The sequence below is a fragment of the Rissa tridactyla genome, chromosome 17, assembly GCF_028500815.1.
Source record: "Rissa tridactyla isolate bRisTri1 chromosome 17, bRisTri1.patW.cur.20221130, whole genome shotgun sequence".
Classification (NCBI taxonomy): domain Eukaryota; kingdom Metazoa; phylum Chordata; class Aves; order Charadriiformes; family Laridae; genus Rissa; species Rissa tridactyla.
The window spans coordinates 3914587-4058765 of NC_071482.1; the positions used below are offsets into that span (position 1 = coordinate 3914587).

The 144179-nt window shown below is 43.0% G+C and overlaps 1 long non-coding RNA gene across 13 annotated transcripts; it reads right to left on the reverse strand.

Annotated features, from left to right (window-relative positions):
- Positions 1-27127: 27127 nt before the first annotated feature.
- On the reverse strand, positions 27128-120356 carry LOC128918748 (uncharacterized). Of its 13 annotated transcripts, XR_008469696.1 has the most exons (12): positions 120279-120356; positions 119483-119594; positions 115330-115435; positions 106979-107101; positions 84608-84668; positions 73485-73516; positions 67490-67569; positions 65077-65282; positions 54031-54125; positions 41064-51313; positions 38992-40399; positions 27128-28392 (listed from the first exon to the last, which is right to left on the reverse strand). It is a non-coding gene; the product is annotated as an uncharacterized LOC128918748 (long non-coding RNA). The 13 variants fall into 13 exon arrangements; XR_008469694.1 differs by having other exon boundaries at positions 41064-54125; XR_008469693.1 differs by having other exon boundaries at positions 41064-54125; positions 54276-65282.
- Positions 120357-144179: the final 23823 nt, after the last annotated feature.

Here is a 144179-nt window from a genome sequence, read left to right on the forward strand (position 1 = left end):
TCTTCTGAAGTTCCCTTTCAGATCTAGGTTCATTCAAACCCAACCCTGAACTGGGAAATGAAACCCAGAAGAGGAGGTTCTGAACCTGCATCGAACTCCACCCACCTTCAGCCTAAACAACTGAACTTTCACATATCTTGTGCTAAAAAAAGGAGCAGATGATAGCAGTATCTGCAGGCACGGTTCCCACAGCTGAAGGTTTCCGAAAGGAAAGCGGTACCGGGCACAGGACAAGTGAAGCCAGATCCAAACCTCTGCAATGAAATCACACGGACAACTGGACTCATTTCACCCCCAAACTGAGTTTACAGGAAACGTTTCATTCCTGGGTGATTTCGTATGTGTTCATTCCTGCGCTGGTCCAGGGCACGAGTTTGTGTGCCTGAAAATGTGTTCTTTTTCATTTTGTTTTGCTCTTCAGCTCTGTGAAACAATGCAATAAAAAAAGACTGCTGGTCCCTATGAACCCTGACTCCCTTAGTAGCGTATAGCACTTTTTAAAATTCAGGATGTTCAAGTCTTTATGATAAACACATCTCTGCAGCCAAAGGGATTTTTAATCTCGCTTGATTTACAAGCATTTCATTGCATTTGAGTATAACGTATTTTAATAGCATGGTGGAAATTGCAGCAGGGGCTAATTAGAGCAACTAAGTTAGTTAGATTTCTGTGCATTTGGAAAGCAGGCTGCATCCTTTTAATAGGATAATCAAAACGGATCACATTGACTTACAGAGTTTCTCCGCAGATACCAGGAGTACTTCTGCGTGTAGTCTAAATGGAGGTAACTCCATTGAAGTTAACGGAGACAAAGATGATTTATCCTGTGAGTGTGCAGCCCATCTTTAGGGTTAGATCCTGCAAAGTGCTGGGCACCTTCACTTTCCACAGAAGGAGTGGGTGGTCTGCGGAGCCCAAAACCTGGTAGGATGGAGCCCTGAGGATAAAACCCTCTGCTTTCACTGCCGTGTTATTAGTAGATGCTCAACTTGCCAGCAAGACCTACTGTTTGGGATTTCTAAGACTCACGGTCATGGTCTTAAACTAAATTACAAACCATTCGGCCTCATCCAAATTTGACTTGCTTCAATACCATCAGGCTGGTTTGAATTTTTCTCAACTTGCAGTCATAGCCTACTACTAATTTGAAACACATTGTGAAGGTCAATAAACCTGTCCCTGGCTCTCCCTCTCGTCATTTCCCAAGGCCAGTTCTTTACTCTTAGACCTAGTCATCCTTGGTTCCTACTACAGTCAAAAGAGAGAAACAGCCATGTTTAGGGTACAACTCATCTACCCCATTTTGTACACACACTTTAGGATAAGATGAATTACGTCCTACAAGTAGCATTTGTTTCCTCTGCGGAGCACCAGTGAGTCTACACAAGCAGCTCAGATGCAGACACAACTAACAGAGTTTACTAGTTCGAGTTCTGCCTTGGTCTCTAATATCAGGTTACCTCCGAGTGACAGAAGCCTCATCAACAGGGACCTCAGCTTTATGCTTTATCCCAGGCTCAGCCAGGAAACCACCCCTCAGCAGCTCCACACTACATGAGAAGGCACGGTAGTCACAGCCATGGGGTACAAGACCTGCCACATCCACTCACTCCTGCAAGCGTCCATACAATGAGAACAGAGGAGGAAACACAGAGGAAATTAAATGTCAGTACAGGCTGATTATAAGTCGCAACCAACACCATTCTCTATCAATGACAGATGATGAATGTGTCATATCCAATGTCAGAAGGGTATTTCAAGCCGGTTAGGTTGGCTGGGATTTTCACGGGCATGCACTCCTGTGCAAGGAATTGGCCAAACACCGTTCCTCCTGCCCTCCGCCACTGTCCACGTAGTTGCACTGACCTTCCTAAGCCTCGGCGGACCTGATTCTCTTCTCGTTTGTATGAAGTAAATCATCTGACTGCCAACAGTTGCCTTGTTTAAGACAAAGAAGGAAAGGGAAAAATTATACCTGCTTTCTACAGAAGTGCTTTTCCAGACATTCCCTACCTTATCCTCATAACTAGGAAACGCTCTACCTGGGCTCAAGCAAAAGCTGGGGAGCATCTTTGATCCCCTTTGAAAATTCCACAGAAGGATTTCATTTAATTTTCCAGGCTTCTTTGCCTTTCTCATGTAATAATAGCTGATATCATTTAGTGCAAAGCACAACAGCCACCATTAAAAATGGTTATTAGTCTGGAACTGCTTTCTTAATAGGAAACACACATGCCACACTCTGGGAGTTCAATGTTTTTTTAATAGACTTCAAGGTAAATGCCACTGTGACCCTTATTTTTAAGGAGGGAGGGAGCGCGAGGAATACGTTTCTTGGGCTGCGGTTTTGCCCTTAGGCAGAGCCTTGGGCAAGAGGTGGAGCGGCTCCACCTCCCCGCCGCTCCTCCCCGCAGGAGGGACCCTGCCTCTGAAACGCTCCTCTGCGGATCTGCTCCTCTGCAGCCACTGGCTTCTGCTGGAGGGAAGGAAGTTGCATTAGCACTTCAGCATCCTTCCTCCCCGGCATCCAGCTGGTGCAGAAGAGCGTAGCCACGGCTCGGCATACTGACAGCCTTCTCCTCCCTCCGCTCGCCGTCTCCCCATTTTCTCCTTCCCACGGGCAGGAGAGCAGTGAGGTGCCCTTCAAGGTAACCCTGACAATCCTCAGACAGGCAAGGAATTTACACGTTCTTGAACGGTGGCATTAAGACTGATCGCAGTCTTGCCTTAATGCTCTCTGTGACTGGCCAAACGCCCCTTCTAGAGCAAGAGATACTAAAAATACCTGTCTTGGGGAAGCATAAAATCATATACACCAACCTTCAGCAGACTGAAACGTTTCAGTGTGATGTGGGACCACACATTTAGAAGTAACATTGGTACTTAAGATCAAGAGTTTCCTTTATTTACCTTCCCTTCTCCCACACCTGAACCTGGTGTTTAAAAGCAGAACCTGAGACCTCGGAAATGAAAATAGCAACAGCAGCGTACTGCAGAACAGCGACACAGGGAGCTGGAGGCTACTTGGCCTGATGGAGAGACTCTGAATCCACCACGTGTCCACCGTTTTCAGTTCTTTACCTTTGCTAATAAAAGACATCCCCCTTCCTTACAAGCCTGTTTCACTAATGGGGTATTTTATTTGCAGTGGCAGAGGATGTCTAATGCCTGTCTGAGGTTTGCAGTGGGGTTTGTTGTTGTTGGGTTTGCTCCTTTCATCACCTTATAAAGGCCACGTGATGGTTGCGTGACGTTGGGACTTTTGACAGATGTAACATATGTGCAACAATATTTATCATTTATTTAGCATGCGGGGTATAGCGGCTGGCAAGACGCTGCCATGCCTGACTTAAAGGCTGCTGGCATTTCCATTAGACAAAATCCCATCATGCAGGGGGTTAAGAATTCAGGCATTTCAAATCGCATCAGGCTGAATCACGATTCAAATCAGAAAAGCCAGTTTTTGGTTCACTAAGGGCTGACAAAGTGTGGATAGGGGGAGGGTCAGGAGGAGCAGGAATTGATGGCAGGTCACGAACATGTTCCTCTTTCTGAACGGATGACCAGGCAAACGCAGCACAGCTTATGTATTGTAATAATTGGGGAAGAGGGGGGTTCTGCACAATTCAGATGTGGCGCTCAGACACACAGTATTTCACGGTGGGATTTTCAAAGGCGCCCCTACCCTGGCCTAGCTGTCTTGCTGCTACAGACAATTTCGGTGGAAGCAGACATAAGCCAGTAGTCAGCCCCTTTGAAAATCCCACTGCAAAGTGTGTGACGGTTGCATTTTAAGGACCACATGCCTGCCAGACACAGAAAGCCTCCTGCTACCTACTGAGGTCCTGCGGCTCTCAAGAACAGAGAGAAACGTCTGTGCTGACCTACGCTGACGGCAAGATGCAGCAAGACCGAAACAGCCGGACCCCCAGGTCGAGCTCAGCATCCAAATCCTCTGTGCTGTCTCAGTGTGACAAACAAACATACGAATGCTTCAGACCCGTATTCGGCACTGGAAAGGTTAGCTCAGTGTCATCCTTAAGCCATCCTTATAAGATGTAGCTTATGGGTTTAGTGATCATTTCAATTTTCCTTTTTTTTTTGTTCTCAAGGAAAGAGAAATTAAAAAAAACAACCAAACAAACAAAAAAAAAGCAAGGACTGCCAGTTTACCCCGAACTCGGCTTGCCTGAGGAGCAATAAGAGTCCTTTAACTTCTGCCCAGTTGCAGCTCTCTCCGTTCTCATGGAGCAGCAACATACCACACATTTCATAATTGGGGCGAGAGTGAGAGATAAGGCCATCGGTCTGTGCACATGAAAGGAATGTGCTGGGTGTGGGGAGATGGTGCTGAAAGGACGAAGAGTTTTATACGGGCTGGAAAAGGCTCGGGAAGAGCAGGGTTGGAGAAGGGGGAGCTGCCTGGGTCAGTGGGAGAGTGCATGAGTGTCAGGAAAATGCGCGGTTTCTCTCCGAGTCTTGCCTTACAAGGATAAACAGAGGCTGGTAAAAATACTTGAGTTCAGATTCCTCCTCACTAGGTGTGAGCGCACACATTTGTGAGGGAGGTTTGGCATTCAGGTAAAAGGAACAAGTGCTTTGCTGCGCTTCTCCTCCCCAGGAGGGACACGGCTAGGGACAACCTCTGATGGCTGTGGGCACTGAGGTCCCGCAAACCCACCGCTTCCGGGCGAAGGGAAGGGGGTGCCCTTTTCCCCGGGACCATTCCGCACAAATCCACCTCAGGGCAATATTTACAAAGGCCCAGTCTGCGTTCTGGAGGGCTTTTGTGTTTGTTTGTTTTGAATAGCCTTGGGTTTGGCAGCAGAGTCTAGGAAACCGCACATTTTCACGAGCTTCCAAAGCAAAAAGAGACCTTAGCACTGAGCACAAAAGCATGCTACTGTGGCAGAGGTAGAAGACTTCATTATTTGCTGAATAAAACCAGAAAAAAGTCAGGAAATATGAAATTGCCGCAAAATACAGAACCTGCAAGTGCTGATATTTATGCTGGTCTCTGCTACCAATGAATTACGTGACCTTTGGCAAGTCACTTGATTTCTTTGTGCCGTTCTTGCCCCTCAGACCTTGGGTTTGTTTCCTCCGATTAAAACTCTGGGCTCCGAGCCCACAGCACTGGGCCCGCTGCACTTCTGACCTTTCTGGGGACTAACAGCTGCTTCTGAAAACACCAATAAATGCCCGTATGTGATATTTCACTTTCAGCCCATAACACTCACTGACCAAACAGGAGTCTGAGATACACCGCAACACCGGAGCCTGTTATCAGTCATGTTAAAATTCCTAGGTATTAGTAAATACGTATTAACTATCAGCCTAAAAACCTCCACGTGTGATTTTTTTTTTTGTCTTGTATTTAATATTAAAATCCAGGTCTTATCGAAGCGATATTTTTTTTGCTGTGCTGCTGCGAGAGAAGGCTGGCCCAGTGCGTCAGGTGCGGGAGCGTTGAGTAGCTCCTTTGTCTCGGATGAAAGAAACCATCCTGATTTACACCACTGCAGCATCCGAGGCTTTGTTCAAAAGGGCCTCACATAGATTTCTGTCAGTGATAAACCAGTAAATGACCTAAAAGTAGTCTGCTGTTCTTTTATTTTTAATATATATTTAAATGCTGTGTTTCTACCTGATAGCCATTCTTCTGGGTGTTTTCTCCTCTGGGCAATGCACTAGTGGAAGCAATACTTAAGCAGCAGGCTGACTACAAAGACGCTTGTACCAAAGCCTCGCATTTTCCTAACAAAAGCAGCACATGAACCCCCCCATATAAATGGTGTGGAGCATTTTCCTAAAATCAATCAGGCTCTATTATTCGGTTTAAGCCCAATCTCATTGTCTACTTCTTCCTCCGGAGGCCGATTTCTGCCAGGTAGAAAATTAAGTTTCCTTTACTTTTCTTCCCTACACAATTTTTCAGTGTTTCGGCACCGTTGTTCGGTGTGGGAAACCGACTTCCTGTCTCAATAAACAAGTGCACACAAGGCTTTTCTGGACACATAATGGGGTCTTTTTTTTTTTTTTTTTATTTTATACAAAAATCATTCCACACTTAACACATCAATGAAGCCACTTAAGCTCTACTGCATCTGAATTAAAGGGGGAATTGTGTGATCAAAGAGTGTGAAGGAACCACACATGGAGTTCTTCAGACACTTTACTTTTGTTACATTTGATACATAACAAACCCAATAAATATGCTTATCCCAGTACCCCGTTTCATTATCTCATATCCTTATGTTTAAGAGCATTTCCTTTAAGAGCTTTTCTTTTTCCTTTGTTCTACAGCATCGTAGTTTTGAGGCAGTTTATTTTAAATTAAGATGCTAAAAAGACAGAGAAAAGCATATTTTTTTTTTCATACATGCTCAAACAAGACCAAAAATCCCTCTACTCTCTGAGTTTTTCACTGTGTTTCAACTAAGCAGAATACACCTATTCCATGGCAGAATACAGATATACGTGCATTAACCTCCAAAAGGGGTTATTACAGACAAGACTTACACAGGGAAGAAGAGGAATGTTTCCTAAAATTCTTTGCATTAATTCTCTGCACATTCAGCATTCTTCCCTAAACTATAGATCAAATTGCTTAGAAAAATAAAGATTTCATGTACCTCCCGCAATGCTTTCGGCTCTGGGAGTAATTGCACATTTGCAGTTTAACAGTATTTCTCCAGAATTGCATCAAAATAATGAAGGTTAGAGGCTGCCCTCTTTTTTCCTGTTGTTTCACATGGAAGTGACCGCTTTCTCCAGCCAACAAAGAAGCCGCAAGGTCTGATTTTGGGGACGCGCTTATCATTCGTGTAGCCAAGAGTAATGTCTGGCTGGTCAAAGGGTCTGTGGCCAGAATAGCTCTGGCTGAGCCAAAGTGGGACCTTACTCTGTCCCTACCGTGAGCAGGAGGGTTTGGATTGACACCCACGCAGAATAGATGGCCAAATCCCCGGCTCCTGGGAGGAACCTGTATTTCCACAAGGAGTTTCAATGGGATTTCTGCTGGAAATCGTGCGTGCTCAGAACTGTGCATAATATGGTCTAGCGCAAATAACCATAGTAAAGCATCCACCAAACCTTCAAGATAACTTCTTTGGAAGTAAATGACAGGTGCTTTTAGCAGAGTTGCTCATTAAAAGGCATTTTAAAATGTAATTTTTAAAATTGCCTTTGTGTCTTTTTGTTTTTCCTGTCTTCCCCCCACTTTCCCCAAGGGGTCCTGACAGAGACGCTTGAGACAAGATCTTATATCCGTTGAAATACTGAGATCAGAAACCGCTTTGGTAAACCTGCTTTCTGCCACACAAGATTGGTTTCTTTTTTTCTAAAACTGGATGAGAAATTATCCTGCCCTAAAATCACAGATTGAATGAAATACATCTAAATGCTTCTCACGGACTTGTGTGCAGCAGAGGCAATGGGGGAAAACCACCTGAACTACCAGGAAAAAAAAAAAAAGTATTTTCTGCTCTGTTTAATTCCCATCATTAAATATCATGCTTTTGTAATGAGCACGGCCTGGTTATGGCTCCCTTTGTTTCGCCGAGCAGTGTTTATCTCTTGTCGCTTCCCAAATCAAAACAACTGAACAAAACAACCCCCTGCCAACAAGACAGGGTCTCAACTTCTAAGTAGGACACATCTTCATCTCGTCACTCCAGCTGAGCTCCCTCCGAAGTTGGTAGGGACAGCTAAGTACAGATGAGATAAGACTTGCAATATTTGACCCTGTGTCCCTCAACATCAATCCATAAATACGTTTTACAGCTCAGAGACATCTAACTGTCTGCTAACAGAGTTTTCCTGCCACCACGTTCTAACCACAAGTTTAACAACAATTTTACAGTGTTTGCCATGAAACATACCTCCTGAAATCATGGAAACCTGTGACAATAACAGTTTTCATTAAAAAGGGGCTAGAAAAAGGAAGATGCCTTTAACACTCATGGTTGAGGAAGAAGATCTTGTAAAACATAACCCAAAGAGAACCACAGATTTCAAAAGCTGGAAGGCAATGAGAGTAAGTCCCACATATTACTTTCCTAATCTCATCGGTTTAAGACTCATGATGTTAGGCACCTGACACTTGAGTCTTGAACGCTTCAGTTAGCAATACTACACCAACACCTCATTGCTACGAAGTGTAAAAAGAAAGTGCTTGGCAAGGAAGAAAAGGAGGATCAAAACCAGCAGCCTGGCTGATACTAAAAAGTAATGCTAAAATATCAACAGAAACAGCCATTCTCGCCCTTTGTTTGTGGTGTGTGGGGAAACATTTATTTATAGCAGTGGTATCCACACACACATTAAATTTTCCACATTTTTTCCTTCCTCCATTGCTTTTTTCTATGCAAATTCACGTTGGTCATTAAATCAAAATTTAAAAAGTATTTAGCAGCCAGCAGCTGGGTGGCAAAAGCCTGCTCTAACTCCTTTAAGCTCCTGCATCCCATTTATTGCTAGTGGAAAATATCTATCCTATGCATGTCCATGTTATCATGTCTAAAATGATGTAGTTGAAACAAATAGGGAGAAGAAGAACAATAGAGGCATTTTTATTCATTCAGGTTTTTCCACAATTGAAATCCTCATCCAATTTTTGGACTTTTGTCTCATTTTCTAAACAGAAGCTTTTTAAAGGCGACCGTACGGGGTGTGGTAATCCAGCAGCATTAGTGGTTCTAATCACCTTTTGCTTCTGAGAAGATATGCTTTGGGGGAAACTAATAGAGGAATAATCAGATACCAGCTTTTAAAACAGCCTGATTACAGGAATTTGAGGGAAAAGGTGGAAAGAGCTGTAAAATCTGGCTGAAGTCCTTGCCAAAACACTTAAACGATAATGAAACAAAGCAGCATTTAGTTTTTTACAGATTAAATTGAGAAAAGAGACCGCAAAGACCCACTGATGCCTCACTAAACTGCTGCAGATCTGCAGTCTGGCAACACACCGCACCTAATGATTAAACCAATTCCCCACTCAGAAATTTTTAATCTTGATCTAAATTGTGAACCAAATTTCAAAAAGAAAGAAGGGGATATTTGAATGGGGCCATTTGGTTTGTCCTCCTATAAGAAATAAAGTTTCCCTAGTTGTATTAATTCAATTAAGCTTAAAAATTGCCCTGGGGGGAATACGAAAAAATCAGAAAACCTGTCTTATCTTTATGTAAACTACGGTATTTCTGTGGATATAGCAAAACAAAACAAAACGCTACTGTCCACGACGTGGACAGAAATGATCTTTCATCGATGTGATACAGGAAAACTATTTAAAGATTTATTTCAGCTTTTACAGCTGTTTCTGACAGTATAAAAGTGTATGCAGAGCTTCGGAACTTCACATTTGCCATTCCCAGTTTACAACGGATCATTAAAATCCATAAGTCCAAAATCCTTAATTATGACCCTCAGCCATCGCTTCTTATGCAGGAAAAAGTACTACTACAATGCAGAATTATGGAAGAACCGCCTTCCGCTAGCACTTTCTAACTTCAGACATTTCAGGGGTAGTTTTAGGCAGGATCGCTTGCCCATGAGGTACATGTTAGTCCTAGAATCACCCCTGCAAGCAGAAAACAAATACCCTGATGGCAATTTGGTATCGGCTCGGCAGAAAGGGAATTCCAGCAGCCCCTTTACCCTCTTTTGCTCTAATATAGGAGCTGACAGGAAAACCCTCCCCACTAACCTCAGCCACCACGCAGGCACATGAAAAGTAAAGTTTCAAGCCAGAGAGGCCCAAGGAAAGTTGGATCCAGAGTCAATATATTGGTGTGAAGTGAGTAGAAATCAGCACAGCCCTTACGAGCATGGACAATGTCCCCCTCCACTAACAGAAAACTATATTCTCTACTAGATGTAGTTCTGTGGCGTACCCATCCCGTGGCAGAAGCTGAAAATCAGACCTAAAATCTGGAGGTCATAGTGTCAAAGACTAAAATGATAAGTTGCTCATCAGAGAGAAATACTGAAAATAGATAAAAATTAATGTTTCGTGCTCGATGGAAATAATCCCAACAAGATTCTGGATTGCCCAACAAACTACACTGCTCAGACGGTACCTCTGGGCTATTTTCATAACATTCAACAGAAGCCACTATCACAACACCGTCCTGCATATATGCCCCTCAACTCTCCAACTACATCTTTCACTTGCTTTTGCTCCATTTTAACTAATTTACCAAAAAAAAAAAAAAAGAGGAGGAAAAAAAAACCACCAACAACCAGAAAGCATTGTGTTTCAGTTCCTCCAGAATGGAAAAGAAGATCGCAGCTCTGACCTTTGGAACAGGACTTAGAAAAGCTGGCAGCTGAGTCCCTTCCTCACATCTAGATCTTAGATCTAAATCTTAACCTTCAGTGGAGCCACTGAAAACAGTGATTCTACGTGCAAGAATAGTACAGAAATGCATACACTTTATATACTCGTGGAGCAAGGAGACAAATAGTATGAGCCTTCCTCTCGCTGTCCCACAACTGCGTCTCACTTTGAGAAAAGCATCGGTCACCGCAAGGAAAGATTTGTAGCACAGGATATAACTCATCATGAGCAAAAGTGGGAATCTGAGCCATGACATTTTCATTTCAGACAGATCCAAAGGTAGGAGAGTCACTCTGTTCTGACTGAACTTTAGATAAGCACACGCTGTGCCATGGTTTTGGTCTACTCACAACATTCCTCAAATTTTCACTGCAGTAGGAGGAAAGAGAGAAAAAGAGAGAGGGGTGGGGAAAAAAAGAAAGAAAGGGGAAGAGAGAGAGAGAGAGAGTTTGGTTTACAGGAGGTGTTTTATTGTGTCGATACCCAAAGGCTGGATTCAATAAAACCTCCATCTGGCTCTCACACAGAGCAGCCTCCTCTAAGACCTCGCAGCAGCCCTCCTCACCTCCAGAGTCAATTTTTGGAGGCTTGTGAGCATTTGCATGGGCTTCCCTCCTCCCACAGCAGGACAGGGCTTTTTACGGAGTCAGACCCATAGAAAGCATCTCTCTGACTTACACTTATTTCGGAGGTGACTTCGAGCCCAGAGGATGTGCCAAGTGTGCTTTAAAAACTTGGCTTCAGAGAACCGACTATTCCCCCTGTGCCAGAGTACAAATAAAGCTAAAGTAGTTGCTGAAACACTGTGTGTAGAGTTTACTGAGCGAGGTTCCCCGGCTCCGCGTAGGGAGGGGCCCAGACAAGCTGTTTATGGGGGTCTCTTACGGCCTTGCCGTCTACAAATACATTTCCATCCACCCAACTGAAACTTCAGTCAACAACTTTTTGGGTGGCTGAATCAGAACATAGGGTTAAAAATGCTCGGAAGTACAAAAAGCTCTGTCCCACTACCCTTATTTTCTGATGTATCACATAGCCAGGTACCAGGAGTATAAGCACAAAATAAGGGCCTGAAAAGACAGAGAGATAAACGATACACACATCAGTAGACAGAACCAATTAATTAGACAGATCTGATAGACGTTTAGTCCTTTCTCAAGTAAAACAAATATCAACTACCAGGGACTTGGTTCTTTCCTTGTATTGTAAGATTAGATCAATAAATCTTTGTTTAAAAACTTTTATTTTAAATAAAATCATCAAGCAGCATTTTATTTTTTGAGTAGGTTAATTCCTGCTTTGTTAATTCCCACATAGCCTTTTCTCCTCTGGAAAGTTCATTTTCTAGCTGGCATTTTGGCTCCCATTTTGTTTCACAGCAAAGACACACAGACAGACAATAACAGAAAAACCTATTCCATTCTTAACAGATAACACTCGCGTCTTGTTACAGAATTTTCAGGCTGTAAATCAAGTTGAAAAGCTAATTTAAGGATATTCACTTGCACTATTCAGGGCTGTATAAACATTCCAAATTCCAATTTTTCATAAAGACATATGCGAACATTTAAAAGGGATTTAAAGAGCCATTTTGCAGTTAAGAAGATCTAGATTTTGCATTTTATTTTTCTTCAACGAGATTATCATGTAATATTAATACACAGAAAAAAATATTTCCAGTGCCTCTATGTATTTATGAGGTCCTAAGGGATGGCAGAATTCCTTTAGCCGAGAGGAAGGCTGGAAGAAACTACAAGAATAAGACCGACTGTCGAAACATCAAATACACGACAGAATCCGTTCATACACTGCAATTTCTGCGAAAGTGCTGTGGTGTTGGTTTTCACTGTATCTGCTGGTTTAATTGTTTCTGCCTGTTCATTTCTTTGTCCGCCGAAACCACTAGCCTAAGGGAGATTTAAAAAATCAAAAGGTAGGACCGAGGTTGAACAGGAAATGAACACTGGTGCTGCGGCGTTATTAAAGTAAAAAGTAAAAAGTTCAGAAGTGGCTCTAGGAACTGGCGTATTAGTACAGGGTTTAAGTGCCATCTCCCTCTCTCCCTGCTCTTTTTGTTGCTGGCTCGCCGCTACAAATAAAGCCCAAACCGGCGTGGCGAAGCGCCCTGGGTTTGTGCATCTGAAGTGGGAAGGATGTGTCCCTGGGAGCCTTTCCCAGCCCGCCCGCACCGAGGACCCCTCTAATGAAAAGATCTGCATTTGATTTGGTGCCATCGCAACCGCCTATTTTCCCCGTGTATCCCTTACCCATGTGGGAGTTTGTGTAGACAGAAAGCTCGAACGGAGAAAGAGCGCAACACGCGGCTTTCTATTTTTGGTGGGGGAGCGCAAAGTGAACTTCCAAAGTTCAGAGCCCCTCAGCCCTGCAGGCTGGGTATAATGCCAATGACACACTTAATGAAAATAAACAGAGCTGGCATTAGAATCTACGGGAGGAATTTCCCGCCCCCCCTCTTTTAAGTGCACTCTATCTTTCTCCTCCGCTATCTCTCTTTCCTTTTTTCTCTGATCTCCAGGACAAAAGATTCAACAATCAGAGATTCAAACCCCAAGCTAGAAGGATATGTACTTAAAATACCACATGGCCAATAAAACCTATTTTACAACATATCTCACCTTTAACAAGCAAATTGACCAATGTAAGCAAAAACTGACCTCAAATCCTTTTATAAAATAGCCAAAAAAGCCCAACCCTCAATTACAGCTATTTAAACAGCCATACAGTTATCAGAAAAATATTCAGATTTTTTAAAAAAATCACAACGCTAGGAGTTTCACCACATAAACATGCTCACTAACCAAAAGGTATGAGGCCACAGATTTCAGGAATTAATTTGGGTTAATTCAAATGGCAAAGATGAGGTAGGCAAAATAACAAGCAATTACCTTTTCCTGCCTTTGAAGAACAATGAATTTGGGACTGGCCCAACTTCAGAAAGAGTGATTACAGATTTTATGCTCAGACAAACCTCTACCTTTTAAATACATACAACTTATATATGTGTACACGCATGCTACATATGTACTTTTTATGTACATGCGCTTATCTGTATTCCATAACATTCTGCACTTGAAGGATTAATTAAAGATAAAATTCAATTATTTATTACGTACCCTGCTAATTATTTTTGAAGCTCTATAAAGAGAGCAGGAAAGCTAACCAACACAAGATATAATTAAGCAGAAAGGCAGCATTTGTGTGGTCACTTGGTGAATTCAACATGCAAAATGTTTATCATTTAACCATTTCCTTTATATTGTGCATCAGGGTGGAAGGGGTTGAAAGCAAGGCAGAATTACAAGTTTGACTTAAATATATTTTTCAGGAGGAAATATCTATTTCTATGAGTATCGACAATCACTTTAGTGGATAATAAGCAATGTTAAATAAAACATGTAGCTAAATAGGCATTAAAGGCCTTTTACATACTTGGAAGAAAAGAAAACAGTTTTTTTTTCTTTTTTTTCCCCTTTCTTTCTTTTTTTTTTTTATGCTGCAGACTGCAGGCATTTTGGTCTATCTCTGTCAAGTGCAATTCTTTCTTGATGAATGACAAGGTACGATAATAGGCTGCCGTTACCAGGGCAACCAGACAGCAGAGCTGTGTGCCTTGAATTTTGTCATCTGAAAATGAAACCAGAAGCAAAAGAAAAGCTGAGAATCTAGCGACAGATTAACTCGTGGGGGGGGAACCGGCGGGGGGAGAGAGCACAGGAGGAAGAAGGAGAGAACAAGGGGTGGGGGGAGAGGGGGCTACATTACAAGCAATTAAAATTACTGTAATATGTGGTATACGTGCAACTGCGTGTGTCTGTATCACAATTTCAGATATCATTTGTCAATAGACTTCTATCCCTGTTTTCCCCACCACTCTCTTTGTTCCAGAAACACATAGAAAGCTTTAAAAAGTACCTTTCAGAGAGGCCTCCCCACTGCAACCACCTTTACAATAGGTGTCTTCACAATGTTCTCTCCACCCTACTCCCAGCAGCACCCCTCCCAGTTCCTCCCAGTCCCACTCAGCCCCGAAGAGGCTGCAGCTGAGAGTGAGGGTGGGGAACCAGTACTCATTTCTGTAGTTAATGCTGGGCAGCTGGCGTGGGACCTCACCATGCATGGCCTTGTTCAACCCATGGCTAAATAATATACCCTCAACCCAAGGATTCCCTAAGGGTTCGTCCAACGCCTCCACCTTGGGCTGGGAAAGTCTCTGCCATGGTCCCTGTGAAGTCCTCCTGGGTCAGACCCAGCCACAGGTTTGGGTTCACGCTGAGGTTCACCGGTGCAAAATTAGGGCCCATTCAGCGAAAGGTTGAAAGCAGAAAGACTGAAGGAGGAGCCAGGTGCCAAACTCCACCCTATGATCAGCATTTAAACACCAGGATGTCTGGATCTGGACTTAGTTCAGGCTTGGACATTTTGGAGATGAGCTAAAAATGTTTCAGTCTGTCTTCTCATTTGAATAAAATAGAATCAAAACACACATAACTCTTGGGTTTAGAAAAAAATACCTAACCTGCAAAGCTCAAACTGTTGATGCACAGGGTAATGTAGCTACTGGCCTTCACAAACACCCAATAATATTCATAGCTGTGACAAAAACTCTGCCTGCTCAAGCCATATTAACTAAACCTGTAGCACATTTCCACAGCAACATAACCTGAAACCTCATAATATTCGTGTTTCAGAGCCACCATCTTCCATGCCCTCCATAGATTTTTACGGATGTCTTCTCTTACTAACTTCTTGGGTTACCAGATAAAACCTTGCTCCTACCATTTTGTCATTTCGTGGAAGAACTGCTGATAAAATAAGCCTTCTGTAATTTTTCTGCTGTCCCTCAGGCGAAACTCCCCGTGATCCTTGCACAGTCTGGGTGAATCATTAGGCTCCCATACCTAAGAAGCAGGCATTTCTGCCAACTTTAAAGATGAGGAAACCGACACAAAGAAAAGCTGCCTGAGTCCCTTTGAAGTCAATGGGAGTCTTTCGTTGTCCTTCAGCTGGTTTTGCACCAAGCTTTAACAACCTCCCACGGCACTGCGCGATAGGACCCCCTACTCCTGGCTCACAACTTCAGGCCCTCGATAAGCAAAATTTCTTCCCAACAAGCCTTCTCTCAACATACTGGTTTAAAATGTAGTTAATTCAATTAAAAAAGAATGCAAGGCAATAAATGTTGCTTAACCAAAATTACTCCACCTTTGCACAGGACAATTATACTCTAAGCATGTCAGTTGTAAAGATGACATGTTCTTGAAATAAAAATTCATAACCTATGCATGTCTTTACATGGGGAAATCGGTTACCTGATTTTTAAGGTATCTAAAGGAAGATCATCCCTAATGTTTCTCCACAGACACACAATATAATGGATTATAGAAGAATGACTTAATTTTTTGGCATCTTGACTGCCTTTGAATATTTTCCATGGAAAAATGAAGTGATTTTTCTCAATATCATCACTTGCGTGATTGACTTTTTTGCCACGACAAGTCCGGGACATTTCAGTTATCCTGATTTATTTTTGCTTGACTACTATCCTATGACTGTGTCTACATGGCAATGAGGAGAGGAACCCCTGCTAGCTCTGGCATCAGCAGCAGTCTAGTTGCATCAGCAGCTTCGCTCCACATGGACTAATTAGCTTCGGTTTTCAGGCAAGAGTGTTGCATTAAATACAGTTATGCTAAGTTTTGAGCCAGATTAATATAATCTCCATGTTACACATGTCTTTAGCTGACATCCTGCACAGGTACCAGGAAGCCAGCATCTTTTTTCAGGCTAAAGGAGTAATCTGGCTACTTCGTTTGCCAGTCTCTGTTCAAGCAAGCGGTCACTAGGGCAATTACAAACTTGTCTTTATTGCAAATTGCTCTCCAAACCTTTCATCTGAAAGCTGCTTGTTCCTCCTGCACATCTTTTCTATTCAGTTTTCAAGAGGTAACAGGAATTTGTCTGTTACCAAGTGGACATATAAAATGTGAAGTTCTTACTCTTGATGATGTTATCTGGTAACTCACAAATCGATTTTGTCCAATGCCAAAAGCAGTATTTAGATTTTTAAATTTCCTACTTTTTCCATGCTTTCTGCATTCTCCTGTTTCTGCATGGTGAGAAAGGAAGAAAGTTCTGCTTTATCAGACTCACAAATTCCCCAAAAATCATGAGATTTGGAGAATACAGCAAAATACAGCACTTCTCCAGCTACTACATGTCAATTTTATTTCTCCCTATCACATGCCTTCACGTAGCATAGCTGTCTTTTGCCCTTTGGGAGATCCCACAGCTGAATGGCAGAACCACGAAAAACAAACTTTGGGAAACGCTCCTTTAAGCCTTGGGCGCTCCTTATACCTGCCTTGGCCAAATGGAAAAGCAATCATGTTAAAAGAAAATATCTACATAGTAGTCATATCGACTAACTCTAAACTGCTTTTGCTAGCTCTGCCTAAGCCCACAGTTGGGCAAGGTAGCATAGAGTACAGCCATCATGACTAGGTATTATTTTAAAGATGAAAATTGAATTAAGGCCTCCCTAGTTTCAGAGCGACGTCTCGACCACTAGACTGCTGCTTTACAATCTTCCTTCTGCGCACCTCTGTGTTAACTCAAGCTGAAGCTGAATTATGGCTCTTCTTATCCCTGATAAGCCGAGGGAGCTGTGGAAGAGCAAGCTGGAGTTTACTCGGCCTCGTGCATCCATCAGCAACATGTCAGCTAGTTTCCAGTTGTGGAATCCTTATTAGCAGTGATGATGGAAGAGGCACATGGACAAGGGCGGGGTTCTCAAACCCCTCCATTGAGCGCGGAGAGGTGACAGCTCAACAAATCACCTTTAGATTTGTGAACTCAGCAGATTGTTTCTGGAAGTTGTTGAGAGAAAATAAATATGGAAAACCACAATGTCATTTCTGAGAGTCACTTTTCAGAGCCTGACCACATTTTAAGTATCTGTTAAGTGATGTCCTTTCTCCTACCATGCTTCTCGCCAAAACCAATCTCCTGACAAAGACAAGTTTAACGTTGGGATTCCAGACACCAAAACAAATAATACCACCTACAGCCCTCGTGAGTCACAGAACTCATGTGATTTAAAGAAAGAAAAAAAAAAAAAAACCAACCCAAAACCTAATTCTTAGCGTAAGAGGCTCAAAAAAGGAAATAACTCAGTTAGCAAGGCTTTCCCCTTTGTGAATGATCTTGTGTTTGAAGGAGAGAGAATGATTTAAAAATATCCTGGAATAACACAAAGAACACATCTTTATATAACTAATGTATTTCGTATCTGGACCCAAAACTACCCTGCATGGTTTGACCTCATGGACAGCCTCTGGGAGAACTACCTGCTTATGGCAAGGTGCAGATCTTCCTTTAATTTCCATGGAGTTTAATGATCCTGCATTCCTACACTGTGGATGTGAACCAGCTCCAGCCCTAGCTTATATATCCTAATACGTTAACATGGCTGCATGGCTTCCAGACCACAGTCAGCTTGGTTTGGCCAGCTCTGGACACAGGCAAGAGAAGCTTTGGTCTCTTTGCACCTGCCTGTGTAGATGAATCCTCCTCTGCTGCTTGCTGTTTGTGGAGAGACAGCTCAGGTACATCCCTTGGCTAGGCAGGCCCTCAGCGAGCTTCTCCAAACCTCCTTCCTGAAATTATCTCAGGGACAAATGCAGCATTTATAAAAGACGACTGGGGAAAACGGTTCTTTTGGAGAGACACGATGCTACGCTTACATACATGGCATCTGGATACTCTGGTTATGGGGACATTAAAATGTATTTAAATGCTGGTATTAAATGAGAGCCTTCCTAGTGCTTCTTACTCAGAGTGCAGTTGTCCAATAAATTATTTTGCAAATCGCTTAAGACTTTTGCAATAATAGGTTTTTGGCAGGCAACAGGACTCTTAAAAGAACCACTTTATCATTATGAGAAGATCATAAATGAGAGTTAACTCGTAGATATGGTCATTTGCTAACCATCAGAGGTAATAACAAAATATGAGCCACTTTTAAATGGACTGCCAAGGAGGAAGCTTGGGGAAAAGAAAACCTGTCACCAATCCTCAGTAGACCAACAAATGCAGGCAAAAGGTATTACACCCTGCAGTCCAGCAGATCCTCTTTCTGTCAGATTGTATTGGCACAATATATTTTCTCTTTGGGAAGAATCAAAGAACTGTCTTGTGGGCCTCATCTCCAGTGGACATGCAGAACAATGTATTCCCTTCTCTGCTTCTTTCTTTTATGTGTTTGAAGGCAGTTTTCAAGTTTCACTTTCAGCCTTCTCTTCTCTCAAATAAAAAGCCCCAATTCTCTCAGATTTTTGTTTCCCCAAAAAAAAGTCATTACTCATAAACCTCTAACCACTCTTGCTGTTTTTCCTACAGAGTGATTGCTTCATGTCATTACTGAAGCACAGACCCAAGAGAAGATATTGTCCTACGCCCAAGTCCCTGCTTGGTCAAGGGGCCTGTTTATTACTCATACACAACATCCCAATATGATGACATTGCTGACTCATGCTGACACAGCCGGTCTTAAGAACATAGTAATTGTTATTCTTCGCACATGATAAGGTGGCCCTTCAAGAATACAGCAATGTCCAGCAAATGGTGAGCAAAAATGAATCAGTTGTTCATGCAAACAGGCAACTCTACAAAAAAAAAACCTCTCAGATGCTACGGAGACGGGGACTATATTGATTGAGAATTGAGGGACTTGAGATGTAGTGACAAAGGAGCCCAAATATTTGGAGTATGACAAGAAACAGCCTAGTCAATTGATTTATCTGTTCTCATAACAGTTGGAGAGTCTCCTACATCTACATTGGCAAGTGGGTGGGGGGTTAAGATAGCTGTCACACTCTGATAAGTAGGCCACTCAGTTATGAAAGATTAAGGACAGAGATGTGGATGCAGCTGAGTGTAAATGAGACTCCCAAGAGTGAAGATCAAAGTTTGTAGGAAAACCATAGTAAAGCATGAAAACCAAACTTCCTACCAGGAATTTAAGCGTGAAAGGGCCACGGTAACATTCAGCTTCAAGGCCAGAGGCTGAAGACCTCATTGAAAACTGTTGGAGGGCCTCTGTGCCAAGCTCAGACAGTCCTCACTGAAAACAGACAGGAAAAGAGGGCTTTTTTCGTGCCCAATAAAAAGAGTCAACTTTGCAGGCTGGGGAATCGTGCTAACAAACTAAGACAAGATACAGCTTTGATATTTCTTGGCATTTTTCTCCTATAAATATGAAGACCGCAAGACATTAAAAAAAGCCCAGAGGGTTCTTGTCTGTTTGTAGTCATGTAAACCGCTGCTCATCAGAGAGTCTTTCTGGCCAAAGAACTAAAGCCGTTTCCTTCCTGGCCCCATTTGTTAAAGATTTTGTCTCTGCTGCTTCACTACATTACAACTGGCTGGGACTTTGCAGGATGTAAGAGGTATTGGAAATCTCTTCCACAGCAAGATGATATTTATGCACTCTCATCTGGTGTAGCAGAACAAGGTGCACCAGTCTAAGTTTCGTATTCTCTTTATTGCAGGAACTCTGCACGCTCGCTACCCGACTGTTAGAGCCTAGAGCTACCTGATGAAGTCCTGGCAGTTTTTTCACTGCTGTCAATATAGCCATGTTATTACCTCAGCAATTTCCCTCACTCTGTGAATGACTTAAAGTGAAATTTGGGGTAAGTAATTCAGTTTTCCTATGCCTGTAAAATGGGAGGTTTAATAATTACTGTATTTACCCTACAAACTGTAATACAGCCATTAGATCCATCTTATCTGAACATCTGACAATCTATTGCTCATTACCACATTGTAACCATTAAGTTTGTGGAAATATGGTATGTAAGTAGTAGGAATGAGGTCTGCGCTGATGTTCTGGTCAGAGGGAACAATAAAGAGAACGCTGAAGAGCTGGTTTGGCAATGGTACTTCTCACTTTTCAAATCCCAGCCTCCTTTAATTAACTTTTATAAAGCACGCAAAGAAAGGAGAGCGGGACATAAGCTCTGCTCATGGATGCTCTGGTTGCAGCAGAGCTTCTCTCAAAGGCTATTTCCAGCAGCTTTCGGTGGAGGGGGAACAGAGGAGGTATCTCCCACTAGAAATGCCAGCACCATTGCATGCACTATTACTTCTTAATCTTGCTTTAAAACTCCCATTTAAAAAAAGACAACTTGATGTGCAGCAGAGCATTTTGAGCAGTCTAAGGGAAGGCATGGCTGCACCCTGTGCAGTGCTGGCAGGGGAAGGTGTGGTGGAGGTACCGTGCCTCAGCTGGAGGTAAGGGTGACAAATTCTGCCTTCATTGTAGCAGCACTACAGTGACTTCTTCTATCCCCATGGACACTTCACGGTGGGGGCACTTCAAGTACTTCATCAGTGACACCGAGCTGTGAGAGTGCGCTCCACACTATGTGCTCATGTTGTCCAGCACCTTCCCTTTCACCACTGGGGTCAGAATTTATAGGGGGAGACATAGCCCTTGCTGGTTTACTTTCCACCTTTCCCACGTTTTTCTCCTCTGGTTTCCCATTTCGTCCTCATCTTTCTTATCAAGTCACTACCTCTTTTGATCTCCTATTATATCTCTCTTATTTTGTGGAAAGTGAGTCAGATGTAATATTCCCCCCTTCTTACACACCATCTCTATCCACTGCAAATGTATACCAACCTCACCCCACCAGGGGTTTCAGTTTTGTTATTGTAACTCTGCAGCAATAAATTCAGCAGAACAAGACAGGGGCTTAAGTGTGACTGCAATTGAGGGTAGGACGCGTAGCTAGGCCTGACCGAACTAGCCTCAGAAACATTTCAGCCAAAACATGTAGCATGCACTTCACCGTGATCCAGCTCATTAAGGGCTCTGCATACTTTTTCAGGTACCTACATCGGTCTAATTTCTGTGCCGTTGGATTTCCACCCCACCGTTACCTGTTAGCAGTAACACTAGTTCTGGTGGCCCAAGCCATAATGTCCTCACACCTTCACCTCTGGCAGCCCAGCCAAACTCTGGGATGAATTTCCAGGACACTGGGCATCCACAGACACCATCACAGGTAGCACAGGTTTGCTCCCACCAGTTTTATTCAACGCTCTCCCTGCTCCCCCTCCTGCAGAAAGCGACCCTTAACTGATGAACAGAAAGATTTCATCAGCAACTTCCAGGAGAGCTGGGATGATTTACATCAGCTGGGGACTGAACCAGGTTATGTTTAGCTTTAGTCCCCTATTTCAGAAACAACAATGTTATGAATAATCCTTTTACATTCATACATCTTGTATAAATATCTGAAACATGTATAAAACCAAGGAGAGGAGGGAATTCATTAAGGTGATACAGGGGAATATTACTCTGAGAAATAAGGGACTGCTTAGGAGAGTTAAAACCATTTTATCCCATTACTTTTACTTAAGAAAGGGGGCAAGGGGGGGAAACTAAATATAAGGAAAATTTTCCAAACAACAGTAGGTATATTTTGTGGAGGCATCTTCCTGAAGAACTCATGGGAGCATTAGCGTGTTAGTCCAGCTGTCCTAAAAAAATGTACTATACTGATTCTTCCGTATTTTACTGCAAAATTCCCAATAGGCCAGGTCCAAAGTCTGGAATCAATAGTAATCTTTCAATAGAGCTCAATGGACTTTAGGGCAGGCCCTCTGTGTTCATTATTTAAAGTAAATACAGGGGAGAAATAGTGAGTAAAAATGTGACACTAGCAGTGATTTTAAAAAAAATCCCCCTAATTTTTAAGAGACACATTTAAACCAACTTTTAAAGATAAAACAGTGCATGCATTGAATTTTCAGTTCAATTACATCATGTCACACTGATTTCATCTGGTTACCGCATGTTATTGGTGGGAATGTAACTTGATGCAGCTCAATACAGCCTGTGGCATACTGTGATTTATTACAATTTAAATGATAAAGCACCCAAGAATGTTCAGGCAATTGGATTACTCCATTGACTGAATGTTCAGACATCTATTTTTAGAAAAGAGATGTCAGTTTGTGCAATATTAGATGGACTGATCCATTGTTACAGAAGGGGCAGGGGAATTTCCCTTATCACCTAGTACTGCTTAATGTTACCTCCGCATTTTATTCTTTTTAAGTGGTTTCTGTAGACCTGGATGTGACAGGATTCTATTCATCAAAGGTGGGACCAAGTTCTCAACACGCTTTCCTGGGTCTCCTTCTGAAGGAAAGAATGACTGACCGGCAGGATAAATCAAGTCCAAGTCCGAATTTTGCCTGCAGTTTAAGGAGACTCAGGACATAGGTTCTGGTTTTGCTACATTTTTCTAGAGATGGGTCAGTAATGATCATTCCTGGGGAACAGGAACGGGACTACAACTTGCCTAGAACACACGCAAGTCCATGGATGCCAAGTTCTTGGTTCATGCCATCCCGCGCTCTCATAAATTATCAGCTAGATTCTCAAAGCTGGAAACTGTTTGGACCCACAGCTTTAGACAGACAGACAGGAAGTGGAAAAAACGATGTTCCTCTCTTTTGTTTTACAAATATTTTAAAACAGGCTATATGCCAAAACAAAAATAACCATGAAACTGGAATAAGTCATGAATAACATGGCACAACAATAAAAGGTTGGGCATTACTGCAGTGGATTCTTTAATTCAGCCAAGAAGAGAAAGTGCTAAAATCAACACAAAGGGATCCCATTAGACCATTAGTAGATGAAAGGCTGGTTCCAATCACTTTGGTTTACTCAGCTGGATCTCTTTAGGAACACTGAATGGTGAGGTGGGGCCTAATTCTCCATTTTTTGTGTGCCTAAGTATGGAACAGGGGCTGTGGGTGTGTGAAGGTAGGAAAGGAATTTGATGTGTGTGTTTGGAAAGACAGTAGTAACTATTATGGCCATCATCTATCAAATTAGTCCATCTCTTTGATACACCAGTCAGAGAAAGTCTTGCAATGGCTCCAAAAATTTGTTCCTGTCATGACAACAAACCCATTTTACATGAAAGCATCAGCAACTTCTGGGAAATAGATTAAATCTAGTTCCAAACTTCCTCTTGATACGGATAAAAAATGTCCAGGAGAATGGGCTTGACTAATCTCAGCAGGAATAAGACCTCCTGCTGATGAGCTCTTGGTTCAGTGTTTTAACATCTGATCTTGCTGTCTCTGGGTCAAAATTCTGCCTGGTGCAATTTTGACAATAACATTAGAATCAGCTACAGAAAGAATTTCTCCCATTTCATGTATGGTTTCTGCATCAACCAAAGTCCAGCTCTTAGGAAAGAGGCAAGGCTCTGAAGGTAGCAGATACAGAGAAAAAGCCAAAATTCATAAATAAGCTCATTAAAAGAAAAAAAAGTCATGTTTAAGTGCTCATTCTTTTAAACATCTCTACTTTTGCATCTCCTCTAGCAGCAAAAATGTTTGGTTTTATAGCAGAAACATAGATCCAACAACAATGCTGGAGATGTCAAGAATTAATTGCCTAGATATAGTCAGGAGGAGGGTCGCTAGAAAGCCTATTACCTTTGCCTTCAGTTTTAGCAGCAAGCATGGAAAAGCTGAAGTCCCATGAAAGGATATTCTGGCCCAGGCGATGTATAAAATAGAGGCAGGCTTCTACCAATATCAAAATGTCTGTTCCCTTGTGGAACGCCCCTCCCACTTAATCACCAACCACAGCTTCCAACCCTCTCTGGGCTGTGCTACTTGGGACCACATGGTAAGATTTGCATTAATGTCGCTCTGCAGCCACTCCATTGACTCCAGTAGAACCAGAGCTAATGAAGTGCGAGGGATCCTAGCATCCCATCTAAGTCAATGCTTCACACAGCAAAACCCATACTTTATTTTTCTTAGCTATTACTTAGGTAGGGTATTCCCTAATCCACACACTTCCCACAGATTTACTTCGTTGTTGTTACATTTATCTAAAAAGAGGTCTGGCTATCACTCTACCCTGTAAGGCAAAATGCAGTGCTAGAAGAGAATACGTGCAGAGTCAGTGAGGGTTTTATCATGATCTATTTAAAAAAATAAAATAAAAATAAGCAGGATTTCCCATGTATGCAGATGGCAACTTTTGAGTCTTGAGGTCAAAGCAAGCTTAGCATCTGAAGTAGTTAAAAGTCTTGATTTAGGAAAGATTTGTATGTATGTGCACCGTTTTTGTGTGACTCGTCTTATTCAGGCTAATGTGAGTTAACCCGGGAACTTATTTTTTGCAGAATCATAACCTCAGATACTGCCCATATAATTGGAGCTAATTGGCATTGCAAAACCATCCGAACCCGGCACTTGGTTCAGTTCACAAGCTTAAACCCAGCTTGAGCTCAGATGCCGAAGGTGGTGCAGAGGGAGCCTGCAGAGGTTGTCTCAGAGGCTGCGGGTCCCCATCCCGCACCTGAACTTCTCACTGTGGAGAACAAACTTCTTTGTCCCAAGGCTCAAGCTAAAGAGCAAGCAAATGGTGCAGATGAATTAGGGAGTTTGTGCTGAAATTAGCCTAACGTGACCCAATAAATGCAAGAGAATAGCTTCCCTGATTAGGATGTAAAATCCTTACAGGTGTAAAAGCCATTCAAGCTGCCAGATGTAGCACACTCAACATCCAAAACTGCTTTATGGAGAGAGATAATGCTGGGTAGGAGTCAACAAGCCACAGTGCTCTGCGCTAAGAGCTATCGAAGGCAGAGCTTTATCCCTCCACTGCCACATTACCTATATTCGAGGTGTCTTCATAGGCACAGATGGAAAAGGCTGTAAAGGAAACATTTTAAAACTAAGGGTGCATTAGACAAGTGATTGCAGGCACTGTGATTTATAGCTGCTGTAATGGACTGGATCTCAGAAAACTGAAATCCAATTATCAGCTCTGCCATCTCAGGCAAAATGCTTAAGCCAAACTTTCTAATCAGTGCTTTTAGGTTGGGTTGATTTTCAGAGGTGCTCCCCACCCCACAAGCTCCACGTAGAATAACACGTCCCCAGCCTTCTGAAAAGCAAACCCTCGGGATTGAACCCCAGGGATCTCCCCTCCCCTGCCCCAGAGAAAAGAAAAAAAAAAAAAAAGAAAAAAAGAAAAAAAGAAAAAAAGAAAAAAAAATCAGATTATATTTGATTCTTCAGTGCTTGATATATTTTTTCAATAGCTGGGCTGAAAAATGGAAAGTCTTACTCCATGCTATCGGGAAAATGAAAGTGTGGAGAAGAGGACGCAGAGATTAAAAATCTTGACAATAAGGGACTTGATTCTCTGCCTGCGTTTCCCCCCCGTGTGAATGAGGAACAGGAACATTTCCATACCCACCTCACAAAGGGACTTGTGAGAGTTAATTCAGGTCTCTGCAGAAAGTGCCTTGAGATCCACAGATGGAACTTGCTGTAGAAATGATGCATTATACTAAATAATGAGGTACCATCATATGTGAACAAAACACACTCATACATTGTTCCGTATGTTTTGTAACATTAAGCCCCGTGTTGTTTTCCAACCGACAGATACATTCCAACCTGGAGAGGACCAAACACATCCCAGAATATTTTGTCTTTTTATTGCTGAGGTGAGGAGATAGTTCCAACAACAACTGTTGTCTCTTTTTGGGTGTTGAAACCAAAATAGGAAATTTTAATTATTTTTTTTTGAAGAGGAGGGAAAAAAAAAAAGAGGGAAAAGTTTCACACAGCGTGTGCCAAAGGAACAGAACTCCTCCCTGGACATCTGTCCCTGAACAACAGAGGAGACCTTGGGCTTTATATCTCAACTGAGAAGATAAATGTGGAAACACGCCTCCCCCACCACCCCGCTGCAGTTTCATGTATGGACTTGGAGAGATCCCTCTGAGGAAATATTCATCTAAGCTTTGGTTCTGCCACCGGAGCCTCCTTTCGCCTATCTCCAGCTCCCAGTGGATCCGCACCAACTCCACGTGCTTGAACATAGAGGCCTCCATACAAGCACACCAGACAGAGGCTTGTGCTTTTTGCGTCTGGAATTTGGGGAAAGTTCTTCCTAAAATTGGGAGAGAGGAAAAGGCTGGAGCAATTTTATTTGCCTTCGCAATGCCAGTTTGTATGCCATGACTGTAGGAAAAAGAAGCATTTGGCTGCCTGAGGAATATGGGGACTTGAGATTCTTATTGAATACTTTTGGCAATTGTACCAAAATGTCATGTTTTTACTGGGTTTTGATCGCTATTTTTAACTCTTCTATTCATATATTCCAAAAGGAACTGAATGCTGACGTAAAGACAGCAACCAGAATACCACTAATTCAAAACCAGGGCTTCCCTCCTCCTCCAATTATGTTTCAGCATCTTTCAAAATCCACGTTATACCCCAAAACTACACATGGGATGTTAGGTCACCTGAAAAAGATCAGAGGGGGATGAAGCAGAACAGGAATTATGCCAAAGCTGTATGGTTATTTCTGAATTACCTATGAAACAGGAGAGAGAGATAGAGATTTCATGAGTTTTTAGTGTATTTGGGCCCTCAACAGTGAGATGCAACACATCTTTTCAATCCCCTTACCCTGCCAGATATTCACGACGTGAAAACACAACTAAACAAAAGATCCAAAGGCAAGTTTCGATCAACCTGTGTGTGAGGTGCTCCATGAGCCCACCAACCCCCTTCCCGAGATGGTATCCTCCCCCCGTCCGAGCCCCGGGAAGAACCCAGCCCCAGCCACTCCATCCTCTCCTCGCGGGGAACGAGGTGCTCTAAAAGCCAGGGGATACCCTGGGGGAAAGGGGGGATCAAATGAGACAAACACACTTTAAGTAACTGATTTACAGATTCGCCATTTACTGGATTCCTTGTGAATAACCAAGTATACTCTTTGCAAGTTCAGACATGATACAAGCACGCATGCACAGGAAAACCAAAGTCCACCAATTGGTTTTTTTTTTGATCCTTTCCACTTTTTGTCCTTTCCGGAGAAGCTGGAATCCAGGTGAGTCTCAGACTTTATCCAGAAATGAGTCCATAGACCGAGCGAGGACTCTTCCCCCGGTCCTCGGGTCTGATGCTTCACAGCATTTCTTGCATAATTCATCTTAAAATATTCATCTTAAAAGTGGAGTTACCAGCAGGGCAGTCAAGTGAGAAGTATATAATGGCCTGCGATCATCAGACACGGCTTCCAGGGAACAGAAGCCATCGGTTCAGCTTCTTGTAGTAGCCAGAGGGAGCTGTTTGGCGACTTCTCTCAGGAGCTGACTTATCCTCCTCTTTGCCATACAGGACACCAAAGGGCACCCATCTTCCAAAGGTACGTATACAACAGCAAATAGCACCAAGTTGCGGTCAGCACGTTGGCTGTTTGACATGAGTAGCCACGCTCTGAGAGTCGGCAGCAAGAAATAAATTCTGCCAGAGCAAATCTACACTTTGTATCTCGGAAGCCCGAGCCATCCTTCAACAGTTGCTGCTGGAGACTACCCCTTACTTAAAGGACAGCAGAAGCACACGTTGCACAGAAAACCTGTGTTCATCCTTTTATCCCCCCCTCCACTCCTTAGAGAACACACCATTTATACCCACTGCACCATCAGCCCACTGTTAAGACACTGCTGTAGGTGGAGCTCTGTGAGCACGACACAGGTACAAGGGCCAGCAAATAAATGATTCTGTAAGTGCCAGACATTTCAGTCCAGGAGATTAGACATTCATTGACCACCCTGTGGGAAGAGGTGTTAAATAAAAACAATTGCAGTAGCCTCAGCCTTCCACAGTCACTTTGACTACCATGAAAATCAAAGACTCGTCTTTCATCTTGAAAAATATCTTTCTTTTTTTTTTAATTGGTTGTCATGCCCTCATGTATCAAATGCAGTTGCCAGAGCATTGGGTGAACGACACAAAAACAAGAGAGGAAAAAATGCATGACTTGCTCACAGAAGTAACATATTCTTTCATGATCACATCTGGGGGTGCAGGAGAGCCTCCCCTGGCACATCAGTAACCTTAGTCACAACCTGGAGAGTTCCACGGAGGAAGGATGTACACTATTAAGTACAGCCGCCCTGTAAACCAGGAGACGTGAATTATTGCTTTGCTAATGACGTGCTGTGCTCCCTTGGGCAAATCACTTGTAGGTGCCTTTCCCCCTCACGTTCTACCCCGTATAAATAAGCCTCCGTCTCTTTTCGAGGGGGGAGAAGTCTTTTTCCCTGTAGCAGGGACACTGCTATTGTAGGCACTGTGCAATTTCAGGGGCAGCCTGTGAGTTCTACCTTACATGCATAACAAATAACGACAAACCACAGCGCCTTACCCCACAGCATTTGTCTGGGCAGCCCATGGAGCCAACGCGCACCATAACTGTAACACAGGACTCCAGTTCAGTTTGGGCCCAGACTAAAAGCACGAACTAGGGCTGTATCTAAAAGACTGATGCACGTCCCCTTCCACTATTTAAAGGGTGAGCTGCACGCTGACATTTTACTTAACGCGGGAGATGTTCAACTGACTGGCAAAGTCAAATTTTCAGACATGCCTTTGTTTGGCAGAGGAAAAAGTAACCTTGAATACATCAAATATAGAGGCAGCAAATTACAGTTTGTAAATGCATCACATGAACTTGTGGATACATTTAGATCAAGGGAGTATAATGAGATATTCTGCATAATACAATGAGATATTGTGAGCAATATTTGATGCACCTAATTACTGAGAACGTGCCTAACAGAGTTTTCCAGCAGCAGTATCAGCGCCCTGCAGGTACTTGTCCGTGCAGCCTGATCCTCTATAGGACCTGTAGATTGCCGACCTGGAACATATTGTCACTGATTCCAGCTAAAAAACTCATGCATCTAGAGAAAAAAGCGTTTGCATGGCATGATAGTTGTAGTTGTCCTACTGAAGACCGAAACCAACCCCACTGGTGAGAATGGAGTTCCTCCCAGTTTGTACCACTGGCAAATGAGACAAGGCTCTGGCCTTGAAATTAGAGCCCACATTAAACCAGAGGTCCCAGACCTCTCCTAGACTCTGCCAGGCATTTCTCAATGTCGAGAAGAGCTGAAAACAGGCAGTCTAGGTCCCCAATTAACTCTATAAATAAAGATCTCGGACTCCAGCATTCACTCACCAACTCCAAATCCAAATGAGTCAGCCCCATCACAATCAACCCAAGAATGGCTCCTGGCTGATAATTTAATCTTTTTAATGCATCACTTATAATAGAGCTGGCTTTTCCGAAGCTATGATCTTTTTCTCTATTATTGACTAATATTGAAAATTCCAGCTACACATATTCACTTTCTCTAAAGACCTGAGCACCTTATGCAGAAAATATTATCTTGAGAAACAGCCCAATTAAATGTGCAACTATTTGTAACCTTTTGTGTTACTGTATCAGGTGGTGAAGCAGCAGCAACATTGGAAAATACAGGACCTTTGGGAAATGTAGCATATTATTAGATTTGATGAGATCCATTTTCTTGATGGCTTCTGAAAGATCTTTGTGCTAATTAGCTAAGAATACCGCTGAATTAATTAATTATCTCTACTTTTGTGCAATAAAATATGTTGTCATATCACACACTCTATCTCGCTGTTGCTGTTCATACTTAATGATGCCTTTATAGTTAGCGATTTCCTTTGTTCTCCCTCTGTAAGTGGTTTTTGGTGGTGCTGGAGAAAGGGGGAGAGCGGAGAGGGAAGGCAAAGGAAGAATATCAATTTTAAAATAAATTTTTACGTGTGGGCAAATCTTGACGTGTTTAGCTCTGGTTCCCTATGCAATATGCGAAACGGGTTTCCATGCTACAGCAGACCCATATACTTACTGCTAATGCAACAAGAACTGCTTTCCAGAGGAAGAGGAAAGAAACTACCGCTTCAAAAAAATTTTAAATCAACAAGGAATGTTTTTAACAAGGAAGAGGTAAATTATGATAATTACTCTGACTGGTAGGGTCCTTAAGCATTACTAATTAGCATTTATTGCCCGGATTATTGAAACAATGTGTGTGTTCCCAAGAGTGAAGAAGAACTGGGATGCTCTTTCCTTCTGAGCCCTGGGAAAAAGGCAGGGCAGGAGGAATGCGGGGCAGTTGGCAGAGGGGCCCTCCTCCCGAGCATCGCGAGCACCAGCCTCGCGCGGGGCTGCACAACGACACTGGGGAACTTGTCCCTTTCGCAAGCTTCCAACTTCTTAACTGCCTTCCACCTTGCTCGCAGGAAAGTGAACAAAATAAGGGCAGCACAAGAGGAAAGTGGCCATTGAAACAGCCAAAAATGTTTCACTAAGGTTAGAGGTGCAGATTAACATTTCCCATATACTCTGGGTAACACAGTGCCTTCTATTATTATTGGGGTTGTGCACAAATGTACTACGAATAAACATTTCATTAAAGTACTGAAGTATGGCCAAAGACTTCACTACAGAGAAATTAAAGGGTTAACAAAATTCAACAAAAAAGAGCTACATTATGCCATTTTCAACTAGCTTTTTGACTGGGCTGATATTACTTCGTCTGTGAAGAGGCTGCAATCAGATTTCAACGCGAGCTGCATTTTAGTATCAAGGATTTATAATGTGAATGAAGTTCTGAATTAGAAATCTATTAGAAATTAATCAATCACCTAATCAGCACTAGCCACTACGCAGTATCTCAACCATTATTTGGTATCTGGCCCATAAGTCCTTAAGTACTTCAGAAATGATGCAGGAGAGAAAGACAGTAAAAGTATTCTCTGTTTTTTGAGCTGTACTACTATGCAACTTTAGGTACTGTTAAGATCCTTGAAATAAAAGAGCAACAATGGAAAACTGCAGAATGCCTTGGACCTTTTTTACCTTTTGCTGCCACCAAACCCCATGCCTTTCAACTTGGGAAAGCAAGTTCCAACTAAGCTACAACGGGGTCAAAGTCACAGAGCTCAATGCTGCAGTTGCTGCTCAGACAAAACTCCCAGATGCCAGTCTGGCAAAATTTGCGTTATTTTTTTTTTAAAAAAAGCAGTATTTTTTAAAAAAATATGCCTCGCTTTCTTTATCTTTCCCCTTTTTAATTAATCGTATCACATATTGCACAGAATACTTGGGAATGTGTTATATTAAATGTCATGACAGCATATTAGGCATACTTTTAATTGAAACTAGTCCCAGTCTGTTGTGGGGTTTTTTTCGTGCTGAATAAGATCTTCAGTCCTTACTAAGCCTGACTTACTTAGTCTATTTGTCAATTAAATTAATGTCTAATATTAATTTTCTCTTCCATTTTCCTCTTAAGATAAAAAATTGTCTTTCTGTCCACAGCCTCCTTTTATTCCAGCGAAAATGTAAAACTACAGAGGCTGGTTAAATTATCACTGAAGGAACTGTGTAACGCTAAGACAGGAAAGTCTTACAAGCTGTACGTATAAAGCAAAAATAAAACCAAAACGCAATATCCCTTCTTTTGTCTGCAGAAGGGAAAAAAATGCTGCAGGAGTAGTTCTAGATTGATTTACATTTGCTTACGAAGAAGTGATTCCGACTGGATATTTATAATGCAATTAAGTTTCAATAAGGCTGACATTTCTTCAGCTCACACGCACAAATCTGGCTGCGAAACCCCACTGAACCCGCACGCCCTGCGCACTGAATCAGGGAGCTGGTGCTGCCAGGCTGGGGGGGGGGGAACGCGTTAGATTTCAGTCATTCCCTCTTCTCCTTCTTGCAAGAATCTCGCCTTTTCCACGAGAAAAAGGAGGGGGGGGAGCCCTGTTTTTGCTCTTCCTCCTTATTTTAATTCCTCGCCCATTGCTTTTTTTCCCCGCGTTTCGCCCGCCGCGCTGTCCCTTTAAACCGCCAGCCCCTCTAATTGATGTGTCTGGGCGAGTCTAGACTGGTAGTGATTGAACCAGCTCCCAATTATCTGCTGCGCTGCGCCGGAGCGGAGCGGCGCGGAGGGCTGCGCGCCCGCGGGGCGGGGGCCCGCCCCCGCCCCCCCTCCAGCCGCAGGGTTCCCCCCCCCGGCCATTGTTTTGCCGCAGCCCCGCGCAATTCCCGCCCCCCCCCCCCCCCCCCCCCATCCTCCTGGCTCCGCACCGCGGAGACAAAGCGGTTCCGCAGCCCGCGGGGGTTCCGCGGCCGCGCTGGGGTCCCCCCATACGCCCTCCCAGCCGATATGGGTGCGGGGGTGGGGGGGTCAGGGGGAAAGGTACCGCGGCGAGACCCTCGCAGACAAAAGCCCTTCTCATGGAGGGGGGGGGAACTGCGATTAAAAGCAGATTCAGGAGGAAAAAAATTCCTACTTTTTTGCCTGTCTCCGAGGTGGAGATAAGAATTGGACAAAGGTGGCTGGGCTCTAGCATGCCGTATTCTGACTGATAATGCCAAACAGGTAACAGGGAATAAATTCAACTCGGCATAAGTTTCTCGCTTTGAAATTAGAGGGCGTTCGGGATAATATACAAATTCGGAAGTAAAAGGCTTTGTTGGCAGTTTTTTCCATGGAGGTAAAACAGTCAATGAAATTACAGTGTCAATAAAAAGAAGCTAAAAAAAAATAAATTAAAACAAGCAACCTTTTCCAGTTCAATAACTATTAAACAACAGGAACCATCAAACATATCCTACACTATTAAATACTAAAATGTTACACCATCGATTAATTTTTGGTGCATTGTGGTTTAAGTTAAAGTATTTGCATTCAAATATCAAACAGTAATTCGGTGCCATAACAAGGTACAGTAACTTCATTATAAATTGCCTTGCAGAACAGAAATAAGAAATACAGTTCCAACCATAATGAATTTTACAGCAATATAAAAATCTAATAAACAAAAACAGCAGCAGGAAACATTTTTAACATTTCTGATCTGTCATTTACATATAATTTTGACTGGAAAAGCAGGAAAGTTTTAAGTTCTTGAAAAGGACTAAAACAGAACTTCAGCATTTGCTCAGAATTTCTTTTTAGTAGCTTCCAACCATTGGTACATGCAACCATTTTATTCTTTAGCTTATTTTTGAGCTAGCGACCCATAAGATCCAACCCGTCTCCTGGCTTTTTCATATTTTTTTTTTCTCTCCCTTTTTTTTTTTTTTGGTGGATGTGTGTGTCCATAGAGCACATTTCTAAGATTAATCGTTCAGTTTTAAACTTGGAAGCATGAGGCATGCTGGGATTTCAGCTGAGGTCAAGCACCAATGTACCGAGCTGTTACTGTTACGCTCTCAGGGTACTCTGTGTTGCTCTCAAGAAGGGGGGGAAAGGAAAAAAAAAAAGAGAGATGGTATATGCAGTGGCCTGCAGCAAGGCAAATCTCTCTCTCAGTATGAAAACACAGGCATGTATATTAATATACCTACATATGTAAATACATATACATATCTAGGGTTTTATTTACCTACATACATATTCATACACACGTATCATCCATATGTGTATCTATACACACACCTCAATAACCGTATTTACATGCATCCGTATCGTGTATCTTATCTACACACGCATATATAATAATCACTATATGTGTACACACATACACCCCCATATCTGTATCAGCTGTAAAATTATCTCTTGAATATACACACAGAAAAAAAAAATATCTCTCTGTCATACAAACACTAGTTTTAATTTGAGATGAGAATTTTACAGTAAATGGCCATAACCACCGCCCTACTGTTAGCGATCAACCCTCAGGAGGAGAGATACACTTTTTTCCCTTAAAAGGTCTACTAAACACTATTGTATGTGTGTGTATACGTCTATATATACACACGCGCACACACATATACATATATATATAGGAGATATTTATAAAATAAAATAAAGATGTCAAAGCACAACTCACAGCTCCCAAGAGCCTAACCCGTGGATTTAAAAGCTAAACATCACAAGTTAGGGTCTCAGGGATTGAGAGGGGCGCAACAAACTATTTCTTGCAAAAAACAGGGATCAAAAATAAAAGATAAAAAGGAGAAAGAGGAAAAGAATAGCAGGCAAGTTCAATTCATGGCTCAAGATTACAAAACAGGACACACAGGTGGAAGGAAAGAGCTTCTCTAAGGACCCTCTGTTGAGAGAATACATTCCATTTTTAATCGTTTATAGAAAAATGACAAGGCGCGGCAGGTTCCTTACAGCTTCCAACAAGGTCGCTTGCGACAAACGCATGAAAGTCTCCGCATTTAAATAACGAAAAGGAAGAAAGAAAGGGAAGTTTGGGGCAGTGACGGAATTATTTTCATTGTTTCAACGAAAAGGAATGCAGAAATAAGAGCAGGAATATGCAGGCTCTCTCTCCAGCCGCCTGGCACAAAGCATGCAGCAGCATAAAGGCGCTGCCTCCCCGCCCCCTCCGCCAGCCCCGCGGCCGGCGGGGATGGAGAAGAAAAAAAAAAAAAAAAAAAAAAGGAAAGAAAAAAAACCCGAGTTGCGAGAAAATCAGGTAGAAACTCACCATTTGGAAGCGGGGGAGGCTCCGATCTTCAGCGCCAAGAGCAGGGGGGAAAAGCCCGGCGGTGGAGAGGCGGGGGGGGGGGGGGGGGGGGGGGGAGAAGCGGGCGGGACCCCCGGGCGGGCTCGGGGCAGGGGCTGGGGCAGGGACAGGGACGGGGGCAGTGCCCGGACCAGGCTGGGTGCCCGGCGGGTTTTGACACCCGAGCGGGAGCGGGCGAGCGAGCGAGTGCGAGCGTGCGGTGTGCGCAAGCCGGGGGAGGGAGGCGAGGGTGGGTGTGTGCAGCTGGGCAAGCCGCTTGCATTTTTAAAACATCTTTTTTTTTTTTTTTTTTTTTTTTAAAAAAAAGAAGGGAATATATCAAGGAAAAGAAAAGGGGGGAAAAGGAAAAGGAACCGAATTCCTCCGCAGCTCCTCGCCTGCCGCCCTCCTCCCTCCGCGCTCCCACCAATGCTGCTGTTGTTATTATTATTATTAAGAGACGGGGCTGGTGGGGGGGTGTGCAAGCTGCGGCCCGCTCCTAACTCCTGCATCAGCTGGGGGCGGCTGGAGCCGGGGCCAGCCCGATGCCAGAGCAAGCTCCAGACTGTCAGCGGGGAGGGAGCCCCGGCCGCCCTCCCTCCCCTGCCAGCCGCCGGCCGGGGCTTCAAAAGGAAAAACCTGGAGAAAAACCCGCTTCCCCGGGAGAGGAGGGTCCCCGAGCACCCTGCACACACACGTACACACACACACACGTACACACAAAAGGGACTCCATCCTGCACCGACTCTCCGAGCACCTTGTGCAACCCCAGCCAATGGAAATTTACGCCGGCCATAACCGAGAGCAGGATTTCGTCCCCAGCTTGCCACCTCCTTCTCCGCTCTTCTCCCCTTCCCTCCCTCCCTTTCCTCTCTCTCCCCCCCCCCCCCCCCAAATAAATAATATGGATCTGCACCCTCCACCCATCTCTGATACCGCTTTAGGCCCAGCGGCATAAGCGGGGAGAAGCCGAAACGTACCGGAGGGCCCGAGTTGAAAAATGCAAAATATCCGCCGCTCCTCGCCCGGCGCTGCCGACAGCAGGTCCCCCCCCGGCCCCGGCGGCCAGCCCGGCTCCGCGCCCCGCCGCCGCTCGGCCGGGGGCAGCCGTAACAGGCACCATTACGGAATCATCATCATCATCCGCTCCGTCCTTTTCTCACCTCAGGAGTCTGAGCCCATTCACCAAAGTCCTTCCTCGTCCAGGATCTCAAATCTTTTTTTTTTTTTTTTTTTCTCCTTCTGGATCAGCCAGTCCCGACATCATTAAACTATAGTCCTCCTCTTCCTCCTCCTTCCTTCTCCCCCTCTCTGTCTCCCCCTCTCTTTTTTTTTTTTTATTTCAAAAAGGGGGAGTGGGGGGGTAGCTGGGGGGGGGAGTAGACATAGCTGCATGAAGTGGCTGCCTTTTAGAAAGCACATTTAATCTTTACTGGCTCCCCTAGGCTTCGATGAAGTAGAAGGGAAAGGAAAGGAGAGGAGAGGGGGAAAGAAAAAATACAGGCAAGGGAGGCTGTTGAGGGACAGCAAGCATCAGGCTCAAATCAACGACCAGATGAAAATGTACTAGACCACACTGCCCCCTCTCTTCCTCTCGCTCTGTCTCCGTCTCTCTCACACACTCTCACTCCTGGAAAGCTTCAGTGTCTGGTTACAGACTCTTTTGGATCCTTCCCCCCCTCCCCACCCTCGCCCTTTGCCAACTATCCTAGAGATTCCTTGCATGCCTACTTAAATCTTTAACAGAATAAGGACTCGGCTCCCCCCGCCGCCGCCAGCCTCGCACACACACACACAGAGACACACACACACACACACCAGCCCCACTCACCCCTCCCCAATAATCTCTTAAGCTCCCGGGAGAAGCCCGTCGCCGCGGCCGCATCCCCGCCGCGGCTGCCCGCTCCCTCCCGCCGCCGCCGGGCAGCCCCAGCCCGCGGCCACCGGCCCCGGGACCCTCCCGGCCAGGCGGGCACCCGCCCCACGCCGCCTTCCTCGGGGGGGCTGAGAGGGAAGGGGAGGAGGACGGGGTGGGGGGGACCACTGCAGCCCTTCGCCTAGCATCCCTCTGGCTGGAGCTGGATTTTAAAACAATAAAATCCACCGCTGCCGCTATCTCGGTTTCCCCCCCGCACCCCCCCGCCACACTGCAGCCCGCAGCCGCCCGTGGAAATCGCACGCCCCACGTCTGCATTGAGGCAGGCAGACTGCCTGGCTCATGCCCGTGATGACTTTAGAGCTGACAATCTCCTCTCCTCGACCCCCCCCCCGCCCCTCCACACCCACCCCTCTGCTCAATGGCAGCACTGCTGCCTCTCGCACCAGACTATATTTGCAATATGTGCTAATTTACCAGCTATATGCCCTTGGATTTTAAAATGAACTCATCAGTCAACGTTTCTAGTACCGATGCTCCCTCTCTCTCCCTCACACACGCCCTCCGCTGCAGACATGTTACTCATTCTCCAAGCATTTCCTCTCTGAATGTCCGTCAGACGCATATACACTTCATTGATCAAACCAAATCCCTTGATAACAATAAATAATAATACAGACAGTTAACATCAGCGGGGAGCAGAGCGGGGAGGGGGGGAGAGACAAAGATGACGACTAAATCTGCATTGTGCTTTATGAGGCTGATCCCTGCATTTTTCCAGAGGTGCGCTGCACAATGCGGAGCACAGGTACACACCTGGCCATGGGGGGGGCCTCACGTGAGACCCCACGGTCTCCCCAAAAATGGGGCTGGGAGGTGGGGTTGTTCATGCTCAATACCTGAACTCCCCATCGGCTTCAAAAGGTGCTCATGGGAACAGAAGGTGCTACTTGCTATAAAGGAGAGGAGGCACCTAATGCCAAATACAGAAATAAACGAAAGCGTCGGTTTCTTTGTTACGTTGTGCACTGCACAGGTGCTGAGGACCTAAAGGTATCTGGGTACCCAAAGACCCTGACGGATGCACAGTGGGAATTTCAGAAGCACCGTCTTAGCTCCCACTGAAATCCGTTTCCTTTGTACTGAAGACAGAGAGCACCTATGCCAGAAACCAGGTTGGGAGGGTGCTCCATTAGATATCCCTCTGCTACGCGTGCCGGGTATATTTTGAGGGCTTTGGCTTTAGGGCTTCTGTGGCTTTATTTCCTAGTTTTCTGGGGCTAAAATGGGGGAGGCAGGAGATGCTGCCTCCTGGGATTTAGGCTAGTTAGACATCTTGTGTGGGTCTGGCAAAGGGAAAGTGACTGCAGTGTAAGTGTTCGGGAAGTTGGGGAGGGTGGGGCTATCTAGAAATCTTTGACTCACTGGGGTAACTCCCTGAACACAGGAATTAAATTCTTACTCAAAGCAAGCTACATTTTATGAGCAGCAGCCTTAGAATGAAATTCTGCATGCATACAGAGTTTGAAACAACTAAAATAAACATATGGAAATAAATATACAATACATAATTAAATTATTGGGTGCAATGCAGAAGTCCCTGGATGATAGAAGAGGTGGGATTATGCAGTGAAGTCAGTCCAGGAATCCATGGATACAAATTTTCTTATTTATACCAACATAATCCTGATTGACATCAGCCTAGATAGGGGAAGAATCAAACCCTGTGTACTGAAGGATCTAATCTTTGGGAAAAGTAGACTGGATTAGAGAGACTGTATCTGCCAACCATCCTTTCACTCCCCATACAGATTCCCTCACCATCACAGCAGTGAGCAAGATTTTGCCATCGCACAGAACAATTTACATCCATTGCCTTTTTTGCGTTCCCTTATCTTCCTTACAAAAAAAAAATGTTTGATTTTTTTTTTAAAGTTTTGCTGCAAACACATAATTTCTTTATACAATTTAACCAAGTCTTTGGAGGATACTTATTTCAAGCAGTTAACACCTGACCCCAATTTTTGTGGGTAATTAGTGAGCTAGATAACCACACAAAGTGGGTAATTATTTAGTACCCAAGGGTACTGTACAAGAGGGTAGAGGCTGGCAATGTTAACAAAAAAGCACATCTCTAATTATTGTATCTATACTGGTGATGTTTTAAGAATAGTTACTCCATCTAATGATCCATGATAAATCAGTAAACTATTTTGCTTCCCTTAGCAGATCTGCGTGGTCTGACCAAGGACAGTGTGTGAGGGCAAAGCAAATGGAAGCCCCAACTTTGGAAGATGCACAGGCCCCACGAGAGGGGAGAGGCACCCACCTGGAGAAGGCAGGACGACTGGAAGCGTCTGCTCTAGAAGAGCAGCGGCAGAGCCTAATAACCATCCCCAACAGGTTGGTTGAGACGCCTGGAAAAGCCACGTAGGAAGAAGCTTGTAGAGCATGCCTCAGGGTCTGCGTCTTGCTTAGGTAACGTGGCTGGGCTGATGGATCTTTGTAGACAACAATAACCCTAATCATGTTTTAACTGAGTTCAGTCTTATTGAAAATCGCTTTGAAAGCTGTACAAATGAGGCGTTTTGTGTTTGTGGAAGGTCAGAGCCAAAATGCAGGAGAGTAGCACTGAGGGGAAAAAAAAAAATCGTATTTGATGAATTTCAATTATCTGCTATCTCCAATATTTATGTTGAAAAAACCCCACATTTCTCCCATGGAAAATACTGAATCCTCAGTAGATTTTTTTTTTTTCCCCAATTTAAGAAGGAAGAGATGGGAACTATTTTTAAATAGAAACTCAATTAAGAAAAATTCAACTACCAAAAAAATGTTTCTGATCACCAGAACCATGTTTTCACATGTTAAAGGAAGTGTTAATGCTGGAAACAGATCCGTAATCTTAAACACAGAGGTCACTATCCACGGACCACTATTTGCTGCATTACACACACACTTGAGGACATCTTCAAACCAAGACGTTACGCTCAGCGGAAAAGCACTTTCCTTTTTTAATTGCTTTTATGAATCATCACTAACATCCGGACGCTTCATTTATTAGAGTCCAGTAACCTTGTTTTTCAAAGACTCAAATTCCAAAACCTAAGGGCCTCCAGGCTGGCACAAAAGAAAAAAAAAATAGAGGCGTCATTTTCTTTTGATCATAGCCATGTATTTAACTCAGCTTGCTGCTTTGGGATCATTCAAGCCAGGCACTACAGAAGAAAACACAAATGGCAACATCCCCAGGCACTGTGACCACCAGGAATTTGAAATTTAAGCAGAGAAAGTTTGAGGGGTTTCCACAACTCCTCATATTTCCATTTTGCTCTGTTGGTTGGGGTTTTTTGAATGAAATAAACGCAACTGGAAGAGGCCTGGAAACTGTGCTGATATTTAAAAAGGGGACAAGTCTCTGCAGTCTGTTTAGTTCTGAGCTGTGAATGTAATACCAATGCAAACAGGTTAAGAAAGAATAAAAACACCTGAATGCCAGAACTGGGGCTGAGCAGCTGTGCGGTAGACACTTGTCTGCTCTGAACTGCACCAGAAGACTGAAGCTTCTTTCATGTGCTACAGGCCATTTAACAATCCAGCAGCTTACAATATTTGGCTGCTACCACGCTGAGGTGGGTATAAATAAATTGGTGCCCCCTTCACTAATCCTCTTAGGGACCTGGTTTGCAGGAAAAGTTCTTGCAGAAAAGGACTGAGAGGAAGTTTGCAGGGAGAAGCTGGAAAACAGAAAGGAAGAATGAATTTAATCATGGAGACAGGTTCAAAGGAAGAAGAGACCTTGGTAGGTGCACAGTTACAGCTGAAAGCACAGTAAAGACAAACTATTTTTTCTGAGACCAATTAGTGATTCAAAGGAGAAGACACAAAGGAGAAGGGATACTCAGCCACAGAGGGTGCTTTAGGGACTGAAGCATTAACTTTAAAACCTTAAGGCCTTTTTAAGACAAGTCAGTAACTTCACTCTATTCAAACTATACAGAGATCATTTAGGAAATATCTTCAAAATAGCAGTTCTACCTCAGCTATATGAACAGCATACATGGTAATATATGAGAATAGTTTACAAATGAATAAAATGTCTTCAGTGGAGAAAACAGTATTTACTAACACCAATGATGAATTCCAACGATGTGAGGAGAGGTACAAACTCATAGTGTGGGGCACATCCATGGAAAGCAAAGTTGGGCAAAGGTGTTGTGATTTGGGCATCACCAGAGCAGCACTCTTATCAAGTGAGGAGTTCAACACCCAAAAGTCACTAATTTGAACCTCACTGTTTTGTACACCACTGCCCAATTCCACGTCAAGTCAGTGATAAAATCACTCCACCTCTTCCTACCCTGCTTCCCCATAATATAGAACCATCATGACAATGCTTACCATGTCCTTGGAGTGTTTTGAGGTCCTTGGAAGGAAGCTGCTATGTCCAGATTACTTTTGTTATCCTCATCTGATAACCTGTTAGTCAACAGAGAGGGTGGAGTGGGGTTGAAGGTCATGAAAATGCCCTTTCATCACCAACAATTCCTTTTAACCTGACTCACCCACCAACTTTCACTTCCAAACCCAATACCAAAGGAAGAGCATGAGAAGTGGGAACGCAGTACGTAGACTTATGTGTGTTTTGTCTACAGGGAGTTAGTCTGCCCTTATCCGTGAGTTCTCCTATACAAACCGGATTTAACCAAACTCTGAAACTTGAATTTATGTGGATGAAGTCACACAAAAAACTATTATATCCACTCTCGTATGATTTGCCATTTCCATATCACATAAAGCACCTGAAAACCCTCATATTTCACATGGTTTCAGGTCAACCAAAAGTTTCAAATAAGGCTCAATTCACTTAAAACATGACAAAAGCTCCAAGAACCTCACTGAAATTTCAGATAAATCTAACCTGTTTTGAGCTGGTGACACAATTTCTTAAGATCTGAGGCTTTACATTGAAAGTCTGACAAATTTTGAAATATGTAGTTACTGAACGATGGAACTATGATAATATGTTAACCTACAAGGTTGCTACAAAAACTTTCTGTCTTAAAATTTACTTGAAATTTCAACAGAATCGTTGCATGAAAGAGATAGTGTCCCTAAATCAACTCTTCTTTTTTTCTGAAAAAGCCAGTAAAAGTAATACATGTTGAGGCTGTTCAATTAGAATCTAAACTGCTGAACCTAGATTCAACTTCAGAAACACACATCGAGTTTAGGGACATTTTGGGAATCTGACCTGGCACGAAAAGTAGAAAATTCAACTAAAATTAGAAATCCACAAGCAGAGCCGGACTGAATTGTATTTCAATAGGCAAGAAGTGCTCGGGTGACTCGATAAAAGATTGTAATTCCGTGAGAGGAAGGCAGAGCCTGCTGCCTGCAGTCCACAGATCTACCCCCATCTCCGCCGTGAATTCACTGTGCACCTTCAGTCCTGCAGTCGATTCCCAATTCTTCCCGACATAAAAACAACACAAATAGGTAACACAACTATTGCATATAAGAAAGGAGTTGTGACTCTGAGCCTTAATTAATGTTTGTAAAGAGCCCTGAGAGATTACAGGGACCTGAAGAACCTTGAAGCAGAGTCAACCTTAAATATCCCCCAGACCCCCTGTCAGACTTTTAGCCCTTTTCACCAGCTCTGACTTCCTTTTTAAAGAGAGGGTGGAATTATTTAAAAGACTAACAAAGAAATGTTTTTCAGGTTTTCTAGTACTCCAGCTACAGCCTGCAGGTGACAGAATTTGGGGAAAAAATTAAACAATACACAAAAGTATATTTCTGTCAAGAAAAAAACACTTGTCTCAGCCACTGCTTAAGAAGTAAACCAAAAGACAGGACACCAAATTTTTTCTACAGCTGGTTGGTGAGCCCAAGCCACCGATCCCTGCGTGGGGACAGGGCAGAAGCTGGCACAGAACCAGCCGGAGGAATCCCGAATCAGTGGTGATGACAGTGGCGAGGATTCAAAAGACCTGTTCTTATTCCCAGTCCTGCCGCTCAACGTGCTAAGTGGCTCGGGCAAGTCTCTCCATCTCTTTGAGTTTCCTCTTCTGCCTGCCTTATCTATTTAGACTGCAAGCTCCTGGGGACAGGGAGTCTCTTCTCACAGGGTATCTACAGGATGCCAAGCCATTCAGGTAGTGCTGTCAAAGAAATAACAGGCCTGGGCGCTTTAATACAGGGAAAGTCTGAACACAAGTCTGGTCGCCCTTCCCTCTTGTGAAACCAGACACAGAGGTCTGAACATGCAGTAACGTGGCTTCAGTTGCTTCACTGGTGTTGAGAGCGTATTAAAAATGAGAAAGCCACGTATCGAGAGGCATGTGACAGACAGCATGAATGTCAGAATGCAAGGAAGACGCGGCAACCTCTGAGGACTTACGTTTGGCCCGTCAGGCACCGCTCAGGCTCTGCATGCCAGAAATAGCAGCGGGACGCAAGCGCAGCAGACAGTCTCCCCAGTCCTGGTGCCAGTCCTCACTTCTGCATCACTTAACGTTGCGGTGCAGCCTCTAGTACACCCTAAACTTAAATTTAGTTGCTTTCATAATGCAAAAAGACAGTGTAAAGTCTTTTTATGTAAAAAAAAAAAAGACATTTTTATGAGATACAAAATGAAAACAAACAAGACAATCTGAATATCAGATTACTTACTACAATAATAAATCACATCTTTTAATTAGAATTTTTGAAGTGTCATAATAACCTTTTCAAGTTGATTTTGTTTGTATAAAAGTAGTATTAGACTACAAATATTGTCAATTTTAACTCTGTGCAGCTAATGAATGTCTATGTCAGCATGGAGATAGGCCACAGGAAACATTTCTTCATAGAGATATACAGCATGCTCACTTGCAATTCCAATATGACATACAACATGACTGTCTCTGAACAATTCACATATGATCAGTTCCTCTTTACAATACTCCTTAGGAGGAACACGGACCTCTACTTTATAGACAGTGAATAAACCCCCAAAAAAATAAGCGACTCATCCAAGATGCCATAGGGAGTCTGTAGCAGAACTTCAGGGTCTGCACCAATGTCTTAATAAAAAAAAAATAAATTGTTCCACTGTAACAGTACAGGCTGTGCACAGTCTTCACCCCATTAATAATAAAACAAGACAGGCCCCATGAGCTGAATACAAACAAGAATCCCTCACAGTGGAGACAATTTTAAAATTACAAAGGTTATTTACCTGGCATCTCAGAGAAATCTGAACTCGTGTTTCCCAGGAACAACTCCTGCCAGTCACGACAGTAAACACCTATTCCCTGTGTGCCTGTGACCACAGAGAACCATGGTTCTGACCTCGGTGCACAGAGAAACCCCTCCCCAACCAGGCTATACCTGGGATGATTCAATAGCAGCACTTAATTCCTACAATTTGACCCACAAAGGTGGCCTCATGCTGGAACTGGCTGTCCACATGGAACCAACTACAGCAGCAGGTCCCAAGTCATTATTTGATCACTTTCCTGCTTAATTGCCCTTTTTAATTGCTTGCATGGAAACAACAAAAAGTCAATCCAGCAACGGAAATCCATTCTTTGAGCAACTTCTGCCTTTTTTCTTAGATGCAAACTATTGCTATATAAGCCATTCCTGATTAATATGGGGCCCTCATGGGAAAGCCACTGCCTGTCTACTGATTTAATTTCCTATGTCGTCTCTTCTTCAACTGACAATTCAAGTCCCTAAAAAGTAAGGGCAAAAGATCCCTTATTTTATCATTACAAGATGACAGTGTTTTTTCCCTTGCTGTTTTCTTTCAGGAAGATATATTAGCACTACATTTGCTCCTCCATGCAGTGGGATTTCTTAAATAAAAACGTATGTTATATACGTACGGACTTGGAACCAGAGCTGCATTAGCCTATTAACTATCCACATTTGCTTCAGACTTGGCCAGCCACCTAGAAAACCTGCCAAGACCTTTCTGGCAGCCTTTTCCCAACAGTTCCAGGAAAACATGGAATATTCAAAGAATTTTAGGGCCTCCCAGCTTCGTTTGTCACCACTCTCCTTGCCCACTTAAAACCAAATCACAGGCAAATTGCTCTAATGCCCTATTAAAGATTTTAAAATGGCCTTCTCCACAGTAGGGTATCTGAGGACAAATCTGCGTTAATATATAATGTAAAGCCTGCGTTAACATGTAATGCAATGTGGCGTGAGGCAGACCAAGGGCTTCGCAACAAGTAAGGGAGCTGCTTTACAAACTTTGAGCTTCCCAAGTGAATTCCACGCTGTTTGGAGTTTTTGAACCGCCCCCAGACACCCAGGCAAAGGAGAGGTTCGTTTTGTCCTCATTGTTACTCTAGCAAATCACCGTTGAGGTTTCAGGCCTGTGTCATCCAAGGAGCAAACACAAATGTGAATTCACTGCCTCTATGGGTCTCAAGGCACTGCTCGAGCAATGATGTTGAAGATATGCCTGAGTCCCACTGCCTAGAGCTTGTCGGTAAGCTAACTTACAGGCTTCAAGATGACCAAATGACCTGATTTTATACCTGAGATTCAGAGTAGGATTCATGCAAATGGCAACTGGAAGCATTTTCTTTGCAACCTAAACCAGGATCTAACTCCTTTTAAAGCCACGGCAGGAAAAAGAGACAAATCCTGCTGTCCTTTGCATGAACTAAGTTATCACTAACCAAGACCAAAAACTGGCCCATCTCACTTGCACAGCTTCCCCCAGTTTTAAAATGCAAGAGAAGCATGCTTTAAATAATTTGAAGAGGCTTTTTTATTACACGGAAAAAGCCTCCCTGCGATTTCAGATGTCAAGTAGTCTTTCTTAATTCCTAGCACTAATTTATGGATGAAACGTTTAACCCTTGACTTCAATATGGATTGAGAGTTCCTTGTTCCTGAAAGCTGACAGAACTGCGCACTCCCACAGCCCTGCACTCGTGGCCCCACTGGACCGCTCCTACGCGTCCCTCGGAACCTCTTGGCTCAGGTTTGGTGCAGGACTGACTCACTGCACACAGGCTTTCACCTTGCATCCTCTTAGTCCAAGAAGTTATCACACACTTCTCTTTGCTCCAGATAACCTTTTCTGGCTCTTCAACTCATTAGTCACTGTTGGTTTGCAACTTGCTGCTTTGCAGGCATCTGACAAACATATATACAAATATATACATATACATGTTAGCACCAAGACATATATAAATATATACACATAAATGTTAGCACCAAGACAGAGATCCTCACTTCTAAAATACACAGCAGTGAGCTGGTGCGCATACCTCCTGAGATGGTGTATGCACCATGAAATGAGATTGTGGATACGTATTTTGCAATTAAAAATTGCCCCTCTATTGAAATATAAATAAAACAGAGCATCGTAGAACCCCTTGCACTAGCAATTCCACCAGCAGAGTATGGATATCTTCCTCTTTTACTGAAGAAGGAAGAGACTTCAGTTCTTTAATTCTGACACCAAGTTCCAAGTAGTCACTTTATGAAATGCAGCAACCAACACAGGGGCCTTATGGATTTATTACAGCACCATGGTTATAGATGGCTGACCAGTGACTTCTATCCTGGAACCCTACAAACAGACATGGTTCAGCAGTCAAATTACATCACTAACACAGTAAGCAGCGGACACTGATTTTACTTTTTCCACTACAGTGTTTAACTTCTCATGCAATAACTATTCTCACATACAAATGAAGGGAAACACGTGACTGAAATATCTTAAGGCTCTTGTAAAATAAGTTCTCCTTTCACGTTTCAAAAGCTATTGGAAGGGCAATTTCCAAAACCATCTCTAACCACAAGACCTGTAGCAGAGAGCAGTCCTATCTTGCCTTCTTCCCTTCCCATTTCCTTCCTGGTTTTCTTTCTCTTCCTCATTCTTTTTTTAAAATCCTGTCCTCCAGATCTAACAACCTCATTTATGAAAGGAAATGGAAAGCCAAAGGGAAGCTGTGGCATCTGACAGACTGCAAACACCACTATTGCAAACCACTCTCTGATGCCACAACTGCTATTCCTTGTCAGAAGAGATGAGACGCCACTTCAAACACAAGAAATATAAACTTTTAAAATAAACCCACATCAGTGGCATTAGTCCCGGAATGGGTTTGACCCGCCATTTACAACAATTCCTTAAATATCACTTAAGCTAAGGAATACAAAGGGTCTGCCTACACTCTTCACGGGACTGACTGTAGTGACCCCAAATCTAGCACCAACCTGAGCTGCTGCAACCACAGATCTCCAGCCAGCACCGTATGGAAGTGCCAGCTCAGGCCCTTTGGGCTGTCGCTAGTGCAGCATCACACCTCAGCCCCTCACATCCCACAGCAGGCACTGACAGCTTGAGCGTATCTGTATGACACACTCTCGCATGGTGAAGACCTGCTCTACTTTCATACTGAAAAGCGGGTGTGAAAGCAGAACCAGGTGTAACCCTCCCTCCCCACTGTTTCTGAAGCTTTTATTACGTCTGGTAACACCGGGGTTCCAAAAAACATATTTAATGAGGAAGAAAAAGGTCACAACATATGTTTGAATGCAGATCTGCAATCCAACTGACCTGACTTTTGTACACAGCCCCTCCAGTGATGTGCTGCCTGGCCTTGGACAAGTCATTCACCTTCCTCTGCCTTCCCTTCCGGACAGTGGTCATGCAGCCCTGCCCCACCGCACATGGTAACTGCAAGGAACTGGAGTTGGACCGTGCCATTGGGTAATTAATACCACTGTGCTGCAGGTACTCAATATGCGAGCCCAACTGAAGACCAAACATCTACCAACCCTTCACTTCTATTTATCCGTGGCAAATTCTGTGCTCAATCCTTTGCAGGAGCCAGATAGAGACTGGGTCAGAATCCAGAGTTCTCTAACATACCTTCTCCAATAGCGACAAATATTAGCAGCTTTAGACAACCAGGAGCTGTCCTTCCCACTGGTTCTTCCCTGGTCATGAATTGCTGTCTTGAAAGACTTCACCCTAAACCTTGAAAAATGAAGTCTAAACTCCGTTCTAAAGTTATTATAATGAATTACCATAATTCTATGTATGGTTATTAAAAACGTAAGTATCTAATCTGTTCTAGACTTGCAAACTTCCCATTAACTTCTAAAAGCAATCACGTTCATTTTTTAATTAAATACTGGTGGGAAAGAATTGCTTTTTAAAACATTTTCAATTTGTCACCATTTAATTTCACTGCATGTCTCCTTGTATTCACTTTGTGAAACTATGAGAATTTCTCAGTCTACCTCCTCATTCTTTCTTTTTTTTCATTATAACATCGGTGTGTTTTTCCTTTCTAACGGAAATGGTTCCAGTATATCAATTTCAGATATCTCCCTGCTTGGGACAATTTTTGCTGGCAACTTCTTGAGCCACTCTTCTCTCCTCAGATTTGCTAATACAGCTCCTACACTGCACACCTTACTGTCTTTGCTCCCCAAACTACAGGCAGTGCTTATGCGAATTCCACATCAGTATTGTGCAGGGGTTTATCCACTCCACATTTATAATAGGATCAAGCCCTAAAATGTTCATAAAGTCTCCATTCATGGCTTGAGTTTTATATCTGCAATGGATCTAGGAACAACAGGCAACAAGGTCTAGTTGCCTATCAAGAATTCAATGAGGAGTAAACAAAAGACCAAAAAAATATCTGTCTTTGCCTGACTGGTTATGGCTTTCTTGGACACTGAGAGTTGCATGTGTAAAAAATGGCCCATTCACAAAAATACTCTTACACTACAATTGTTAGACATGACATTTACATGTCAGTGTTAATTATAAATGACTTGATCCTGACATTTCGTTAATACATTATGAAAGCCATAATGAAACCCTATGAGCTGTGTGTCACACCTGTAACAAAGACAAGCTTAAAGAAATCACAGTCTTGTCATCAGACCTTGGCAAAGGGCGTAGGGAAAAATGGCAGCAGGGTGACTCACACTTGAAGCGGACTTATCCTCCATGACCCGAGAGGGGCCAGGGAGAACCCTGCACCACAACATTTGCTCCTCTGTGGCACAACGCAGTAGTCTGGCTACCTGAACGCGGGAACCTACAAGAACATAGATGAAAACAGAAATCAAAGACTCTATATTGGCTATACCTACACTGGTCTTAAACAGCACTCTTAGAAGGGGTCTTGAGTGCGGGGGGACTTTTTCTTAAAAAAGAAAAAGTGGTTGTACATCGAAAGGCGGGTGGTAGGAGCCAGGGAGCAGCTCCAGCAGGTATCCTGCAGCCAGCGGTAAGGTCCCCACCCACGGGCTGACAGCTCTTTCCCTGTAGGTAAGTGACTTCATCCATAGCAGCAGCAGCTCCCTCCTACTTTTTAAGAAAATAATTGCCTGGAATATTTCTAGCCAGTGGCATTTCATTTGGAGTACACCTCAGACAATCTTGGATCACCTAACTGGAGCGGAAATTCTACGAATTTGAGAAGGAAGCAGGGAGAGGTGGTGGGAAGGAGGAGCCGCTGCATATAACACGGAATGCAGAATTTCAATTTCTTTCTCTATCTGCCCCAGAAACCTGATTCTTGAACTTATTTAACCAAGAAACAGGGCCATGACATTGCACAAAGAGGCTAATTTCACCCTATTGCATGTAAAAAATTATTTGCTCAGGGAGAGTACATTTCATGTTTTGAATATATAAATCTAAATATATGCAACTGGGGCTGCCTGGAGCATCAGTGGAGATAGGGCAACTAGAAGTTTTGTCTTGTTTAAAAAAGAAAGGAAAAAAAAGGGGGGGGTGTTACCAAATAAAATATTTTGGATCTTCGTCTGCTATGGGAAATTTCCAAATGTCAGATTTCCTTTCTGCTCCAGTTTAGACTGGAAGCTTTTATCGCAAGGTTAAATCTTGGTAGCCCAACACCACAGTTTGTCTCGGACTGAAGTCTGAACGGATATAGACCATATCTCCAAAACTCATGCTGGAAATGTTGAACTTCACCTGGTTTCATATCTGAGCCACCAAGCTATGAAAAGGGAAAAGTAAGAACGAGAAGGAAAAAGTTAGTCAAAAAGAGATGTGTGTTCAGATCTCTGCTCTGGCCTCAGACTGCTCATTTCCAATAGAAGAGTTCCAAATATTGAGCTGGTCTATACCAGCTAATTCTTTTATTTTCCTATTGCACTGTGCAGTATCTACATCTAATTGAAAGGACATCTGTTTCCCTTATAGGTTATAGTTTTTGACTCTAACACACACAAAAAGAACTTCCTTCTTCAGTAATTTACAATTTCAAAAGGAAAGAGTAGCAGCATTTCTGAGGTCTGGGCTTTGAATCTGTTTAATGGAATTGTCTTATTTTTAACTGTCTGAGCAGCTTTCAAGCAGAAGTGTGTTAGAATTCATATTAATTCGTGCAGTACCCTATCATCATCATAATTTAGCTCGCAAGGTTGCTGTGCTTGGAATTCCAGTTATGACATGAATTCTATACATTTTATACAGATTTATAAATGGCATCAATAGAACACTTAGGGCCTTATTCATTAAACAATGAGTCATTCTGGCATTCCATTCTATTTCATCCCAGTTCTTACAAAACTTTTATGTACAAATTTGACTGTACTTAACGCATCTGATTTAGCAGCCGAAGTGTTGCAGCATAGTTTCAGTTGGGTGTGGAAATAGATGAAAGGCATCGTTTCATTAAAAAAAATAAAAATCCCTCTAACGGTGAAAGTTTCTGAGTTTCAGCTTAGGAGGTCACAAGTGGTTGGGTACCGACTTTGTGGATAAGCAGAGCTCCTCCTCCTTCAGGACTGTTAGGCTGCCATCTTCCACAAGTCCCACAGCCATGTGAAAACACAGAAGCAGAAGAAAAATTTGCAATAGTGCGTTATTGCAAGTATTTTCTTGCTGCCCAGCACACCAGAAAAAAAAACAGATTTCTGAATACAACACTTTAGTAGTGATTCTTGACAGATAATTTCAGTGGTACACTACAAGAGGCTTAAAGGCTTCCCTTAGTGTGCAGTTTACGACTGTGGCACCAGCAAACTAATGATGGTGCAGGACCACAACAAGAATTTTTCAAAATAACTTCCCTCATGACCTAGAGCTTCCAGATGGACTGGTTATATTGTGTGTGTGTGTGCGTGTTTTAAATGAAAATTGTGTTGAAAATAAAAAGATAAAGCCAAAATAAGACCTGTCACCTATCTTTTGGGAATGCATCTGTAACACAAACAGTGGCTAGCAGTATGCCTACATAGCAAAATATAGGCCCATTGTTTGGTAAATTCTACCTTAATCTAGGCAGAGCACATAAAACTGGCAGTGAAGTCATGGTGGTATGGGTTTTAGCATGCTCTAGCAACTAGAGTGCAAAGTCCTCAGGGACACGCTGGTTACTAGCCAGTGGGAATCTGTCTGAACTGTTCTCATTACTTCATTCAATCCAGTTAATCCAGGTAAACTGGCATACGCTACAAACTGCTCTCCATTTCATAGTTTGGACACCTCAGCACATAGGACTCTATTTTACCTTCTCTTTGTCCTTTCAACCTTCTTCCTGACTGCTGGGTATATGGCTGTGATTTCTGTAATTTCTGTAAAGCTTGCTAGAGCAGAATAGCCTCGGACATCACCGCTCCTCTATCAAATCTGACTGGGATTAGAAAAAAAGGGTCTCAGAAGTTGCTGGGAAGAAAGAAGGCAGAGATACACAAATGTACATAAGGCAAACAAGCACACTGGCTGTCTTTTCATTGCAAACCATTCCAAGACCTCATCATTCCTCGGATGCTTGCAGTTTTCTTCATTACGTATATAAGCATCAGTGCCTATTTTTGGACTTTATCCTTAATAAGTCACAGTAAATTTGGAATCCATTTCACCACATATTCTTGTACATTAGGATACTATCTACCAAGCAATCATCATGCCAAGAAAAGCACAATACTATCTGTGCCCATTGTCCATAAGGGAGAACAGGGATGCGTGCTGAAGTAAAGCAAACCATCTCATGTTCATTAATTCTCTCCCCACGATAATTCTAGTGCTTCACTCTACGTTACAGACTTAAAGGGACAAAAACAAGATCAAAGTTTACATTTCATTATCGTAGGACAAACAATTTTCTGGGAGGTGGATTGTTTCTTTTTCATTTTACATTCCAGTGGAAACGTTCTCTGAAAAAACAGTTGCTATCTCTCCGACTATTCACAGGCTTAACTGAATAAAAACTGGGAATGGAACAGTAACGGGAAACAAGGAAAATAGGACACTTTTATCCGTTCATTGCCCAAGCTGAGAGAAACAAAACTGGCAATTAAAGGAACTCTTCAGGGCGAGCCACCTTCCTTTTGCTTCCTCCTTTTTTAATCTACAGCTCATGAGTTGTTCCTTTACTCATTGCAAAAGGTCCGTAATTGTAACACTGCCATATTCTCCTGGAAATCTATTTAAATGGCATATGATAGAAGCCATATGATAGAAGCTTAATTACATAGAGGGCATATGGAAGGCATATGACATAAGGACATATGGAAGGCATATGATAGAAGGGCATCCGAGGACATATGATGGAAGTCTAATTAATTGACAATACAGTCCTCTCATCAGGGGGAGAGCTGGAATGCTATTTTGTTCAGAAGAAAAATATGCACATTGAATTGCGTTTATTGTTAACTTCAATGTACCACTGACCATTCTCCTTTCTAATTAGTATTCCTTGTTCTCTGGAGAAAAATAGATCATTTGATTTACATATATGATTAACACACTAAACATAAAGTTAAGTTTGATAGCCACAAATGTGTGTGTTAATACAAATATCCACTATTTTTGAACCTTATGAAGATCCCTTATATCTGTGCAAAGCAGATCTGAAATCCTACCACCAAAAAAGAGATGAGAATGTTCTTATTAGGGACTTATTACCACCCATTTGTAAAGCTATTCCTAGAGAAGTACCAAACCGAGGGGGGGAGCAGAATCAAACCTTATGGACCAGCTCAGCACTGGCTGTGAGTCAATGCAGCTTGTGGATTTACAGCTGAAAATTTGCACTTAAATCTGCAAAAAGATGGTGTGGGGGGGAAATAAGGTACTACCTAAAATGTGCCAAAAAGACCCCTCTTTTTTAACTACCTGCATTTAATGCCTTTGCCTTCAAGAAACACAGAAGCAGCGTTGTGTTAGCCCTGATACTTGCCTTGTCCTAAGGAATCACGGAGTTAAAACCATGGCAGTGATATCTATAACCTCCTTGAAAACAAGATGAAATAAAATCCCGCTAATCCACTCTTTGAACAACGAACAGTTGAGCACTGGGTAACACTCAAGAAACCAACAACTTCTCTTTGCATTCAGTAAACAAGAATTTGCAGATATTAAAGTTTTTAAATGCCATTTTACCAGAAAAACATTTTTCTGCGTTATTTAGATACTTTGACATATTGTTACCATTGTCACACTTTTTGATTAGACTAATGAAATGAACCCTGTGCCTACCCCTAACTTTTACTTGCTAACTTAGAAAGTTTACCCACTAGCAAACAGACTCTCTTATTTCTGGCAACTCAAAAACTCTTGCCAGAATTAGTCATATATACAGCCAAAAGATGCAACATAGCTCATGTTTGGGGCCCTGATCAGGCGTAATGATGAGCCACCATCTTCATCCAGGCAGCCAGGGGACACTGAACCCTGAACAAAGCCACCACGAAGACCTTGACTTATGTTCAAACTTTACTAGATAAACGAAACCAGAGTTTCAGAAGTTTTTTTAAGCCTCAAATAGTTAGGCAAATTAAACTGTAGATATCAATATCAGCTGGGTATATCAGGTATATTCCCTGCATTTCAGACACGTAAGATACATGAGAAATGTGGTCTTCTGCCCAGGATGGCAGGCTCACCACATGCCCATTCTCCGCACAGCTTCTCTACAAAATCTGGGGTGGCTCCACAGCTCCTGAATCCAAACTGCTGTGAGGGAAAAGCAAATCACCTCTACTGGAGGTGTCCAGGAGCATCAGCCTTGGAAACACCTAATTTAACTGTACAAGCCTGGGAAAAAAACCTTAAGAATCGCCATTTTAGCTGGCCATAATCACTAACAGATACTCCCTAAGAACAGCTCTCCTGAGGACTGTGTAGATTTAGGTACTTTCACAAAAACCCTTACAGGCTTTATCTGGAAGCATCAGCACCAGCCTCCTACGCTTCCTGAGAGACAATGAGCGTGCCAGGTCTCATACAGGGCACAGCCTTGTTTAACTCCTGGCATAGAACTAAATGAGCCAGTCAAAGACTAACGGCAAGGGAAACCTGCTCACACATCTCAATAACAGACACAATACAGGATGCTTTTCATGTTACCTTTGTAGACTTCTGATTGCTGACCGCGAAGGCAATAACACTGATATGTTGCCATGGTGCTTTTTAGGAATGTTACACATTGCGCTGCTCGAACGCTAATAAAGGAAGACAAGCATTACTAGTCCACTGAATTTACTAAAAAATCAATAATGTAGCACCAATAGGTAAAAAAATGCCAAGAGAATGAACATTTCTGAGGTTCTAGAGAGGGAGAAGAAAATAAAAGGTTTTCCAGCTCATCTTACCTGCTCTTTCCTGTTCCATGTGTCCAGAGCAAACATTGCTGAGGAATTATGGTCGCTCATCACGCCGTTCTGTGCAAGACCCAAGGAAAGCTAGGAGGTTGTACAGTTATCTCCCTTGGTGTAATTCTAAACTATACAACCTACTACCTCAACCTGGATGCATGCAGTCAAAAATGCTGAAAGCTACCCACCACTTCACAGCCGACATAATGTCAGGGTTTCTAGTTAAAAAAAGTCCTCAAAATTCTCAGTGCACTAATTTAGAAGTAATAAATATTTTGCTGGTGAAAAGACACCAAACCCAAATGCAGCTTCCCACACTGCATATGTTAATAGGTAAGACGCGATAAGCCATGGTTATTCCTGCTAAACATAGACAAGATCATGGTCACTTTTCACGCAAGAAGGAATTTTGTCCCTGGCCAAAAAAATAACTTTTCCCCCTCCACAGCAGATGCATCTGCACTACAGCACAGAACATATACATACATTATTTAAAGCACTTAAAGAAGGCTTAGGACGAAATTTGTCCTAACATGTCTTTTCCTTTTTGAACACATATCATGTTGTTGACCTTGGAACATGCAGCTTGGCTCCTGAATGTTTAAAGGATGATTGCAGAAGAAGGATTAGGAGCAGAACTGCAAAAAGGGCAGAAAGTTTTAAGTAAATTTTAGCCTTGCATCAATGCCTTATTAAGATTAACGATCTTAGAAATGCAACACTGAGCCTCTCTCAGCAGTCAGAACAAGACGGCGTTCCCTTAACAAGGAACACATTACATTTTTAACTTGTATTAGTGCACAGTCAAACAACCAGGATGTTATCATTGTGACTCATTCCCATTACCCACCAAGGTATTACTTAAAGCAGTAGGCTGCCTATTTATTATGGCTTACAAACAGGGATTAGCATCTTAAAATATGCTAGTGCAGACAGTGGAACTGAATCAGCCCCGAGATCCTGCCTCTCAGGTGAATGCATCCTCAGGCACAGCAGCTCTGTGCTGGAAGGGGATTACAAGGGAATCAAACCCTAGGCACGAACGCTGAGCTGTGCTGAATAGATGGCATCTTGGTTGTTTCTATTTTCTGAGGATAAAGTAGCATTGCTGATTATGAAAAAGCCAGTGCCCTACCTTTACATTCAAAGCCTGACTAGAAATAAAGGAGGAAGGTGAGAAATAATACCACTCTTCAGGATTCAGCTTGCAACAGCAGAAAAATATTTGAAAAAAACCAGTCTGCAAGGTTTAAACATACATGATGTTGATAGTATCAGTGGAATTCCTAACGACTCCATATTCGGTAAAGTTTACTTTGACCTGATAGGCTCTGTGGAAATACAACACATTATTTTAGTTAACAGGACAGTACAGTATCCCAACAGCAGAGTCACTGTTAACCATTTTATTAGTTAGAACACTGACCCAACCACAAATCTGGATAAGGAAACCATGGCGCTCTGGCCCTGTACTGACCCGGAGCTTTATCGCTGTCTAAAAGCACACTGAAACCGTCCCAGCTCCTTGATGCAAAATCATCATTTTTGCTCACTGAACATCTGTCCTTTGACATGAAATCAAATGATGTAACTAATGTAGCTCTATGGAAGCCAATGAACCCGTGTCTTCATTTAAGGTGATGGAAGATCTCAAATCCCACCCAATTTCTATGTAACTCCCCTTTAGACTTTCAAAAACGTCCTATTTCATATTCTGCAGCTATAAACTAAACCATTTCAGTATCGTATGGCTAGGTTACTGATTTTTTCTACAAATTAACCCTTGCGAGTATTTTCCCATATCTCAATCTTGTCATGAATGTTAGATATTACACAATTCAAAGCATTTAAAAATTATTATCTATATCTGATCAGTTTAATTAAGGAAAGTACTGCTAACATCACCATTGCACTGAGACTAACACAGGCATATCTTGCAGATCAGGCAGTTATAAGCAGAGCTGAGCAAAAAACTCTCCAATAATTTGATCTAAAATAGAAGGTGGAGAAAAAGTGTTTTGTTCCATTTGTACCCTCAACTCAGTAAAGGTCCTTTCATAGATACATCACAATAGAAAATTCCTTAGGAAAAAATTCCTTACTCTCAACTTGCGCCTAAATAACCTAAATTTTTCTCAGGTTGGCAAATGCCGCTTTTGTTCATGACTCGCCACCTCTCCTTGCTGCTCTTCCATCGCAACTTCAGCTTCCTGTTCATCACCGCATTTACAAATCCTTGAGCTGTCAAGCTCCGTGCTGGCACTTATTCAAAGAGCATTCTCGCTCCCTCCCCCGTCGCTATATTGAGCTGGGGAGCTGTGTCCCGCTCGGCACACGTGCCTTTGCTGCCAGTACCAAGACCTGCTCTAAGGTGCCATGGCAGTGTCCAAGCACGAACTGCCGGGAGAGGGTCCTCACTGAGAAAATATTCTCGTCCAAGTTCCCACATATGCCAACACGTCTCAGCACAAATGTGATAGAAATAAGCAAGTCTTTCTGCGGACCTGTATGCAACCTATGCTCACTTTACAGAGCCATACAACGAGACTTCAAGATAAAGTCTAAACACCAAAGCAGTTTCCGTCCCAGGGTCTGATACCTAACTCATCCTCTGGTCAATTTTCAGACACCTCTGCAGCCTGCTGCACAGATTATCCTGGCAAATTTTCCCCATTTATAAGAGCTTCCTTCAGAATTACAGATATTTTGTTCCCATCTCTTTAAGCTCAGATGAAGCTTGGACAGATGAAAGTGTATTTGCATCCCAGAGGAACTGTAGTTTCAAGCAGAAAAAAGTGTCACGCATCTAGTCATTCTGTCAATTAGAATATCTGCTGCTATTACTGACATGAAGAATTGAGATCAAATATTAAAACAGAAGTCATCTAATTACCATTACCTCTGCACCTTCACAACATCTATCAACGCCTGGCTCTTCCTATGTACTATCAACATTCTTTTTCTGGGAGGAGAGCAAGAGAGATTCACAGCTCTAGTGCCTATTAAGACACTTTCTTTTGGTGGCATGAATCTCCATGTTTGTTTTCTGGTGATTTTTGTCAATTATGTCTTTACCCAATTAGCACAATCATACCTCATTATGTAATTAGGGTAAATATGTAATTTAATGACAATGTTCAATTACGATACGTATCGATGTCATGAAAGTTCCTATTATATATTGTGGCAGGGAGAAGCGCATTACGTGTAGAGCTGTGCATTCCTATATAAGTTCGTGTGCCCCAGCGCCTATTGTTCGTGAACCCTTTTAGGCCTCTTGCTTTTTCAGAATCACAGAAATGATTTCACACTTCTGTGGACAAAAGGAAATCTCTGTCCCAGCCCAGCTAGTTTTATTTTAAAGCAACAGTGTAATCAAAAAATTGCGTCCTTTTACTTAGCATAACCCTCTGATTTCTGAAATACAGCAGTTGAAGTAAATGTGGAAAAGACTGCTCTTTGGAATACTTATTTCCAAATGGAGAGGAAATGTCATTGTAGCAGCTCTTCCGAGAGAGATCAAGGGTTTCTACCTCTGAAGTTAACAACAGCCCATGCCACTGACCTCAGAAGACGTTAGATCAAGGTGCAAACTTTACTCTGGACTAGGAAGTTACACAGAAGCATCGCTCATTTTACCGCCTGTTCCCTTCATGGACTTCAGGTGAGGGAAGAATTCAGAAACCTGCTTCCCCTACATGTAGTGTAGACCCTACATGAACTTGAATTTTAAATTTCATTTCCCCAAGAAGGAGGAGATAATTCAAATCCAGAACTGATTTTTTGAGGATCGATTGGCTGGAATATTCCATGCTTTTAAAACATGCTTCAATGCAAAGCAGCAGTTTAGTCATGATCCACAGAAGGGCAGGGTTTCAGAGGGCAGAATATTCCCAAATAACGACACAGAAATCAGTGCATGTATTAACCCCCTGCAGCTGTACTACACTTTGTGTGCACTCACAGACCACTCCTATTGACTTTACAGGTATGAACAAGACAGTGAGTATACCAGCCATGGAAATTCAGTACAGATGTGTTGAAGAAAGCTGAATTCTATTTTGTTATTATCATCAGCAGAGATTTGGCTTTGAATCTTCATGGATGTGAATGATGCAGAAGGAGGATGAACCCACCTTCACTTGCAGATCCCAGGCAGGCTACTGCAGGGCTGGCCAAGGGGAGGGTGGCAAGCAGAAAATACTCATGAAGCAAACATATTTCCTTAAGTCGCTGAGAAAAAAAAATAATACCCAAACCCACAAACGATATTGTTCCAGTTTGGGGTCTGAAATCTTGTTTGCTAAATTTCAGCCTGGAGGGATCTTTTTTACAGCTACTTTCAAAAACCTCAGACAGAAGACATTTTACAGCAGAAATGATTCCTACTGGTCATCTCTCCCATTCAGCTTTACTTGATGAAACTTTGTGATTAGAACTTGGTTGTGATGAGGAACCTCAAGAGGTCCAAAGGTTTACTCTATCTCACAGAGCTCTCCTAGAAGTCTGGCCAACACGCTAAACAGGGCTGGAACTTCAAGTGTCTGCAAAATAAAGAAAGAAGTCTCATCTGCGCTCAGCTGAAATCCAGAGCAAGTAAATATTTTGAAAGCTATCCAAAATTTTTCAACACATTACAAAAATGGTCTCTGCCTCAACTTTTAGCAAGAGTTACGGCAATCTGAAGATTTACTCAATATTACATTTCAATATCTGTTACTTTCTAGGGGAAGGGTAGCCACGCTCTCACTCGGAGCCATATATAGCTTTTTGTCAGCAGCTGGAGTGCAGCATCAGCCCTGGGTCAGACAACACATGACACAGATGCTCTGTGCTGGGTCTAAGGCTGGATATCGGGGATGCTGGTGGGCAAGGTGGCACAAGGTAGCAAGGGCTGCAAGGCTGATGACTCTAAATGACCCCAAAGCCTAGGTGGTTTTTTTTGCTTAGCCCAGGCCTGCTTTATGATCGAGCTGTTCCCTGTGTTGTTGGTGTGAAGCTCAGAGACCCCAGGTTGAATGCTCTTGTTCGAGATTCTGCAGAGCATGATAAGGACCCAGAGCCAAGGCTGGTTCTACACACACGCTGAAACGTAAAGGAACTCATAGGTGATTGCTAGGAAGCTCTACCGAAACTGCCACTTCCAGGGTGGCACAGTGAGGCTGCATCTCGTCATGATACTGCACATCTACAACCCAAGTCTCCACAGCCCAGCCGGGAGCACATCTCCTCTTCTCCTTCACATCGCTGTGGCTAATGGTACTTATGCGATGCTCCTAAGTCATGGAGACTTCCTGGCTCAAGGGCAGGTGTCTGTCTTAGTCTTGGATTCCTCCCCTAAGAACATCCTCGCCTTATTTTCTCCCTTACTGATTAAAAGGAAATAAACAAAGAGAGGAAAAAAATCAGATTACTGAAACAGTTAGTTATCTGCCTTTTAAGAGTTTAACCAGATTTGACTATCTGAATAAGAGTATTTGGATATGGTTCAAATTCCAGGGTACACAATTACATTCTGCTTACCATGAATCCCATTTGCCACTGCATATGGTTATTCTAATTACCCGAATGCTATTGTGTGCTCCTCTGCTGACAAGGGCTCACTGTGCTCCACACCAGACCAGACTGGGAAAAGAGGGAGCACACAAATGTAGTAATTTTTGTACCCCAGTGGATACCATGCAACATGCTCGTCTGCGAGGGACCTTACAGGTGCTTTCAGTGAAAGATGTCAGTAACAAAAATGAGAAATGGCCTTGTTATTTTGAGGGAGAAAGACACGATTTACCAAATCTGAAAAAAAGTAAAAAAGAGGAGTTTGCTTTGGAAAAGCTTTGGTTTGCTCTTGCAGACAAGAACTACTGCTTCTGGTTTAAACTGTAACTCCGGCCAAATGAAACACAATTGTAGTAAAGCCTCCCCAGATGCAGATACAGCCACGTAGTTTCACAGGAGGCATTTTTTTTCCTCTTGGGAGGTACTAAAGCAAAGACTCTGCCTATTGCTAGCGAAAAGGACCGCATTAATTAAGGTACCAATTTTTGGAGAGGATATTGGGACTTTTTCATTTCCCCAAGGCCTTCCTGGTACTTGCTACGTGCAGGTGCTCTGGTTTGTTTCCAGCTACAGTAACTGCCTGCTATTGCTTTAAGTTCCCCTGCAACATCAAACTGGGTGAAGTATTCAGTACTTCCTGCCCTTAGCAATTCTGCAGCGCGTCTGTGCACTGTTAGGCAGTCGCTGTGCCTCAGTGACAGATGAAGAGATCTCTGTGCACTCTGTATGGCACTTGGATCAAAGCCGCTGCATAAATGTGAGCTCCTTATCAACTCAGTGAGGGGAAAAAACAATTCATAAGAAACGTACAGGTAGAAGCTCCGCAGACTCCAATTAGTTTTCTCCATCCTAAAGGGAAGATGCATTTCAAGGTTCTTCCCATCATTTTGTCAGACTCCAGTTTCACTCTAAAACTTAATGAAGTGCAGTGAAATACAACCAACAGAAAAGAAATACAAATTAACGCTGAAAACACAATACAGTTCTTTTCAAAAGGCAGAGCTGAAAAACAAAGGGGCGGGGGAGACTATTGGAGGCTACAGTTGAAAAGAACAGGGGGTAGCTTAACAAGAAACAAACTAAAACGAATTTTAAAATTTAGTAAAATGTAAAAGGAGAAGGAGGGGAGGGGAAAGGCACATGAGCTAGCGGCAGGAAGGCAGAAGTTGGAGCCAGGCCATCCCAAGTACTAACTTTGTCTTAGCAATGTCAGGCAAACAGGTACAGCGAGAGAGCACTGCGGTACAAAGACCCAAACTTCAGGTAGCATCGTGGCAGGCTCCACGGCTACGCTGTGCTCAGAGAAGCAACGCTGGTACTGCTGACAGAAGGGTTGACTCTACCTCTGCCCGCCTCGGCGTCCCCTCCGCAGCCACCACTGCACCCCTTCCTGCAGAAGACACCAGTGTTCAAGACACTTCCTTGGGCACCTCCACCCTGTCCCATAAAGCAGAGGCCACAGCATCTGCAAAGCTCACGTCAGGCTGAGCTGACGCGTGCCCAGGCAGTGGCACAGCCACTCCTTTTCTTTGCCAAGCACCAGAAAACCAGAAGCAACCAGAAAACATGCTTAGCCTCAGAATATAATGCGATGGTTCCCCTCACGGCAGCACAGGGCCGGCATCTTAGCCCCATTTCTCATGGCACATTTCTAAAGTTTGCTTTCTAAGCATCCAGCCGTGTTTGGATCAAGTCTCTCACCAAAAGGAAGAAAAAAAAAATGTTGGATATTGATTAGCGGGTCCCAACATAGTCAGTGAGAAACTACACTAAAATATTTTACAAAAAAATCTGTTTCCTCCTTCCACTTCTTTGACTCAAATATTGATTTTCTAATCCAAAAATATGCTTTCAAACCCAACTGTGGTAGCTCATTTTGCAACACATCTGCCCAATTCCCCTGCCATGGGCTTTTGGCACTCTCAAAGCAATGTCACCTGAAGTGCCAGCCTCTAGAAACATCAGTGACAAATTCCAGGCTTTTCTCAGCATATTCTGCCAGAAGCCTGATGTCTCCAAATGGCTTTACAGAGGAGAGACCACCATGCAGAAATACATATTATATTGGGAACTGGGTTTGACCAGCTCATTTCTCTTTGGAGGTTAGACTGAATGAGCCAATACTTCCTTTATAGCCATAAACACAGAAATTTAATGCAGTGAATATTCACAGCATTTAAAAAAAAAAAAAGAGACAACATCAAAACTACACAGAATATTAACAGCCCCTCTGGGAAAAACAATTTTTACTGTCACAACTAGATGCAACCTCATCCTGCTTCTATCACAGCCCATGATGATACCCGACTCATTCCACTACGGGTGAAACAACGTCCAAAGTGGAGGCAGGAACCAGCACCACCTCCCAAAGGAGAACTTGACCCAAGGTCCATATTCTGGGTGGTATCCCACAACTAGGCTTCAATATGCCCTCACCTGAAAGAGATGTATCCTTCCCCCTCCTCAGTCCCCTCTGTCTGTTTTTTGCAGAGCCAAAACATTCCTCATGGACACCTACGTAGCTGAGACGGGAAGGGTGATGCCCCACGTTCATGCTGTGTGTAGATGTAAGCACACACCTGAAAACCAGCTGCGCCACAGAGACAGAGACAGCCCAGCACCCAAAGTTCTTCTGGAAGCCACCCACCCACCGCAGGGCAGCTTTTAGACCTTAATTTCCTATACGTGCGGGAGGGGCACATTGACCCTGTGCCCAAATGCACGGTCACATAAAAAGCCAAACTGTGCATTTTATTTTCTTTTTTAAAAGCTAGTTTCAATTTGCAGGGAGAAAGAAGAGTAGTTAGACCAAAATTTTATTAGCAGAAGCCTTCTTTGACATCATTTTATGCTTCTATAGTAAACAGAAAACACATAGAAAACCCTGGAAATTCAGCAAGGAAGAAAAAAACCCACTTTCTTGGATTGCAGCAGTGTGCGTTAAACCAGCCAAGTTCAAAAACAGAGAAATTTAAAAGTGGAAACGCAGACCAAATCTTTGGGAGAATTAACACTGAAAGCTGCTGGAAAGAAACAGTCAGACGTTATTTTGAGTTTACAGTCTAATTATTTTCATATAGAATCTGTATATTGGGGTTTTAAAAAATGACTTCTTAAAAAAATAATTGTTCCACTTCCACGACTCAAAAAGGTTATTTTTATGCAGCAGGTTTTATACTGCCTGCTTACATGGTGGGGTTTTTTCCTGCTCTACCATTTACAGCATGATTATTTTCCCTTTAAAACTATTTTAAAAGACGTAAATACCATGAAATTGGAAGGAATCGGATTGTACAATAAACTAATTTTTGAGAGAGAATAGGAGTCAGAGGGCCAATACCCTCCTCTGTTAGAGAGCTGGGAGCCTGCAGTATATCCAGGGACTCAAAGTTACTTGATATAAAGGCGAACAGAAGCGTCTATTGCTCTCACAAACAAATTGCCGCCACTAAACAAAGAAAGAATGGATCCACGTTACTTTCTAAACGCAACAATTTTATCTACTTCTCAACAACCTCAGAATTAAACAACGTAAGAAGACTCCCTACCACGTCCCATAGCCAGAGCCAGGCATAACGTATCTGAGATTTAATTTCTTCAGTCTGATGTCAAATAACTCTCCCAGCTCATTTCACTCAGGCACAAATGAGTTGCTGGTTTGCATGAGTGTATTTTAACACTCACCAAAGCTGGAAAGCGATATGATAATTGCAGAACGAGATTTGCAGCTCCCATTTTATATTTCTTAAAACAAAAGAAGGGAGGAGGGAAGAAGGCATTAGAAGGAAGATACAAACAGCGAAGTTGAACGTTGTCAGTTTAAATGCATAAACACACCACTTTGTGCGCTCGCCAGACAGACACATACCTATAGATACAAGCTTGTGTGGAATATGACCACAAGTTCGGATCTACGGGTTTGTGGCAACAGGCAGGGATCTCTTCTGTAATTTGCTAGGTTTGGGGTTTGGGTTTGTTTTTAAAGAGGAAAACCATTTCTGCAAATGAAATTTCAGAGCTGTTAGTAAAGAGCAGCCTTCATTCTCCTCAGCACCTTAAAACCCCTCCTTTGGAGGAGGGGGGGGAGAGTTGCTGATTGACTTTGCTATAACATTAACTCTGTTGCTACAGTTCCCTTCACTCCCATGTAACCCTTTGGAAAAAAAAAGCAGCAAAATAAAACAGATTTTAAAATAAACACAATTAAGCAGATCTGTGTTTCTTTCTCTTACGTACTTTGCTGGACAGAATTACCGAGGATTACACAGCACTGAAGAATTACCAGCCAAGGTTGGAGGTATATCGCCAACGGTGTACAAATGATCAAACAGCAAAGTTTTCGTATGTAGACAGAGTTGCCATACACATGCATCCCCCCACCCCACAAAAAGCTGTCTTGTTTCCATTCTGGCAGCCTGGTTAAAATAGACCGAAGAAACAACTGCGTAAGAGTTGTTTTAACTTTCAGAGAAGTCATTACTGGTCTGGGGTTCTATTTTAATTCTATTTTTAAAGAAAAAAAAAATCCTTTCACTCTGCTTAACCAATCTAGAAATTTACCCTAACTCCAGCTCTCTGCTGTCTCACTGCATTTCCTCCTAAAATGAGAAAGACAAATATAAAACTTCTTTAGGATCTTTCTAATAAGTTCTGAAAAACAGACAGGGAGCGAAGTTTTGCCACTGCAAGCAAGAAGCATCCCCTCCTTCCCACGAAGTTTCCAAGTTTTCTTTCCTGCATAACTAACATTTCCCATTAATGAAATTTTATTGGGTGCGCAACTGGTGGGGAATTAGGCGGAAAAGCAGTCGGGCTGTGAGCTCCACATAGAACTGGTGAACAAAATCAGTCAGATTAATTATTGCTTAAAGGGTCACAAAATTTTCACTTTCTACCTCTTCTCTTTCTTCAGAAGATAAACTATATTAATGCAAGCCAATATGATTCTCTACAAAATGAAACAGTCAACACTTGGAAAATAATTTTTGCTATTTGGATGCTTTTAGAAAGTTCCCTCACTTCTTGTGTAGGTTCTTAAAATAAATCACTTCAACCTTTCCAGCCTGGTAAGTACGCAATTAAAACATACAATTTTCCTTTATTGGAATTACTGCTTGGGCTGGGTTACAAGAAACTCCTGTTCCATCCAGCAATAGAGATGTTAAACTTTCACCGTCTGTCCAAAGGTTATCTAAATTGATCTTCTAAATTTAGATCCCTACGCTTATACTCCGATACCTACCTTAAAAGCGTCCAGCTTTTCCAAGGTTTTCAGCACCCAAAATTCCTACCAAGAAGCGTAGCCGCAGGGGTTCAGCATCTTTGAAAAATCAGGACAACTTTTATGTTGGATCCTGACTGCAATTTCGGAGCACCCAGAATTCAGAAAGCTCTGGCCCTGCAATAATTGTGCAGCGGTCAAGGCAATGGGTCAGGGAGCACGTGGTCCTGCAGACAGAACAGAGTCACATCATGCACAAATACACGTATTGTGCACTTCTTTGGAACAGAACTGCAAACGGAATATAACAAATGTTACCCTACCAAAAATAACCGAAGCCCTCCAACTACAAAGCTCATTTATTTCGGGGAACCTAAGATCAAAATTCATATTGTCTTTTGACCCTTCTAATAGAGCCTAATAGGCACAATATTAGGAGCCAGTAACATTGCTGCTGCATGTACCAGTATTTCTTACAATGGCAAGGAATTTTTCCATCAGACTTTTGCATGTCACTCCATGCTACAATGCGTAGAAAAGAGTATTTTCTTTATGAGTATATTCATTTTGACCCTAATATTCTTTACATTAATGCATGTATATGAAGGTAAGCTAATTTGCATGTCTGTGCTGGCAAAGAAACACCTTATTTTTTCATATGAGAGGCAAAAAGTAATGATCTCGCTGGAGTACACATCCTAAGTGGAGGTTAAATTTTTATTAGGTTCTAAAACTCTTTTTTTCCCCCTTAATAGCTCACAATCTCATTTTCTAACCACTGGGATAGTTCAAGTCCTTGAAGGAAACCAAGATGTAACATATGGGTGGCCTGTACATACCTCCTTGTGGTACAGGACATGTGTCCTCAATTCTGACTGGTCTGAATGGAAGTTGCGGGCACCCAACGCACTTCAGCAACTGCTCTTTATTACTGAATTATCGCAGCTCTTCTCAGAGAGAGAACCCAGCCAGACCTTCTAAAAGCCCATCGCGTGTTTGTCAGGGCAGCTGTTAGGTGTTGACCCACGCAGAAAATACGCCCTTTATTTAGTTGCCTGAGCTAGGGCTGATCCCTGCCGCCGTTCTGGCCAACGACCTCCTCCTCCCTTGCTACCTGATTGGCTTTTACAAAACAAAAGGCAAGAAGGAGTGTTAGGATCCAGCGCCATAGCTTCAGTTGTTAAAAAAGGAAAGAGAGAAAAGGAGAGAGCAGCAATAGCTATCTCTAGAAAAGCACCTGCGTACGCCAAATAAATCACTCGAGCAGGTCCCCACTATAAATCTGATCGACCACTTCTGCATTCCTGCGAGCCCCGGAGAAAGGCAGCTCGGTGGCACAGGGATTTCAGTTAGTGGCACCTGTATGCTGTAAATTACCAGTATCCAGGAACCAACCGACCCCTTTTCATACATTTGGGAAAACAAACTCATGGACAATTTTTGAGACAGTAAACCGATAAAGGCAGCAGCAAATGAACACCGTTTTGTTTTGGGGTTTTTTTTGAAAGATATGGATTTTTTTTTTTTTTGAATGAGCACTGCTCTTTTAAAAGCGAATTTCACTTACATGAAATATATTCAGGGAGCTTAAGTGAGAGCCATAGATTATACAAGATCTGGCTTTTGAAACATTTCCCTACATTGATTAATCATACAGCTATTGTACCTTTTGAAAACCTGATGAATATATACACAGTGGCAGAAAATCCATGATAGGCAAGCAAATCAATCATCTTCACACTGTATTTGTCTAGAATGCTGAGATTATAAATAAAAACTTTCAACCCATACATTAAGGATCAGATTATTTATATTAAGGATTGTGATATCCTTATACTAAGGATACGTTGCTTCACTATTAAATTTATAATACGTCAATGATCACAGGATCAACAAGGCTTTGGCACTAGAACCTGGGACAGCCAAAAAAGTAATACACTTTCATTAGTATTAACCCAGCATAAGACTGGCATTTTATAGATTTATAGCCAAAGGAATATGGAAGGAAACATGGAGAAATAAAGTCTCTAAAGACATAACATTGGTTTTGGTCTGTGGGTGGTATTCTTGCAAACCACAAAGCACAAATGCCCTGTCCAGGAAAATCGATCATTATGGAATGCATTGTGTGCCTGAGTAAAAAGCTGTTTGCAGCCATTTCATACTTCTACCACGAAAATAAGACAAATAAGAAACACGACTGCTAAATAATTCCCATTCTTTTCCCCTACCCCTTCCTCCCAATTTTAATCCCAATCCATTTAGGCCTATAAATATATATACATATATATAATTATTTATATATATATACACACATAAATTCTCTCTTAGGTTTAAAGACCCGTATCAATAGATTTCTGTACTTCAAATAATTTTAAGAAATTATAAGGAAAAGGAAGGTACTAACTGGAGAATATATGAGAAACCAAATTACCTCAGTAGCAGCATTTTACAAGATTTCTTATCGAAAGTGTGCTGCCATATTGCTAGGCCCAACTCTTCAAGGAACGTATTCTGGAAGACAAAATATTTATGGATATTTTCATGGCATATTTTCAAGAAATGGATTCTACCTTTATATATCCAGAGGCTACAGCTTTAGAAGCAAAAGGACAGACAAGGTCCTAAGAGAGAAATTACTCCCCCATCCTGATATCCCAATTCTTAAATATATTTTTTTGAAGATTATTTTCCATGTTACACCTTGGACCAATCCACTCCTGCCCTCCCCCACACAATGAGTTAAATCTGTGGAAATAAAACATTTCTTGTAACACAAACATTTAAGAAGTTTGCCAATTCTATTACCATCAAAGCCATTAAGAAAAATACAGCAACGTGGAGGTTGCAACAGCAAACGCATTCCCTGCTAGTTAGTAACACGCATCAACTTCTTAAACTGATTAGTTATCATATATAGATCCTTATCCAATTAAAGTTTGATAAAACAGAATCAAATAGGAGGATCGTTACCTGCTTTTGAGAAGGTTCACCAAGCAAGCATTTTAAGCTTTTTGACTCTTTTAACACTGATACAAGGAATAATTATTTCTCTCTGCCGATGCGATTGTTAAAAGAAGAGAAACCCCGGATTGTGGTGGCTTCGTGGATGCTATTCTTTTTGCACCACAGCAGGATTCTTGGCTGCCAGTCCAAGCTGCTTTCACTTGCCAAGTTTTAAGATGCCGGTTTTGCCTTTCATTTTATTGTTCCTTTCGCAACGTTAAAGACCGACTTAAAAAACCATGCACAGCTGCTATCGGGAAGGGGGGGGAATTATTTGAATTTTGCACAAGAATGGAGATGAGGAAGGAGCGCGCTGTGATGTAACCACAACGACACCCACAGAAATATTTCCAATACTGGGGGGGGGGACGGACTCCCGCTCAGAATCCTGGCATTTTCCTACAACACAGTTGGGATCTAGTGTAAGAGAAGGAAATAATAAAAACGTCCAGACCTACGATCAACCGTAGTCACATTAGAGGTGGAGGCTGATACTTCTCGCCCCCCCCTTCCCCCCCCTATTTTTTAAATCCACTTTCTGCAGCTTAAGACTATTCTTTCTCCTGGAGGATTTCTTCCGGGGGGCGCAGGGAAGCGGAGGCTGGGGAGCGGGCTAACAAAAGGATTCCCCCCGCACCCGGACTCCTACCCCACCCTTTGCCTGCTTCCCTCTGATAGGAGTTCACCCATCCCCAAACATCCCGGCCTTTCATTTGACGCAATGCCACCGGGAAGAGACTCGGCATCACGGCGCAAAAGCTTCCATCAAAATTCAGTACGGGGCTGCGAATTCTTTCATCAAACACATTCATTTATCGTAAGCAACTTTTTTTTTTTTTACTTTTTTTTTTTTTTTAGAGAGCTTGCGTAAAAGGAAGGTGGGAATAGATTCTTAAAAATCCCCAACTTCTCTGTACATGAGTTGATTTATTTTATTTTGCTTGATGTAGCAACAGAATTATTGGGACTGGTTCCAAGGCTGAAAGGAGTTTAAACGAACAAACAGCAACAAAAAGTTGCTTGTGATCCTTCTCGGACTTTAACTAGCTATTAAAAGTGTTACAGTGGCTTATGCTCAATACACATTATAAAGTACAGAAGGATACCACTCTTCCATCAGACACACATGGAGTCGGTCTGAACAACTGCTTCTTGATACAGATGTTGGAGGGACATAGACTGTGTAAAGAAAATTCCCACTCGGACAGGGTTCTTGCAGCCCAAGCTACGTGCAGGCGGAACACACGCGGGGCAGGCAGAATGGCTGGAGACGACTATTTTTCACAGCACTGAGGTGCCTGTTTATCCAGCCTGCACGCCAGAAAATGGAAGCTGTTTCAAACGTACAATAATCGAGGGTGAAAACAGCTCTGACACCAGCTGTTCTACGTGCAGAGGTTTACGGCTGACTTTACAGCAGAACCGACTGCAACCAGCAGAAGGTGAATACACCCCCGTATTTCATATTTTAAGAGAAAAAGAGGCAGACTACAGACAACTTAAAGTTTCTATGAAAACCAACAGTCTCAAACAAAAGCGGCGTGAATTAATAAGGGGGAAAGAAAAACAGAAGCTTTGTTCTAAAGTGGAAGCATAAGATGGGAAATTTCAAAATCAGATGGCTTGGTCTGTGATTTCTTTCATTTAAATGAATTGATCTGTTGCTAAACTGCTGCTCTTGTGCCAAGAAACTTTTAACTCCTTCGGCTCAAAACTCCCCGTGTTTTGCTATTTTCTCTGTCCTCCCAAGCATACTATGATTAAATCGGAAAGCAGAAATTAAAAACGAAGTGGGAAATAAAAAAGAAGATCATAAAAAGAACGGGGGAATTAAACCCACAAGCACATGCAGAACACAAAAGAGCCACGATATGGAGCGTATCGGTGCTTCGTTAGAACTTCTACTGTATAAACAACATGATTCTTGTTCTTACAACGTCGCTAAAACTTGGAAAGGAGACAGAAAGGCCTTCAACCTTCACAATTCCACGTACAGCAAGAACTCCGGGGCAAACCCAACAGAAACAGGGCTAGCAGCAAGAAAAACAACAGAATCCCTGACCTAATTCATTGCAAACATTCACTTACCGAGAATGCCTTAAGCATTTCCAATAGAACCCCCTTTCCTACACATGTTCGCCTATGTGAAAAAGAACAAAAAAGCAAACTGAAAAGCTCTCAAAAACAACCCAAAAGATAGCTGCTTTGGTAAAATTTGGGAGCAAGTTCCTAGTGCTTTTCCATTTTGTTTGGTATTTGTTTTGCCCACTTAAAAAAAAAAAAAAAAGAATTAAAAAAAAATGAAAATAGACATGTAATTAGAGATAATTCCAGGGGAAAAATATATATGTGTAGAACACAAAAAAAAAATTTTAAAAAAAATTATATATCTATATATCTCCCACTTTCCAGTTCTGCTGCAGTTCCCCCTAAACTGCTGCTGCTTGCTCCAATCTGCTGCCTGCTTAACAACGGAATGACAGGCAACATCTGTTTGTATAGAAGCCAAGATCGAGCCTTCAAAATTTTTTTTTTTGGCTCGGTTTCTTTTTTTCTTTTTTTTTCCCCTGCCCCCTCCCCCCGGAAAGCTTTAAAAAAAATAGAAGTAAAAGAAAAAGTAAAAGCACACAGCAAGATTTTGAAAGCAACTCAAGTGAGGCAGCAACTGTTTTCCCTTGAGTTATTTCAAGGTACACAGTACTTTGAGGATAACTCTTTCCTCTCTCTCCACCCGCCGTCACCTCCTCCCCTCCTCTCCCCACCCTACATCCTCTCTTCTTGCCCCATTGCTATTAATAAAGTATCACACAAACTGGGGAAAAAAAAAAAAGATCCAACGTACCTTGATCACTAAAAGGCCACTCCCTCCTATGGGGAGGGAGGGGGTTTCTTCAGTAGGCAACTAAAATAAGATTGTGCGGGGAGGGGAATACTGGGACGGTTCGGGGGACAGTCTTGCCACAATCCTCTCACCCTCTTTTTTTTTTTTTTTTTTTTCCTCCTTTCCTCCATTTTACAGACTCTAAAATATATCATGCATATTTTGAAAATAAAACAAATTGTTTTGAAATAAATATGAAAAAAAATATAAATCAGCCCAGACCCAAATACAATTCAAATGACTAACAATGTCAGTCCACTGCCAATTCTGTGGCAAATCGGGAGAAAGCACAATAATTCCACATGCTGAGATGTGAACAACTGGAAAGAAACCAACTCTCTAGAAGTCACAATGAAAACTATTACGGTGCCCCCACCCCCAGCTCCACTGCCACCCCTTTCTGAGTCTCCCCCTGTACCCTCCTCCCACCAGGGGGGAAAAAAAAAAATTAAGCCACTAATTTAACAAAAGGAAAAGGAGAAGGCAAAACAACAACAAGACCATCAACCGAAGCTATTTAAAAACTACGGGAACGTTTTATTCACTGGTGATTTGGGACAACGCTCCTGCACCCGCACCGCCCCCCCCACCTCCCCCTAAAATAAATAAATAAATAAATCAGACAAGTTGCTAAGGAGACTTGTGTAAACTCAGAATACAGGCACATTTCTGGCCTTTCCCCCTATATTCCATCTCGTATTCCGATCACGCACCACTGCGGCACGATTGCACCAATGCACTGCATTAATCTTGGCCTTAAACGGGCTGACTGGCAAAGCAAACTGTGTGTATATATCATCTTTCAAACTTAACAAGTTAAAGGGAGAGAGGGTGCCGGTGGGAGGGGAGGGTTGGGGGGGGGGGAGGCGGGAACCTTCGTGCTGAATATAAAATATAGGAGCCGAGCTTAGTAAGGGAATTTTAAAGAGGAAGTGTTATGCAGGCATATATATATAAAGCCGCAAGGCTCCCTGAGCTTTCTTGCGTCTCTCTGCCTGTGTCTCTCTCGCTCCTCACTCGCTCTCGCTCCCACTTCTCCCAGCAAAATCCCCCGTCCCCTGGCAGATGTCTGAAACCCTGCCAGATCTAACAATGTCCGACCCACTTGCTGCCACCAGGCATTCGGGGCCGCAGACTACCTCATTCTCTCAGCACAGTGGGGTCATATATACATATTAAACAACCGTTTATTTATTTTTCTTTTCAGTCCCTGATGTGCGTGTTCCTCAACCATACATTTAAAGATAATATTTTTGCCTTCTGCTTTTAGGAAGGGGGAGATTAAATCAAAGCCTGAACTGTTCGCGGAAGGTGACAGCACAATCCATTCCTCAGTAACTGACAATGCACCAGCCCCTGGCTGAGATAAAATTAAACTTGGGGTTTTTTTCTGTTCCTTGTTATTTGAATGCAGGAAATACATCTCTCTCTTTTTTTTTCCCTCCTTCCATCTCTCACAATCTCGAATCCTCCCCCCCCAGCGGACAGCTCGGTACAATCATTCAACACCTGCCTTTTGCTTGTTTTGTGCACTGCATTTCACAAGACAAGGATTTCCATCCTCACGTGAGGAATCCAGCAATCTACAAATTCAACAGCAGCATGTACAGGAGAAGCCAATATCATGGTCTGTGCCTTGGAGCTGGTCCTAGAGCCTTACCCCGCTCTCAGGTCCGACTGAGGGCTTTTATGGAAGGCAGCATATTCCAGACAGGGAACCCAAACCGCCCTAACGAGCATCATCATCGCTTTATACCCGGGCCAGCAAAAGCAAAGGAGAGGTGAGCCCATTTGCTCAGCCTCGGAGGGTTTCCATACCAGAGCGGAGAGTGGTCCCTGCCTTCATTTCAGCACACTCGGTGTCACGCCAGGATGCCACCCCATGCAGGAGAAGCATCAGAGTGCGTTGGGCATTCCCTGCCCCAGCCCTTGCTATTCACACAAGGGAGTCCAAGCCCAGGCTACAGCAGGGGTGAGGGTGCGGAGCAGCCACACGTCCCATGGGCTTTGTTTCAGCTGCAACGTAAGATGCAAATGGATAACTGTGACTAATGCTCTTGACAAGGCATAAAGGAGGGACAATATGGAAATCTGAAAGAAAAAGTAAAGTTGGACTCAAGAGCATCATGTGGAGAAAGGAGAGGCTGGCCATCAAGAACAACTCTACTGGTATCTTCCACTTAATCTAATGACAGTCTCACTCATAAGACTATTATTATGGCACCCAGTGGGGCCAATTCTGGCAGCGTGCTTTCCTTTCAGCTCCAAATGACAGCGTGAGGGCATTGCTAACCGAGGAGAAAATTATAAAGTTCTAATCACTAAATTTGGGCTCCAAAGCAAATGAATCTGTGGCACTACACCAAAGTTAGAGAATTAAATATGTATTTTAAAAATGCCTCTCAGTGAGTTAGTGCTCAGATGACTACAGAGCCACCCTGATCCTCAGTCCCTGAAATTCAGAGGTGTCTAGCACTACCCCCACTCATCATTTCTCTTTCCTCTTCCATAGATCTACTGGAAAGTGGAACATTTGACTCACCTGGCTGCTTATCTTTGTTTGGGAAGAACCACCTGAAACAAAAATACCAAATGAAGAAGTTAAAACTATTCATTTGAGAATATTTTTTGCCCTAGCAGGTAAGAAAAAGGTTGGAATCATCATAAAAATACTATTTCTCACATACTAGTGTTTTTCAGAGTTAAGCAAAAGCACACAAAATAAACATTTCCCTTTCCCCAGCTTGCCCAGTCCCTTTGAACATATAGATGCTCCAAGCTCACCAATGCCTGCAGGACACCAAGTGTTCAGGCCCCCACATTTACGAAGGGCTGAAAGGAGGTTTAAGATGTGAGGTTATCACTTCTACAGCAGAGCCAGGAGAAGGGACCATGCCACAGCTTCTTCTGTCACTGAAAAATCAGTCATTTTAACTTAAAACCAGCAAAGGAGATCGTATAGACCTAACCAGGCACTGCTCTGGTGGCAGCAACTGCTCACACACTTCTTCGCCCTGGGAGAGCTGCAGCGGGAACTGCCTGCAGACATTCGGACCTTCAGCCAGTCCAGCTGAGCTGGGAAGAGGATGTTTGCCTTCGCCTCTAGTGAGCCACCTGTAATTCGCCTTTGAAAACCTTGTACTGCAAAGCAGACATACCCAGCTCTGCTGAGGCTGATCCCATCTTCCACCACGCAGGCAGATAACCGAGCCCCAGCAGCGCTGCCTAAAGGAATGGACTCGACACTGGGTGAAGATCCGAGGAGACTAACTGCACCTACACCTCTCCTGACCGCAGGGTAGACAATCACGTGTGCACAGCCTGGACACAACTTGAGCATTTTTCCAAGGAAAACAGAATCCATAGGTCTCAGACCACTAGACAGCTATTAAATAAGCCATCAGGCCCAATAAGGCAGGGTATTTGCAAGGCACCAATACGGATACAAAATTAAGAAGTAGTAAGGCAAGGTAGAAGAGGCAAAAAATATGCTAAAACCATTGCAGATACAGTACCAGGTACTTTTCCTGCTTTGCCAGTTCTGGGCACTAAGGTTTTCGGAGGAATTTCTAGTGCTGAGGTTGACTAAGTGGGGCTACATTTTTGTTTTGGTTGCAAATTGGAAGCCACTATTTTTATCCACAAGTCCCCCAAAGCATCTGCTTCTCTCTTGCTATTTAAGACTTCCTTTTATAAAACCTAGTTAGAGGTATATCATTATTTTTAAATGTTACTCTCTGCAGTCACACATTTTATCATCATTACATGTGTCATTATCTATGTGTTTGAACTATGTAATTTGAAGATGAGGAGATAAAATCCTTGCAGGGGGTCTGATAGTTAGTTACTTCCCCTTGAGCAAATATTTTGGGATAATACCTACCATTTGGTACAAGCTAGCGCATCCCCAATGAAAGGAAAAGCAATCCTTTTACAGGTCACGCTTTAAAGTCACCTAGAGAAAGAGACTGTTTGGAAGCATCCAAAGAGTAGGCTAAATCCCCAGCAGAGAAGGAGAATACCCCACTTTTTCCTTGCTTGTAGACAAGGCACAGCCATCTAGAAAAATCTGTACAAATATCGTTTGCTTTCACGGGAAACACTGTATTCACAGCGAGATCTATTTCTCCCAAGGAGTAAAAGATGGGGATGTATCAAACTGTTTCGTGGTTGGACTGTAAGACAGAAGACAGTATGTCTTATTTAATGAGCTACATGGAGTCACAATTACAACAGGCCTGACAGAGCAGTAGTTGTGGACCAATTAAAGGTTCATATAATGGGATGTAAATGCAACTCAGGTCATTTAATTTAGGAGGCCACTTTCCGTTTGCTGTTTCTGTAACTGATCTACCTTGCTGCTACTAATGGCTATGGGGATTTTTTATTGCCTCATCACCGCCGTCCCCAAGTGACAGGCAGGTAAATGAGATCTACTCCAATCTCTTCCTATAGCTGGCCAAACACACCCTCTGGTTACTCAACGGATTAGGTATCTCTTCAGGTTCCAGAAGGCACCAGTAGTGGGATAGTTCCACAACACAGGCAAAGCAACAAGAAACCAAAAGTCTCAACCTCTGGGTCTAATCCGAGAGACAGACGCACACAGGAGCGATGTCTAAAACTGCATTTCCAAGGGAACAGTCAGATGTGTCATGCAACCAGCAACAAGACATGTAGAATTTCAGTTCCTGACAAGCAACAGCCCCAATCTGACCTAAGACTGAGTTTGACTTGATACTGTACTTGGATTAAAAGCTGCTACACTGCCCAAGAGCGGGTCAAGTGCACAAAGTAGTGAGCAGAGTCACACATGTAATGAATGGTTTGGGTTACGTTTCACACCTGTCAAGGACTTCTAGCAAGAAATTTTGTCCTCTATGTACCCTACCCTAGAAATCCTAAAGAGAAAAAAATCTACCTTCTTCCACCCTGAAGTCAAAGCTGTAACGAAGAGAGCAAGATAAGCAAAGGCAAATTTTAGAGAGAAAAGCAATGTCAGAAACAACCTGACACAGTTTGTAGGTAAGCAAAACATGGGGGGGACAGTAGATCTTTCCTTCAATTGCTACTATCCAAACCCGGTTCACAGCTGCTTATTCAAAAAGCAGCTGCCACGTGAAAGTTCAATAAGGGAAAACCAGGTCGTGTTCTAAGCTGTATAACGCACCCAAGGAATTGCAATTTTGCGTTCATTACCACAGTCCCACATGGACAACCATCTTCATTCGGACTCAGCCCACCCTGGCTTACATCGGGAAGGTGCTGAGACCACGGCGGGTGCACGTGCAGCTCACCCGGGCTGCCCAGCCCTACCGGAGCTGCCACTGCCTGCCACATGCCCCCCGGGGAGAACGTGTGCGCACACCTACGCATTCCTTCTGCATTATTCCATGGGAGGTTCGTTCCTTTGGCCACCGATTCACTGAGCTCCAAGCAAAGCAGCTCTCTGAGAGTCAGCGCAAAGACAAAAAGCTTGACTGGCATGTCAACAGATTTGAAAGAGGTTTCCTGAAACACTGCCGTCATGTATATATGACTCCAACCCTTCAAACAAGAAACACTACCCCCCAAAACAGGAGAATTGACTCTGTATATTATTCTAGACACACAAACGTACAAGTACCTACAAATGAATTTAGTATGAAAGAGACATTGACACACCTGACAGAAGTCTCCAGCAACTGCCTTTCCCTCTTCCCTTCCCTCCTAACAGAAAGTTGGCAAGTGTCCATATCAGGTACCTGGGAGACAAACCTTCATCCCCGTCTTCTCCATCAGATTGTGACTGTCATTTGCGAAGTCATTCTCCAAGTAAGTGGATTACAATAATCAGAACTGCTGCATTTAACACTTATTAAAATACAGCTATGTAGGCATGCAAAATTGATTCTTCTTGGCCAGCCTTTTAGCATTGCTCATGGACATTCATTCCTTGGGCATCTAATTGATCCCAGAGGAAAAATACAGCCTACCTTCATTTCCCAGCATTGCTACCCCTCAACCACTCTGAACCAGGCTCTTTCTCACTGTCATCAGGTTTAGTAAATAACATTAATCATTGTGCCCTTCAAACTTGTCAGAGCTTTTCTGCCCTTACTTTTAAATTTTAAACGGTTTCCCCCCTTGTAAGTGCATGGGGCTAGAGCAATATTTTAAGCCTAAAATTAAGGCTTTCAAAAAATTACCTGTGTCATCGACCAAGAGCTTTCAGTATTGCAAGTTCACTACTGAAATCATGAGAGCAGAACGTGACGTTTTACGGGCAGCGAATGGAAGCGCGGAGAGAAGAAGCGATGTTCAGAAGCTGACAGAGGAAGTGCACAACAGAGCCTGGAATTTATCTCACATCTCTTGGTTCCAGTCCAAATGCTTAAACCACAAGATCATCCTTCAGGCCCAGGACACCAGCAAGATCTTTAACTCTCGTGTTGTAAGATCCTGAAGCATTATCAGTAATTGTTTTGTAGCAGAGGTGGCCTCCAGCCTAGGACAGGATCCTGATCTGACTGCCCAGTGTTCGAAGACAGAGAGACAGAGTTTGGGACCTGTCTGCTGGAAGACATCCCAGACAGTTTTTAATATCTGATTTGGGCATTTCACACCCCGGACGTGACGTAGCACTCCACATATTTCTGCCTCAGATGGGCTAATGAGAGTTTGCTGGGATCTGAAAATGGTGAATGAGATTTTTCCAGACGCAGTATCTTACTGAGACAGTGTACCTCGCCGCTCCTTCCCTGTACAACCTCAAAGGGGAAAACAATGAAATAATCAGAACTTCAGGAAAATACTCTGAAGTAGTGAGTAGGATTTTGAAATAATTTGGAAAGAAAATAGTCAGGCACAAACCAAGAAGTTTTCTTGGAGAAGATTTGTGGGGAGGAAGAAGAGAGGTCTTCTACTGTCCAATACATTGCTTTACAGCAAGTATAAAAATACTGTAACCTCATTTCTGTTCAACACAAAGCCAGACAGAAAATAAAGTGAAGCATGCTGATTATCACAGCAAGAGTGATGGATAGGGAGGGAAAGACGGAGGAGTAAGAGACATGTGTCTACATGCTCAATACCAAAGCAAGAAGGGTTGAAGCACAGCAGATGTATCTCTGAAAGCAGCCAGTATTATTGGGGAGGGTGGGAACCCTCATGGCGAGGAGATGGGCAAGCTCTTTGGCCTGAGACTAGAGAAAGGACAAGTGAAACAAAAGGGGTCACAGCTCAACACATATCATAGAGCCACCGAATGGGGAAAAAATTGCCTCTTTCAGCCCAAACGACTTAAAGAGAAATTGTTCCACCACTTCAGCTTTTTGGCTGCATGTCCCCTTAGAACAGAGTGCAGTGAGCATTTCATCTCATCGCCGTTTTCTAAATCTAGGTCACCTCAACCCATGGCTGTGCTGCTAGTGATACCTCTATGATTTGCCACAGCCCTGGCTTGAAGTAAGTCAGCAGCAACTTAGGGAATGCTAAACAGCAGGAAGCACCTAACTAGCAAATGGAGGGGCTTCTTATAACCCAGTCTGTGCACAGTCACTGAAGGACATGGATTACCTACCTTCAGTGATGGCTCACTTATGGAGAAAAACCTTTGGGCTCACAATCAAAAGCCAAGAAAATTCACCTCTTCAGCTGCTGGACACAGCAACAGGAGAATGCATCATTCATTACCACCGTGCTATTCCAGAATGGCTACAAAGCTTGCCCCTGGTAAGAGCAAAGAGGGACGGAACAGACTGAGAAAGCGGTTCACACCCTGTTGACCAGCTTTCTAGAGATAATCCCGATGTCTCTGAGATACTTGCAGATCTAAGACCAGCGTAATTGAAGTAAAAAAGTGAAATCTGAAACCAGCCCTCACAGTTCAAGAAGTGTAGCCCTTTCCCTTTCCTTGCTCGTGTGGGATCGTCCCTTTAAAAGGCCTAAAGGAAGAATATGTAGAAGATGGTCTCATTTGTCATAGCAACGTCTATTACTGCAAACTGGAAGACGGAGAAGTGCTTCAGACCTGGTTTAGATTAGGAAGAGACAGGAGAAATAAAAAGAGCATCTGACACCAAAATAAAACTATTTTGGTCACTGCCATCTCCCTTATTCTAAATGAAGCAATTGTGGGCTACGTTTGTTTTGCATTCATAATTAGCAGACAGAACAGATGGCAAAGGCGTCACTTAAAGCCACACGTCCGACAAAATAACCCAGGCTGCCAGTGCAATTTTTCACTAGGAACAAGGAATACTTTCCCCTCTTCTTCCCATTGAAACGTATCCCAAAGAAATGAGGCCAGCGAATGTTTGCATCAAGTAGGGGATTCACCGCAAAAAGGAATCCATTGTGTTTTGGAGTGTGTTGATTACTGGCTGAGTGAGGAAGAAAAGGGCAATAGCAAATGGATTGCTAAGAGAACAAAAAATAGGAATGGAAACTAGCGATACATTGCCAGCAATATAACCAGGGGCTCAAATAAACATATATACTCTCTCCTTCCTTTAGTCTTGTGGTTCAGGCATAGGCTGGAACTCAGGGCATCTGCGTTTCATTTAAAAGACAGCTGAATAGGAGAATCTTTATCAGTGAAGGTATCTGTTGTCCCACGCCCACACCTGACTCCTCCTGTATTAAATGCCCTTAGCCTCTCAATTCGTATCTCATTTAAGGATACTGGAAAACTCATCGACAAGTAAGCAAGGCACAAAGTTTAATACGGACAGTTCATAACCATGGCCAAGAGAGACCTATTTCACTAGAAATCTGGAGTGTGAAACATGTGCGTGGCACTCCCGTCCTATTTCCTCTGCCACAAGCACAGGCAAGGAATGAGATAAAAACAACCCAAACCAGATACTACTTGCTGAAAACATTAAAGCCCTGTTCCTTGGTCTATTGGATAGTACTGTACTGTGTTTGGTTTGTGACACCCAGAATACAGGTATGCGAACATCTCAGAGGAAGAACTTCTTGCGAGAATCTCTCCCGACAGCCCATCTTGTGTGATAAAGTCCCTTTGTTAAGTTCTTAACCTCCTACAAAGCTCCAGCAATTTAATCACAGTGAATATCTCTGCCTGTTGGAAAGAAAAAGTGGGGACAGATACTAATATAGTTTTGTTCCTTTTATAGCCTTGTGAGGTCCTCCAACAGCCTTGCTGATGGACTACAAGAGGATTTTGGCATACCGTTCTCTGAGCACTATGGATAAGCTGTTCCTAGCATGCATGACTGAGCAGTGTCAGGACACAGACTGACGGGCAATATAATAAACATCATGAGCCTTGCCTCACTCATACTGCAAACGTGCTAGCAATTGTGAGCTTCCATAGCTCTTACAGTCTCGAAACCTCCTCTCTGATACTATTAAGATGCTAATAACTGTGAGTCTTGTCCAGCTATTGCAGCCACAGGCCCCTTCTCTCAGATTCTGCAAATGTGCTAATAATTGTGTGCCTCAACAGCTATTGCAGCGTAGAACTCTGCTCTCTCTGATGCTGTAAACACACTAATACTAATGAGGCTCAGAACTACAGAGGCTACAGAGCCTGCTCAGCTGATCCTCAGCAAAAGAACAATGCCTAGAGAAAGAGCACAGATCTCTAGGAAAGAGCAGAGGCTTAGGGAAAAAGGATAGGTATCTAGGAAAGAGTGTAGACCTACAGAAAGAGTCCCTACAAGAGAGTCAAGTCCCTAGGAAAGCATGTAGACCCAGGACAGACCTCAGCAGGACCCAAAGCTACTATTTCCACCTCCTCCCCCTGATCAAAGACCCTTCTGAGAAAGAAAGCCTCTCTGGGGAGGAATACATTGACTAAACCCCATCAATCTGCCAGGCATCTCCAGTAGGAGCGGGATGGACAGGCTGCCTTAACACTCACCCTTCCAGTGAGGCTCATGGCGTCCTGATGATTCTTTGAACAAACCCCTTAGCAGTTCTCCCTCAGGCCTTCCCTTCCCTGATTAACTCCCCGTTCCCCCTAAAAGCATGCCTCAAACTGCTGTGAATTAGAAACATCCAAATAATGTCAGCACAGAGGCACTGCTATTCATGCAACAGGACTAACGCACGCTAACAGACATGTCTCTTCCTACAAGGCAGCACAGTAACTTTCTTGGGCAATCACAGTGGGAAACCTCTCCCAAGCATTGCTACTCCACTCACCATCTACTGGTGTAGGAAAAGGCTCAGAAGTTTCAGCAAGTTGCACAATATTTTCACATATAGTATTAAGAACATTCAACTTAAAACAGAGAAAGCACAGTCACAGTATCTTATGGGTGAAAGGACTTAATACAAAGCAGATATATTAATGCAAGATACAGCTAATTCATCTTCCTAAACCAGATGGTCCTAACATTTTTGGACACCTTGTTCCTATTTCCTCTCTGTTGTATAGTGGAGACTTGACTTTGTTTTTACTTCTTTCCACAGTTATCTGATCATGCATAAGCAGAGAGCATTGTGCAAGAAACAGGCTCATCCAAAACATCATTGTGGCTTCCCCTCAGCTTCAGCCTCAAATGACATTTGCTTTTTGTTACCTCCACTAGCTCTAAGCCGCAAAATCCCCCTGCTTTTGCCAGCTGCTCGAGAATCCAAGAGAAAGACCCCTATATGCTAAGCCATCAGGACCCACAGCCCAGAGGCACAGCGTAACACCCTCCAAATTTAGAGCTGGACATTGGTCCACTGGCACAACTTTTAAACATTCAGCAACTCCTCTAAATTAGGAAACCTCTCCACAAATACTCCTAGAGCTGTTTTGCATCTACTGGGAATTCCCTTTAGATTTGTAAAAGAGGGAATAGTTGCTACCAGTATAACGCCCCCACCATATCTGTGGCTTGCAAAGAGGCCCATGAGAACTGCACAGGGGCTTCGACTCTCGCAGGTAAAATTCCCACTGCAAGAAATCTGCCCCAATGGTCTCAGGCTCATTCCACAAAATGACTCAGATCCTTGCACTGAAATATGGGCATATGAGGTGCCCAAGAGAGAGATTCTCAAAATATCAGACTCAAGCCTTAGCTGCCCAGTTTGCTGCCATGCTGCAATGACCACGGCCAACTACAGGCAAAGCCCTGAAAGCAGATCACACCATCCTCCATTTCTGCAGAAGACCAGTGGTGAGAAGACCAAGGAAACAGAGAAGACCGCGTCGCCCATCTAGGCTCTCCAAACCTTAGAGGTCAGTGCCTTGACCAGCTGGCTGTCAGCTGCTTTCTAGTGTCACTGCACTTCCTGCTGAAGTTGTGGAAAAAAGATGGAAAGACTAAGCGCACTGAAAGATGGATCACAGCTCCCCGACGTGCTGCCTGCGGCACTCACCTGGCAAAGGGGAAACCTGGGCTCCCATCCCTGCTTCAAGGACTGTGTATACGTTCTGCATTAAATAGGCAGCAATTAAAATGCACAAACAGTCCTCAAAGCCATAATCTCAATGTAAATAGTCACCAAAATAAAACATTTCACTAGTCAAATCATTAGTACAACCACTGGAGGAGGCAGGAAGGTGAATACCCGCCTTAAGACCTTGCTTCTGTCAATAGTTATTCATGCAAAGTGGAACAGCCTTAACATAGGCTGGAGTTCAGCACACATTCCTGCGAGCTGGATGTGGTTCAAATTTCCTAAAGGTAAGGGAGGTAATCGAACCGGGGCGTCCCACATCTGAGGCAACCGCACTAACTCCTGAGATGTTGATGGAAAGAAGATGCTACCATGACTGCTGCTGCTGCCTACCACTCTTCTTTCATCTTGCCAAATCCTTCAAAGCTCTGCATTTTGCTTTGTGAAAGCTCAAGGCAAACCTATTTTGTTAAGCATCAGGAGAAAATGGTGTGGGGGTAAAAGTTTCCCTTTTGGAGGGGTGGGAAATGTAGACTTTCCTCCCTTAACTTCCTGACTCTGCCACTGATCTCCCTTACTCCCTCCCCCCTAAAAATAGCCCATTATTCACATAATCCAGGAACAGATTAATCCCACCGAAGTCAAGGGTAGTTATAAGACTTCTGAAAACTCGGTACACTTCTAAATTAGGCGCCAATGAATTCAGCAGATTAACAGGTGTCAACATATTCACGCACAGGGCTTAATAAAAGCAAAAGGCATTTGAGCCCACAATTCAAGAGTAGCAGAACAAAGCTGGTATGCTTATTATATTATATTATATTATATTATATTATATTATATTATTCATCAGCTTGCAAGCCATATTATCCTGCTATCTACACCCATATGTGTTACTCGCTATGTTACACAGTGGGCATATGTGCATTCAATATTTAATCTGCAATAGCACTTGGGGACATCAATTAGATATGTGTTATATCTTTTAGAACATACATAAGTAGAGAAATAGAGAGAGATGAATCTCAATGCCATGAGAGGTATTTCAAATCTCCAAAGGTGAAGCCCTTTGCAAATGGATTGGCTGGGTTAATTCACCTTTATGTACAGGGCTCCTGTAAGTCTTAAGCACTGGCTGTTACATGGTGTCCTACCATTTCTTCATGGTGGGAATTCTACCTGCTATGTATAATACCTCTCACTTCCACAGCATTCATTTTTGCCCACAGGCGAGATTCTCAGAAGTACCATAAAGTATGCAGTTACCTCATTCCTACTGTCTAATCAGAATTTCAAGAGAATGAAGTAATCAATCTCACCACCAATAAATTTATTCCAATTTTCCTCCTTTTTTTTTTTTCATTTATTCAGTTAAACCTATTTACATCTCTGGTCTTGTATTAATGCTATGCATTTATGGCACTTCGAATAACGATTCCCACAGTGAGAGGCACCTCTCAATTCCATCTTGAATTCCAAACCTCCTGCTGCAAAGACACTAACTTGAGATGAGATGTCTGCAGCCAACTACCAGCTCAGGAAAGAAGGGCCGCGTACCACCACGAGCAGTGCAGAGGCTCCTGGTAACTTCCGCAGAGCTACACGCGGCACCTTCGTGGCATAGGTCAGGTAGGCTGGAAGTCTCTCTCTTGGGCAACTGGGCTGAGATGCCTTAAGAATGCCTGAGCAATTCTCACAGCCTCTTGAAAAATCAAGCTTTTTACTGATTGTTGCATTTCCGAGCATGTCAGAAAGCCTCAGGACTGTGTATTACCAGTCACTTTTGACAATGTGACTGTGGTACTGCTTGGGGCTTGCAAAATAGAGATAAACATTATCCCGACATTAAGACATACTTTCTGATAACAAGTTTAAGGTTCCTTTGGCTTTCTTTCATCCTGTTACTATAAATTCTTGCCCAAATTTCTCAGGAGGGCAGAACTCAAATCCATTTAGATGTACCCATGCAGTAATAAATAAAATAACAATTAATAGGTTACTTAGATAAAGGCTTTCCATCTTAGGACAGAGGCAAGTATTAGTTAATTAATCATCAAGTTGGCATTAACTTATCTTTTGGCACCTACAATAAAATGTAAATCTAAAAGGAGCAATACGAGGGGGAACAAAGAAATAAGCAGCCAACAATAGTTTCGGAAATGGATGACAAAATCCAAATGTTCTGCCTCACTGCTGCTAAATTAAGCGCAGTGTTATCAGTGCAAAGATTAAAAAAAGAGAGATTTTCCTCTGAACCTTAAGTCACACTTCTTAGCCGCACAGGACATGACAGCAGTAGAGAAGACAAGAGAATTCACTCACCCTGAAAATGAGTGGAAATAAAAAAGGATCTGTTCAGTTCTTGATTTCCCCAAACACAGTTCTATAGAGTAGAAAAAGAAAGAAGGACATTAGTTTATTGTACACAGCAGGCGAAGAAGCGATCCCCCATGCTCCTTCCCTTCCTAGGCACCATCCAACCCACCTTTGCCTTGCTCTGCCTTCAGCCGTTTCCCCTGCAGGGCACAAGGCAGGGGATTACAGCCAACCTGCTCTTTTTTTATACTGCTAAGTGAAAAGGGCTCTAGCGAGATCCCGGATTTAGCTGAATATTGTTCTGGGAATTATTTTTGTGCAAAAAGGATGAGAAAAATTGTTTTCCCACCTTCCGTCAGAGTCTCTCAGCTGCTGAACAAAGATGAAAGACCCTCACGTGGAATTGACTTTTCTCCAATTGATTTTGTTTAGCTTCCTTTTGAGTAAAACTCACTCTGTCAGAGGTCAGTTCCAGAAACTCATGCATAATGTTCAATGTATGCATCAATTTGAGTATTAAGGGATGCACAGTTCTCCCATGATTCCTCTACCTACAGCTGAACCGCACCTTCTCTGCCTCTTGCTCTGTATGCATTATGAAAAATCAGTTAGGTTCTTATTTGTTCTGTTATGATTTTCTGGGACTTTTGCAGAAGCAAAAGAGGTCTCTCAATATAGCATTACTGATTATTACTACTACACCAGACTGGCAGCCTTAAGTCAAACAGATCCAAAGCCCATCCAAGCCCAAATACTACAGAGTTTCTCCAAGATCTTGAGCAAGCCATGTACTCCTCTGGTGCATCAGCTCCCCACCTATTATGGCAAGACGGACAGCTCTGCTCTCGTTTGTGGTGATGTGGTGCTGTGGGGTGCTTGAGTACTATGGACCTGGAAGTTACCTAGGCACTAAGACGGAGAGAGATGCTTTGATGCTCTTGGGCTCAGAAGACAGATCTGCTGTAATGATTTAATCCCAGTTTTTACCATTGACCTGTTCTTGGGAAAATCACTTAGTCAACCTATAGCACCATGTATTTCTCAGATAAACATGATGATATATTCCTCTCAGAAGAAAAATGTTGAAAACAATTAATGCTTTCTAAAATGCTGCTAAAAAGAAACATATTGCATCTGGCACTTTTACCCCAAATCTAGATGAGAACCAGCAGGGGAAATGATTATACACATTTCTTCCAAAACTACAACTAATAAACATTCAGTTCACTTCCACGTCAAACGTTTTGCAACCACCTCTGGGTCTTTATTTGATCAAAGTGACTGTGCTCCTTCCTGCCCAGGCACAGGCAAATCACTGCCAGCTAAAGGACACAGTAGGATGGATGTGCACTTTGCTCCTCCAGAAAGCCATTTGATTTCCAAGTGAACTGGGAATAAGGAAAGGTAGAAAGACAGCCTTAAACTATCTTTACTGCTGCTTTTAATTCAAAATATCCTAAATGATATTTGCCTACAATGACCTCCCAGGAGTCCCTCTATCATCCAAGACTCTCTAGAGTCTATAAACCCAGTGTTGCCAGAAGACATGAAGGCACCTGCGACGGCAGCTCCAACAGCCGCGTGACACCTGGGGAAATTCAGGGTGTTCCACAAAACCAGGTTCAATAAGCAAAACTCAATGTATTTCTAATCAGCAGGGCTACTTAGGCACAGCACAGAGCCCACAGCTTCTCCAAGAGACCCTACAATGTCATCCAAATGAAAATTTATTATTTCCATAGATCCATATACCACCCGTAATATTCTCTTTCCTTCTGTTTCCCTTTTGCCACCAAAATAATATGAAGTCCAGCAATTCGGCATATTCTGATTGAATACACAAAACCTGCCAAGACCTGGCCTTAGCTGCATCAAAGTCCATTCAGAGGCTGCACTTTTTTCCCCCTACTTGTCCATCCAGTCACAGAGACTCACAAATCCACAGTAAGGAGAGGTAAAATGTTTCTGGATCTCTAAAGGAAGAGAGGATGCAATTTTAGATGTTGGGATTTTTTTTTTTTCACTGAATCTTGATTCATTAATTTTATTTCAAGAATGAAGTCAGATTTTTTTTTTTAATGTGGCTGGTTATTTGACGAGTGAAGCATTAGATTTGTGAGTTGTTCTGCAAGCCAAAACATGCTCCCTTTCATTCATAACACTGAGCTGCTCTGCGTTAAACAGCCGATTATCATGAATGAAGTGGGTGTAACTTCCTTGAAATCCTCCAAAGACCTGTCAAAGCAGAGCTACTGCAGCTCAGTTTTCTCCTTGAAGCGTACAGATCATTGGTTTAATTGTTCCACGCTGATCTTGAAATATGCTTTCTTGGTTCAAAGCATTAGGCGGTATCATTTTTTGAGGAGGAAAGGGGAAGGGTGGAGAACGGTGCCTCGGGATAAGAGAGAAAAGTGGGTATACGTCTCAACCATCAAATTTAGATTTTCTTCTGGAATCTAAATTGAGCTTCATCCATTTTAAAGTGTGTCAGACAAAACCTTACAAATCAAAGCCCTGGCCTGTTTTGCATGGATAATCAAGAGCCTCTGACTCTTTTTGTAAGAGGAAACGTTTAACCCTAAAGAGAAGAGGATTGATCTTGATGGTTAAAGTGCTGGCCAGTGACTTAGAAAATTTAAATTTGACTCCAGGTCTGCTATCCTCCATCCCATTTCAAACCTTTCAGTGCTGCCCCAGTGTCACGACTGTTACAAAGGAACATGCTCATATTTGCAAGCTGTGATGGTCTTTCAGCTTAGAGACTGAAAGACTTCACATACACTAATAAATAAATATACTACAATCTGCGTCTATGAACTTGTTTAATAGGAAGATCTTTCCAAGGATGGCCATTATCCTTAAGAAAAAGACCTGCAGCATCTCAGCTATTCATCTTATTACACTTTCAGACACCAATGCATGGATCTTGGCCAGTAATAAATTGTGATAGTGCCACTGGCTTGGGTGGACCCAGTAGATATCTGATCCACATCTGATGTCTTGCCTAACATTTTTAAAGCCTGGCAAGCTACAGATGACTACAGGAAACTTAGACACGAAAAAGAAAAACAGGAGTACTAACACACTTCCAAGGGTTAGTCTCAGAATAAACTGGGGAAAGTGGCACCAGTGAAAACTATTACAATTTTTGTATTTCAGCTCAGATTTTCTGCTAAATTTCATTATCTCACCCATAACCAAAAAAAACCCAACAAATCTTGATGTTACTTTCATGACAACAGTTTTTACGCATCTCTTATCAGCTATAATACTAACAAAGGCTGGCGCTTTTGGAAAAAAAAATAAATATTTGTCCATCATTTTGGAAATCTCAAAACTAGTAACACATCGCAGCTCCAGAGACAGCGCTGCTTCCCACCTGCTCCCAGCTCCTTTATCACCTCCCCATAAGGAGGTGATTCCCCCCCGGGAGCGTTCACATTTGACTGGAGACCATACTCCCCTGAAACGCCGTCCCCTCTCCGTAGGGCTCCAGTGCAGAACGCTAAACGTGCCCACAGCAGGGCAGGTTCTCTACCAGCTCCATCTTGTCAAAATCCACACCTCTTCCTCGCTTATCAGCAACTAGAAATCACAAGACCATGTCCTGAGGGATTATTCTGCTCCCATTAAGGTGAGCAAGAATTTTGACACTGGTTTAAAAAGCAGCAAGAGCCGGCTGACACAGAAGCAGGTCTGACAGGTTGCATTTTCATTCTCATTACTATTACAGGCATGAGGATTCATTTCTATTTATCTTTAGCTGGCATTCGGTCCTGGATTTAAACTGCATCTGTGGTTGCATTGCTGTGAAATGTATCACTACTTATGACTCACACTGCAAAGGACACATTTGTAAACTGACCCACCATTGACAAAATCCTCTCTTTCTTCATTTGTAGGAGGCAAGATGAGGCATAGGTTCCTTGTCTGATTCATTTCCTGAGGAAATTTTTACTCTATGCATCTTTTTCAGTCCTTATTCAGTCAGAGAGTAGTGAAGTGATTAATACAAAATCCATGCTTGACACAGAGTGGAAGGAGGATTCAAATTCTTTTGAAATCAGCGCTTAATTAATTGCTTAGAAAAACAACCCATTGCCAAAAATGTGTGGGGTTGTTTTTTGGCTTTTTTTTCTTTCCTTTTTTATTTTTTTTTTCCAGTTGAGAAAGCGTTTTCAGTCAAGAAACTAATTACAGGCAACGGCACACAGCGAAATGCAAGAAGGACAAATCTGGCACCTTTTGAAATCAGCCCCTCGGAAGGAAGAATTAGCAACCCGGGCAGAGCTCCGGGCTACTCCAGCTCTCCTGCGTCTGGTGCTCGAGCTAATTCACTTACAGCCAGCTCTGGTTCTTTCTCACAGCCCTGCAGAAATCCTAGGAGAGCTGGACATCTAACACCTCTGACAAACACAGACAGTGATCAGAAAATTAAAATTGCCAGAAACAAAAGATAACACAAAGAGAGCCCCGTGGAAACTGCAGTAAGTTTCTTGACAATTTTTATCTACCTGATTATTCATATCAAGACAGTACTAACCAAGTCCAGATCAGGATGGGGTTGTGAACAATCCCTGGGGCTTGGAAGGCTGTTCAGAACTTGGCACTCGGGATCAGGCTCATTTCTCCATCCAATTAGGGTGGACAGTGTTAGCCTACAGGATTAGGGAGGAAAATGAGTGCCTCCTTTCCCTTCATTTCTTCTCCCTCTCTCCCTCTCCACATTCTTCTCCTCTTGTCTTTCTGACTGCGAGCACTGAATGATGGGATTTTTGACATCAGAGGAAAGTCATCCTTTCTCCACTCCCCCAGCTCCTGTCCGCTTCCTCCTTATACACGTCTGTTCGTTTACGTACTATATCCCCACTCAAAGAACGGGATCAGCTGATCCAACCACCGCTTCATCTAACTAAGCATCCTAAATCCTGCCCAAAGTAGACCAGACTGACTGGTTCATTCACCCTGGCAGCCTGCTACCAACAAGGCTTTAAAGCACATTTTGTAACTGCAACATAGCTGGCACCGACTATAGCAAAGTCATTGTTTAGTCAAGGTAAAGTGACCTCTATTTACTTAGACAACTCAGCTGCCTACAGGGAATAACTGGATTTGAGATAAGTGAAAATTTGCTGGGAAAGTTTCACTTTGGCTGGGCTGATGCTTACTACAATAAGCCAAATGTTTGGTCAGTTCATGCCCTTTCTCCTGCCGTTTCTTCAGCCCTTTGATTTATTATCTGCGACTAGACAGCAAATGACCCCATCCAATTTCAGCGAGTCTGTGGTAAGCCAAAGACAGAAGAGAGACTTGTTCAACTAAGTATATTTTCTGATCTCCAATAAATACCCCCTTGATTATCATAAGCTGCCAGGCACCTGCCATAGGTTGTTTATTCATGTATTAAAGAATAGCATTAACCGAATCCAGTCTTTTTCTGCATGCAGCTTCTCATTTTCCTCCTCAAATAACGAGAGGCATCGGTGCAGGAGTGTAAGTTAATTCCAGCTGCACTTTAGGGGCTGGTGACCGGGACTGTGCGCAGGGTCAGGATAAGGGCTGGTGGGAGCTGAGCACCACCCCAGGAACCGCGTATGCAGTGACTCAGGCGTGACTCTGAGTCACAGCGCTTCTCCCGCTTCCTCCTTTCTCCGGGGGGGCGGAGGTAGGAATTTCCTGCTGGCCCGTCCTTGTAAATCACAACGTCCTGTTGCAGCAACGCTGCTGGGAGAGTCAGGGAGTGGGAGAACTGGAGCCGCTGCCCTGTCCACCTGCTCTGGAGAAGGGGAGATGGGGCGCATTGCCCCACTCAGGCACATATGCTGGGAAGACGGCACAGAAATACCCCAGCAGGACCCTGGGTCCCCTTGCTACGCATCATAGTTCAATTACAGAATAGCCCTGACACCTTCAGATACCTAACAGCTTGACTGAAACTGCATACTGTCCATCCAGCAACCCAGGAACCCAACTGCCCTCTTACAAACACATGAATTACCCTGATATAACCCAGGTAATTTCTCTGCCTTTCTTCAAGACAGCACCATAAGTGAGAAGAGAATCGAGTCCTAAATGTTTGCATGGCATCTCCTACACCTGTGAATTTGAAGGTGAAAACCAAGACATTTGGTGAAGGTTCTGGGACAAATTCAACCATTAAACGCTAGCCTGTGAAAGTCTTCCCAGCTGTCCTTCAAAAAAGTTCAACTTAATTACAGTTGTAGCTGGAAGGATTTCACTATCACCAAAGAACTCAAATCATGGATGAGCTGTGCTCTGATAACCCTGAGAAAAGCCAACCTATAACTGTGAGAAAACAGGACGTGTATGATTAGGAAGGAAAGGAAAAGTATCAGCCTTGTGAAGACCCCCGTCCAGAGCAGATCTAACCTATTCACTGGTGAAAATCGGTGTTTGGAGTAAGAAAGAAACCGAAGGATGCTGGCAGAGATGGTACTAAGCAGAATTCCTGGTCATAGACCAGGGATGCTGAGACAGGACCACGTTTAGCTTGCACCAAATACATCTGCAGGATTAAAAATGAGCCCAGTACACCATGGGAGTCATTCCTTCAGACTCCACACAAAGAACCGGACTGACAGACAGCACTGATTTACTCCACAGGCTCACCTGATACAGAGCCATGTGGTACAGTGCTTAATCACTTTATTTAGAGTAACTGTTAAGTACCACACAGTGACAAATAATATTACACAATAACACTAACAGCACCTACCACAAGAGGATTATATCCCTTCAACTATGCTCGTACAGTTATATGACTTGCCACCAAGCGTGGACACAGTGGGTGGGACTTTTTAACCTCTATATATTTTCAATCACGCACCTTTACACTGGTTTCATTTCATCCCTTCTAGGGCTAACTTTGCCTTAGCTATCACAGGGAAAATAGCACAATGTTCAGCCAATGGAGACACGAAGGCATGTGCATGCAGGGAGATCACCGCGTCAGACCAGGACTGTTAAAAGCATTTTATGACACTGATACCGGAGGGGGAGTCTGTGGTTAGTCAAACCAGAATGGATTTTGGCACATTCTTTAAAAAGTATGGTTTTTGAGAGAGATCAAATGGTTCCAATCGGAGTTTCACGTCTTATCTGGAAGATGATGGCTCTTAGAGCATCTTTTGGAGCATATCATAGCTGGGCATCAAAGACTTCTACAAAAAATTTTCATGAGAGCTCTTGCGTCTACAGACAGAGGTATAACCAAAGCAATGACAAGGAAATTAAAGCTAAGTAGATTTTGACCAAAAATAAGACAGTCATTTTTAACAGCCAAAGGCAATTAACCCCTGGAAGCGCTTCTGAAGGACAGTGGGTGTTTTTCCATCACTCAACGTTTTAAAATCAAGGATAGATATTTTTTATCTAGACAGATGCAATTCAGCCAGGGAAGTCTTATGGCCCGCATTACACAGAAGGTCAGAGCAGACTCTGATGCGGATCCTGGCTGCCTCCACAACCTACCCAGCCGTTCACCCACTGACTCCCCAGCGCTGTTCCTGCAGTACATAGCCTTGTTGTTCACAGTCAGTCTGTTTCCCCACGGATGACCAGACCTGACCCTGCTTAGATTACAAAAGCTAAAGGGTTCAGAAGTGAGGAAAACAGGAAATCCAAACAGTGAAAATCTCAGCAATAACGTTTCCTAACAGAGACCTTCAGATCTCACTCTCAGCCAACAGCTGTCTTCGTGACGTCCAAAGAGGACGATGTTTAGTGTGGCAAAGACTGTCTTTCTGCCATTTATTTTTACCCTGTTTATTTTTCTATACTGCGACATTTTCCTCCTTGCTAAAATCTTGGTCATAAACGAGTGCGTTAATCCAGACCTAAGCAAACATACACAAACGCACGTACTCCATATGCTTCAATTACATGGGCTCATAGGATGCAATTCTCCCTATGGAAAACCAAACCAATACCTGTGCACCACTTAAATTCCCCTTTGGGCCACAAAACGGGACTGAATGCTGCAGAGCCTTTTTATTTCAGGAGAACTAAAATGAGATGACCTGTAGCTTAATTTATTGCACCACAAAGCCTGGGACTGCTCAATCCTGCTCTAGCAGGGGAGTTGGACTAGATGATCTCTAGAGGTCCCTTCCAACTCTGAAGATTCCGTGACTGCAAAGCAACTCAAAACATTACCCGGTGGGGAAGCGTGAGCAAAAGCTGAAGGGCGAGGAAAGCTTAATTTTGAAGAAAAACATCATGTTTGTTTGCTTTCCTCTTTCTGCATTTTAAACCTTACCCAAATCTCCTGACCTAATATCATATCATATACATGCAAATCGCAAGTATGGCTGTGCTATTCACGTGAGCTCTGTGGGCCAAATCTGTGGGTGGCATAAATTGGTATAGCTCCTATGCCATTGGGTCGTAAGGGAAGACCTTGTCCTAGGTCTTTACAGAGAGCGTTACGGGAATTTCAGGAGGTTGAAGAGGCATTTTAAGGTCTGGTTGGTTTGCATTCAAATTTTAAATTTCATCCACTTTTCTAGGTGAAATTTGGCTTTTCTCCCCGGCAGCACAGGCAGGGCAGGTTTTTGCCATCACACTGCCATCTAGTGATGCGAGTCTGCAAGGCAAAACAGCTGGCAAAAGATGGCTGACCAACAGCAAGTGCTTCAGTCAAGTTCTGAAAGGAGGGCCCAGAATGAAATTCAATTCAATTAAACAAAAAAGAATTGCAGAAGGCACACCCAGTGGTGGCCCTCAACCATTTACGTGAACGATAAGCATTATGGTACATAAGATAACAAACAGCTTACAGCAGAAGGGGCTGCATAGCAGCTCATCCATTATCCAGCTGTTACCCATGGTAGGGGACATTCGGGACATGCAGTTTGCAACTACAAGACTCAAAGTCCAGCTGCTCAGCTGATACGAGCTGCTATTGCTCTACCCATTTATAACTGCCAAGCTTACCTTCGAGCAAAGCCTGCGCAGTTTTTTACAAGAACGACTCTCCTGCACATGCTTAAATGCCTTTGGCCACGTTTCTTCCAGCTTTACTGGGTACTTTCCTCAGTATAACTCCCTCCTGCCTTCAGCTCAGTTGTATCAGGCCACCTGGGCCAAATTTATTCTCTTTGTAATTGATTTCAGTGGTTTCCACCATGGACCATTTTGATAGTCTCTATCCACAGCCATTTCTATGGTCAATCAGCATCCTAAAAGGATTTACTAAGCAAGCACGTCATATTGCTTACAGAAAATCCTCCCTATAATCCCCATGCTCAAGGACTGGACAGCAAAGTTAAGGCTTAACATATGAATGTGCAATGAACTGACCTTTATGAGTTAAAATCCCAGTCCTAATGTTTTACTCATCGTGAGGATATTTGTCCTCAGTGGTATGTGTGTCAGAGGGCGTGAAAGTGAGAGTGTCTTGAGGTTAACAATTGTTCATACTCATAGTGGATGAATCATATGATAACACCACAGCAACATCCTGTATAATTGTCGGGAGCCTCTATTTCTGGCAGTGTGTCCCTAGTCTGTCTCATGAGTAAATGTTATTTGTGCTTTACTATATAAAACCCAAACCAAACAGAATTATCCAACAGGACACTATTCTGCAGGCATTAGCCAAAATCACAAGTGCCTAATTGAGCCTTCAGTTACCCACTTCAGTGATGAATTGTGTGATGAAGTTAATAGGGCCGAGATGGATATCTCTGTTCTTCATCTGATTAGTACATGAGCAACTCTCCACATGTGAGTAACAATATTTGTGTTTCCTTAGCCACAATTGAACTCGGTGGGACTATCACATACATAAAGATCTGGGACATCGCTTGCGAGGCAGAGGGTGCTAAGGGAACAAGCATTGTATTGCAGGTCAGAAGATTTATGTTTTCCTTCTGGATGACTACAAGCAAGTCACTCCCCCCTTTTCTCCCTCCCTTTTCTCTCTTCAGACCTACAGTCTGCAGGCTTCTCTGCTCTTTGAGCTGCACCAAGAGGACACCCAACCTGCTTCCCCAACCTAAACCCAGACGTACCTGTGGAAAGCAAAGCACAGCACGGCAGGCAATGCCAGAGCATCACAGCAAATCACAGATTTACAGCAAACTGCCCGGGATGCGGCAAAAATACCACGTACCTGTACCACCCCCAACACACAAAGGCACCGATCCAGCTTGGATCCCCTGTGTGGGAGTTTCAAACATACATCGCTCTGCCCTAAACACCGCGGTTGCCTGGGGCTGTGGCACCAGGGGCTACAGAGACAACATACTGGGCCCCTTTTGGGTGCGTACATGGCTGCTGTCGCGCGTTCCTCCCTCGGGAAACCTCTGCTCTAGACACTCCTGCGATACGCGCGCATAGGGCAGAGGCCAGCGCTTGCTTGGTTTGTCGGGTGATGGCAGGATTTTGGCCCACGGTTTGTGACTCCGGTTCCGAAGCACTAACAAAACACAACACACTGGCAAACGTAGCTAATGGTTTATCCATAATCACAGAAGCTTCAAGGGAACTGTGGTTGGAATCCTGGGAAAAATCAGGCTAATGGTGCAACAACTTTTTCACATGGAATAAAACTAGGAAAAACCTTTAAATCCTGACAAACTATTCATTCCAAAATTTCAGAACACATTAGAAATAACTTTTTGCTTTGACATTTACTAGCTCTACTGTTATATTTTCATATATTAAAAAAAATTCAATATCGACATAGAATCTTTTTAATCTAGGTATAGTGAATACATATTATATTTTTTAAAATAGTATCTATTTTGATGAAATGCTAAATGTGGTTCAAATGTATTTTTTTCTGAAGGAGGAGAGGGACAGATAGAGGAAAAGCTTCCTCCAGAGAATTTCAAAGTATGGGCCTGCTTCTGAAAATAGCTAAATTATAAATCCTTTGCAAGAATTATCTTCTGTTTAGCTTTATAAATAACATACTTCTAAAATGCCACCCAATTTCACTAAATGATTACCACTATTATTTTTTCATTTTCATTTTCATTTGAAATTCTTACTTTCGGCATTTTAACGACTACTTGCAGGTAGAAATTTACAGGATATTCACACTAATAAGAATTAAACTTTTCAAACAACCTAGGGGACTAGCCACACATCCTCCATTAAAACTAGAGTACCCTCAACTGCTATAAATTCTCATGAGATTAATTTTAACAAAGTCTATTTAAAATTAACGTAGAAGTGGGCCAATATTAGAGTGTGGGACCTGAAACCCTTTTCATTGTGGTGGAAGCAGATGGGAATTTCTATATCTGCAGCACCGACAAGGCACCGCTCTGGATTCTAAAAAGACTTTAAATTATTTAATTTCATGTTTAAAAAAAAAAAAAAGGAAAAAAATCCCAAAGCAAACCCAAGCAAACTACAATCAGACAAACAAGTAAATGAGAACCATCAGCAGCAGAAAGCAGAAACACTTTATGAAGCCATATTTACTATTTTGGCTTCAAATCTTTAGATCATTCGCTCACATTTTGCTGCCTTCAAATCCCAAGCCTTAATGTGAGCCTGGGTCTAACACAAACCCCAATTCAGGCAAAGGTTTCAATAAACCCCTCGCTGCAGGACCAGCCGGGCCTGAGCATTCCTCCCTACAAAGTAAGAAAAAATCCCGTCAAATTCAAAAAATATCTTCACTGCTGCCTCCTCATTTCCTGGCTGCAGCCGAGATCGGAAATAGCTACATTTCCTGAGCAAGGCTGTTCTCCAGGGAACGACAGCCCGGCTGCAGCAAGAAACAACCACTGGATGCTGGGGCTGGACTAAGGCGTCCCAGCGGATTTTCAATCCAGGCTGGAGGAGCAGCACTGCAGCATTCCTGCTTAGAGGGACACCTAGGAAGATAAGGCGACAGGGGAGGGAGGGAAAGTGGGAGGAGACATAAGCAGCAAAACAAGATGGGAATATAAAAACGTGTTTAAGAAGAAAAAAAATAAGAAAGAAAAGAGGGACGGACAGAGGAGCCAGACTTTGCGTTCAGTGAAATCAGATGTCGCTCCACAGCCCCCCCATTTTAAAGGAGAGCCTGTGCTCTGCACACAGGGTATCTATTCTGTCCTGGTTACTCGAAGGGGGTATTTTCCTGCAAAGCACAGTCACGTTCAACAAGAAAAGCTATTTATTAAGACAACATGAAGGCTTGATTTCAGCAGAGTGGGAAGAGATTTAATAGCCCAGAGGGAGAGGGGCAAGATGGATGAACACAGATTACTTCTGAGAAACTCTGCAAAGAGGTGGAGCAATTCACAATCCAATAAACCCCACAGGGAAAGCCTTATCTTTCCTTCCCGCATTGGAAATCCATTCTTCCTTGGCTCTTTGTGGCCAGGCAAGTCTCTCATCATCCAGAGAGGTGTAAAGTCCAAAAAAGTCCATATACCTTTCAGGTAGTCACCTTAAATTGCTCTTGTCAATAAAGAAGCTAAACAGGATTTCAGAGTTTTTACCACATTATCTTTGCAACGCCTATGGGAAAAGAGCGCTCATGGTTACAGAGGCCGAGAGACAGCTTGAGTCATGTTCATCCTTTAGCTGTAACCATCTAAAAGTTGAGTTTCAATTCTCATTTAGGTGCTTTATATCACAAATATAGAGATACAGGCACCTGTGGGGGTAAATCAACCAACCCTAGAGCTGAGGGAAATTCCAGACACTACCAGTGAGCAGTGAGCACTACCAACTACCCCTGAGCAGCAGCTTGGTCCAGACAGCTGGATTTTAGATGACTGACTTTAGTTGAGAGAAATCTCACTGATAGAGGCAGTTTAAGGAAAACATTAAAAAAATAAAAATTATATATGTATACCTATATAAGGGCCTAACTCCCACTGTAATTAAATACTAATCTCCAAAAATAGTCATCAGTGACCTAAGGTCACACAATGAGTTTGCAGCTGTGAGACACGAATTCCTGAGAGCCAGTCTACAAAGAAGCAGGCTTGGACTTGACCCCTGCATCATCCTCCGAAGAGGATGTTGGTTGATAAAACTGTGCCGAGTTTAATTGTTGAAAATATCACCTCAACCTGACCAATACATTACTCAATCAATCTGCTGAGCCTTCACAATTTTTACCCACAAAACATCTCTGCTTTGGTAATTATCAATCACCCTTATGCAGAAAGGTTCCTCCAATTTTTTTAACTACTCAATCCTTTGAGAGACAGATGAATTTTAATGATTTGGATTATTAACCTAAAGGTTGATCCAGACTAGGAGGAACAGAATAATTTGTTTAATCATTACTATTATTTATAATTATTTAACATAGGGGAGAAAAATATCACCTTAAATGTCATCATGATGCTTTTTAATTGCCTCAGATGAAATTCAGAATAATCATTGCTCTGTAAATGTATACAGATCTAATTTTAAATACCCTAAGATGCTGGATATTTCTCTGGAAAATGCAAAGAATGCATATTCATTACTGTATAGGGAGTTACAAAGACAGAAAAGAATTGATCAACCATTTATTGAAAATTAATTCTTTTCCCAATTCACAACCGGGCTGTAATTTGACATGAGGCAGAAAAATAAGCTGAGACAGGTAATTTTTCTTATTCATTCATTCCAGGACTTTAGTATGTGTCCTTTATGAGGAGGTATGTTTTATGGATGCATAAGAACATACTTTTGTGTGGCTATAATTTGTAATACATGTGTCGTGGAGTTATCTGCATTTAGAATGGTCACACTGAGGGATACCTGGCATATGGGGAATTTCAGTATATGGGGAAATATGAGGGAAATGCAGTATATGGGTACCCAGGCCCATGTGGGGAGTATCAATACACAGGAAACACATGAGACTCAATAGTTTCAAAGGATTTTTTGTTGTTGTTTTAGTTTGGTTTGGGGGTTTTCTTTGCATTCAGGTAGCTACTTCAAGGAGATGCACATGAATGCAAAAAAGTAGGTTTTGGGATGAAGGACAACTCTGTGTAGGGCCATCATCTCAAGGGAATGAATAGCATAAAAATGGGTATGGGATATGGGATTACACGGGGAGGATCCAGACCCATGTGTGTACAAAAACACCATAATTTTGCGATAATGCGCCCAGCGTGAGTTACTATCAAATTTCAGTGAAATGGAAACCATTTGGGTCTTTTTTGCCACAATGGAAAGATGGTCTGTTGTAAAAATGCCTCAGAAAGCAAACACAAAGAATTAAGCAATCGTCTTTTCATGTTTTAAGATAATGGCAAGCTTAGAGCCTAAAGACAGTCATGCCAGTAATTCCGACTCCAGCACTGACCCGATGCTTTGGGAGAGAATACAGTTTACTTTGCATCGGAGCTGGATGCAGAACGGTGAAACTGAAGTAATTTGGAAATGCTGTAACCAGCTGAGCTAGCAACATGAAGAATAGTTTGTATAGAGTTAGAAAAGAATAGTCTTTCTTAAATGGGAGTGATGCTAAAGTTTCAGTGGTACGGAGCATTAGGCTACACCACATCGACAGGGAAAAGATCTTACTGGTTCAGAGAAACAACTTGATACCCTCATCATAATTCTCCATTAAAACCAAACTCCAGCGCTGTAGCAGACACAGTCAGCGTCTGATTCGCTGGCCCTGATGTTACTCCTTTGAGCCACCCCCAAAGCCACCCATAAAATCTGGCTCCAGCGTGAGGTGGAAGAGCCCTTGAGACCAAGGGTTGCAGTCTGCAGCAGCACAGACAAGGAAGGCTCAAACCATCAAGCAGGGTCCATCAACCACTGCTTCAACGACAGCCCTGCCACCAGGCTCCACGCGCAGAAACATCACCGGTGTCTCCCAGCCCGCCCTGTTCATTCCTGCAGGGTGCCAGAGTCTGGGATCGGTTCACAACCTCACTTCTCCCCCAGCGAGACAGTCCCCACTGTGGTACCTACCACCACCCCACCCTCTGGCTGTAAGGATGCGCTCGATGACAGCATCTCTGCACTTCAAGAAATAGTCTTTATGCTGACAGAAAACCTTCTACAGTAAGTAACAATTAAAGACATAAACAAATAAACAAAAACAGAAAGAAAGAGTTCCCCTGTAAATTGGTAAAGGATCCAATAGTCCAGTGCGAGGTGAGAGGGTAATGGACCTCGCTACAGAAAAGCTCCAGGGTTTGCAGAAGTTCCAGGAGGTACCCTACATTTTGCCCTGGTCTGCCTTATTCACGCTTCATTTTCCAAAGCCCTTTGTTTTCTAAGCTGAGTTAGATCAAGGCCTCCCTATTTCCCATCACATCCATGTCTCCATGCCCCTGCTGCTGCTATCAGAGCTGGGGCACAGGCACTCCAAGTGCCTCGTCTCGGGGAAACATTTGCATTTTCATTGGCACAGGTACAGCATTCAGAATTCTTTCAGGCCAGGCCAATTAAAACAAGCTGAAAACTGCTGAGTGAAGCAGTTTCAGCAAGGATCTGCTTACATTCCCCCTCTGAAAAAAGCAGGGGGCCCACTTTCTGTAACTCTCTCCCTCTCTGCACAGCGTGGGTTTTGCTTTTTTTCCCTTTTTCTTTTTTTTCTTTTCTTTTTAAGGTGGAATAACTTGTGCCCTTTACACGGTGGCTCTAAGAGATGGATGGCAGAACTTGGGAATGTGGCTTCATTTTAAAACCAGAGCCCAGTCTGTAATACCAAATTGAGGCATGGGAAAAAGGAAAAAAGAAGAAAAAAAAAACCACTAACCCAAAATCTGGTAACTCTCCACAGATTAACACACTTTACCTCCTTCACAAACCTTGCATGGTATTTTCTTAAAAAGGAATAGAGCCACATAATTAGCAATCAGTTGAAGCCTAAGGCTTTTCTACCACCACAGAGACTATTCAATGCCTACTGGCTCTGCTAACACACTCTTATTACTCTTGGGTTTCTTTTTGGACAGCCTCTTTCAAACCTCAGATGTGTTGTAAATGCATGACAGGTTAAAAGATACCGTTTTTATACCCCTGAGCAAAAAAAAACAAAAACAAAAACAAAAAAACCCAAACCAAAATCCCTTCCTATTAGTGCTGCTTTGTTTTATATTGATAATCCTTCAGTGCTAGAACAAGGCACAAGGTTCTGTGAAGGATGAACCACCTCAGAGGGTCGCAGGGAAGGAAGGACACGACAAGGGCCAGGTTTCTGCACACACCCCTCTATCCCAGGAGGCAAAAACGTGCTAACAGCAGTGGCCTTACCAGAGCCAGCTCTGCTAGTCCCAGTGACCGCTCTTCCGATCACCCCCATGCCAGGATCCAATGTCAAACAACGACTACCACAGAGAAAACACCTGCAAATGCCCTTGCATCAATCTGGGGAAAAACGGGCTAATCCAGCAGAACAAACCGCCGCACATGGATTTGCATTTGTTTTCATCTCTGGGAACGAGGCTGTGTCACTCTTAGACTCGGGCTGTATTGATGTGAAACACGTATTGCATGTAAAATTCGGATCCATTCGGAGTTGATCTGGATTTCAAACAACCATGGGACCCAGAGGAATCTGAATCAAAATTTCTTTCTACCCACTTCCACTTAAAATGATCTCACCTTGATAAATAAGCACTGGGTTTATAAAGCAACCTACACAATACAGTTCCCGTACACCCAGGAGTTGCTACCGTGCAACTAGAAACTAAATCATAATGCAACATTGACAGATAATCTGCTCACCTAATCATCACAGCATTACTAATATCTTAATAAGAGAAGCGCAGAAGAAACAAAACAGGTGACAGCTGGAGTAAACAGTGAAAGATTTGAGACAACAGAAATACCAGATTTCTTAGATCATCCCTGAGAGAAGACAATTCTCTTCTGTTCCTTTCTATTTGCTTTCAGAGCCCTGTTCTAGGCACACGCTGGCCCAAGGGACTCAGAAACTAGGACATCATGACTATTCTGGATCAAAATCCTTTTCTTTTTCAAAGGCAGCCGGGATGCCCTCTTCAGTGACCTCAAGCAGCTCAACTTGTCACCTGCTACACAGGTGACTACAAAGGCCATTTATTGATTTAATTAGGGCAGACAAAGAAAAGACATAATCAATCCCTGAAGTACATGGAACACGCAACGAGCATCCTGTGATCCTAGCTCTGCCTGTTTAGAGCATGTGGGATTACTGATCTTTAAAAGTGTGAGCAGATCCCCAACTTTAGCAGTAACAGATAACAGTATCTGACATTCACATGGCAACTTTTATGTTGGCATGTCCTGAAGTACTTGAAAAGACACACAGCTATACACCTCTCCCTCTTGTCCCGCTTTACAGCTCCACCTCCACAATGGCCTGTCTTCTCAAATAACCTGCAGGTTGAAACGACCCCCATCCCTTTTATCCAAAAGCAGTAACATTTTTTATCTTTCTTACTTTCTTTCCCTCACCAAGGAACCTCGTTTAGTCTCCATTTTGGTTCATCTCCCCACAGAAAACGCAAACAATAACACGGAAACGTGTATTAAAATATCCTCCATGCAGAGAACTCCTCTCAAGGCATAAGCAAGGACTGGACTGAACAAGCGATCTTCAATGGAAATCCAGGTACCACAGAAAAGAATATAAAGAAAATCTTTGCGACTGAGCTGTCTTGGCGGGTCAAGGTTACCACCCACCTGGGACACTTGGTTTTCTAGTGACATTTGCTAAGGGCATCACCCATGTTGGGATTCCCCCGGTCGTGCCCTCCTAGGCACCCTTTCTTCATGGCCCACAGGGGAACAAAACAAAACAAAACAAAACAAAACACCAAAAAAAAAAAAAGAAGAGGGGATCAGGAAACACTCACTTGGTCATGTCCTGAGCAATTCCCAAGATGCGAATGAGCCTAGGCTTCCTGCTGTCCCCTCAAATATGTTATTTTCCACTCCCACCTTTCTTCCTCCTACTTATCTCCCTCCCCGCTTGCCTTCTGAGGCTGACTGAGTCAACCGGTGCAGATTAGATGCCAAGCAATGCAGTCTCTGTACAAAGATTCAACTCCCACAGACAGACTAGAGAGATAAAAGCAGTCTAGTCAAACACTGTCCAGAGACAGCGCAGGGAGAGCTGGGGTCCCAGTGGCCCTGCCTGGGTGATGTCTTGAACTGGTGATACTCCAGCAACCGAACTGCAAGTACTAGAGGCGTAGGCACTGCTTTCTAGTGCAAAATACAAATGAAATGGGTCAAAATTTCCAAATTCTAATTCCCAAATTAGATCAACCAATGGAAACCCTGATTCAGGCATCAAAGACCTGCTGCTCAGAGGCATGATGAAACAGCCTCCTCTTTACACCACTTTACCGGGACCTAGCGCTCCCAGGCAGATAACGACAAACACTGTGCCAGGTACAGGAACGCTCATATTCCCTTGCTACTGATACACTCATATGCAAACATACCTCTACCCAGTGGTAAATACACAAAACCATTTCCCCTGCCATTGAAGAGTAGGAATTTCTACCATTTAACGATGCAGATGAACGGTACGCAAAACTGTTAGCATTACTGCAGCTACCTGAACCCACGCAGAGAACCTGTGGCAGTTTGGAAGGTAATGTCCCATGGGAAACGTGGACAGAGCCTACCTCTGCAAAACCTGCTGTAACAACACATACTGTGGGTAGGCAGAGCTGCCGATCTGCAGCCATGCCATTCAGTCTACCCTTGTAACGCTCTCCTGTCACTTCAAACAGCACTGTTTTCCCCTTGAATGATACAGAGGACATCATGGCATACGCCGGGGTAAACAGTTCAGTGGCAAAGTGCCTGTCCCATCTGCAGACCTCCAAATGACCCTGAATGCAGAGGTACAGAACAGCTTTCCACGTTCGTTTGGCCCATCTCTGGTTACATGATAAGAAATGAAGTTGACACAGCAATATAAACATTATTACTGACAATGTTAAGATAGACGCTGGGTGCAGGTCAGGCCGTAGTATCCAGGGGATACTCTATAACAGTAGCTGTCATATTTATCTCTGGCTTCTTCAGAGCCAGTTTTAGTAGCTGGAGACAGAGCACACAAAAGGACTATTCAGTGCAGTCCATGATCTGAAATAAAACAGATGCGTTGTGGAAGTTTGCAAACTCCCCGGCACAGAAGGTTGGCAGATCTCCGCTCCGTAACTAAGGCCCATCTTCTTGGCAGCATCAGGAGCCCTTCCGTAGCCCTGGTGCCAGTGGTACTGCTCATGCTGTTTGATGAAGGACAGTCTGGAGGACAAAGCACTTAGCTTGGCACTTAACGGGGATGCAGAACTAAACCAAGGCTCAGAGGCCACCCGAGCTTTTAAACGCTTCCACAAATTTTGGCTGGTAAGGGAAGGTTTCTTTTGCTTTTTCCTCTGTTCTGGCAAATTACTGAGCAGAATGGGAAAGCCCATTGCAGCAAAAGCTATCATCTGACTTGCTGGTAGTTTTACTCTATGTAAAAAACCCGAGAGGTCAAGGTGCAAAGAATGCATACGGAGGTCAGATTTCAGAGACTGCAGCATGGCATGAAGCACTTTTGAAGATCTAGTAAAAGAAGATACAGTAAATCGGGTATAAGATCAAGGACTGATTTGAACAAGGTCAGTTGTCTATCTGGAAAGCATAAGAAAGATTCAAATCCTTTAATTGGGAAAAAAATTACATCCCAGTTTGACATGAATTTCATACCCATTTTAAGACCAATCCGAAAATGCTTTTGTTCATAGCTGGTATTTCAGGAATGAGTACAACCAAAGGCACCTGGTCTGGTTTTACGGACTGAAATGCTTTTGGAAAGGAATCAGATACGATTTGGACAAAAACAATGGAGACCCAGACACGGAGGCTGCCCTGGGAGAGTATACCAGCTGTCTGCTCAGTTTCAAACCTCTAATCATATTCTTGGAGAGAAAGCAAGGGGACCTGTTAGGGGTTGCTGAGCTCTGTGCTCGGGGCCAGGTCCAGACGGTGGAGCCAGCGAGCATGAGTCCTCCCCACGCAGAGGCAGCTCCATCGCCTCAGACTTAAAATTCTGGCACCAGGACAACAGTAAATGAGACGGAGCCTCTGAACAGACACCAAGGGCTGGGAACAAGGCAGAGGGATTAAAAACAGCAGCACGAGCAAAGATGAAATCCTGGAACTCGGGAGAACAGCAGGAGGAAGCTTGGCAGCGCCCAGATAGGCGAGGCACCTGCTGGCACTGAACGCAGAGGACTGCGTTTAGTAGGCAAGAGGTCCCACCGTCAGCCAGCATAAATCAGCCCTGTGTCTCGCTGGCAGCCTGGCCGTGCTCAGGCACAACAGTTTTACGGCCCCGCTCCAGTGCTGATGGCTTGATCCCACAAACAGAGGCAGTGCACTGCCTGTGTTAATGTGATGTGCAGGATGGACAGCAGAGGAATCCAGGCTAGTGGTAATGAGAGCGCTGCCACAAAGGAAAATAAATCCTTGGAAAGAAACGTATAAAACTACTACCATGCTCTCCTTCAACTCTTTAAATCCTCACCCCTGCTTACAAACTACCCAGCAGCATTCAATGGCTGGCAGGCTGCAAACTCTCTGCTCTACAAATCATTTCATGAGAACCTGGTATTCTCCTTTTCAACTTACTTGGGCCATGTGTTGCCTCTCTGTGATGAGTGGACACTACATCTTGGCTTGCACACATCTCAACAAAGCACAGGCAATTAGTTGAGACCCCTTGTTAAGAGCATAGTCTTCTTAGGCTCCACAGCAGATCAGCAGCACCTCCAAAGGTGATTGAGCCCATCCCATCAACTCTGAGAGCTTTGTGCAACTTACTTAGGTACCGGTATTAACCACCAAAAAGCAGGTGGGGTGAATTAATCCAGGCCTGTGCACGTGCGGTTCTGATTGGTATATAGGGCGTCCTGTTGCTGCTACTAAGTAGTAAAATGCCAAACATGGCTCATACCAATTCCACCTCTCACTAATATGTTTTGTCAGCTCATCTTAATCTGAAAATAAACCTTTAAGCGCTGGGAGGCATCCTGGTTTCTAATTATGCTCAGTCTGATTTTGTGGTCTCATATGCCTATTTAGTCAAGTTAACCCGGCTCACGCTGTTGCTAGCTTCAAACATATGTACTTGAAATCAGTTTTTCCACTCAAAAAAGATAACGTCTACAGTTTCCTCCCCTCAGATAAGCTTAAGAAGAAAAGAAAATGAAGTATGTCCCTGCCACCCAATATACACGTGGTTCTGTATCCCATCTCCACAACAGCTCCCAAACCAGGACACCCCACACAGAGATCTGGCATCTTTCTCTCCAGCACATTTAAAAGCCTGCACAGCAGTGTCCTGAATCCGTCCCCTTTCTGCTATTCCCTTGGCTCTCCCCATGATCAGCAGGAGAGATGGACACTTTCAGAGCAATAGTCAATCTGCCTGAGTCGCCTTTTGCACCCGTTTATTTCTCTCCACTCACAGGACTGTGACCCAGGTGGCCCAGACACACGCCTAATATTAGACAGAACCAGTCTTCGACTAAGGGAGTTTGCACATACAGTACACAAGAGATATACATAAACTATAAAACACTATGCATCTAAAAAGTTTTCAGTCTCAAAGTAAGCAACAAATATAAAGCACGAATGGTTTACACTGGCACCTGGTCTTCTCAGCAGCTGAATATGCATAAACCATGTTGAAGTTAACTAAAGGATTGATCAAAGCACCAGGAAGCCATCCTAAAACTGAGTTCTGGTTATGGGAACTGTAAGGAAGTTAAAACTTCTAAACAGGAGAAGTAAATCCCAACTGCCAGATTAGGGAATAAATTCTCCTGAAGCCACCAGCTGCAGAACTGGCCCTATCTGAAATTCTTTCAAAGAAAGCAAATTGCATTCTATTTCTTAGGAACTGCCCCAGATCTTAGCTGCATATTACTGGCATCCAAAGACAGATATCATAGCACAGGATGCTGCAAGGGGTGAATCAGAGAACAAAGAATTCATGGATTTCTAAGCCAACACAAAAGATTTTGATAAGCTGCTGTTCATTACCACCATTATTATTTGTATTTTCAGAGATGTCACAGTGTTCTCAGCACTTTGCAAACAACAAGCCAGAATTCACAGACTTTTCCAAGCAAACTACCTAGTGCAGTTAATGCAAAAACCCAAAGGCCATCCAAAAAAGCAGAAAATTTAAAGCTGACTCAGTCTGCCTCATTACAAAGCACTTTCTGAAACTTTTTTTTCATCGACCGTTTACTTAGTACAAAGCATTTGATCTAGTACCATGTTTAAAATCGTTTAAGCCTTACAACCGTGTAATTCCTTTCTGATACAAGTTAATTTCAGTTGTGGCATTTTCATCACCTTTAAATCCATATGCAGGGTCTGACTGAGTTACCACGGATGCTACTCTCAGAACTCTGACAGTGACGCCAGGGAAAAGGTACTGACCTGTCGTGGTGGTGACGTGTAATGCACAGCACTTGTGTTCCCTCTGAATACAACTTGAACCTCGCCTCAGTCTTACTTCCTTTGCGGTGGCATTCCCTTCTCATCCAGCTGCCAAAAGGAGATCTGAAATTAACAGAATTAACATCCGTCAGTTATGCCCTCTTTTTTTCCTGCTCAGCATCCAAAACCGTATCTTAGATAAACAAACAAAACAAAACACTTGGCCTGAACCAAATCCTGGCTCCAAACAAACCTGGATAAGACATTTGTGGCTGGGCTCTGTCATATTAAACCCAGTGAAGTATATTTGCCTCAGATCTGTCCGTTACTACGATATCTGGACCCCAAACCATTTGGTGGGTTGGGTAATGGCTTTTGGCATCTTTCAGGATGCGGCCCAGGGCTATGACTGCATTCTGGGGTCAGGGACACCCCAGTTGTGTCTGAGACCCAGAACCACTGAGCAGCGCAGAGGACGATTCACTCAGGTTGGTTTTACACGAGCAGTCCAGCTATCGGGATCAGAGCATCTCTGTGACCCTGTGCCGTAGCTAACTGAAGTCAGGACTAGCTTTGCGATCTCTTTCTCCCCATGGAGATGCCCTTAGGCCTGGACAAATCTCACTTACCTTTAGGGACCTGCCTGAGGTACATCAGGTGAGGGACGTCCCCAAGGCACTCATGTGAGAGAGGTACCTTTGGCGATGTCACGCTCTCACCATTAGCTACAATGCCTTAGGGCAATTCAAGCCAAATGGTCTAAGCCAGACAGTGCCTCAGATCCAGCTCTTACTTTGTGCTGGCTTATCCTGGCTGCTGTTTGGCCCACACCCAAAACTGCAGTACCTGGGGAAGCCTGCATCACAAGCCAGGCTTTCCAAACAGCATTACCTGCGAAGCTGTAAGGACACATGCATATCTTCACGTCTCATACAGCACATCTTTCCTTCCCATTGAGTTTCCATCAGTGCTCTAGCTTCCAGGAAACACAAGGGATTTGCTGTGGCATGTGGGACTTGAGGGCAAGACATATGGCTAAAATCACAGAGGGTGAGAGGCTGCAGAGCTCTGAACGGGCTGCCTTGTCTTTTCGGTTACCACCGAGCTCAAATTTTGCCTAAAAGGGATTAATTAACATTGGACAACACCACAGCGGTTCCTCATCAGCTCTGGAGCAGAGGAGCCCGTCACTATTGTGATACAACATTAAAGGGCTGGGTCCAGAACGTTATTCTGGCAGGAAGACGCGTGCACCAGGCCAGAATCTGAGATGCTGGGTGAGCTGGTTGTAACTCTGGTGGAGATACTCCAGGCTTACCCCGGTGTCACTGAGATCAGCCCTGGCCTGCAGCCTTTGAGGAGAGCTCCATCCTGTCGTGCAGATGGTTCGCCTTCTAATTTGGAGGGGCTGAATGACTTTTCAAACCTTTGATTCCTGACTGATGTATTCACTTCAGGAGACACAAAAGTACAAAATCTCAGCATGGAGTGACTCCCGTGCTTTCTTTTTCTTTCCTTCCCACCCCCGGACCCCCGCCCCTTGTCTTTTCTTTTCTTCTCTCCCTGGACAGTTTTATAATTTTGGCATGCGGCCAGAATGTCTGTCCTTATTAGCTTGGGCTGGCTGTGAAACACCTGCAGCCCATTATAGCAGAAGGATGAAAAAAATCAGTTGTCATAGGTAAAGTAATGACCACTTATTTCTTTGTTTTAACATGCTAAAAGGACAGTTGAGAGGAGAAGCAAAAAATGACATAGCTTCACCATCACACCTGCCATTGACTGGACTCAACTGTAGGCACTGGGTCATGGTTTTATCTGATAAGTGACTCCAGTAAATTGCTGTCACTTCACACCAGCGAGGGTTCCAGTTTATTTAATATGACATGCACTTGCTGCATTTGAATAGTGTCTTATGCACCTTTTTTTAATTTATGTCTTTATTATGAACTAAATAGGCACTAGGAGGAAACTTCCCTCTGGGCAGGTTATAACTAGACTGCCTACTGGCATATCCCTCTCATAGCCCAGCTGGTACTGGCTGCAAATACTGCCAGATCCAGCAGAGCCTCCATAATGGCAAGGCAAAAGGGCTTCAGATGGGACAGACACTTCTGAGTCCCACGGGCCGCTGCCTCAACCAGAAGAAGGGCTGCACATGCAAAACACTGACCAGGGTATAGACAGTGATGCAGAAGTGGTACTCGGAGTATCACTGGAGCTCTTGGTTCTGGCGCTGTGCAAAACCTTTTAATAATAAACACAGAAATTCCTGTGATCTAGGTACGCAGCAACACTGGTGAGACAGTGAGAGGTAATACTTACTCCCGCAGCTCACAGCCTAGAGAACTCCATCTTACCTCAAAGACCAGCTAATTGTATTTCTGCAGGACTATCCATCTGGAGATGCGCCCTACTTATGATTACAAAATCCTGCTTCAAAAGATGTATTTGTACACAAGGATGGCTGTTACTCAGAAGAGGTGCTTGGTGCCTGCTAAGATGTTGACAGTAAAGAGATCAAGACGTCCTTCAGATCCCCTACTGTTTAGCAGTGCCACAACCAAAACACACCTGGACTGAAGGAAAGGCCACAATCAGACCTCCTGGTACATATGTCTCACTGAAGGTGCGTGCATCATCGTAGGGGATGCCAGAGAGAGGGGATCCGGGAGGACAGCTAGAGGCCTAAATAATTTATTCTGCTCTTGAACTCCGACAACAAAGTAGGTAGCTTAAATGCTGCTCCAACAGTTTCGCTACTGAAAGCAGACTCGCTCTCTAAGGACTAGATGGTATTTCAATCCCAACAGCCCATTCAGTGAAAATGCCACCGTTGGGACATCAAGAAACCCAGAGTTCCTTCCAAAACTTTGCTGTGTTTTAATCAAACTTACTTGTCTAGCTGCAAGGCAGTTGAGACATTTACCCCAGCAGCCGACATTTTTTGTTCTGCATCAAGTTAACTGCAGCCATTTTATAAAAAAAAAAAAATAGGAAAAGAAAAACTTGTCACCACAAAGGACTCTGCCAAATATTCCCACTGCTCTCCTGGAGCACCGCAACACAAGTCTGCTGTTGCACACAGGTCTGACTATTTGCATTTTTAATAATTCAAGAGTTTAATTAGTATCATGGCCTTAATCAGAGGCTGAAAATACAGCTGAAGTCATCAGAGCTTAATTAGTTTTTAAAAAAAAAAATCTGCAGTCTGAAAATGTCTCTACTAACATGAAAGTCTGTCCTTAGCTTGAAGCTTTGGGTTTCAGCTGAGCTTTTACCTGTTGCTTCTGATTTCCTGTGCCAGCACACCTTGGAGTAATTCAAAATCGCCAAACAATACTGAGTCAAATCAGTGGGCTTCCCTGTTTATTCCTATAAACTGTATACACCTTTCTTAAACTGGACTCAGAAAAAAAATGACCAGATTGAAGAGAACATCTTAAATTAATCCAGGTATATCCCACAAGCTGCATGTGAACTTCCCCTCTACAGGAAATACACCATTCTTAGAACATCAACAAGTATTCGACCTTCTTCAGTCAAGTCGGCAGGAACACAGTCCGGAGAGAAATAACTATGTATGGCCAGAAAAATCCCCATTTAGTAGTGGAACTGCCCTGTGTGGGAGCTAACTCTGGTCCCACTGGTTGGGTGGAGAAGCACAGGAGTTCTGGTGCTGCTTCCCTTCTTGAGTGCAAGGGATGGATGTGGTCTCAAGGGGAATTACCACCGATTTGGGCTGAGGGAATCTGAAGCCCTGGCAACAGCCGTCCATTTACTCGCTGGACAGATTGATAGCATTGTACAGGACATCCTGGATGAACTTTTTCAAACAATATGTGATTTAATGGTGGGATTCATCACCACCCAATGCAGTGGAGGCCAAATATATAAACAGGTTCAAAAATGGATTAGCAAAATGCATGGAAGATAGGTCAATCACAGACAATTAAATATGGTAATCCGGATGCAACTTCCAGTTCAGGAAGTTAGTCGGTCTGATGCCCTTACACCTCTGATTTACTTGTAAAAAGGAAGCCAGAAAAATTCTCCCCATGCCAAAACTGTCCCTTGGCTCTAAGCATTAGCTAGAATCACAATAAATTCTTTTTTTTGGCAGGGGGAGGGGGATACATTTTCTTTCAGTAATGATATTACGGCATGCTATTTATTTCCCTCTGCAGCTCCTGAACCTCTGTGTAACCTCCCATCTTCCTGTCCCCTTAGGAATATCACAAATAAATTAGTGAAACCTACTGGAAGATGATAGCAATCACAGATACCACTAAATTCCATTTAGCAAGGAATTAGGAATCCAATCACTTATGTACGTAGGAAAGGTTTGACTGGATCATACTGAAAAAACATTCTGTCTTTGAGAATACTGGACCAGAGGAAGATGCTGGAAACTCAAGATGGAAAAATATAAGTTGGTTTGCCCGCAGAGAAAGTTTCTTGTAACCCCAGGACAGTTACTGCTTGATTTATTCCCAACACATGCCTGTGCAGAGACTAGTTTTATATATATAAAATACACACACAGAGTACATGTCATACTGCACTGTTATGTATCCCCATCCCCTTTGAATCCCGCTAAACTCCTGCAAACTCTTGACCTAAAGAGCAGCTTATGGCACAGGTTATCTGCTCTCTGCTCGTCTTCTTACCTGCTGCAAGCATTTCTATCCTTTGTCTGGTTTTGAAGGTGTTTAGGGGGTTTGCTGGAGAGCAGAGGACAAGATGACAAATGAGCTAACGTACAGCAATGGAATGTAAGTGAGTCTCAGCTATTTTTAATTAAGAAGCGATGACAGCTGACTAAATTCCCTGACACTGCAGTTAAAGGCTCCCTGACCCAGACATTATTGGACACACTCCTAAGACCAATATATATTGGTCCCGACGGTGCTTCTATTATTGTCCCCGCCGTCTCGACAGATGCAGGACTAACAAAATCTATGTCTATTATCAGCATGCAAATAGTGAGATAAACGTGTGAATGCTTATGAGCAGGAGGAGGCAGCAGGTGAGAGGAGGACAACGAAGGTCATTTTCAAGGGAGTGCTGAAAGTGCCAATGTTTGGTTCCAATAAATGTTCAAAAGGTTTGGACAAATTTAACTGCCATTTTCATTTTTGGTTGGTTAAACCAATGATAGATTGACCATGAGAGAGGCAGAGAGACAGAAAGAACATTTCCCGCTGTAAGGCAGATAAAAGATAAGAGGCAAAGCAGTATGGTGCCTTGGACTGGCTTTTCTCAGCCCACAGATCACAGGGAGGGCTCAACTGAGAAAGATTTTCTTCTAATTCCCAAACCAGAGAGCCCAGCAACCTGACGAAGTGATCTGGATTTTGAAGGATAGGGATTCACCTGGCTTCATACAAGGACTCCTTAGCAAAAATGAGAATACAGTCAAGGCGTCCAGCTCCCGCTGTCACAACAGACTGGCAAGAAACTGACTTTCAACAACAGACTGTCTTGGAAAGATGTCAAGAGGAAAATACCAACCACAAAAAGACAATGCAAAAGTCACTTTTGTTCTCAGGGCTTGCACAGAAATGAATCCAGCAGCAGACGCCTTTACCTTGAGCTCACTGGTTGGTTTTAGTAGGACAGACAAAGAAAAGATTCCCTTCTACCCTTTCCAAAGGATCATGGAGAAAAGGGGCAAACTGGCACACGCGGCAAAGCCACACAAATCACGTACAAACTTGGCGTGAGCGAGACAAATACATTAAGGAACATCATCAGGAACTTTCCAGCATGGTTGCAGGGTGGGAGGGAGAAAGAGGTGCTTTCTGCTGTTGCTAAGACAGTTCCCCAGCCTTGCTCTCCCCCAGCCCAATCCACGGGCTTTCTCCTCTCATTGGCTCCCCAGCTCCATCGAACGACCGTGACAGCTTTTCCTCCTCCTCGCCCTATTGGCTTTTGCCTATGGGCTATTATCAGGGGAGAGCAAATTGGACACGTAATCAATAGTTTGCAAGAAGGAACAGGGCTGTGCGATGCTACATTTGCATTAAACCTCTTGCCGCCTATGTCTCTGCATTCAGATAAGCAGGGATTAGCCGTGCTGGCCATGCTGGCAGAGGTGAGCGGAGATGGCAGAATGATAGCAAAGCAGTGCTACAGTGAGCTGCCGGCAAAAGGCAGCCACTGCACACTCCAGTCCTGAACTTCAGGCCAGGCTCTACCTGATGAGAAGCTCAGATCCCGACCTTGCAGGCAAAGCAGCATGATTCAAGGACCATCAGCATCCCGCCTGAGCACTGAGCAAACTGCTGTCCCCGGCTTGGGTAGTCATTAGGCTGCAAAAATAAGGAAAAGGTGTATAGCAGGGGAGAAATCTTGCCTGCAGTACCATAAATGATGCCCTCTCCAGTAAGCTTTTAGAAAGTTGCTTGGTCTGAAGGTATCTAGAGGCCCTCTAGGGCAGGCAGAGAGCATGGAAACGCTCCACAAGGCCAGAGAAAGTTTCCCTGGCTTGAACCAGGATGATCGGTGACAGTCAGATACTGCAACAGTGCTGCTTGCTTGCTGCCGGCCTTCAGAAATTCGGGAACAGTGGTTCCTTCCTCTTGCAGCATCCCTGTCAGCTTGGCCCTCCCCAACCCACCAAAACCGTAGGCAGCAAAACACAGCAGCAGCAGGACACCTCCCCGGTCCTACCACAGACCAGGTCAAGGTCTGGAACCAGATGCAGAGAAGAGGCAGATGAGTTGGAACAAGTTTCCAACTACAAGCAAAGCGGGCTTGAACTGACACCATGCATCGGTGAAACATCAGTGCAAAACAACTAGATATTGCCAATGGCTTTAAAACCAACTGTGAAATAAAACTTACTTGTCGGTGATGGGGACCTCGGACAACAGGGCATAAAGCGCATGACCAAGTTGAGTGTGAGGACCTACTGAACTGTCCTCAGGCCTTAAAGCTTTGCAGTTGAACTTGCCCAAGTAAGGCAGCTGATGAAATATCCCCAGGCACATTGAGACGCTGGTGAAATAGCAACCCTTTGGCTATTTTCTTTCACCACACAGGTGAGTCAGCATCCGGACTACGGAAGAAAAACTGGTGTTTCCTTTTCTGTTCAGGACTGCAAGTGACTGGCAGAAAGAGCTCAGTCCAGTTCCTAGCCTGCTCTTAATAGACATGTATACAGACTACACGAGGTCAATGAACCCAGCTGTGGTTGGATGCACATACATTGGATGTATCCTGTCCCCTAAATACTAGATCTTCCTAGCCTGGACAGTCCACTTGCTCTCTGTCCTTCACGTTACGCAAAAGTTCAGTTAGGAAGAGTTATAAATCAAACTGTTTTCTATGGAAATTTCCACAGCTAATCTATTTGTTTATTTCAGGGGTGAGGGCGGTTGGACACAAAACATTGGGTCGGTTAAAAAAAATCCTAGAGTCTGACCTGAATAAATCCCTTTTTACGAAATCCACGGGGAGGTTTCTTCAATATAAGATGAAGCTTCAAGTTAAAAGGAGGAAAGAGAAGAAAAGAGCGCGCATAAAAATCAGGTTCAAATCCCTGCTTGGCCTCACTCAGTAAAGACTGTGAATTAGGTCTACAGTTACTTAAATGGCTTCAAGTATTTTGGGATCTCTCTCCAGTTTGTATGATCTAAGTTTCATCCTGAGGCACAACAGGAAGAATGTTGCGAGCTCTCAAAAATGTTCATGACTTCGGACAAATACATTATACCCAGCTTCAAAACAAATCTGTTCTCTTTTTGATCTTATGTAATAGTCTAGATGTCTGTGTTTTGATTCCTCCCAATTGTGCACTCAAACTGGTACAGAGCTCCATGAAAGAAAATTAATGGACTGGAAGGAAACCTGCACTTTTTTTTATATTTCTAAACCATGTGCCTCTTTTACAGATACCTTTACAGAGAAGAAAAGCATGAAATTTAGCAACAACCGAGATGATAAAAACGAACTCCAATAAGAACTCCTATCATGAGTTAAGCCTGCTTCAACTACTCAAGAACATAGAGCTTATGAACGAAGCCTTTTTGATCAATAAAAGCTTTTTAAATAAAATTAAAGTTCTTGCAGACTAATTCAAAAAGCAACCTGCAATGGAATAGATTTGGTCCCCGACAGCCTGGGATCAAACTTGTTTTCTCCTTACTATTAGTGCCTACACAACAATGTTTATCTGGACCCATCGCTGCAGATGGAAAAATAATTAGATTCTTACCATGAACATGTGGGAAATAGCCAACACAAAGGCAGAGCTGGCATTATAACCTATGCTCCTATGACTATCATGGTGGTCGGTTCGCTTTTGAGCGCTCACTGCACCCAGGGAGGAAGGTGCGCTCTCTTACCTGGCAACATGTTCAGTGCTGCGTGACCGCGTCGTACCTGTCCTCACGAGAAAGGCAAAGAGGATGAGCGTGCACTTCTTCACCTCCAACACTCCACAGGCACAACCTGGGGTAACAGGAATAAAACATACATAAATATAAGGAATAATATGACGGATGACCCGACAGAAAACCCCAAGCCCAAGTGGAGTAAAAATTGTGTCCATAGTGCTATTTCCCCACCCCATTTCTGCTTATCATGACGTATCTGCTTCTGGTCCAGGGCTTGGACCTCAGGGCCTCCAGGCTGCCATTTGCCACTTGTCTGGCATAGCTGATAGGGAAAAAGGAGCCAAGAAACCTGAGAGCTATCTCTGAACCAACAGCCTGTGCTCACAGATTCAATATTGTTTTCAGATCTCCAGTTTGAAAGGTTTTCATAACTCCCAGTGTATTTCTTTTCAGATTTGTCTTGTCTTAAAAATTACTGAAATGTCAGTCGTCTTGTCGTTTTTGTTATAGAGACGAAACTATTTTCCATATGCATTTCAGAATTTTTCAAGAGAAAAAATCCAAGGATACAGCCATCCTCACTTAGCACATTGTATAACTGTCCACGAAGGGATTTGATTTCTGTCTATCTGCTTCTGGTTTGTTTCCCAGCTCCATTTCATTAGTACAATTTCTCAAGAAGTTCATATCATTAATAAAGCCAAACCGCAGGAATACTTCTCATAACTGCTCTATTTCTCTGATGCCAAAAGCTAGTAAAAGGTCTCCAAACTTCAATTTTGTCTTTAAATAGTTCTATGCAAGGTAACTCAATGTTATTAGTCCCATTTTGCTATTAAACAGAGGCACAGAGGAGTGCTAAGAATTGTCCCAGGCCATAAAATAAGCAGAAAAAGACAACCAAACCCTGAGTCCTGATGCACAGCCTCTTGCTCTGTCCCAGTGGACAACATTCTTTCCTATGATTACTAAAAATATTGGGGTCTTCTGTGAAACGGGCTGGGATGCTAATTTTTGAGGTGAAATGACCAACTCAGCATGGGAAATCGTATAAGTGAATATAATACTCTCAACATCCTGAACTCTTGTACAATAAACAGCTTAACAACATGTTTCCCACAGAGACACCTGTATTTTAGTAGCAGATAAGAAATGACACATGTATATACATAGCCATATTTTCTTTTTTCTATCTATACACACACATATATATCCATATATGCACAAACATAAAATACATGCGCATATATATATATATATATATCAAAGTTATTAAAATTAGAAGGAACTTTGATGTTGGACTCAGCATGGTTTGAAAAAATGCTAATTACACCCCGGCACAGCTGTGGGAATGAACTGCCTGCTCTGTGCACAGCACTTTAGGCACATAAAATGCAAAGACCTATTTGGATGAGAGCACGGAGTGCCAAGGCGTTTCCCTCAAGGTGCTGCTTCTCCGCCATCACACCTATCACCTGCCCACGAAAATGAACTTCCCACATCTCCACGGGTCAAAACTTGAGCCCTTTTCCTGAGCATCTGCCACCCCACGATACTCGTTCGCTATCACCACAACACCTGGCTACCTAACAATTAAATTTTTTGTAATTGAAGTGCAGACATATCTAAATAAGCCAGGAGGAGATGGCTAGATGCCTTTGGTACTAATACTAGTGCTCTCATGAACGCTGACTCTTAAAGCAAAACAAGTAAAAAAGAATAAGTAAACTAACAAGTTTCTAGACTCATTTGTTTAGAATGACAGATCGACAAAGATAGTAATTGTTTTTAATTTTTTTTTTTTTTTTTAACAAACAGCTTTTTATAACTCATAACCCAAAATAAGCCCTGACCCAGCTGCGGTGCCATGTTAAACAGTAATTACTCTATATAAGGCTGACCAAATGGGAATATTTGTGGGCCAGCGGAATGAAATTATTTTAGGACTTACACAAACTTTCTCTGGGAGTGGTGAGACTAGCTGTGGGTAATGTGGCGTACCTAAGAAACAAGCGGACACAGGAGGGTTTTTTCTCTTCTTCTTCCAAGCCTCCATTAGAACTCACTGGGTGACATTAAATGACTTTCCCAAATTTCTGCTCAAGGGAAAAGTAAAAAAATAAAGAAGTAGAAGTAAGATTTGTTTACCCCTCTATAAAAGAGGCTTCACTATGTCACTGTACATATTTTGAGATTCTCCCTCAACCTGGTTACCTGTCATGCCTGCTAAACCCCACTCAAACATATGGCAGAACATAAGTAAGCAAAGGTGCAAAGCAAGACCCTTGTAATATTTCATTATAGTGGGGGGAAAAAAGGAAAAAAAACCAATCAAGCCTCATCTCCAGCTCTTACCTACCATTCATGTTGCTTCACCATGACCTACTGTGCAACATCAGCTACTGAAATGTCCATCATCAGGCATTTTCCTGGCTAGGACTGTCACAGGCACCTCTCTTCCAACCCAGCCCACACGCTACACAGATGGTCCCTTGCCACTTCGCTGCCACAAAGCCAAACCCTTCACGGAGACTGGCCTCACAGCAAGTTGGACTTTTTTGCTTGACCTTTGCTTGAAATGATGCTAAACTACATCAAAACACATTGCAGAGTAATTTTTCACCCTGTCTACACTAAGGATGTGCTCGCACTCCTGATCTTTTGCCAATGTTTGGGCCCACTGAATCCGTTCTGCTCAGGATAAAGGAGGAAGAGCTCATAAATCCAAACTCTCTCGTCCTCTCAAAGACTCTGTTCATCCTTTCAAAGTGCCTGATTTTGAAGCAGGTGAGGCAGCGCAGCCTGCAGAGAAAGGAACAAAAGTCCTCTAACCTGGGGCATGACCTGCCTTGTAGGAGGGTGGGGATCTCTGTGGGGAATCCTAGAAGAAGAGGCTGACAGATCTTTCAGAGTGGCAACGCTCGGTTCAAAAAAACTGCAAAAATTAGTGGCATGCCATACTGGTGCAAGTGGCAGTTTTCCAGTTTCCAAAATATCCCTCCTCCTTATGTCACGGTAAAACGGAGCAAAAATGGAAAGTGGTTAAGCAAGTAGGAACATTGCAATTCAAAATAGAATCAGAAAGGATTAAAGCAAATACCCAGACTGTTCTAACCTGTGTTTACAGCCCCAATACTGTACCAATTCCTGTTATTTTCAGGGGGTTCTTCCTGTGTTGTAACATTCTCTCTGGGATTAAACTTGGCCCATGCAACATATGACTCATCTGACTACAAGTCCCTGGGCATGTGCTGCAGGTTTTGCAGATGCTTGTCACTGACAAGGCATCCTACAGCTTCAGAGCCCAATGCAGCACATTACACGTGGGTTTTTGTTGGAGGGGTAGGAAGCAAATGACAGCATCTGCCTAACACTAAATTTTCAGCCTTAATTAAGGACTTCAAAAAAAAAGTCAATTTTCTGAGCAGGATGGTGGGTGGAAAATAAAATAAAGCTAGTTTTTAACGATCTCAGTGAAACTCAAGTCCATTTCCTAGTTAATATGCACCCTTGCACCCAGGAATTTAAAAATTCGTTGCTATGGAACTCACGTTATCTGCAGCACCAAGCACCGACAATGGCCAAACTAATCCTGGGTAGGATCCTCTGCCTTCACTGATGTAAAACAGATTCGCTGTTTTCAGGTTTGCTTTTCATTCTACCTGACTTTCTGCATTCCAGAAGATAACTTCTTTTTATGTCTGCCTCTTATTAGTTCTTTGAATTACCTCCACGTTACGTGATTATTCAACACGGAGTCCACCCTGCTGTTCTTCATTCTCTTTCAATGACCTGCACAAGTGCCAGTACCATACTGATACTGACTTAGAGACACAGCGATGCCTTTAGAGTTACAGTGTTAAATTCACAGGTGAGATCAATTTTAGCTGCCGCAAATCACAAGATGTAGCAGGAGGTAATTCAAGAATAAAAATTCACAGAATAGAAAGAGAGGAAGAAAGAGAAAAAAGATAACCATGCAGAAGCAACAGACTTGTGTAATACACTGCAGCCTTATAGTACAAATATTGCACAAATATAGCAATGAGCTATAAAGCTTCTAAGCTCCTAATTACCAGTTCAATTCACAATTGGTAAGACTCTTCTAACAGAAAGGAGCAAAAAGCTAATCATTTCAGTTCACGGATGCTGAACATCTCACCTATAAACAGCTCCTCCTTAGGCTGTTTGCCAGTGGGAAGGAGCAACCATGAACTGGGAGAGCAGCTTCTGTTGTGCAGTTCAAGAAGGGACTTCACCACTATTGGTAGATCCTGAAAGAGAAGGAAATTCACGCTCAATAGTGGAATTAGATGTGCTTTCTGCATTTTACTGAGTCATTGAGTGCTGGAGAGCCCAGCTCTGTTCACATGCTGGAAGTTTGAAACATGCCTCAAAAGAGAGTGAGGCTAGGCCTAGAGAATTCAGGTATTTCAGGACATCGGTAAGTGCACAAGAGTCCAGCTGACCACAGTGGACATGCCTGTCAGTACAAGTTAATCAAAAGCCAGAGCCTCTGAATTAACGCCTGAGGCCAGAGGGGCTGCGCTGCCTTCTCCAGTGTTTGCCTACGGAAATCAGCAGAGTTACATCGGCAGAAGGTAGGGAGTTCAAGGTATTTGTCAGTCTTTCAGCATATACCTTACCTGTAGAGAAGCAGAGCTTCCTAACGCAGAAGCTGTGAGCCCTCAACTCAAAGCTCTGCTGACCATCAGGAGAGGCGGACTCCCACCTTCGGAGCCCTGATCTACTCCTTGATGCTCCACTGCCTAAGGGCAGCTCCACATTCATATTTCTGCTTTTTCTGGCTAAGACTGGACGCATGTGAATATCATCCTTAGTCTCTTCTTGTTTAGATACATATGAACCTGCAACCTTCCTTTAAACGCAATGAAGGTACACGTGACACAGAAATTACAAGATAATTAAAAAGAACCACAGAAAACAAATATACCCACCCTGTGTTCCATTGGGTTGCTTTAAAACACAATGCTGTGGTTTCTTCCTTCTCTCTCAATCTGTCACCAACGCTCGGCTACATGGGAGAGAACAAATTTAAATTAAACTCAAATGTTATGTTTAGTTCATCACTAACACCTTCTTAACGGTACTGAACCTTTTATATAGACACTTTGTGCTATAACCCCAAACTACAGGGCCAATAAAGACACAACAACTGAGAGCAGTTACAGACTTGGGCTATGTTCTGAATAAAAATATAAGAAAAGAGTAATAAAACAGCAACAAAACAAAAAAAAGAGTTCTGCAAAAGTTACTGAACCTCACAAGCCCAAAATCTTTGTTACAGTCTTTAAATCTGAGAGATGCATGTGTGTGACAGATGGCAGTTCCTGCAGATCAAGTAATACTCCACCTTGGTACCAATATTGTATTGTACGAATATTCATTAGTTAATTTCTATAATAACTGTGTTAGGTAGGATCATTAACACCGCCCCTAATTTTACTGATAAGTAGGTTGAGACAGAAGGGTGGAGAGGATTGTCTGAAGTGAATAAGTAAGTAACAATGAGAACTCCAAAGCATCCTCCCATCTCTGAGACCATGTAGGGTTTTTTTCAACTTAAAAAAAAAAGAATCTTTGGCACAGTTTGACCCAGTGCCAACTGAAGTTTGAAGACTTAAATGAACAAACAAACAAAGGACTTCAGCTCACACCCTAGGTTCATAGCTAATGAAGCATTTATGTCACACTAAAAATGTGTCTTAGCTTAAGTATCCATTTTTAACTATCAACTGAAGTGAAAACATTAATTCATGCAAATCAATATTCCCTAAACAATAATTTTCCTTCAGAACATTTCTTCTTTTTTAACATAAACTCTTATCGAACATAACCCACTTAAAATATTATATCTGCAGAGTTCAGCAATTAGCTCTGTAAATTGTTTTCCTTGAGTGTATGGAAGGTTACATTACATCGTGAAATATAAAGTGTATGCCATAGTGAATGAAAACCTCTCTTTGAACGATGATTATCTTTCCAAAAGGCTGGGAAAAGGGCCAGATTACCAAAACGAATTCAAGCCAGCTATTAGAGTTCTACTTGTACATCTAAAGTCCCCTGTTATTTCATGCAAGTATCCACTTTCGGTGCAGCTTTGGGGGTTTTCAAACGTAATTGTTTATACATAATACCCACAGACACGTTTTCCTGAAAACATGGCCAGAAAAATCCAATCTGAGGAATAAACAAGCAAGCAAACAGGAAACGCATGCAAAGAAAAGCACAGAAATAGAGAAGGGACAGTACATAAAACAGCCGAATGAAGGCAGGAGATGGCACTGAGGGCACTTCGATGCTACTGAAAGTGAGGACAAGGATGAAGAGGCTACACGTCGTCTGTCCACTAATCCAGAATAAATGAGATTTGTAGAAAAACAGTAGAGGTTGTAAAAGACTGATGGAAGTCACTTAAGCCATCCTTCTACTGAAAACCTAGCTAACCTCAAAACTGAATCTGGTGTTGTCCACTCGAGCTCTCAAAATCCCCACGAACAGCAATCCCACAGCCTTGCTGGGCACCTGCCCCAGTGCTGCACCACTCTCCCAGGTTTGGTCCCCCCTCCCTTAGATCCAATCAGAATTTCCCTTCTGGCAGCTAGGACAGACTTTTTTCCCGTTGTTTAAAGAAGGCTTCATTCAGCTCTTCCTCTCAATCAGGTGGTTCACAGGAGATGCCCATCACGACATCCTCTTCGTGGGCCTCCCCATGTTGATCCTGACCCACAAGCTCCCAACCCAAACGCCTCATCTTACATGTTCCCTTTTAGACTGAATAGCCTTTAATGATGCCCTAGAGGGCAAAACGAGAAGGAAAGCTTCTCATGGAGAACAGTCACATAGGGCCAGATGCTCAGCAGATCCAAATCGGTGAACTCCACTGCCTTCAATGCAGCTATGCCAATTTACATCAGTTGATGATGTGACCTATATAATGCAAACGGGCTTGAAGCAGCTAAGGAATGCAACCCTGATTTATTCCAAATACATTATATTTAACGCTGTCACTTATCTTTTACATGCCAACATGCAAGCTCAGGAGACAGACGCATTTGGATACTCTCAGCTGGGAATCGTGTTCTTGCAAGGCTCCTAGATGATGCACATACTGTCTCTATTTGTGTTCACCCTTTCAGATGGCATGGTGCCCACGAAACAAGCTGATTAGCACTTGCCCTGGGCTATCAAGGCAAGGCAATGGTATGTTTAGATCAGCAAACTGCATAACAATATAAATGTCATCTATTCTACAAGAAGCTTTGGCAGTATTTGCATCTTGTGCTTCATTTCATGTATGTGCCAAAAAGAAACTCAAAGACTTGCAAAAAGAAGACAGGCATGGGATTCGCCAGCCCTCCCGGCTGCCAAAACATGCTGTATAGCAGTGGGTGCCTCATTATAATCCCCAAGGACCATCTACCGGGTGTCAGATTGTATGTAACGTGAACACTACTGCTACATATATATGTATAGTCTTTTTTGTTCGGCCAGGCTCATAGGCAGAAAACGAACCACAAACAGCGCATCTGGCACAGTTCAAGACATGATCTGTACCCTTGCCCAGAAAAGATGGCATCCAGCCTAAACAGAAGAGCCCGGGGTGGTCACTAGCTGGTTGTGCAACATCTTTGCTGACGGGGCAAACTGTAGCAATACCTAGCAGATACAATGGATAATGGACTAAGGACACCGAGTTTGGGACACTAGCTGGAGTGCACGCCAGGCCTCTAATGGCCTGGCACTCATTAGCATTTGATTGTTACTGGAGACCTATATGACATGAAATGATGGTCTCGCTCCAATTCCTGGTGAGCAAATGTCAGCACCATTATCACAGCAAGCATCCATCTTAGTGGTCTTACCAAAGAAGCCAAGGACTGAATGGAAAGAAAGGCTGATCTATGTCTCATTGTCAGCGGAGGGGACTTTCCAGGACAGAGCTGGGGTGAACTTGCACAGTTCAGAAATGGTGCCTGTACAAGTCCTACTAAATTCTTTAGCAGATGGGACAGGATGCAGAAAGTGGTGATATGGTTCAGGAAAGATGTACCAAAAGAGAGAGAATGCTGTCGGCCAAAGGTAGGAAAGACAACTCTGCAGATAAGCAGAAAAACACCATGGCATGACATGCTAAATGGATAGTGGAATAACACACCCAGACCGTCAGAAACAGAAACTGCGTTGTAAGTACATCACTAAACAGGACACTGTAGCAAATTCAAGGAATGTTTGCTAGATTTCAGAGGTCTTTCTCTGCCGTTTATGTTTTGTTCACACACTAGGAAACTATAGCAGTGTCAAAGATAACCCCTAAACCTTTCTGCGTCAATTAATCCAACAGCCCCAGGCAGAGCACTTGGCACTTTGGAGTCTTCCAACAGTTTCCTCCTATAGCAAACCCAAGAGTTTTCTGCATAGTTTGTGCAAATTCACAACCAAATACTTCATCCTGACTACTTATTAATGACTATTATTTGCTTTATCAAGGTTTTATGTTCAGAACAAACATACAAACCACTTGAACTGACTGTTGTTCCAGCCACTGTTTATGAGCGAGGCTCCCACCTCTCTGAGATACTGCTTCATTTTCTGTATAACCTCATAGCATTTCTATTTCACGATACAAGTCTTTGGTCCATGCTAGCACCGTAGCACAGACAGCAGGACTACAGAGTGACTCTCCTAAGCAGATTATGCAAAGTGTCACTTAGCATTAAATTTCTATTTGAAAATGGAAGTTTTTTATTCTTGGTTATGCTAATGAAAATCAGAAAAGATCCTTCGTGTTTCTAATATTAAAGTGGAGCCCTTAACTTTTTGAGAATCCTTAGTCATGCCCTTCTGCTATTGCATATTCCTCATAGATTCATATTTGCAATACTTTAACAACTTCTTTTATTTCTGAAAATAGAAATCGGTCTGAAATGCTTTTGTTTGGTTAGCAGTATCCAGATGCATTAAACTTCTATTACATAAAAGGATTTGTACTTTATGCTAGAGTTTTCAGGAGAAAGATATTTAAAAGATTATGAAATATGCTTGTGGGGAAAAAAAAAGTATGTTGGAACATATCCATCAATATTTCAGTATAAATTGTTGAAGCACCAGAATTACATGGTGCAATTATCTTTCACAATGTATAGCTCCTACCACTGATCTTTACGTTTAACAGAAAAAAACAGTGTAATACTTAGTAAATGAATGAATGTTAATTAAGATGTTGGGAAAAATTCTGTCATAATTGAATAAAGAAACTAACGCACCTTGTGCATTTAAAAAGTCTCTGCAACTCTGACTGTATCAAGCATAAGCGGCCTTTTATGTGATATACTTGCCAACACTAATCTTTATACAAAGTCTGATTCTTTCTGACTATTGACCGAAGATCAGATTGGGACTCACAGCAAGCAGTGCCACAGTGGATATGAAATCTTTAACAAAATCAGCAGTACTTAAGATGAGCTAGAGAACTGGAGTCTGGCCCTCAGAAAGCATTATGTAAAAGAACTTGGATTTCTCTCAAGGGTTTTGGTTTTCTTAAGAAAAAACAATTACAGACAATTCTGTTAATATGTCACAGAGTCAGTCATTTTTTGTTTGGTTTTTTCCCCTTATATTCAGCCTTTGCAGAAATAGTTCCTCATTGCCTATCCATTGATCTACCTATTTTCCAAAGTGTTTGACGAATCAGTCCGGGGTTTGATCACACACCATGTCAATACTAGGTCCATTTATGGCATGTATATTTAAGATGATAAACAGGGCAGGTTTTGCAATGGTAATGTGGGACATAAGAAGAGCCCGAACAAAGAATCCCATTGACATTGCTGTGTTTTGGATCAGGCCCACTGTGAATTTGAAGGCGGAATAAGAAGCAGGATGGCTATTCCCTTCCAGTAAATATGCAAAGTTCTCTTCTCACATACAATGGAAACAGTTTTACACTGATGTAGATCATGGTCCATGGATAATCAGCCCACTATTCACTTCCCCAGCTTTGCGGAAGCGTAATCAGGAAAGCATTATGAAGAAAAACCTGCCCTGCAGGGACAGACTTGCTTTAATAATGTTTATGACTTGTCCATATTGTATTTATGTCTGGAAGTTGATTTCTTGGGTTTTCCCACCCTTCCCCCACTGTCAGCCCCAAAGACAATTTGCAAGCTGGATCCTTTACCAGGATAAATAGGGGAAGAGCCAGTGACTGATGGACAGTACTCTCCTCTCTATATGCTCAAGATCACATCCAGAAACAATGCTTGATTTTATCTAACGCACAGGTCAAAGCTCATCTTTTCCTGAAATGACTGGTCCAAAAACAAGCCCATCTTTCACAAATTAACAGGCTTGGACTGAAAGTGCAATGCTTCCTCTGGTCAGCTGCTGGCCTCCTGTCGCACTTGTCTTGAAAACAGTCCAGATTCATGCCACAAACAGCAATAATAAAAGAAAATGATTGAAGACTTCCCCAGTATCTGCCAGGCTCACAGTTTTTACTGAGCCTTACAAACGTGTCATCAATACTAGTTCTTTTAAAGTCATCCATCTCAGTCACCCAAATCCATCACAGGAAACAAATCCCAGAGAGGAACCAATCTGCAGAGCAATTGCAGAAAGACAGGCTGTGAGAAACCCATGCAGAAATTTGCTCCGACTAATGTACTCTCAGACACGTTCTGCAGGCAGAAATCTGCTGGGTTTGCTTTTGCTGTGTTATTCCACTCTGATTTCACTGCTCGCTTCTGCAAAATCTGCCTCAATCTTCCCAATTTTCCAATGCTTTCAAAAGTCACCAAACATTGAAGCCTGATTTGTCTGGTGTGGCACTTAAATTTGATGGCATTCAAAGGCATGCACTGAAATGAAATTTCCAGGGAGGAAGACCTATAGGAACTGAGAGGTCATAGGACCTCATGGGCTTTTTGTTACATTTCACTGCTGTCGAAGTGCTTTGAGCACTGCTGTAAGCTATGGAAATTCCCAGGTACCACTAATTCTGTGGGTGCCTGCTTGCTTAGATCCAAAACGGACTTTATCCCGGATGGCTTAAGTCATCAGGCACAAAACCTTCCAGACACATCTCCTATCCATAGGGCTACTGGCCTCACCTGGGCTTGGAAATGATCAACACTCCTAAAAATAGAGCACAGCCCATTTTAACACAAACACCCCAAAATGAGACAAGGCCATCTTCATCATTTTTGGACCCAACCCATGCTGCAGCATGGATCATGTCTAGGCTCCCCAAACTCCAGGCTGCTCTGTGGCTCCTCCCAAGCCCTGGAGCAGGCTCCTGCTTGCGCACAAGCACTGCGGAGAACAGGCAAACCTGAGCCTGGGGGTGCACTAAGCATCGCTGCAGAGGTTGCAACCAAAATGAGAAAGATGGCTTTTGTTCATGGCCTTGGGGCACTCCCTGACTTCTGCAAGGAGACGGAGCAGCAGTCACTTGCCATGGCTCTGATGACCTCTTCTTGGCAGCAAGTGTGTGCATGCAACCACAGTCAGGTGGAGGGGAGCATCTACAGCTCTTGTGCCTCCCAGCTGCACCGGACTTAAACCTCTGTTCCATTTTATAACACTAAGGTTCTTCTAGAAGACATAAAATAAACAAGTAAGTCATGTTTTCACTCTCCTGTGCACCACTCAGCACCTGTAGTTGTCGACAAGAAAAGCCCCTGAAAGCCACAAGGTTTCATTTTTATTTACCTCTTTTATCTTTGCTTATTCTCCATGAAGAAAAGTAACCCAACCTTGGTTTAGTATAAACCTAGCCAGAAACAAAAACCCTCTTGAATTCCTCTTCATTATAAATGGATTGTCAATGTGTTAAATAAATCAGTGAAAATGGAAATCCAAAAATAAATAGCCATCCTACTGTTGCTATGACAACTCAAATTTTTTACCTGGACAGAGATTTTATGTTTCACAGTTAGTAATCACTGAAAAGGAGGGTCACATTTTTTTTAATCCTGGCACATTTCACCACCTACCCCCAACATTAAAAAAAGGGATTATTTTTGGTTACTTTTTAGCAAATGAGGGAAGATCAAAGAGAGGAGCTATTTTTCATTCCAGACAGGAGGGACGAGATACACATACCATTTACAACAACACAGCTTATAACATCTACTCAGCCTAGAAAGGACAGAGAGCACAAAATATTACAGTAGGATTTCAAAGGCTTTAATGTGGCCCTGCTATGCAAAAAGCGCTGCATGTATAGAATAAGATTAACATAGCTTAAAACCATATTTTGGCTCACACGTTAAGGCAATTTCACTGTGGTAAAAAGCAACAACATCTCAGATTGTCAGCAGGGAGTAAGTCTTTTGCAACTTGTGCCACCGTTCATGCCAGTGAAATGTGTGTTTCAATGACCCAGCAGTCAAGACTGCAAAGTTAATACACTGCCTAGCCCTGAAAATGGTCGAAATCAACCCAAGCCCTCAAAGTCCATGGCTAGGGAAGGCCCAAGCACTGAAGAATCTGGGCTACACATTACAGTGGAATTAACTTCTGGGTTATATCTGCCATGTGTGATGGGAAGAAACACTCTCGTCCTCTGGGATGGTAAATAGAGGGAAACCCAGCAGAGAGGTAAGAGCCACTAAGGGGCCTGCTGGTATCACCTGGGAATCCCTCCGCCAGCCAAGAAAAGTCACATAAAGGTCTTTTATTCCATTTTACCTGCCGTAAATAATCCACTTAGTACCGCCTTGTCTGGAGGCTGGTGGGTGGATTCACTAAGAAAGGGGTCGGATCAGAGACCGCCACCATCTCTTAGCTGGTCCACATTTGCAACCAAGCCTTCCCCTCACCCCGAGGGGTGGCAAAAAAGCCAAATTCTCTAAAAAGTTCAGAAATTCAAAACGCAGTTTAAAAAAAAAATGAATATCTTTAAAATAGTGTCACTTCGGTATGTTTCCATTGGCCAATTTCTTTGTAAAATGTTTACAGTAATAAGATGAATTTTCCAAACAACATTGTCTTGACCAAAATATCTTCTTCAGTTTGAAACTTTGTAACTTGTTTCCAGAAAACCATTTAGAATCGGGGGTAGGGAGGTTGCAGCACAGAACCAAACTACTTCTCCTGAAAAGTCTCCATAAACCAGCATTTTGCACAAAAAATACCTTTTGTCAGAAAATGTCTTGACCTGCATTAAACGGAATTAATTAATCCCAGTCAAAATCTAGCTTAATGGCAATAAAATGCTAAATACTCCCCAAATCAGACACAATATCCGCAGCAGTAAAGTGATAAAATTCTCACAGAATCATACACAATATATCTGGCCATGTTAGATTTTTTTTTACAATCAGATGTTTGCACGGTTTTGTTACTAATGTATGTTCTGTAGCCAGTAACTCTTATTTTATATATAGATATGTAGACACACATACACACACACACTGTGATGGTGAAAGTGCTCTAAACAAATATGGGTGTTTGCATCCTGCCTTGCCCGAAAAGCAAAGCAGACTGTTCAAGCAGCAGCCGGTGAAAGCAAGCATTCAATTCTACTCAGCGGCTCGTTTTCCTCTAAATGGGCCTCTCAGACTCAGTGACAACTCTTAGCTGCCTGAGAAAAAACACTGGAATAAAAAAAAAAAAAAAAAAAAAAAAAAAAGGAACCTATTTTCCAGTGCAAAGTAATCCCTGTTCCATTGCCATGGCACCAGACATCCGTCTCTTTCTTTCATTGACCAGACGAGGTCCTCCTCAGCCCCTAGCTTCTTTTTAAAAAAAAAAAAAAAATTTATTTTTTTTTTGTTCATGCGTGTGTGTGTGCCTGAATTTGTTTCCTTGGTAGGAAAAGGAGTCATTAAAGTATTAGTTTAGGTTGATTGATTCTTCGGGGACAGCAGAGGGTTCTGGGGCTTTGTAATCTCTGCCGTGATCTCAAAACAGAGGCTCTTCAGCATGATACAATATTGAAATAATAAAAGGAAGATGCAGCTTGCCCCTCACAAAGCCAAACAGCACAGTTTACAGGCTGCAAGTCGAACGTCTTCCAAAAACATTGTGATTTCTTCAAGGTATAGCGAACATTAGTGAAATAAAGGAGTACAATGTAATCTCTTTTTCTTTTAACTTTAGAGCAGTTTATACACATGGTATGATGCTGAAATGCCCTTTACCATGGCAGCAGCTGAGAACCTGGCTGTAGATTGCAGCAAAATATCAGATAAGAAAGGCAAAAAATAATTCACTGAGTCAGTTTAAAATGAAAAAGACCAGTGGCAAAAAAAACCCAATCTATGTTCAACGAAATACCAGTGCTGAAAAACATACAAATACTGTGGAGGTTACCAAAACCACCTAAGCTCTCCCCCCATATTTTTGGATACCCTCCTATCCTCTCCTATTTCCCGAGCTCAGGAAAACCAAAGGATTTCCAGCTTCTCTGGGTGAAGAGAGTAGTACAAAAGTGCTGGGTCATGACTCAGCATCTGTTGCTTTCTTTCAGCAGATTATCGTATTGGGTAAGTTTAAAAGACACATCTGATGGCGTGGCAGTGGCACTGGGGAGCTGCAATTCGCCCTGGATGCAGGGGAAGTTGCAGGTGCTTGGCTTTTTCAGGAGTGAATCAGCACCTTGGCAGGATCAGGCTCTTCGGTGGCAAGAAAAGAACACACACACGCAACTGGATGTGCTGCATGTGCTGGCTTTTCTTTAAGGCAGGAGAACCTGTGTGCGCTGATGGCTTTTGTAGGAAAAACAAAAGAAAATTGCTCTCTCACACAGAAGGATGCATCTTTGGCTGCAATTTATGTGGCTCTTTATTAATGAATAATTCTAAATAACCATCCTGTGTGCCTTCCCTCCAACAAAAGTCCTGACAAGACAGATGGCTCAGAATTGCCTAATGCCATGGTTCACCTTTTTATTTCATAAAAAATCAATTTTCTGTGGCATCCGCAGACCAATGCAGGAGGAAGCAGAGAAAGGGAGCGAATGTATATGCAGTGCACACACAGACTGCGCTGCTGACGGCGCACGCGCCGGCACACACACACACAAAATTGATTCCCCGTGGCTCCTGCAGTCTGATCAATTTTGCATTCAGTGCAGACCTAGAGTGAATTTATTACTCCTCGGAAACTTTCTAGCAGAAAGGGAGATGGATCCATTATGGCAGAGCCCAGGGTTTCAATCAGACATCTCCTGCAGGTTTTGACTCATCCCTTTCCACAGTGCTTCCCCTGAAGGTAAGAGGGCACCTGATTTAGGACCAGCAGGTTCAACACTAAGGGTCACTCGAATGTTACTGGCATTATGGCATTTCCCAGAGGCACTGTTTGGCGCGGAGGCCCCATTATACCACACAAATTTTGATATTTAGATTGCAAGACACAGCGAGAGGAAAGGGAGAAGGAGAAACGGAGAGGTGAGGTGACTTAAAACACACTAATGACATCAGCAGCAACAACACCGAGACACTCTGAGTCCAAACCACCTACCAATCTGTAGCCCATAGCCAATTCCTCCTACCCAAGGCTATCCTTTTCTTTGACATGTGGGCCAAAGTTACCTTGCAAGGTTCTGGATGCTTTGGCATTTACATCTCTCAGAAATCAGCTCCTACTCCAGGAAGGAAAATATGTCTCCCCCAGTTGACACAACTGTGAAACTAACTTCTGTCTAACACTTCCATGTGTGACAGGAGCACTCACAGCAAGCCAGAAGAAACCTTCTTCTATGATAGGGCTCCATTTCAGGGCCAGGATTTGTAGGGCCTTAGGAGAGGATATTTTTCTCTTCCAGGAGCATCTGGGCTCCAGGAAGATTCTCTGGCTCATTTTATATGCAACAGTGGGTTCAAGATCCATGTTCAATCTCTTTCGCCATGTGCAACCAGGAATTACAGTAAATTGAGCCCAGAAGGGACAAAAGAAGAGCGAAGACACTTCATGTCATCACTCTCCCTGGAAAGGATGGGTAACAGTAAGGGAATGCTGCTTCCTTAAGCTGGGGGGGCATTATGTGATCTCTCTTCGCTTTTAGTTCTTTCTTTCCGTTTAAACCCAGTTTGTAATTCAATACCTTCTCCAGAATATTTTCCTGCCTCCTTTAAAATGTCTGGGTAGAGGTTATGAACTCCAATGTGATTACCACTGCAAAAAGGAAAAGGAATACAGGAATACGACGGAGCAAGATGGCAGATGTTAGACAATTAGTCAGGAACATGTCTGTAGCTTTATGATTAGATACAGTTTCTGGAAGATGAAACTTGGAAGTGGATATAAAGTTGGCTGCTTACCCCTACCTCTGGTTAGAGCCAAACAAAATCTTGGTACCTACACCCAGAAAAATATTGCAATACTTCCAGCCCAGAAGTTTCAAACCTGATCTCCCATTTAATTTTCTCACTCCCCCATACCATGATGGATTTGCTCTTCACTAGCAAGACCATGCATGGCAGACAGATCAGGCACCTGATGGGATTTCTTTTTGCCTGTTGGCTACTTGTGGCTCACACAACCCCTCCTGAGGATGCTCTAGGATTGGCTCTAAACTGCCTTCTACCCATCATGATTTTTATGTAGACAAATAAAATTTAAAGCGCTCACAAATCAGAACGGCAGCGTTTAACACCTTGACTTCTCTCATAGGCACAAACGACGATTCCAGGTGCCAGACAGAGGAGCACCAGTCTCCCCCATTGTCAGTCCTGCAAGATGCACTAAAAATAAAGCCACATCAGATATAGCTGAGCTGCACCCGGTTGCGCACACCCAACTTGGCTCCCTTCCCCAGCGCGCAAACGACTTACGCCAGGGTGAAACTGATACACAGCAAAATTACATTCTGCTATATAATTCAAAAAAAAAAAAAAGGTCTTTCACCCAGGACAATGAAAACGATACCCCTGCCGTAGGATTTGCCAAAGTCCTATTGTCTGTGTTACTCCACACTTTCCTCCGTAGCCAATTCCACAGACCACCAGAAGAGGGGGATCACATACAGTACTGACCAAAAGGTGAGTTTACCACCAGAATCACTTTTCCTTTAACAGACTTTTTTATTAATTTAATTCTGTCCTTTCCCCCTCCAATTCCCACTGGTGACAGAAAAATTGTAAGGAAAAACCCTCCTTTCCAAGAATCCCTGCACCACGTGAACAAAGCTGCAGTCAGTGAGGTAAGGTGTTAACATCGTAATTTATTGTAATTTTAGTAGGAAAAGTGTGGTTTTAAGTTATATCACACTACATTAAAAAAAATAGAAATATTTAGTTCCCAAGACAAAGTAGTAACAGAACAAAAAGGAACAATAATGGAAAATAATGGGCCTCTGAGCAGCTTTTATGGATCTGATTCAGATTCCACACATAAAGCTGCAATGAAATAGTGCAATGCTGACAAACAGCCTGGCTGAAGTAAGCTGGTGCAGAAATCATTCCTATTGATCTTTTTCTTCATTTTTTGGACAGAAAATGCAATCCAGCACACAGAAGGAACTGAGTAGAAACTTTACCAGTACTACCTGAAGTTGGGGAGAACCCAACCCCTGGATTGGCCCAGACTTCACATACCCCACAAGCAGTCAAAGTCTTAAAATATACCATCAGAACCAAAGAGAAATCTTAGCATTCAAGGAAAAACCTTCAACTCTAAAGCCATTAGTAGACTATGAAGAATTTATCAGCTTTTCCTGCCCCAGGTTGCAGTCCCATGAGCTGTTCTTTAGGTAGCAGGTTGGCTGCAATGAGTTCCCACTCCCTCTCTGCTGTCCACCTCCTCTCCCTACGCCCATGTTCCTAACTCAGACACACCAGGACACTCCATCGTAGCCAGATCCCTGCTTTTTCAAACATCCCAAAATGCTCACTATAGCAGTGTACCCACAAGGTATTCCAAACCCTAAAGGAACCCAAAGAATTGCAGTCATATTGACAGAGAGAGCTCTCACTTTGATTTACAGTTATCTATCTTTTTTGATTTGATGAGCAAGAACACTGAATTTAGCAGATGCTAGCATAAGAGAGAAGTGGATCAGGCACCCAAATCCTGTCGGCTCCCACACAAATCCCTGTCATAGCCCGTAACTTTTTCCCCATCCCTTCTAGCAGGTCAATGCAATGCATTACTATGCATTGACTGAAAAAAATCTCTTTACACACTGTGGGCCAGATTCTCTCCTGATGCAAAGCAAAACCAAGGAGGGATGTATGCTGATTTAGTCAAGGTGAGGCCCAGGTGCATCCCAAAAAACCCTACCGAAAAAATGAAATCTATTTTCCCTGGCTTACTTTCACAGAAGAAAGAAGCCGGCTTCAGAAATAATCCAGCCAGACCCCTGGGGAGAAGGGGAAAAAAGCAAAAGCAAAGCAGGCTCCTTCTGGCGTTCACAGCAACCGCGGGACAGACTGGGGGCAGGGGGGCAAGTCTGGCCCGGGAAGGGCTGAGACCCGGGACCCCAGGCTGGACGGGGCACAGCGGCTAACCTCCGAACAATCGGATGAGCAATCTTTGTCAGGAACAAAAGACATCTGCTGAGTAAAACAGGAATTGACTCAGAACAAGGACAAAGCCAGACAGTATCACATGACGCGCCAGTCTGTTCCAGCAAGATGCCAGGGTCAACGGCAACTAATGCACCCAATAAGTCAAGAGGAATCAATAATGCTAAATAACTCAGGGTCTTCTATATGAAGCAAATCAGTGCAAATGCAGTTAAAACGGGCTCTGCGCGCCGCATGCTGCAGACTGAAATCTGATTGAAGCCCGTCATGTGACACGTCGGCATTGGCAGTCTGAGGTTCCCACAGCTGCGGCAAAATGTCTTTTCAAGCTTGATACTCGCACAAGGCAGGTTTGAATATGGATGTTTGCTATCCATCTTTCTTTTTTTTTCAGAGACCTAAAATGGGGAAAAGAGCAAGGAGACACTGGATTTTTAGCAACACGTACATATTGCCCACGCAAAGAGGCTGTTTAATAACAAACCCCGCTTCCAAGCCACCCCCTCACCATTAAAGTCTATTCCAGTTTCTAAATGCTGTCTGTGCATTTGTGTGTGTATACTCACAAGAAATACATGCCTACCCAAATCATCCATCAATAACCAGCCAACAATACAGATGTTGCAAGCAACTGTGCCAGGAGGAAAGTCTGAGCCTAAAATTTGGAAGGGTCCTCATTCGAGTCCCTAAAACGCCACCGTGCTCTGTTTAACTTTGGGTCGGGTCACTTAGCCCCTCTGTGCCTCAGTTTCCCACTTGTAAGACAGGACGCCACCACTGCATTCTGCCTTTGGGATGCTATGAGAAGAATACATTAGCAAAATAGGACACACCCTGATATTACAGTAATATAGGCCAGGCAAGAACCTAGATTTACCTGAGAAGAATTATTATATGGCTTAACCCAGTTATTATCAAATCATTTTACTCAAAGTTAACTACAACTCAAGAAAGTATCAAACTTACATTAGCTAATATTTCAAGAGGTCTTACTCTTTCTCCATGGCAGATTTGGCATGCGGATGATTTTGCATCATCATTCTGCAAAATGGCTCACTTATTTCAACCTCTCATTCTGAACTGGCAGGTGATACCCTAACTATCGTCCTCAAAGATAACACTAAGAACAAATATCCCCTCCTTACTTTGGATTCAAACTCAGATTACATCCCTCAGGGAAGCAAGCTCAGCTCCTCACTTTGTAACTTATCTGACCACCTGTAATTCAGTACAATGATTCCATTTCTATATATTGAAAAAAATGAACACTAATTTTCCCTGAATAAATCTCACAAAGATGTGGAAAGATTAAATGCCCCTTGGAAACACTTTAAAATTCTAAAATTTATTGTGTTTTATACTTTGGCTTTTTTTTTAACTAGATTTTCCTTCTAAAGCCTCTTGCTCCAGTTGACAAAGTTTGCAGAGAATGTAATATTTAGAAGTTTCATTTTCTACTTTTTAACACTTTATCTTTTATTACTAAAGACTGCTATGTGCATCTTTCTGTGCATGTTCAACAGTTCAGTCCACCTTGGCAATTCCTGGAACTATAATGTGAATTTTACTGATAGATGGCACAGCACTGGAGGGAAAACCACAACCCAAAGTACATGAATGAATTCTAACCAGTTCACACCAAGAAATACAGGAAAGGGAGGCAATGGAGAGGGAGGCACTACTCGGCAATCCACATCTAAGAAAGTAACTGAATAGAAGTAATCTGAATCACAGTGTAACAAAATAGCACACATTACCACTTTCCCTGGCATCTCTCTCTCAATCATCTAACTGGTTCATTTAACCTGTTCCGAAGTGCCTCTGTGGAAGAAAATGCAAATTTTTATGCAAGTAAAAATGACTCATCACTTAAGCAGGAGGATCTTCACCCAAGTCAGCAAATAAGTTGAAAGTAAAATTGGTAACTTAGATAAGCCGGAAAGCCGTGAGCACAAATGAGCATACATCAAAGGGTGGCAGAGAAAACGCATCTTAAATATGTTAACAAGTGCCAAAAAGTCATGCCTTGGCCTGCAAGAGTATACAGTTCAACACAGAGACCTGCTACCATCACAGCAACCAAGGACAGAAAAACAGATTTCCGCAACCTGCAGCAAAACTCCCTCCTGTGGGAGCCAGCATGCATGTGATGGAGTTCTGCTGTCCAGAGGGCAAGGTAGGAAGGGCTGAGACTTCTCCCATTTGCTTTCCCACTTCCCCATCAGTTCCACTCTCAAATATCACAAAGCATGGCTGGCCTTGGTCATTCATACACATTTCTCTACCGCACAAGGAACTGAGATTCAGGTAGAGAAAGGCAGATGAATGCTTCTCTACACTCCAGACATAATGAAGCACAAAACACCGCACAGAGGCTTCTATAGAGCAGGAGAAGAGAAGGAATTAGGGAAGCTAATACCAAAGAGGCCCCCGCACTACTTTGAGCTCTGTAAAGCAGCTAGGTGAAGTATTTCAGGATGAACAGGACTAAGCGCAGATATTATTGTTATTATTTATTATATAACATCCCATATTGCTGCATTTTCAATTCACCCACAACCACCTCCTGGAGCACTTACACTGTCACTCTGTTCTTATGTTGCCCTAGTTTTCCAGCTTTCTTCTATTTAGGTAAATACAGAGGCCCCATCTCCGAAGCAGCTGAGTACCTATTATATCCTGCTGTTTCTCCCTCGCACTTATCCTATTATGCTATTACAGCTGGTGTAGGGTCGTGTGTTTTCTATTTTGTGACATAATATTGTGGGCCCAATTCCACCATCACTAATACACTATATAATAAGGGTGAGACACGCAGGAGTGCTGGTAAGAGCCCTTCATGTGGAAGGAGTCAGGGCTACAAATAGTTAGGCTGCTATCGCTCCGCAGGAACCAGGACCTGCTCATTCCCACAGACACTGTTATGCCTTCCCTTTATATATAAATTACCATTGTATATATAAGGACAGTACCGAACTAAAACAACCACCATAGGAAATACAGCCAGTTACTATGTGTAAATAGAGACAACTTGGATGCTTATCAGAATGAATAACCTCTCTCTCTCTCTGCCTTTTAAGCAGAGGGAAAAATTATTTCAGACTTCTGTTCTTCTCAGCTCCTTCCACCTTCTGCAGCTGAAGGTACCTGAGCCCCGACCAGCAAAACGGGAAGTGAGCAGTGCCAGTGCTATATGGGTCTTTCCTTCTCCTGGACTCTTTGTGCAGGGGAATTTTTGTGACCTTTTGTCCTTAAAATCTCCACTGATATTTTTGTTCTTGGAACGAAGTCAAAGTGACCCTCTGGGATGCTCAGCAGTGGTCACTGGGTCCAGCAGCCTTTTGTTGTGCCACTTTGAGCCAGCGTCCACGAGGGTTTTGAGCCTACATACACTGGGCACCTGAGGCCAGGCTAAATTTCAGCCTACTGCCAACCCAGCACACTGTGGATGGAGAATAGCTGATCAGGAGAAGCTCCAAGCCAGATTAAAAAGCATTGAAAAGAGAGAGGATTTAGCAATTCAGAGTTCTCCACTAAAATAGCAATGCCATTTTTCAGCCCAAGCTGGTGTCTCCTTGACATCAGCTTATGTAGAACAAAAAAGTAACTCTCTGCTGCACATTGAATAGCAAGAAGTAGCAGCTACAACAGCAAGCAACGGAAAGTCAAAGAAGGGTGTATACCTGTGAGCGCAGGTACAACACACAACAAGGCAGGAGGACTGAGCAGAGATGCAGGATCTGGTGACAGCAAAGGCTTCAGCCTTTCATCTCTGCCTGAACAAAATACAGCTCAGGCAATGAGTATGACTTGCAAAATTATCACACAGTTCTTGTGACCCATTCCATAAATATCCGGGGCTTATTATTTCTATTACTACACATGTAGAAGGTACTACGCATGACTGGGTGGTAATTTACTAAGCTCAGTATCAACAAAGAGTAAAAAACTTCAGATGCAACAGGAATTAATTGCTTCAAATTAATACCATCTTCTGAGCTGAAGCATATGTTATTTTCAAGAACAGAGTAGGTTCCTAAATCTCTTTTTCAAATTGCTGCTTTCAGGGATTCGCCGATGGTGACAGAGAAAAGCCGCTGCAGTGCTACCACACCCAGATCTCAGCTGCTTCAATTCCAAGCCTTGGCAACAAGAGCAAAGGTCCTGGACCAAGACTGACATCATGGACAAAGAATGATGAGTACATTTCTATCCTATTTAAAGCGATCAAATGATTGCAAAATAGCACAATTATCAATTAATTAGGGCCTTTTGTCAAAACCTTCATTTTTTTAGTAAGGACTATAATGAGAATATAAATTATATTATAAATATTGTGTTGTATACATATCTTCTGTTATGGTTATAGCTAACCTTCTTATCAGAAAAACAGAAGAGATATGCGAGTTGATGAAGAGCAAATTCTACTTTTAGGTTCCTTCTCTGCCTTTTAAAAGAGGCTGCTCTAATCTGTCTCCAGTGCCACTGAAATAGTGAAATAAATCAACAAGGCTAATTCTTAATTCTGAAGAGTATGGAAGCTGCTGAGCCAAAGGGGACCAGAAGAGCATTAGAAGAAACTGTAAAGGCGAAGGAGGGACATTTGTGGTACACAAGGGCTTTTGCTCAAATCAGCACCATCCCTAAACTCAGAGGATTATCTGCACTGAGATCATTCTGTAAACTTAAATACAATAATAAGAAAGTCCTTCATAATTTTAGTTCAGTGTTAAGTGAATTAAGACACCATCTGTCTGGACCAGACTAACCCAGGGAATGGGCTGAGGTATTCCTGTATCTCTTCCTGCGAATGGTCTTAAGGACTAAACCGAAACATGGCTCAACTCTCTAGGAAAACTCAATAGGAAATGAATGCTGTTGACCTGGCGATGACGTTCCTGGCATAGCTGAAACAGGCTCCCTGAATAACAGCAATGCAAAATGCAGTATCAGTTTACTGAGAAATATTCCAAAGAGTCCAGTGCGTTTCAAAATAATGAGATTATCCCAGGGAGCTCACTTTTGTCTACTGTACCATTTGGTGGCTGATTTCAGCCAGCAGCTTCTTGTTTAGAGGGGTGAAAACCCCACTGTAAGTAAGTAGATATAGGATAATCCACATACTAGGAAGAGTTTGATCCAAAATCCATTGGAGCTCCCTGAAAGACTCCTACCAGCTTGTTGGCTGTTGAATCAGCTCCCATGAAGTTAAACCCTTTACAGTTAAGACTCTTAAGAAGGAAATAATTTTTTTAGTAAAGATTGCCTGGATTTGACTGAGATTTGACTGATGTGAAAGATGTTAAATCTCATGTTATTTATCCAGAACAGTCCTACTGGCAGCAGTGATACATATGGAAAGTAGAGTCATTCCCCTCAATCACCCCGTAAACCAGACTGTCAGCTGCGTCAGTCACGATTTCAACCATGCCATCCTGGGTGAGGATCCAGCCCAACACTCTTATGGTGTAATGCTGCTGAATTTTTGCCACAAACTATGCAATTCTACTGAAACATCACAGCTTAACAAACTGTACCTTAACATAAATTTCCCATTCTTTACTTTTGGTTTGCACTTCTTGCCGGTGTCAGTCAATCTTTTACTAAAGCCAAAAGCAGTTCCCAACACAGCAAGTTTTGGACTTCACTGAAAGCCATCCAGGCGACATCAAGAACAAATTCATAACTTACAGTAGTTTCGTAACTTGAGCATCTTGTGTTTTGTTCAGCAGTTCATGTGGCAAGCACAGCCTCATAAACTGAAGGGCAAAACCTGCCCTGCATTCTAGCTGAAGGATTCAGTAACAGCACAAAGAAGAATGCATTTATAAAACCCCTGCTTCTTGAAAGAGCAGAGATTTTAAACCTACTTAGGCAAATTCCAGTTTGTACAACTATCCCATCTCTTTTTGATTCTTTATATATATATTTTCCAATTCCCTACAACCTTTGGGGGAGTTCTGCGTCACTGTGATCCACTTTCCATAATATCATACATTCCTTTGCAACCGCTCTCATATCCTTGTTTTATAGCCTGTAGTGGAGAATCCCACTGAATTGAAATGACGTTACAATGACAGACAAAGCAGTGACAGATGAGAATTAGGTTTACTGTTTCTATTTCTCTTGTAATAAAACCAGTTACTATCATAATCAATGCCCATCTTTATGGTGGATTAGTTCGTGAAGACACCTAAAGTCACCTCTTCTTATAGTCAGCCTGTAATGTCACAGAAACAAAAATATATTAAGAGTTCCTACACTTTTTATCTACAAGTGTGCGGCCTAGGGCTTTTTAGCTTGCTAGTTTGTCATAGTCCCTTGTCCGGCTATCCTGGGACCGCAGCCAGGGCCTCCAAAGTTAAACCAACAATTCTTTCCAGCCTGAGCTGCAGGGTCTAAGAGTTAAGACAGACCCACGTCCCCTGAGATCTGGGCACTCAAGGGATGCACAACACACACTGACCAATAGACTATGCCCTTCTCTGGACAGTAGAGACTGCTGTGGGGCATCTCTGTTGAGTTTCCACTAATTATGATGACTACAGTGTTGGCCAGAACCTTCACCTAGAGTTGGGGGACTTCAAGCAAGTCTTCAAGCAGCACTGTGTCACATATCTGAGCTAACTCCGAAAGACCCATTATGCCTACATATCTCAGCACCGCTCCAAGGAGAGATATCGTCTCAGGACTTAAAAAATATAATGCCACATTAACCTGGCATAATTAGCCTCTGCATCAGCCAGGCTGGTCCTACTTTGAGCTTCCAAACAAACCGGTCTGCAGTTTGTTCCATATATGTTACAGATCCCCACCGAGCGGAATAGCCAGCTGGTGAGTTCAGGGGCCAGATCCAGTTCACGAGGCAGAAAATCTGGTCCCTGGGGAGGCTGGCTGATCAACAGGCCAGACAAACTACTATTTCTGTGTGCCTGCTTAAGTGCGTGAAAGGGCAAGATGCAGGTCAGCAGCACTTATTAAGCTGCCAGTAAAACGGAACATCCATCAGACGCATACCAGTGGGTTACACAAACATGTGTTTGCAGAACTTGACTCACGTGTAAGTTTCAATAACTTCAACTGGACCCTTCACACCAGCACAGTCACACCAGTGCAGAAGTATCTGTAGGATTACGGACTAATCATGTGCATAGCCGGCCCCCATATGATCTGTACATTAAGGGAAAGATTAGCATTTGATGTCTGTTTCAAATTGTAAGCAGCCCTGCTGCAATTAATCACAGCTTGGTTGATAAAGCATACTGCACTGAAATGACAACATGCATCCTGGGAAACTAACACTGTCATCTTTAGCCACAACAAGTTTATTTTAAACCTCAGAACAATGAAGGTTTGTCACCGAGCCCCTTGTCTGATCTACTCTTCTGAATGCAGCTTTCTAAAAAAGTAAGAAGCAGATGGCCAAAAAGACCATTTACCAAGGTTTAGATTTCTCTGTCACCTCCTGGACAGAGGCTTCCAAACCTGGGATCTGTGTCCTCAGAAACAAAATATTGTCTTAATGACTGAAACCATGAGGCCAATATATGGAATGTAAACATTAAAGAACACTCATTCATCAGCACTCAAGGAAGAGGGTATATGCTATGTGATGCGTTACCTTTCTTTACATATTTACTTGCTGAACACTCACAACATGATTTTACTAACTACCGAATTAAACTATATACTGGATTAATTACTGCTTTTGAACTAATGCTGGCATTTCTTCAAGTGTCTCTCTCCCCATTCAATTTTTCTTTTTATAGCATTTTACCCACTTTACCTACAATAGTTAAGTCCATCCTGGAAAGTATACAAAGCTACATAACCACTTTAAATCATGTGAAATGAACATAAATGACTGCTTTTTTCCCAATATTTTAAAACTTTATCAAAACTGAACTCTTTCTCCCTTTCTTTGCAAGAAAATATTTTACAAAAACCTCTCCCAGGATTTAACTCACTAACTTATTACAGTTTTCAATGGAAAAATGTACTACTGAAAAACTCCTGATCAGCTTTTGCTTTAAATTAGGGTCTTAGTTTTTATCATGGGCTGATACTGAATACACTGCTAAAAACTGGAAAATCATTTCTCCTTTGACACAGTTTCTTCAGGTGTAAAAGAAAAAAAAAAGGCTCTAACTATATTTTAAGGGCAGCTATGACAATGAAGAAATGTTCCACGATCTAGACTTATTTCCTAAAACCCGTCTTTACATCAGAAATCAAAGAATCATAGAATTGTTAAGATTGGAAGGGACCTTAAAGATCATCTAGTTCCAACCCCCCTGCCCTGGGCAGGGACACCTCCCACTAGACCAGGTTGCTCAGAGCCCCGTCCAACCTGGCCTTAAAAACTTCCAGGGATGGGGCTTCCACCGCCTCTCTGGGCAACCTGTTCCAGTGTCTCACCACCCTCATGGTGAAGAATGTCTTCCTAACGTCCAGTCTGAATCGTCCCATCTCTAGTTTTCATCCATTCCCTCTAGTCCTACCATTGCCCGATATCCTAAAAAGTCCCTCCCCAGCTTTCTTGTAGGCCGCCTTAAGATACTGGTAGGCCACTATAAGGTCTCCTTGGAGCCTTCTTTTCTCCAGGGCGAACAACCCCAACTCTCTCAGTCTGTCCTCATAGGAGAGGTGCTCCAGCCCTCTGATCATCCTCGTGGCCCTTCTCTGGACACGTTGCAAATGTCAGATTTGTACAGCCAAATTCTCCCAGAAAGCTAAATCCAAACGCTTTGCTCCAGAAGCACAGGCCAATCATCGAAGAAAGACTGAGTCGTGTGATTTATACGACCAGTTGCATTTAAAAAAAAAAAAAAAAAAAAAAGACTTTTGGATGTCAAAAAGATGCTGTCTTGTTGTGAGACCCCTTCTTCTTCCCCATCACAGGCTTGTCTTGTGTAGACACCGTGAGGACTCTGCCACTACGCTGTGTGGAAAAAAAGCAGCAGCACCACCAGGCAGAGAAGTACAGGCAGAAGGTACCTTCTGCAGCTCCAGCCATGGGGAATTTAGTAGGTATGGCTAAAAGAGGTTGTGTAAGGGACCAGGCAAGTTTCTCCTGGGTGGAGCTACAAACCCATAGCTTATCCTATAGGATCTGTAACAGAAATTCTTAAGACATTTAATGTTTGGAAGATTATTTGATCTACCAGATATTAATATGTTGCCTGATAATTCAAAGAGGGAACACATGCAATAACTAAAACGAAAAAAAAAATCCCAATAAAAGATAAAGTATGCAAATAGAAAAATGCATATTTATCAAATAGGGAGATAGGGGCAGCGTGACATCTGCACGCAAGGCAGATTTCAGGACCTTTAGATATGAGAATGCTGTCCAAAGAGAAAAAAGAAATTAAATTAATCAGATACATTACTCCACCCAAGGTTCTGACCCTTTCTTGGCTTGGTCTCAACCTATGATATGTCCACAGCCCTGCCCCAGCCAGCCTCCCACAACAGAGCCCACGACAGCATCGACTGGTCGCCCATCTATCACGTCCATCAACCTGGAGCCTAACGAACGGCTCCACAACAATTTAGCCTCACCTCAGTCAGTGCAGCTGGAGAGTCACCCTCTACCTAGATCCCACACCAGCATGCACGGTCACTTGGTGAGCATTAGTCTGAATCACTGTCTCATACCAGAGATGAGGCTGCTTCTAATGGATTTGTCTAACATCATGCACAGCAATAAGGAGCTGCCAACAGAAAAGGTGGCACTACATACAAGTTCAGTGCTCAGAGGTAAAAACCGTCCGCGTCTTCAACAGGCCACATTTCAGAAACCTGCTCCTCCCACTGGCCTGAGTTAATGGGTTTGGATGGTCATAATTTCCCAGCATCAGGCCACCTACATCCACCAAATCATAGGATGATTCAGGCTGGAAAGGATCTCAGGAGGTCTCTAGTCCAACCTCAGGCTCAGTGCAAGGTCAGCTCTGAGATCAAACCAAGTTACTGGGGTCTTTATCAAGTTCCTCGTCCACCCTGTTGCTTTCAGCAAGACATAATCCTCCACTGATAATCATCGCCACTATTTGATTTCCATTGCCCACTCTGTGTTGCTGAATCTTAATGCCAACCAGGCATTTTTCTGAGCTGCAGCTTGTACCTGAATTAATTTTTTTTACCATTTACCTATTATTTATACAGAATTCAAAACGTGTAACAAGAATAAAGGAAATCACTTGACATGATGTCCTAACTCAAGCAGTTTATCAGCTTATTTCACAACAAAACAAGGCAAATGAGAAAGTTAAATAAATGACAGAAGAAGAACCACAGATACAGAAAAAATACCACACAGTTCATTCAGATATGTGCCCGCTGTCTAGCTAATCTATC